Source organism: Stegostoma tigrinum, chromosome 6, assembly GCF_030684315.1.
Source record: "Stegostoma tigrinum isolate sSteTig4 chromosome 6, sSteTig4.hap1, whole genome shotgun sequence".
Taxonomy (NCBI): domain Eukaryota; kingdom Metazoa; phylum Chordata; class Chondrichthyes; order Orectolobiformes; family Stegostomatidae; genus Stegostoma; species Stegostoma tigrinum.
In genome coordinates this window covers 86,386,161-86,530,339 of record NC_081359.1, presented here as the reverse complement: position 1 = coordinate 86,530,339, position 144,179 = coordinate 86,386,161, and the positions used below count along the sequence as shown (strand labels likewise).

Here is a 144,179-nt window from a genome sequence, read left to right as displayed (position 1 = left end):
AATGAAAAGAGAGGAGGGAAAATAAAAGGAAAACAAGAAGATGAACACTGACACAGGAGCCGTACTCTGCCACGACCTTGGACCAGTCTTCCTGATCCTGTTTCACTCTCTCACCAATTCCTCATGACATTATGAGAGTAGGTGTGGCTTATTATAGTCAATTGCTTTAGGTCTTGACACTTTAAGACCCATATGCACGAGTGCTAGATGCCAGCTCAGCCCAAAGCTATGTTGTCTTGACATCAAGCTCAACTTCCTTCTCCACATCTGATCACTCATTATGAGTTAAGAGGTGTCCCACAGTTACATTAGCAACAATAATCTCCAGAGGATTCAAGTGTGGTTCTGTAGCCTGTTGCACGATCATTCAATGCTCCCCTGCTCATACAGTCTTCTGCAACCACTCAGCATCTGCTTCAGACAGCCCTCACCTCTCCTTTATGAGGTGTAGGTTGGCTTAACTGATACAGGAAATTTAAAATCATGGTCAGGCCCAAAATGCCGGGTACGCCTACAGAGACGAACTTACAGATAACATACAAACAGTCCAGAGCAGGAAGCTTGCATTGGAAGTAAGTCATGCAGGTTAAGAAATTGCGCTCGGTACATTTGTTTTCTGATCCTATTCAATTTTGCAGTTTTTAACTTTTGCCATGGCATCTTATTAAGCACTATTTGATCTAGTATACCGATTATGTCTTGATGAGGCTGATTTGCATTGTCTGTCTCATTATTGTAACGAGGTCAGCCAGATAGACCTCATAGAATCTGGGTTCCCTGATTGGAGCTTTTAACCTAGTTAAATCAAGGAGCCCTGGCTGACAGATATAAACAAGAGTGTCAGACATTCTGTTCACGCTGAGAGCTGGCTCTGTCGGAGCTGGATCAGTGTCAAGGACTCTCCATGCAATAAATAAAGGATGATGGGTGGCAGGATACTGGCCTCTGTGGAGTTATTTCATGCACAAACTGCCTTTGTTGATACGGAGATCAAGTGTATCCACATTCTTTCTCTACCTGCTAGGAATGTTGGCCAATTAAATCATTTTGAAATGTTCTAGTACTGTGATTGTTTTCCTTTAGCTCGAAGACAGCATTAATTGGCTGATACTTTAAAACTTGAGGTGGATATGTTGGAAGCACTCCAGGTGGGGTCTTGATGCAGATAGCAAGTTCCGGATGTGGAATGGAAACTCCATCCATGACATCTTTCCCTTACTCTGCCTCTGAATTAAAGAACCTGAGACGGCCTTTTTTTGGCCTGTTACTTTATTGATACTCTTTAGTCTTTTTGAGGAGCCATCTCTTGACACATCAACAGCCAGAATTCACAATCCTTTAAATACTGTCTGCCAGTCTTAATGCAATTAGACTCAAATTCGCTTTGTTTGTTGCTGCAGTAAGTTTATCACAATTCTGCTGAAAACCTGACAGCAAGACATTTGAGTGATGCCTGCATCACTTCAATCAGCTAATTGCCTATTACGGTCTCCATACTTGCAAACTGGCTCAACTGAACTTTTAGCCATTCAATTTTTTTTACAGCGGCTTCATTTCTTCCAAATTTTATACAATAATCTTCCAGAATACATTGAGCTAGATCCTGTCAAATTCTCCACTCTCACACCAACAGTTAACCAAACCCTTTTTCAATTGAGATGAAGGTGGGGGTGTAACTGCACTGTTTAATTTTAACTGAGGTACAGGATGTTCTAAATTTAGATCTTGATGAGATTTACAAGGAAAATTTGCACATAAATCACCTTCCTAGACTGCAGACTTCAATTGTGCATTTGTGCCCTAATTAAAACTGAAGCCGTAAACTGGAAACAGGAAATGCAACTTTGCCTTTCATTTACTGGGTTCAACATCCAGATAAAACATCAAACTTTCAACAGAATTTAAAAAAAATTAGATAATATTCTCTGATAACACCCCTGTGGGTACAGCCTTGCCTTCTTCAGTTTAATTTACATTTTCAGCAAATTGCAATTATAATAATATTAGCTATCACACAGAAATTTGTGAAACAGACAAAATATTCATCGCTTCTGTCTCAGCAAAGCTATACTTCATTTTCCTTATTTGTATTCAACACAACCATTCATCAGTCAGCGCTCAGAAACGCAGAAATTCAGCTGTGCAAACTTCTACCTCTTAACCTGGTTGATCATGAAGCTTGTAGGCTTCAATGGGAATGGCAATTGTAAAGCTGCTTTACAACAAGATGTAGAGCTGCACTTCCAAACTTAAAAGTTATTTCATATATAACTGAAAACATAAACATTTTACATGGAACTCCCTCAGCTGCTTCCATGTACAGCATTTAATATTCTTTAACATCTCTAAGCTGGCTGTTGGCATTCTTATTGAGTTTCATAATTGGGTTATAAGAGTAATAAAAATGTCTCAGTTATTTAATATTGTTGAACAGTGAAAATTGATTAATCTGTGTCCCATTTGCAGCATTGAAACAATCCTTTAAGCCCAATGCCCTGAAGTGTTTATATTTCACTGAACTTGCTCCCACGCCAATTAACTCATTCCACCTTCCTCCCATGTCTTCTCACTGTTTTCTCCCACATGCATACCTTTCACATCCCTTTATGTGCAAGAACATTGACTGTTTCATGTCAAGTCCATGTGACAGTGAGCTGCAAACTATCATCTTTGTACAAGCATTTTCCTGACTTCTTTATTGGATTTTAATAATTAGCTTATAATGAGTCCACATGTTCATTATAGCAGTTTCTTCCCATCTAACCCATCAAACATCTTTACAATTATAAAAATCTTCCACTATCTCTCCTCTTAACCTTTTCCAAATTTTCCCTGAGAAATGCATTGTCTAAATTGTGGTATCATAATTTCTTTTCTGATTTTTTCCAGCTTTTCAATATTCTTCCTTTGAAATGGCACTTGCTGGGTAACCTAGCAATACCTCTCTGGTTTTGTAGACTACACCGCTCTGAACATGAAGGAGTACTTTTCGTTTGCCTTGAAGACTGCCGCTCCAGCACACACAAGATGCTTGATAGTGGTCAAGACAAAACAGACCATTTGATCACCACCCCATACTCCATCTTACATGTACCATATACAAGATGCACTGCAGCGACTCGCCAAAGCTCCTTCAACATGATCTTCCAAATGTGTGACTTCCACTACCTGGAAGAACAAGAACAAGAGACACATGGGAAGAACAATAACTGCAAGTTCTTTCCAAGCCACTCATCATCCTGATATCAAAATAAACCACTTTTCCTTCATCGTCGCTGGGTCAAAACCCTGAATTCCTCCCTCCCTATGTGTGTACCTACAGCACAGAGACTGTAGCAGTTCAATAAATCAGACCAGACCTTTTTAAGCGTACTTAGAGATGGGCAGTCAGTGTTAGCATGACCAGTGATCTTCACAATTCATTTTACAAAGCGAACTCCTGGTGCTTTGCAAGTGTTTGTTGTATCCTTTATCAAGTGGTGTTCTAGGCAACTGTATCTTTGTATTCTGTTCTCTTCTATCATATTTAGGGAATCAAAGTGGTCTATATCAGAAACATGAAATGGACTTGTAATAAATTAGCATCCAGTTTCATTTTGCATTCACTTGGAAAATCTTGTCAAGGTTTTTAATTTCAAACTAAGTAAAAGAAACACCGTGACCAGGAATGAAGTTGCTAAAAATAGTTTCAGCAGTTGTTTTGTTTGTTTGCCATTGGCAAGAAGATTAGCCATGGTGAAAAAATGAATTGCTGGTTTGTACAAGCTTGTTGTCTCTGCTGGTGGTGACTAATTTTACTGCCTTAATTTCCTTAAGTATTAAAAAATAAATGGTCTTCTTTTACATCCTATCAACATCAACCACTTCACACCTTATCATATTATGCTTCATTTGCCATATGCACTTTATCTACAGGTTTGAAAATGCAAAGAAAACTGGCATGTAAATTTTTGTAAAATTGGCATAAGATGTATTAACACCAACCTGATCAATGAGCCGATTGTCTATTTAATGTAAAAGATTTATAGTGAGTTTCAAATGAGGAATAAGTATTTCTAATGAAAAGCAAGTCAAGACAAACATTAATTCAAAATAAGAAAGGAAGTTTCAGACGTGTTAGCCTGCCTGCCTACACCCAAGAATGTTTTAACTGTAACAAATTCAGCACCAGTTTGTTTTGAAAACCACATCTAACATACCCAAATGATTATCACTTAATAAGCCTTGGGTAACTGCTGATCAAGATGTAAAATTTTTAACACATAAGACACCAACACACATCAGAGTACAGAGATATATGACAAAGAGCCCAGTGTTTGTTATCATAATTATGAGAAAAGAAACTCATGTTTTATTAACAATACAAAACACAAGTTGTGTTTTGTTCTGGAATACCAAATGAAGTTGCAATAGGTTGTTGCCACTGACTGAGTCTTAATAGGTAGAGGTTCTCTGTTGAACAAATGTCTTTATTACCTGTTGACAATCAGGTACAAGTTATACTTCTAAGTTATACATTGCTCTTAAGATAATTGGGTGACTTTATGATACAAGTTTTCACTCTATAAGATTCAAAGATGTTCAGCTTTATCCCAACTCAAGCTGTAAGACTTCATCAGAATTGGTGGAACTTAATGCAGACTCCAACATTGACCTTTTCTGAACCATTGCCTTTTATATGTATGATAGCATCTCTTTCATAAGCATTGCCTTATACAGCATCTCCCCTCAAGCTTCTTCTTTCTCCCCTACTTAACATTTAGGCACTCATGTATGTAATGACACTTTTCACAGGCTGTTCATCGGATGCAGTCATCTAGGCTTGAAACATTAGCTTACACTTTCTCCAAGGATTTTGCCTAACCCACTTTGATTACTGCACTTTTTGTTTTTTTTGCACAGATTTCAGCATCTGCAGTAATATATTCTTATATTCTGCTACATCTTGTTCTTTCTGGAATTGTTTGCTCTCAGATTAACACAATCATCAAAAGTTTACAGAACTTCATTAACAGTGCCGGTGCCTTCAGTTGTGTTTTGTCAAGCCAGTATAAGCTGTAGGTCCTTTTGATGTCTTGTATTTACTTGTTCAACTAATGATTTTATATTTAGTCTGGAGGCATTTCTGTATGATTGCTTTTTTTCTCCAACATGTCTAATCCTATGTTCTATTTGGGCCATCTCTGAAGTTAAATCTGCTAAACAGAATTACTTCTGCCTAATGTGATTATTTATTCTTCTTACTTCCTTCTATCAATTGACATTCTCATTATTGTTAACTTATTTTATCCTGCTGCTAAGTTGGATTCCAATCTTCATCACTGATCACCATGCCGTATGGGATACTAACTATAGCCAGTATATAGGGTAATTTGCTGACAACAACTAAGTCTTAATGAAAAGAGGCTGTTATCTAAACCAAGAAGATCATGCTGTAGTTTATTTCCCCTAATAACAATCACGTATAAATGTAATAAAAGCCAGATCTCGGAGTGAACCCTAGCTTGACAAATCATGAGATTTATTTTTGCTATTTGTTTACAATGATGGTTGGTCACTGAATTATTTTACACTATAATGGAGCTAGTTGAAATGGTCTTGTACAGGTATCAAAAATAAAGATTTAATCCTTTATTCACAAAAAATTCTTTGAGGTTTAAACCTCAGTAAAGGGTAACTCTGTTTCCACTGTAAAGGTACTTGCTCTGTTGGAATAGTTTTGATTTGTTTCTGAGCTTTCTTCTTATTGTCTTCTAAGCATTTTCAGAGCAAACCTGGTGGGGTTTGTTTAGCTCCAGAAGTTTTCTGTTTCTGGATGTTTTTCTCTGAAGACACTTCGGGCATTTTTCTCCAGCTCTGATCTTCTGTAGGCTAATCCAAAGACAATTTTGATCTGATGAAACCTGCATATATACCTTGACCTTCTGGATGATTCTATCTTTTTGTCTCCCTCTGTAACATCCTGTTGGTAGGAAAAGCAGCTTTTTTTTAAATCACCTCTTTGACCCTTTTACCACCTGACGGATTACTGCCTATTTCCAACTGGCTGGTATTTCAGGGAGACACTATTTGCTTACCATTAATATGCTTTTTAAATAATAATACTCAGATATTGGTTCTAATTCTAGTTCAGAGTAGGTTGATACAGCTCTTGCAACTAGTGATCCATTTGTTTCATTTCTATTAAAGAAATGCGCAAAATATGTCATACTTATGTTCTCTCTCTTATTTATGATTTCAAAAATAATGTCACATGACTACATTTTAATGTTATCTTCATTTTACATAGTCTTTTCCTCTTTCTGTCCAATTCCCTGGTATTGAGATCTAGTCACAGCCCAGTTAAGAAACAATCATGCAACAAACATCCAGCATATTCCTCCTGCAGCATCATAATCTCTTCTTTCTCAGCTGGTTACTCCAACATGCCCAGTGAGACCATTATATTTAAATCAGTTAGATCATTCCTTCTATAGACATTTCTTATCCTAATCCAACTACAAATTTTCCACTTACCAAATCATTCTTCAATATAACTCTAATGGGGCAAGTTCACCAGCTCCATGTACAAATCCAATTAATTTTCTTTACCTTCTTCATTAGAAGAGCAAAGAAATATTTCTCCCTTTAAGTACAATATTCAGGACTTCCATTAGTCTGATATTGTTTCAGTCAGTCTGCAAATAATAAATTGGAGACAGCTACCTTTGAAGAATGTGAATGACCCACTTCCTGATCCATTCATTAAACATGCAGATTTGGAATGAGCTATTCACCTTTAATCAATGGAAGCTTGTCGAGAAGGGAACTGTTCCAGTCATGATCTAATCATTCATAACCCATGGAACTGGAATCAGCCCATGATGGAGTTAAAATTGTTTCAGAGATAGTAGGAACTGCAGATGGTGGGGAATCTGAGATAACAAGGTGTAGAGCTGGATGAATACAGCAGGTCAAGTAGCATCATGCTGCTTGGCCTGCTGTGTTCATCCAGCTCTACACCTTGTTATCTCAACCTGTGATGGTCAGTTTGTGAGGGGAGGTCATGTGATTAATTATAGAGCTTCCTTTTGTGTTTTAAGAAGAGAAACTGTGTTCCTGAGTGGGCTCATTCTGTTTGTACTACTATCCTGTAAGTTTGACTGTTGGTTCTTGGTTGATCATCCACAAAGACCTGGGCAAAGTTTTAAAAATAAACTCTGAAGCTGATGACTCCAGGAGGAAGATATAAATCAATGGATCAACATCTTAAAATTGTCTCAACACAGGACCCAGAAAGATCCTTAACTAAATCTATTCAAAGGATCAATCTATTGAACTCATATGGACTGTCTTTCTTGACATTTTAAAACAAATTAATCCATCCTTCCTCTTTTTGACTTTGTACACATGAGAATGGCTGCATGTAAGTGTGAACTCTTAAATACATTGTGTATGGGAGAGTCAGAAATTATGTTTTATTTAGATCGGGTGTTATGCACAATGAGTAGTACTCTAAGTTCTTTTTAAAATATATAAGAAAACTTGCATTGTGTAACTTTTGCAGTTGTAGCACCAAAACAGTTAAACACTTGCTGAATTAGTAAGTGCATTCCTGTAAAAAGAAAACTACTAAATTATTTAAGGAGGAGGGTAAGAAGGAGTCAGAAGTGGCCAGAATAAAAATGAGAGATTTTATAAATGTTGTGGCTAGGTTAATTTATTTGCGTTTAGCTTCCTCCTTGTAAAATATTGGGGTGTTTATCTTTGATAGGTAGAGTAAGTATTTGCCGAATATACAACCTTCACATTATCCTTCCAGTGAACTCATGGGGATGAAAACCAGACAATTTCTTTAACAGCTGAAGCTGCCTGTTGCTGAAGATTAAATCTGCCTCATCATGTCATTAGCTGTTCTTTGTCGATAATCTATTTAAATAGGTGACCAATTGATGAATAATTTGTACAAAAGAACTTTTTTAGTAAAAGCAGAGATCATTGATGCTAATATAGAAGATTCCTGTCCAGATTTCATTGTTAAATACTTAAACAGTTTTGCAAAATTGACTGTTTTGGATTTACTATTCAAGTTAGGATATTGCTGTTATTGCTAACCTACTTAAATCTCCTCTGCATCAGGAAAGGAAAAATGTCACATGTACACGCATATTGTTTTTGCACATCAGGGGCTAAAATATATACTCCAGGACAGGAGTGGCTTGAAATTAGACACTACCCTATTGATATAACTCCCATTATTCACGCCCACCCCAGCTGGGATTTCACACAGAGCTGGTGAGGTAATGGGTGATTTCAGAACCTACCAGACATTTGAGGCCTTTAAGTGACCCAGTAATGTCCTCTTCCAGCCCGCACCACACATTTTCCAGTGTGTCTGGTAGCCAGCACTGAAGAGGACGTCCAGCAGAATTCAATGGGACAGCTGGGGGGAATGAGGATTGCCTCACTTATAATGCTTTTAGGCCCATTACTGGGCCCTTCCACTCGGCCCTTCACCCTCCTTTCCCCTCCATTTCCCCGTATCTGCCTCAGCACCCCCTCCTGATGGGCCTGCCCAGCCCAGGAATAGCAACGCACTCCCAAACATTTAGTTTTGTGCCAAGTTCCATTAACCACCACTGCTGAGGGCTGTCTGCAGTCTTGGTGATGGGCATTGCTCCTGATGGTTGCTGCTTGAATGGATAGGACAGAGTCTTGCCTCAACTTAATAGCATGCTGACCAGTAAATGGGGAAAGGCTAAACTGCCAGAGAATAAGTGGCATCACCCTTTATAATTGTACAGCAATAGACAATAGACAATAGGTGCAGGAGCAGGCCATTCAGCCCTTCGAGCCAGCACCACCATTCATTATGATCATGGCTGATCATCCACAATCAGTAACCTGTTCCTGCCTTATCCCCATAACCCTTGATTCCACTATCTTTAAGAGCTCTATCCATGCATGGAGGAAACCCTAGACTTGTTTCAAATTTCACACCTCATGTCTGTTAATTATGAATTTTCAGTATACTGCAATGAACATTTAAAGCTTAATTGGCATTTCTTGTGCATAAATATCTTTAGTCTTTCCTTTACTGACTGAGAACTTGGCTACCATCAAACATATGGCAAAAAAACCTATAAACTCTGTGTTGTGGAAATGTTGACTCATTTTGCTTTAATCTAATTATGTAACTTAATTACACCGCTTCATTCTTTTGTATTCATTTATGCCAACTATTACCTTCCCTGTTTTGTCAGTTTTAGAGACCTAGGTGTTGTCCACATCCCATAAATCCGGAAGATTGGCATGAAAGAAGTTCATTCAGCAGTTAATTTAAAACAAATGATTTTTCTAAATATTATTTTCTCCCTTTACAATTGATAAATGACCTTTTGAAAATGAAGAGAGGTAATGCAAATGAACCTTTTTCTTCAGCAATATAAACCACAACTCAAGTATGGCATAAATTTGTTTAAAAAACCATGAAAATCCATGACCTTTTGATAAAGACATTCAACTGTCTGTCCTAAGCAGTATTCAGGGACAATGAGAGATTAATACTAACCATAGGTGCCTATGCTAGTCTTAGCATTGCTCAGGCACCTAGAAGGCTGGGGGAGGGGCGCGAGTAGTTAGTCATGTTTAACATCCGAATGACACCAGTTGCAACTGTATTTGGTAAAAGGCCCATTGAATGGCCAGTTGGCATGATCAGGCCAAAGAGGTTAGGTCAAAGATGTAGGCTACAAATCCAATGTTGGCCCACAGAAGCTGAGTCATGTGGTAAATTCATTTTTAATTCAGTTCACAGGTTGCCAGTTGGACATAAACCACATCGTATCGGTTGAGGAGATCGCTACTTGGTCCCTTCCAATCTTAAGGGTATAGATTTTCCGACTGTGATTCTTGAGGTTTCCATCACAATTTGGTCCTGCATTCCAGCTGTTAGTTGGCTAACACAAACATTCTTGAAATGCACTGCACCATTTAGAAAGCTAAAGACACGTTAGCCAATTGATTGTCAGCCAAATGGAATCACTTTCCTCAAGTGTTCAAAGAAAATGAGAAAAATATGTTTTAATATCTTGATGATTTTTCTCTGGAGTGCATGCAGCAATGCCCTGAATCTTTGTAATCTGGAGTCTCAAGGCTAATGTCTGACATAGACTGTGTTTAATGTTCCTAATTCCAGCAGTGTTCCTACTTTGATGTCACTATTTTTTAAGCACCAGATATCTCAGATGTCACAAGATTTCTATCTCCATTATTTATGGCAAGCACTTTCTCCCCATTCTGGAGAAACTTCTCCCTCACTTGAGGTTGCCCCTTTCAATTTGTGGCCTCTTCCTGTGCTCTCTCAGGGTTTCACAAGGAAGTGCAGACCCAACAGGTTCCAGACAATCTGTCAGCCTATTAGCAGCCCCCCAAACCCTCCCAAAAGAGAGGCCTTTGGGCTGCAATTGCCCTTAACACCGACTCAAACACTGCACAGCTTGCCCACAGGGGCAGGTCACCGTCACTGTCAGCACTTCCTAGTCCCACCCCCTTGAGGAACCAGCACGCTCCCTATTGGCTGGCTGCCATTCACTGCAGCAGGACAACTCAGAAGAGCAGCCAAACTGCATCAGGACCAGTGCCGCCATTGGCCCGGTCTGGACCAAGCCGAGCAGCTTCTCTGTGCTTGCCCACCTGCTTTGAACCATGCCCCAAAACTGGACACCTGTGTTGCTGGACAGCACCACAAAGAGAGAAGTAAGCCAGGAGTGATAGCCTCAGCAGGTAGCCTGGATCCCAGTGACCAAAGGTCTCATGCACCTGGCATACCCCGGGCAATGGTCTAACTAGCTGCAGTCTCAGAGCATCCGCTGCAGAATGGAATATTACATTTCTCTTTTATAGTTTACATTTATTTGTGTTAAACAGTTATTTCACCTACAAACATAGAACTTACATTCTAAAACCTAAATTTAATTTGAAGATATAATGTTTTAATATTTTTCAGCTGTGGAATGTCCTACTGTAATTAACATTGATTCTACTTAAATATTTTCACTGAAGTTTGCTATTTTCAGACTGCAACCTGAATGTTAATTGAGGAGCCCAATACATATTTATAGGAATGCACTAGATAGATCTGTTGGTACTTGGGGATAAAATACTGCTCTTGATGACAGTCGACAAGCCAAAACATCATGTGTTATAATTAATAGATGAAAAGCCATAAGCAGCAATAAATTACTCAATAATTTCTGGCTTATCTCTGATAATTCTAAAAAGAAATATCCAACATATAATGGACAGCAAATGAAACTGTGCCACAGGTTATTGCAGCATTCATACAACTAGTCATAGAACTATTAATATCAAAAAGATCTTCCCACTTGATGCACTCCAGTACATCAAGAAGTTTGCATTCGAGTTTCAAACAATGTTTATAGTATTCAGTTGTTTTAACATTGTGCAGTCTGCCAAATTTCTCATCTTGTTAATGTTTCCATCGACCAAAAATTCCATTTTACAGCAGAATGTAATTGTTAAAAAAAAATTAATTGAAGGTGAATTTGACATCTTTAATCATTTCAGCAGAAGAACATTGGACACACTGAGCTCACCAAAAGCAAATAAAAAAGAAATAAGGTGGTGTTTGAGTCTGCTGGGACTGAAAGCTGCCTTCTCTCACAGTGTTTCATGGCTTCATTAAAAATGCATTCAAGCAGCCATTGTTCTCAACTCATTTGTTTTTTTTCTGTAAAGGGTAATGAAGCTGTAGGTTTTCACAGTAAGTTTTACATCACAGATGTCCATTTGTCCACACATGCTAGCATTTGAGCTTGACTTAAGCTCCTGTCATATTTCCTTACCTAATGTCATCATTCATCAGTCTTTTCTCCTTCCTCCAGTAATTTAGACTCCCCTCCAATACATCCATAATACTTGCTTCAAACACTCCCTGAGATAGTGAGATTTAACCATTCTTTTCCCAAATAACAAGCTGCTGAGTCCAAATAACATTCCACTGTAACGTGGAAGTGAAAAGGGATTTCTAATTGATATGGTAAGTCAAAGAATTGGAAAATAAAAGAATGGGACTATTTTGACTTGGGTGATAGGCCACAACGGGTAATGCTGATTCACAGAGAAAGAGATTTCCCTCCGTCAGCATCGCCTCACACCATCACAAAACTATCTCAGTCCCCAGTTCAACTTCATTCTTCTCATCTGGTCATGTTTTTTCTGCCTTTGAAGAATGTTCTACGTCTCAGAATAGTTCAACAAATTACTGCTCAGCAAAGATGTTTGCACTTCCTACCTGAGTATAAATTGTGCTGGGGATGTTAGGCCCTTCTTTCTAATGTACTTGTTGTGCTTCATTGTAGGAAAGATGAGTGTGGGTTTCATCATCCTTGTGTTGCAATATAGCATAACTCTTAAAATTGCTGATCGTGTCAAATCCATCTGGGTACTTCTATTTAGTTTTCTATTTGGTTGTACCACAGTGAGGAGCTTGAATCTCAAGTGGTTGCTATGCTGAAATCTGTACACACAGGTTGTCCTTGCATATTGGCACCACAGTGTGATTAGGTCACTACATGGAACTGGTAATCCATTATATGCTTTGTAGAGCCTCATGTAGCCTGCATCATGGAGTATCACTTGTTCGTTTATGTGCGTCCTTGGATGCAAAGAGGTGAAATGCTGGCACTAGCTCCTCAATGGCGTTAGTGGGGGTCAATCTGCCTTTTTCAGACATATACTGTTAATGGCCATGAAAGATCATTGTCTTCTGTTAGCACGTATGTGAGAATGACAATATGAAAAACTTGGCTATTTCTGGAATCCAAGGTAGACAGACAGGAGGCTGGAAGAACACAGCGAGCCAGGCAGTATCTGGTGGAAAGGAGCAGTCAACTTTTCACATATTACCCTTCAGGAGTCCTGAAGGAGCTACTCCTTTTCTGAGGTTTTTTCAGAGCTGAAGCTGATTTCTTCAATTTCTTGGAACAGTAATTACCGTTTTTATAAGCTTTTGCTTAGTTTTTGGAACTTTTTAAAAAATGAATGAAAACAACGGTACTTTAAATGGGAGGAAAGAGAGACTGCAGGAGTTTCAGGAGAGACCACATGAGAGGTTGCAGAATTGCTCTAGTGTTCATTTGAAAAAACACAAGCTGTGAACTTTCACAGCTGACTGACTGTGAAAGTACAAGTTTCTCTAGAAATCAGAGTTCTGCACAAGAAAAACAAACAGTGAAAGTTCACAGCAGACTTTGGAGAGATCTCATTACCAGAGCTACTCGTATCTTGGAGTGCCAACATTTCAGAGCCTTACGAATCTTAATAAATCTTAATTTATATTTTGGAAATCTATAATAATGAGTAGGGTAAGAGATTTTAAAATGTTTTTGTCAGATTTATACCTTGATTAATCTTTTAAAAAAGTATAAAACATAAGAATTAGGTTATCATAGAACAGTATTTAGAGTAGTAAGGCTGTTATTTTCTGGGTCTGCAGATTACAGTGCAGAGATGGCCTTTTGTATGTGATATGTTCTTCCTGTTGGACATGGAAGTTAGGAAAAAATTCAATGTTCCTGGATATCACGTCTGCAGGAAATGTGTTTGATTGCGAATCCTATTCAGTTACATGGTTCAGTTGAAACAGCAGATAGAGGCAACAAGGAGTTTACAGGAGCTGGGGGTGTAATGGACGGCAATTATGGGAAGGTAGAAAAGCCACAGACAAAGTCAAGTAGGTGGGTGAATGACAGGAAAGATAGGAGAGGTAAGCAGGTAGCGCAATAGTCTCCTGTGGCTATCTCCATCTCAAACAAATGTGCTGTTTTGGAAAACATAGATGGTGATAGACTCGCAGGTGAATATAGGACTGGCAGCCTGGTTTTTGGGACCCTAACTGGCTCTGCTGTAATGATGGCTCCAATTGTGAAAGGAACTGTCTAGTCAGAAACAGACAGACATAAGGTCTTAGAGTCTCTTATGAATAGTTGTTGCTGATTATCACCATGCCACCATCATGATATGATATCTGAGAATCAAGGAGTCATCATCATTGGTGTTCCATCGCAGATGAGGATGACTCTCTTCCACCCTCAGGCTGAGACCATAGGAGGCTCTATAGATCAGTTGACTACTACCTGCTCTGTTACTCTTGGAGCAGGTGGTGTTTGGGGAAGGGGTGGGTGTGGTATTGCTGTGGCAACATGCTCCTTTTGCTGTTTACACCTGGTTTCCATTTTTTCCAAATGGCAAATCTCAAGGTGCTCAACACCTTCCCAGATGCTCCTCCTCCACTTTGGACGGTCTTGCACCAGTGATTCCCAGGTGTCTGTGGGAACGCTGCACTTTGCCAATGAGTCCTTGAGGGTATCACTGAAGTGCTTCCTCTGTGCACCTGTGACTCACCTGTTATTTCGAAGCTAGGAGTAGAGCACCTGCCCGGGGAGTCTCGTGTGGGTCATGGGGATGATGAGCCCTGCCCATTGCAGCCAATGAAGTGTGGTCAGTGCCTCAATGCTGGCGATGTTGGGGATGAATCAAGGAGTGGTTTCTTTACCAATGGCCAGTGCTGCTCTGCCCTACAATTTTGTGCAGGTGCAGTGATAGGCTTTTCTTTTTACTTTCTGCAGGGTATTTACCTGATGAAGCAGAGCTCAGATATGGTATGGACAGAAAGTGCTGGAGAAACTCAGCAAGTCTGGCAGCATCTATGCAGGGACTAACAGAGTTAATGCTTCAAGCCCAGTATGGGTCTTCTTCACAACTCAGATAATGTGAGAACTAGATGCAGGTCATGTAGCACTGAAACAGTCAATATATGTTTGTTACAATGCTTGTTATCAACGTGCCTATATGTACTAGAATCACAGGCACCCCTGTGACTGGGACATTTAGATGCAAACTATATCATACCTCACTCAGTGAGCCATGCTTGAAGTGGGCCCAGTAGAGCAGAAACTGAGATCTTTATTCCATAAGGCACATACCTCGATAGGCTGATATCAGAAGTGTGTCGTTGAAAAGTTTCTTGCATACCAGTTGTGAGACATAACACAATATTATTAATCAATTTAATGTATTAATTATCAGAATTAAGCTCCACCAATTTTCATGGTGGGTATCAAACCTGCAACCTGAATTACTCCCTCTGGATTATTAATGCAACAATATGGTGGCTCAGTGGTTGGTACTGCAGCCTCACAGCTCCAGGGACCCGGGTTCAATTCCAGCCTCAAGCGACTGCCTGTGTGGAGTTTGCACATCCTCCCTGTGTCTGCATGGGTTTCCTCCCACAGTTCAAAGATGTGCAGGCTAGGTGGATTGGCCATGGTGAATTGCTTAGAGTGTCTGGGGATGTGCCTATGTGGGATACTCTGAGGATTAGTGTGGGCTTGTTGGGCCAAAGGGCCTGTTTCCATACTGTAGGGATTCTATTAACATTTCCACTACATCACTGTTGCCGCACTCTTCAAAGCTCAGTGTCTGATGGTGTCATTCATATGTGAATCTAACCTAGCTTAACATAAGTGATGCACAGTGTCACTGTGTCTAGCAGAAGCTGGAACTAGGATCAGAGAAGATGCCAAAACTGGGGCATTTTATTTTTGATGATATCACCTCCAGCATTGAGAGGAAAGCTGTGAACCTCTCCTCCTCTGGGTTTCCACCCATTTCCTCCAACCAGGAATGCCAACCATAGGCCTCTCCCAAATATTTGCTATCTGTGGCCAAAATAATCCCTTATTGCATTGCTATGCTCACCAAAATCTCACTCCAACCTGTCAGGAATAAGGCTGGAGTTCCACTGTGGACTGGACAAGTGTCTTACTTAATAAATGGAAATGAACATGGAAACGATTATCTCTAACACCAATTTCTAACTGGCACAGCAACTCAAGATTGTTGCTTGGGCCTGTATCCCACCTAATTACACTCACTTCCACTGCTGTCACACACAAATAGTGAGGCTACAATTGCGGCTAAGGGACTTGGTATGCAAGGTGCAAATTGTGGGGAATAACAGTTTTGTAACTTTGAGTTCTGTGAGCATTTACCTAGTCTTTTACCAAATGGTCAAACAGCAGAGTTGCACGTCGGAGAGGGAAATAGCACAATTGGAGCCCACTTTCAACTATTTATCCAGATGACAAGGAGACTTACGATTTCTTCAGTTTAAAATTTCTAGCAAAATTGTGAAGGTGACGTGTTTCAGTTCACCCAGGAAATGTAAGTTGCTGCAGCAATATGCATTTTTATACATGTAAATGGGAGTCTGGAGCTAGGGGTTGTGATTGTGGGGGCTCTGACTTCTTTTCTAATCTCTGACTGATGAGGAGTCTCTCCCACTATTACTATGTGTGTGCTGGGAAGGATTTACTGAACAGTCATCTAGACTTGAAACAGCTCCTCACAGACCGTGTCAGCTCCTTGCAAACCACGTTAGGGAACTGGAGCTGGAGCTGAATGAACTCTGGATCATTCAGGAGGCTGAGCGGGGTGATAGAGAGGAGTTACACGGAGGTGGTCACACCCATGTTACAGGAAAAAAGTATCAGAGATAATGGGAACTGCAGATGCTGGAGATTCCAAGATAATAAAATGTGAGGCTGGATGAACACAGCAGGCCAAGCAGCATCTCAGGAGCACAAAAGCTGACGTTTCGGGCCTAGACCCTTCATCAGAGAGCTCTGATGAAGGGTCTAGGCCCGAAACGTCAGCTTTTGTGCTCCTGAGATGCTGCTTGGCCTGCTGTGTTCATCCAGCCTCACATTTTATTACACAGGAAAAAAGTAGCTGGCTGACTATCAGGAGGGGGAAAGGGAATAGGCAGACAGTACTGGGTCCCCTGTGACCATTCCCCTCAACAATAAGTATACTGCTTTGGATACTGTTGGGGAGGGCAACCTACCAGGGGAAAGCCATAGCAGCCAGGTCTCTGGCACTGAGCCTGGCTCTGTGGCTCTGAAGGGAAGGGGGGAGAGTAGGAGAGTAGTAGTGATAGGAGATTCACTGGTATGGGGAACATACGGAAGATTCTGTGGTACTGAGACAGACTATGTTGCCTCTCGGGTGCCAGGGTCACGGATGTCTCAGATTGAGTCTTCAGGGTTCTTAAGGGGGAGAGACAGCAGCCGGAAACTGTGGTACACATCGGTGCCAATGACATAGCTAGGGAGCGGGATGAAGGCCTGAAAAGTGATTGCAGGAAGTTAGAATGGAAGCTGAAAGCCAGGATGAGTAGAGTAGTAATCTCAGGATTACTACTGGTACCACGGGCTAGTGAGGCTAGAAACAGACAGAGAGAGTGCAGCTGAACAGATGGCTACAGACCTGATGTAGGAGGGAGGGCCTCAGGTTTGTGGGTCATTGGGATGCCTTCTGGGGAAGGTGGAACCTGTACAGGAAGGATGGGTTGCACCTGAACTGGAGGGGCATCAATATCCTGGGTGGGAGATTTGCTAGAGCTCTTTGGGAGGGTTTGAACTAGTTTGGCAGAGGGATGGGAGCCTAGCTACAGATCAGGGGATGGGGTAGCCAGTGTACAGACAGATAGAGCAAGTAGAGAGTCTATGAGGAAGGATAAGCAGTTAATAGGGCAAAGTGGCAATCAGTGCGATGGGTTGAAGTGTGTCTACTTCAATGGAAGAAGTGCCAGGAATAAGGGTGACGAACTTAGAGCATGGATCAGTACTTGGCACTATGATATTGTGGCCATTATGGAGACTTCACTAACAGAGGGGCAGGAATGGTTGTTGGATGTCACTGGGGTTAGATGTTTCAAAAGAAATAGGGAGGGAGGTAAAAGAGGTGGGGGAGTGGCATTGCTAATCAGGGATGATACCACTGCTGCAGAAAGGGAGGTCGTGGAAGAGGGTTTCTGCACTGAGTCAGTATGGGGTGGAAGTCAGTAACAGGAAAGGAGCAGTCACTTTATTGGGAGCTTTCTATAGACAACCTCCTAACAGCAACAGAGACACTGAGGAACAGATTGTGAGGCAGATTTTGGAAATGTGTAGAAGTAATAGGGTTGTTGTCATGGGCAACTTCAACTTCTCTAATGTAGACTGGAACCTCCTAAGTGCAAATAGTTTGGATGGAGCAGGTTTTGTCAGGTGTGGCCAGGAAGGATTTCTGAATCAATATGGAGATAGGCTGATGAGGGGGGGGCCATTTTGGATTTGGTGCTTGGCAACGAACCAGGTCAGGTGTCAGATCTCTCGGTGGGAGAACATTTCAGTGATAATGATCACTACTCCCTGACTTTCACTATAATCATGGAGAGGGATTGGAGCAGATGGTATGGGAAAGTATTTAATTATGGGAGGGGGAATTACAATGCTATTAGGCAAGAACTGTGGAGCATAAATTGGGATCAGATGTTCCCAGGGAAATGCACGATAGAAATGTGGAGGTTGTTTAGGGAGCAGTTGCTACAGGTACTGGGTAGGTTTGCCCCATTGAGGCAAGGAAAGGATGGTAAGGTGAAGGAACCTTGGATGACAAGACACGTGGAACACCTAGTCAAGAGGAAGAAGGAAGCTACTTTAGGTTGAGGAAGCAAGGATGGGACAGAGCTCTAGTGGTCTACAAGGTAGCCAGGAAGGAACTGAAGAATGGACTTAGGAGAGCTAGAAGGGGGTATGAGAAAACCTTGGTGGTAAGATCAAGGAAAACCCAAAGGCTTTCTTTACTTAAGTGAGGAACAAAGGGATGGCCAGAGTGAGGGTATCAGGGATAGTGGAGGGAACTTGTGTGTGGAGTCAGAGGACGTAGGGGATGTCCTTTACAAATACTTTGCTTCAGTATTCACTAGTGAGAGGAACCTTGACATTTGTGAGGACAGCATGAAACGGAAAGATATGCTAAAGCAGGTTGTTGTTAGGAAGGTGGATGTCTGAGAAATTTTGAAAAACATGAGACCAGATGGGATATACCCAAGGTTCTAATGAGAAGCGAGGGAAGAGATTGATGTCCCTTTGGTCTTTGTGTCCTCACCGTCCGCTGGAGTAGTGCCAGAAGATTGGAGGTTGGCAAATGTCATCCCCTTGTTCAATGAAGGGAATAAGGATAATCCTGGAAATTACAGACCGGTCAGTCGTACTTCTGTGGTGGGCAATTATTGGAGAGAATTCTGAGAGATAGTAGTTATGATGATTAGAAATAGTCAGCATGGCTTTGTGAGGGCATGTCATGCCTCACAAACCTAATTTAATTCTTTGGGGATGTGACAAAACACATCGATGAAGGTAGAGCAGTGGATGTGGTATATATTGAATTTTAGTAAGGCATTTGATAAGGTTCCACATGGTAGGCTCATTCAGAAAGTAAGGAGGCATAAAATTCAGGGAAATCTGGCTGTCTGGATACAAAACTGGCTGTCCAATAGAAGACAGATGGTAGCAGTGGATGGAAAATATTCAGCCTGGAACTTCGTGAACAGTGGAGTTCCGCAGGGACCTCTGCTCCTTGTGATCTTTATAAATGATTTGGATGAGGAAGTGGAAGGGTGGGTTAGCAAGTTTGCCAATGACACAAAGGTTGCTGGAGTTATGGACAGCATGGAGGGTGGTTGTAAGTGGCAACGGGATATTGACAGGATGCAGAGCTGGGCAAAGAAGGGGCAGATGAAATTCAACCCAGAAAAGTGTGAAGTGATTCATTTTGTAAGGTCGAATTTGAATGCAGAATACAGGATTAATGGCAGGATTCTCGGCAGTGTGAAGGAACAGAGGGATCATGGGGTCCACATCCTTATCCCTCAAAGTTGCTACCCAAGTTGACAGTTTTAAAGAAGGCGTATGGTGTCTTGGCTTTCATTGGCAGGGGAATTGAGTTTAAGAGCTGTGAGGTTATGCTGCAGCTCTATCAAACTCTGGTTAGACCACACTTGGAATATTGTGTTCAGTTCTGGTCACCTCATTACAGGACAAATGTGGAAGCTTCAGAGATGGTGCTCGGGAGATTTACCAAGAAGTTGCCTGGACTGGCGGGTACATCTTATGAGGAAAGATTGAGGGAGCTAGGGCTTTTCTCATTGGAGTGAAGAAGGATGCGAGGTGACTTGATAGAGGTATACAAGATGATGAGAGACATAGATAGAGTAGATGGCCAAACACTTTTTTCTTGGCTGGAAATGACTATTATGAGGGGACATAATTTTAAGGTGATTGGAGGAAGGATAGGGGAGATGTCAGAAGTATGTTCTTCACACAGAGAGTGGTGGGCAAGTGGAATGCACTGCTGGCAGTGGTAGTGGAGTCAGATACTTTAGAGACTTTTAAGCGACTCTTGGATAGGCACACGGAGGATAGTAAAATGTAGGATATGCAGGGTAGATTGATCTTAGTAGGATAATAGGTCGGCGCAACATCGTTGGCTGTGCGGTACTGTTCAATGCTCTGTGTTCTATGTTAGCATCTTTCTATCCATGGATACCGCCTGACCTGTTGTGATGTCCAGCATATTTTGTTTTCAGTTGGTATTCTAACTGTTTGGTTGTGTTGTGGCTGAGTAGAGTGAGAAACAACTTTTTCACACAGCAGGTAGTTAGGGTTTGGAATTCACTGTGTGGTGGAAGAAAATTCAATTGAGGCATTCAAGAGACTATTGGATGACTAATTGGATAGTAAATGTATGGGGATAAAGCAAAAGATTGGCACTAGATAATGATGCATGTTTGAAAAGTTGTGTAGGCATGATGGGCTGAATTGCCTCCTTCTTCACTGTAACAGTACACTATAACAAGCTGAACATTTCTGTTATGATAACAGAGAAATTTTTTAAGGGAGTAATACTGTCGGATTATGAAGGCACATTATTCAGTGTTTTATGTTGAATGTACACAGCATGTGGTTGTATAATGTGATCCACCAAGGGATTTCTCAAACTTCTGTGTAAAATCTCTGTTTACGCTACAGCTTTTAACTAATGTTTATAGTGCATTACAGAATAATGCAAACATTGATAAACAAACTCATATAAGATATAAAGATTTTTATTTAAAATACACCCACGTCCATAGCTCTCTCATAAAGATGAAAAATGGCAGTTTGAGGAATTGTTTTCCTTTGTGTTTTTTTCACTGCAAGTCTGATTCAATCTTTACCTGCCAGGGCAAATTCTCTTGAATTGTGGAGATCAAATCAAACATCCCCTCTAGCAGTAAAACACTGTCAAGCTCAAGGCATGCTGCCCAAGCCATACACATTAAGACAGTTTACTGAAATCAGCTGGGGTTTTGGATGTAATCTCACATTGTGTTTTAATAGATATTAGCGGCTATATAACTCAGAATAAAGCCATGAGGCTAGAAACTGGGGCAAGTAGCATTAATCATTTGGGCACTATGAAGGTGTTCTAAAGTGCATGTGATACATACACACACTTGTGGCATCAAGCTTGGCAGATGCCATTTTGACACAGCTGCTGATGCACAAGCAAAGAACATCTGTCAGAAATGTGCAGGGTAGAACGATCATTATGCCAATGAGTACGCCATGCTGATTTGATGCCAGAAATGCCATTTTGCAGCTCAACCAATGCCTTGGTTTAATCTTAATCAATATAACATGCATTAAGCATGTTATATTGATTCAGGAATTTGTCTGTTCTGCATCAGGATGATGCAGTGTCCAACTGTGCTCACTGTAGCTTATAACATCATCACTGCCCATTTTATTTACAACCTTAGGAAAAGTGGCAGTTATTGCTCAAAGGTATTGTCAGTTTGTTGTCAGCCTGAGTTTTTGCATGACTTCAGGGAGGTCCTTTGGCCTTTGTTGTTTTGCATTGCTGCTGCTAGTAATCATTTTTGCCACCCACCTCACAGAAAGTATGAAATGCTGGAAAGCTCTTGATTGTATGTAGAAGTCCACATTTTCCACATGTTTTTCCATGTTTTGCTATTCTGCTCACTATGTCAATGGAAGGGGCATCAAGTAAGATGTCTTATCTTTGTCAGACTGCAATATTCATCTCATAATTTTGTCTGTCTTGGATGCTGTAGTTTTTGGGTTTGTCCAGTGGATCCTTTTGCTTTTTGGACTTGTGGCCTGTGACCGGCAGTGTTCCATAAGTTTCAATTCTAGATCCTCTTTTGTTTGTCAATTAAATGAATGAATTGGATGAGAATAAAGAAGGCATTGTTAGTAAGTTTGTGGTTGACACCAAAATACATTGTAGACAGCGAAGAAGATTTTCTAAGATTACAAAGGTATCTTGATGAAATGGGTCAATAGGTGGAAAATGGCAGATGGATTTCAATCTGGATAAGTGTGAGGTATTGGATTTTGGTACAACAAATAAGGGTAGGGCTTATACAATTAATGGTAGTCTTGTTGAAAAGAGGAATCTGGGGTGTAGGTGCATAATTCTTTAGAATTTGAGTCACGTGTAGACAGGATGGTTAAAAAGGTGTTTTGCACACTTGCCTTCATTGCTCAGTCCTTTGTGTATAGGAGTTGAGAGGTCATGCTGAGGTTGTACAGGATATTAGTGAGGCCTCTTCTGGAATACTATGTCCAGTTCTGGTCACCCAATTTCAGAAAGGATATTTTCAAGCTGGGGACAGTTCAGAAGATATTTACCAGGATATTGCTGGGTGTGGAAGGTTTGAGTTATAAGGAAAGGCTGGATAGGCTGGGACTGTTTTCACTGGAGCATAGGAGACTGAGAGGTGACCTGATAGAAGTTCATAAAATAATGAGTGCTATAGATAGAGTTGATGGTAGTTGCCTTTTCCCTAAGATGGGCAATTTCAAGGTTCGGGGGTACATTTTTAAGGTGAGAAGAGAGAGATTTAAAAAAGACATAAGAGGAAAATCTTTTACACAGAGGGTGGTTTCCGTGTGGCATGAATGCCATGATGAAGTGCTGGATGCATTTACAAATACAATGTTTAAAAGAAATTTGGATTGATATTTGAATAGGAAAGGTTTGGAGGGTTATGGCCCAGGAGCAGGCAGGTGGACTAGTTTAGTTTGGGATTATGTTCACCATGGACTGATTGAACTGAAGGTCGGGTCGTAATGCATTACTTTATGATCTACGAAATACATCTACTGAAGTAGGTGCAATCAATATTTAGGCAATTCTATCAGCTTTACTTATGGAAAATTGCAATAGGCAGCATTTTCTCTACAATTATGAAACTATTGCTGTATTCCAGAGGCTATTAAAGCTGTATGACATAAACCGCAGACAATTGATACAGATATTCAAGTTGATTCTGAAGTAGTTTTTCAAAGTCATCTGCAGCTTCCTGGGAGACCGTTTGGCTTTTTCTTCCGTGAGCCTAGATACATCAAGCTCTACCCTTCATTTCTATTAGATACACAAATCTTTATATGGCTTCCTTATTTGAAACACACCCCTTCTAAGTCACCAAACCATAACGCTGAGTGTTGTTGCCAACTTCCAATTTAAGCTTTAGAATTTTGTAGATGTTTCTTCTTCCTTTTGTGTTTTAAATCAACAATCCTGCCATGTAACTGATCAGGATTTGATCAGTGACGACTGTAAAAGCCTATCCTCAGTGTAGCAGTTGCTTTGAGTTCCTGTACTCCCAATAGCAACTTCCAACAATGCAGCACATAGGATGAGTGGAGTTGTTGCTGTTTCTACCTTCAGAGTTGATTTGTGTCAGGGGTGCAACATATCCTCAGGATATATAATGATGCTGACAGCTTTGCCAACATTCCCAGTTCTCGATTTCAGCTGTCATTCACAGTGTCTGATTTCTGGAACGTTTCTCAATTCATTTTGCCCTGCGCTTAATCTGACTCATGTCCCAGCTATTCACCTTTTCTAACGGAAAGCTGCCCTGAGCTGACACTTTCAACATGCCTGTCACTACCAGTTACCCTCACTACCTGGGCTCTGAGAGCTCCAGGTGAAGGCCATATGTTTCACATTTACTGAGCACTTTGAAACTTTGGGTAATTTCCGGCTGACCAGCTTCTTAGCACTTGCACCATATTGTGCACGCAGCTCCTGAAAAGACAAATTCTGTACTGCTAGCATCTTACTGTGTTTGCCTTTCTCTTTGCATTTAATTAGCAGATAAACAACAAGAGATCAATCAGGTATAAAGGATCAGTCAACACAAAAATACAGAAGCCTGAGAATTTGGCGTCTATATAATCTCATTGACCTTACTGAAACAGAAGATTCTGAGGGAACTTTTCACAGTGGATGCTGAAAGGGTGCATCTCTGTGCGGGAGAGACCGGGGAATACTGTTTTAATAAAATCGATCTCCCATTGAAGACTGCGATGAGGAGGAAATTTTTCTCTCAGATGATCATCATTCTTCTTTGGAACTCTGTTGTAGAGAGTGATGAAGATACAATTATTAAGCCTTAAGGCAGAGGTCAATAGATTTTTGTGACTCTTGAAAGAATAGATGTTTATTGAAGGTGTGGGAATGTAGATTTGAGACTACAATCAGATAAGCCATGATCTCATTAAATGACAGAGCAGGCTGGCAGGGGTCTTGAATGACCTGCTGCTAATGTGCAAGTTTGTACTACACAGCTGGAGGATATGTACGCATGTTGGAGTTGGTACCTTCGTCAGAAAAAATTAAGTTTGATTCACATGATAGATTTCATCATGACATTAGTTGTGCTGAAAACAGCCCATGTGATGGCAGGGCTTGTGGTTTGAAAGTGTGGAAACAAAACAAAATATGGTGTTTAGGTTCTAAAATTATTGGGCTCGATACAGAGCTCAGGGTGCCAAAGTGGAAAATGGGATGCTGTTCTTCCAGCATGCATTGGGTATCAATGGAGAACTGTACCAAGCCTAAGACAGAGTTGTTGGCTAGGGAACTGGGCAGTGTGTTGAAGTTGCAGACAATTGGAAGGCCAGGGTAATTTTTCATTGACAGAATGTAGGTATTCTGCAAGACAGTCACCCAGACTGTATTCCATCTTCCCAAAGTACAGTAGGCAACATCGTGAGCAGTGAACACATAGACTAGATTGAGTGAAGTCAGGTAAATTGCTCCTTCACTTAGAAGGTGTGTTTGGAGCCTTGGATGGTGAGGAGGAGAGAGGAAAACTGGCAAATGTTGTACTCTCTGTGATAGCATAGAAAGATGCAGTGGGCGTGTAGGAAGGTGTTGGGAATGGAGTAGGAGTGGACCAGTGTGTCCCAAAGGGAATAGCCCCTGTGAAATGCTGAAAGGGGGAGGGGAAGGGAATATGTGTTTGCTCATGCCAACCACTGGAGGTGATGGAAATGGTGGCTTATGATCCTTTCTCACAATTTGTCTGGAGCACATCTGGGTGCGCCCTTTAGACACAGGGTGCCTCCCCATTACTACTTACTCCATAACACCTCCAGTAGCCTGGAGATCCATGCTGCCCCATGTTTAACCATTCGTCTGTCTTTTCCAGGAATGCCTCCACTTGCACAGTGCTCTGCAACTGTCATAACGCACCTCCTCCTTAAGAAATGCAGGCGAGCTTGAAATAGTATGAAGGAGAAGTGTTAGCATGGTTTGAAGTGAAACAGGAGCCTGTCAACGCTGTGTTTTGTTACCTACCTTATTTGATTTTCTCATGAACATGTCAGCGAGTTTGAACAATAGGCCACATGTCAGTGAAAGACAGTTGTTGCTATTCTAGTGACTAAGGAGCTGCACTGAAACAAGGGATGTGTCCAATATCAGCTTCTCGATGACTAATTGTGCTTCTTGTACAAAATACAGAGAATGAAGCAATAATGAAGAAAATGGATATTGAGGGTAAGGTTGGAAGCAGTGAGCAAATGTTTCAATGTACCTCACAGTCTTCATTCCTAACAAATGTGAAAGGTGGAAAGACAGGTAACTGTAGCAGCTAATGAATTTTTTGCACAAATTGTCTCAGTGAAGAGAACTTCAGATTCAGCAGCTGCTGTGCTTTTTGTGTGAGAAATCCAGGTGGTCCTTAAAGACACAGAGCTTCATGAAAAATAATGGCAGATTAAACATAGCGAGGGATTAAAGCCAGAAGTCTCAATATTGACTACATGAAGATACCAGAAACCTCTAATGTGACTGTGATTGTCAGGATGATAAAGATGGCCTTATTTATCTTACATTTTAGTCATCAATTATACGAGAACACATGAAATATAAGCAAATAGACCATTCAGCCCCTCAAGCCTGCTCCATCATTCAATATGAAAACTGTTGATCTTCTACATGAACTTTACTTTTCTGTCCACTTTCTACATCTTTTGATTCCCTGAAAGATCTGTCAATCACGACATGAAATATATTCAGTAATGGAGAATGTGCCTGGACTCCCAATCTAATTACAGCTTTTGGCAACCTTAGGCAAGAGAGTAAATTTCAGGGGTGAGGTGAGAGTGACTGCCCTTGATAGTGTATTTGACTGAATATGATATTGAGGAGCCCTATCAAACCTGAAGTCAAAAAGAATCGGGGTAAGTACCTCAGTGGCTGAAATAATCTAAAACAAAAGAACATGGTTTTAGTTGGTGGAGGACTATCATCTCAGCCTGCAGATATTTTGGCAAGAATTAGTCAGGATGGTAACTATGTCCAACATCTTTAGCAGCATCATTAATGATTTTCCTTCCATCATAATGTCAGATCTTCATGTTCACTGATGATTAGATAATGTTCAGCATCAGTTACAACTCCTTAGATACTGGACTATGCCTAAATGCTGCAAAGTCTAGTCAATATCCAGTCTTGGGCTGATAAATGGCAAGTAACATTCATACTATGCAAGTGCCAGGCAATGACCATTTTTAACAAAAAAGCTTGTAATCATTGTCCCTTGTTATTCGCTGAATTCTCCCTTATCAACATTCTGCATATTACCATTGACTAGAAACTGAGCTGGACTACTCATATAAATATTGCAATGACAAGAGCAGGTCAGAGGCTAGGAATTCTGTAGCGAGGAACTCATCTCCTGCCTCCCAAAAACTGTTCATCATCTACAAGGCATTAGTCAGGGGTGGAATATTCCCCACTTTTCTGGATAAGTGCAGCTCCAACAACTTTCAAATAGCTTGACACATCCCAAGTCAAAGCAGCCTGCTTGATTAACATCCTACACACCATTTTCAATGTCTATCCCCTTCACCACTGATGTACAATCACAGTTATGTGCACTATCTATAAGATGCAGTAGAGTTACTCACCAAGCCTCCTCTGACAGTACTCTTCTTTCAAGCACATGATATCTATTATCTTGAAGGACAAGGACAGAAGATGTATGGAAACCCCACTATCTGCAAGTTCCTTTTTTAGTCATAAAGCATCCTGACCTGAAAATGTATCCTTCACTGTCACTGGGCTATAATCTTGGAACACCCTCCCTAACAGCAGTGTTGGTGTCGCTTTATCCCAAGAACTGCAGTGGTTCAAGAGGACAGCTCACCAACACCTTCCCAATGGCAAATATGGATAGGTAATAAACGCTGGTCAACATTGCTGCCATTCTATGAAAAGTAAACTCGAAAAATTTTGAATCTTTTAAGTTTCTCTTATCTCAGTCTTAAATGATTAGATCCTGTGGATGTCCTATCTCAAAGATCTGCCACCCAATCTGATTGGGACTGCAAGCAGCTCCCAGATTTGAGGTCCTGGTGTCCTGGAGCTGGTAAGAGCAGGAGGTTGTACAGTGGGAAGGGGATCCTAAGATATTGGAGAGAAGGGCTGGAGATCTTTTAAGAGATGCCAGGGCAGAAGGAGCACTGTGGAATCAGATGGTGGGGGCAGGCAGTGCCTGATGTGTAATAGGGGACCTTGAGGAAATCACTGCTCATTTCCCACTCAAGACCTGAGCAATGTGACTTCTGCACTTTTCGCTACCCTACCACTCTCCCTCAAAATTGAACCTGGGTATGAAGCAAGTCCTTAAGAGGCTAATAATTGACTAAAGGCCTCAAATTGGGACAAGAACATTTCAACCTCTCTAGATCTTGCTTGTCCTACATAAAAGGAGAGGCTGCAGGTTCCAGGAAAACAGCAGAAGGGGATTTGGGGATTTTGACAGGTCCACTTCTCCTCAGGCCCCAGCAGGCACTGTAAGATTCTGCCTTAGGCGTGTGGGCAGCGGCCCTGAAATGATTAACTGATGTTGTAATGTAGCACTACCCATCAGGACATAATCCACCGTCTCTGTGAGGAACCAGCAGGTCTATCAGTTTTATCTCTACATGTCAACAGGTCAGGTTGGACTTGTTTCCATCAGAGTTTAGAAAAGTGATGGGTGACTTTATTGAATTGTATACAATATTAAATGTTCTTGTACGTGAGTCCAGAGCTAGAGGACACGGTTTGAAAATTTAGTGGAGTACAGAGATAACCGTTTGTTTCTCTGAGGATTGTGTAATTTTGGAGTGTCCTATCTCAGAAGGTGATGGAAGGAGGGCATTGGGGGTTTTCTTTATGGTGGTTGTGGACAAATTCTTCACCATGGATTAAGGGAAGGTAAACATAACGAGTTGGGGTTGTTCATGCACAATTCACAGTGATAATCAAATCCAAATTCGTGTGGTGGACAGAAAATGATTCTGGCAATGAATGCTTCTTTTTTTGGGATTTCCTTCGTGCTGGAGATCATTTCCTCACTTTCTTTAAATAGGTATTTGGATATAGAACTGGCTTGAAGGTAGAAGACAGAGGGTGGTAGTGGAGGGGTGCTCTTCAAGCTGGAGGCCCATGACCAGTGGTGTGCCACAAGGATTGGTGCTGGGTCCACTGCTTTTCATCATTTATATAAATGATTTGGATGTGAACATAGGATGAAATTGGAGGTGTAGGGGACAGCGAAGAAGGTTACAAAAATGGAAGTTACTGGTAAAGTTCCGCAGGTCTGGCAGCATCTGTGAAGAAAAAAAATACGAGTTAATGTTTCAGGGATGGTGCCCCTCCCTTTGAAGAAGCATCACCGAACTGGAAACATTTAGTCTAATATTTTTCTTCACAGATACTGCCGACCTGCTGAACTTTTCCAGCAACTTCTGTTTTTTCTCACTATTTACAGCATCTGCAGTTCTTTTGGTTTTTATTTAGCAAAGAAGGGTACCTCAGAGTACAACAGGACCTTGATCAGATGGGCCAATGGGCCGAGGAGTGTCAAATGGAGTTTAATTTCGATAAATCTGACATGCTGCATTTTGGAAAGGCAAATCAGGGAAGGAGTTAAACACCTAATAGTAAAGTCCTGGGGAATGTTATAAAATAAAGAGACCTTGGGGCACAGGTTCATAGCTGCTTGAAAGCGGAGTCACAGGTAGGTAGGATAGTGAAGAAGGCGTTTCGTATGCCTTCCTTCAAATGGTCAGTGCATTGAGTATAGGCTTTGGGGTGTCACCTTGCAGCTTTACAGGACATTGATTAGGCCGCTCTTGGAATACTGTGTGCAATTCCAGTCTCCCTGCTATAGGATGAATGTTGTGCAACTTGAAAGGGTTCTGAAAAGATTTATGAAGATGTTGCCAGGGCTGGAGAATTCGAGCTATCGGGAAAAGCTGAATAGGCTGGGGCTATTTTTCCTGGACCATTGGAGGCTGAGGTGTGATCTTATACATGTACGTAAAATCATGAGGAGCATGGATAGGATAAATAGACAAGGTCTTTCCCCCAGGATAGAGGAGTCCAAAACCAGAGGACATTGGTTTAAGGTTAGAGGGAAAAGATTTAAAAGGGACCTAAGTGGCAACTTTTTCATGTAGAGGATGGTGCATGTGTGGAGTGAGCTGCCAGAGGAAGTGGTGGAGGCTGGTACAATTACAACATTTAAATGGCATTGGATAGATATAAGAATAGGAAGAGTTTAGAGGGATAGGGGCCAAGGGGCGATATATGGGGCTGGATTTAAATATGTTATCTGGTTGGCATGGATGTGTTGGACTGAAAGGTCTGTTTCCATATTGTACATCTCTATGATTCTGTGACCCAAAGACAGTAATTATGATTTTTATAAGTTATGCATTGATTATGGAACTTAAACAAAAATCAAAAACAATGATGCTTTAAACTGGAAGAAAAGTGGGGGAGATGAAGTTTCAGGAGAGTGACCATGTGGAGAGTTTGGAGAACAGTTATAGAGATCAATAAGAATACAACAAAAGAATCAAGCAATAACGTTTCACAGCTGACTGACTGTGAAATTACAAACATTGCTGTAATTGGTCAAAGAAAAGCAAACAGTGCAGAGCAGTTTCACAGATGACCTTGGGAGATCCCATTATCAGAACTACAAAAAAGCAACTGGGAGTGATCAGTCATGATTTTAAAACCTGATCACTGAAGTGTTTGATTTTAAGACTGATAAAACTTATGAATCTTATTCTGTTTTTTTTTGTAAATCTATAATCGTTGAGTAGGGTGAGTTTTTTAAAATGTTTTATTAAGGCTTGTATCTTGATTAAATTTTTAATGTAAAAGAAATGTATGAAGTTATCCAAGAGCAGTGATTTTGAACAGTAAGACTGTGCTCAATGCTGAGTTTTTAAGAACGTGTGCTGCGATTGTTTTTGGTTATATTCTGGGTTTGCAGGTTGTTTAAGGTGCATGGATGGCTTTTAGTGCAGTAATGTGCCCTTCCTGTCACTTGCAGGAGATTAGGGAGAATTTCCATGCTCCTGGAGATTATGTCCGCAGGAAATGTGTTTGGATGAAAATCTTATCAGATTGCAGTATCGATTGGATCGGCAGCTGGACACAATAAGGAATTTGCAGGAGCAAGGGGGTGGGACCAAGATAATGGGAACTGCAGATGCTGGAGACAGATGACAGTTCCAAAAAGGTAGAAAAACTGCAGGTACAGTCAGGCAGATGGATTACCCCCAGGAAAGGTAGGAGAGGTAGGCAAGTCATGCAGGAGTCTCCTGTAGCTATCTCCATCTCAAACAAGTATGCTGTTTTGGATAAATGTCAGGTTGATGGCCACTCAGGGGAATATAGCACTGATAACCAGGTTTCTGGTCGCAAAACTGGCTCTGTTCAAATGAGAAATAGGTCAGGTTCCAGCGATCAGTTGTGCTAGGGGACACTGTGGTCAGGGGCACAGGCAGATGTTTTTGCAGCTGACAGTGAGGTATCAGAATGGTGTGTGGCCTCTCTGAAGCCAGGATCAAGGATGTCTTAGAGACAGCGCAGAATACTCTCAAAGGGGAGACAGGCCAGCAGGAGGCCACACGTTGGTACCAATGACATAGAAAGTGAACAGGACGAGGTTCTGCAGAGAACATAGGAAATTAGGCAGGTGCTTTAAAAGTCAGTCCTCAGAGATAGTAATCCATGTGTTAGTGACAGTAGAAATAGAAGGAGAAGGCAGATAAATATGTGACTGAGGAACTGATGCTGGGGGCAGGGATTCACATTTTTGGATCATTGGGGTCTCTTCTGGGGTAGAAATGACCTGCATCAGAAAGACAGGTTGCACCCTGAATTGGAAAGGAGCTGGTATTCTGGCAGGGAGACTTGCTAGTGGTGGCTAAGTTATGGGTAGGGATTCTGAGGAACAGGATTTACATGCATTTGGAAAGGCAAGGACTGATTAGGAATAGTCAACATGGCTTTGTGCATCGGAAGTCACATGACACTAACTTCATTGAGCTTTTTAAAGAAGTGACAAAGAAGATTTATGAAGACAGTGTGGTGGTCTTTGTTTATATAGACTTCAGTAAAGCATTCATCAAAGTTGCACATGATGGGCTAGCTGGTAAGGTTAGATAATATAGGATCCGGGGGACCTAGATAATTGGACACAAAATTGGCTTGAAGGTATGAGACAGAGGGTGGTGGTAGAGGGGTGTTTTTCAGACAGGAAGCCTGTGATAAGCAATGTCACACAAGGATTGGTGCTACGTCCACTGCTTTTTGTCATTGATATAAATTATTTGGTTGTGAATATAAGAGGTATGGTTAATAAGTTTGCAGATGACAATAACATTGATGATGTAGTGGACAGTGAAGAAGGTTATCTTAGCATACAATGGGACCTTGATCAGATGGGCCAATGAGCCGAGGAGTGGCAGATGGAGTTTAATTTAGATAAATGTGAGGTGCTGCATTTTGGAAAGGCAAATCAGGGCAGGGCATTTAATAAGTGGATCCCTGGTGAGTGTTACCAAACAAAGGGACACGGGGTGCAGGTGCATAGTTGCTTGAAAGTGGGGTCGCAGGTGGATAGGTTAGTGAAAAAAGTGCTTGTCTTCATTTGTCAGTGCATTGAGTATAGGAGTTAAAATGTCATGTTGCGACATCCAGGACATTGGTTGGACTACTTTCAGAATATTACGTCCAATTCTGGTCTCCCTGCCATAGGAAAGATGTTGTTAAACTTGAAAACATTCAGAAAATAATTATTAGTCTATTGCTGGGATTGGAGAATTTGAGCTACTGGGAGAGGCTGAATAGGCTGGGGCTATTTTTCCTGGAGCATTGGATGCTGAGGGGTAAACTTATTGAGGTTTAGAAAATTGCGAGGGGCATAGTTAGGGTGAATAGACAAGGTCTTTTTCCCAGGGTCCAAGTCTAGAGGGCTTGGGTTTAAGATGAGAGGGGAAAGATATAAAAGGTTAAAAAAGAAACAAAGTAACTGTGGATGCTGTAAATCAGAAGCATAAACAGAAATTGCTAGAAAAGTTCAGCAGGTCTGGCAGCATCTGTGGAGAGAAATCAGAGTTAACGCTTCAGGTCCAGTGACCTTTCCTCAGAAGATTTAAAAGGGACCTGAGGGACAACTTTTTCAGGCAGAGTGTTGTATGTGTATGGATGAGCTGCCAGAAGAAGTGGTGGAGCTAGGTACAATTACAACATTTAAAAGACACCTGGATGGGTACGTGAATAGGAACGGTTTAGAGGGAAATGAGCCCAATGCTGGCAAATGGGACTAGATCAGTTTAGGACATCTGGTCAGCGAGGACAAGTTGGACTAAAGGGTCAATTTCCATGCTGTGTAACTCTATGGCCCTATTTGCCTTCATGAACCAGGAATGTGCGAGTTGAAACTATTCCCCATCCTTCCCCATCCCCTGCAAACCCACATGCTCTACCCAAAATAAAACAATCCCTGCAACACCTGCAAAAATGGTAGGTGCAATGTTTGATGGCAGAATTTCTAATTTGACCCTCTGGAGCCATTTTTTGTTAATGATAGAGAAGGTCTTTGGAATTTTCTTGCGAAAATTAGGATAAAAATATCATTCTGCTGCAATGAATTTTTTTCTCATTCAAGTTGTTCAGTCTGCAGGTAATTCAGTTGAGGTTTGACTCCAGCTACTATTTTTTTTATCATTTCCCCATCAGACAATACTTACATTCACCTGTAGCTTGAAAGACAGTAAACTGAATAACCTATTTCTAACTAGCGTATTCTCCATAATCTAAGTACATCTATGCATCTGTTGGCCTTTAAATGAGTGAGATTCGTCTTATAATTTTGTTGTTTAACTGACAGAACATTAAATAACCATCCTATCAAAAAGATTAGTTTTTATTGTTGGAAGATGAGTGAACAATGATCATGGAGCATATTTTTTATGTTGAATTTCATTACCATTTTTTGAGCCACTGTTATTCTATCCAGCATTAATAAGCTTATGAAAGATAAATTTGCAAAATGTTGCACATGAATTAGACTACTTCTCTTTTCAACATTTTAATGTTTGAAAGCATTATTCAAATTTGATTTCTTAGTTTAGGTCATGACCCAGATGGTCAGTGGACTATTGAAGACCATTATTCAGTTCTTCCTTCACACTGTACCAAAGGAAGATGGAATTACTTTTTAAAAAGTCAAAAATTATATTCTTCAGAAATTACAAGCAGAAAAAGAATGACACTTATACATATTAATAGAGACTTAAGATTCATCCATATGTAATAAGGATGGCACAAGGAGCGAAATTGCATAGATAAAATGAATGGTTTAGCTTGTGCTTATTGCACACTTGCAATGAAGTCCAAGAACAATCTGATGCCTGCACGGCACTAAAGACCAATAGAAGACGCTTCTCCAACTTCCCTCTTCTGGTGCAGGAGCGCACCAAGCATTTTGCATTTATGATCAGCCACTATCAACTGGGTTGATTGATTTGTTCACAAAACTTAACATTAGTGGGACTGGTATAGAACAGAGTAGAAACAAGTGTAAAACATAAGACAGGCTGAATGCAGAGTAATATGGAAAATTCTCTGAGAACCTTTTCCGTTAGGTTATTCTTACAAAAAAGCTGCAATAGATTTTCTAAAGTAAATTGATAAGAATGTACATAGACTTCACTTTCACAAAATAAATACCCATTTTGAGAAATTACTGAAACATATATTGTTTGAAGGAGTTCTGCTACCTAGCTACATGGATTATGACATTTCGATGGAAGTAGGTATTCTACTGCAGTATGAAAAGCAATGAACAACTACAAATTGTATTTCAAAATTTCATCTATACAACGCTGTTGTTCTTTACTTTCCTGTCACTCCTCATGCTCCAGTCTTGTTCACATTGATTAATAATTTTGCAGACCCTCAATCCTTGGTTTTGACTGTATCCATTGATTTAATATAAAGTTCCTTTCAGGACTGCAAGAAGTTGGGTGGCACAGTGGCTCAGTAGTTAGCACTGCCACATGACAGCACGAGGGGCCTAGGTTCAATTCAGGTCTGAGATGACTATTGCGTGGCATTTGCACATTCTCCTTGTATCTGTGTGGGTTTTTGTGTGGTGCTCCGATTTCCTGCCGCAGTCCAAAGATAGGTAGATTAGTTGTGGTAAGTGTGGGGTTATGGGTATAGTGTTGTGGGGCCTCGGCCTAGTGCAGACTTAATGGGCCAAATGACCTCTTTCCACACTGTAGAGACTCTAAGTTCTTGGAAACAGTGAAATTAGTCACCATTATGAATGGTTGGAGCATCTTGCCTGTTTGGGAGTTGACTCATCAAAACTGATGTATCTAATGACATACTCAGATAACATCTAAGATCTAATGGAATACTACAGACCTGAAGCCTGTTTCTTTCCACAGATTGTGTTAGGCCTATTGGGTATTTTCTCTTTTTATTGCAGAACTCCTGTGTCTGCAATGTTTTAACTTTGCTGTTCTGAAGAAAGGGTACAGGATTTGAAACATTTACTCTGCTTCCTCTCCACAGATGCTGCCAGATCCGCTGAGTTTCTCCAGCAATTTCAGCTTCGGTTTACTTGAATCTTCTGTGTTATTGTTTTATTTATATTTAACATACTTTTCATTTGAGTACCTGAAAAAAAAGTGGTGAGATTAAACAAAGAAACAAAGAAGACTACAGCACAGGAATAGGCCCTTCGGCCCTCCAAGCCTGCGCCGATCAAGATCCTCTGTCTAACCTGTCATCTATTTTCTAACGGTATGTGTCCATTTGCTCCCTGCCCATCCATGTACCTGTCCAAATATATCTTAAAAGATGCTAACGTGTCAGCGTCTACCACGTCCGTGGCAATGGTGCCCACCACCCTCTGTGTAAAGAACTTTCCACGCATATCTCCCTTAAACATTCCTCCTCTCACTTTGAACTCATGACCCCTAGTAATTGAGTCCCCCACTCTGGGAAAAAGCTTTTTGCTATCCACCCTGTCTATACCCCTCATGATTTTGTAGACCTCAATCAGGTCCCCCCTCAATCTCCGTCTTTCTAATGAAAATAATCCTAATCTATTCAACCTCTCTTCATAGCTAGCACCCTCCATACCAGGCAACATCCTGGTGAGCCTCCTCTGCACCCTCTCCAAAGCATCCACATCCTTCTGGTACTGTGGCGACCAGAACTGCACACAGTACTCTAAATGTGGCCGAACCAAAGTCCTATACAACTGCAACATGACCTGCCAACTCTTGTACTCAATACCCCGCCCATTGAAGGAAAGCATGCCATATGCCTTCTTGACCACCCTATTGACCGGCGTTGTCACCTTCAGGGAACAATGCACCTGAACACCCAGATCTCTCTGTTCATCAATTTTCCCTGGGACTTTTCCATTTACTGTATAGTTTGCCCTTGAATTTGATCTTGCAAAATGCATCACCTCGCATTTGCCCGGATTGAACTCCATCTGCCATTTATCTGCCCAACTCTCCAGTCTATTTATATTCTGCTGTAATTTCTGATAGTCCCCTTCACTATCAGCTACTCCACCAATCTTAGTGTCTCAGCAAACCTGCTGATCAGACCACCTACACCTTCCTCCAGAACATTTACATATATCACAAACAACAGTGGTCCCAGCACAGATCCCTGTGGAACACCACTGGTTACAGGTCTCCAATTTGTGAAACTCCCTTCTACTACTACCCTCTGTCTCCTGTTGCCCAGCCAGTTTTTTATCCATCTAGCTAGCACACCCTGGACCCCATGTGACTTCACTTTCTCCATCAGCCTGCTATGGGGAACCTTATCAAATGCCTTACTGAAGTCCATGCATATGAAATCTACAGCCTTTCCCTCATCAATCAACTTTGTCACGTCTTCAAAGAATTCTATTATGTCGATAAGACATGACCTTCCCTGCACAAAACCATGCTGCCTATCACTGATAATCCCATTTTCTTCCGAATGGGAATTGATCCTATCCCTCAGTATCTTCTCCAGTAGCTTCCCTACCACTGACGTCAGGCTCACCGGTCGATAATTACCTGGATTATCCTTGCTGCCCTTTTTAAACAAGGGGACAACATTAGTAAGTCTCCAGTCCTCTGGGACCTCACCCGTGTCTAAGGACACTGCAAAGATATCTGTTAGGGCCCCGGCTATTTCCTCTCTCGCTTCCCTAAGTAACCTGGGATAGATCCCATCTGGACCTAGAGACTTGTCCACCTAATGTCTTTTAGGATACCTAACACTTCCTCCTTCCTTATGTCAACTTGACCTAAACTAAGCAAACATCTATCCCTAACCTCAACATCTGTCATGTCCCTCTCCTTGGTGAATGCCGATGCAAAGTACTTGTTAAGAATGTCACCCATTTTCTCTGACTCAGCGCATAACTTTCCTTCTTTGTCCTTAAGTGGGCCAATCCTTTCTCCAGTTACCCTCTTGCCCTTTATATATGAATAAAAGGCTTTAGGGTTTTCCTTAACCATGTTTGCTAGCAATATCTCATGTCGTCTCTTAGCCCTCTTAATCCTTTTTTTTTCAGATTCGCTCTACATTCCCGATATTCTTGCAAAGCTTCGTCTGTCTTCAGTCGCCTAGATCTCATGTATGCTTCCTTTTTTCTCTTGGCTAGTCTCACAATTTCACCTGTCATCCATGGCTCCCTAATCTTGCCTTTTCTATTCCTCATTTTCACAGGAACATGTCTCTCCTGCACACTAACCTCTCCTTAAAAGCCTCCCACATATCAAATGTGGATTTATCTTCAAACAGTTTCTCCCAATATACATTCCTCAGATCCTGCTGAATCTTGTTATAGTTGGCCTTCCCCCAGTTTAGTACTCTTCCTTTAGGACCACTCCTATCCTTGTCCATGAGTATTGTAAAACTTACAGAATTGTGGTCGCTATTTCCAAAGTAGTCCCCTACTGTAATGTCAACCACCTGGCTGGGTTCATTCCCCAGCACCAGGTCCAGTATGGCCCTTTCCCGAGTTGGACTACCTACATACTGCTCTAGAAAACACTCCTGGACACACCTTACAAATTCTGCTCCGTCTTGACCCCTAACACTGAGTGAATCCCAGTCAATGTCGGGAAAATTAAAATCTCCCATCACCACCACCCTGTTTCTCCTACACCTTTCCATTACACTGATGAAAAAAAGTTTTGTGTTGACTACTTGTCTAAAATCCTTTCTCCGGAAAGAAAAATGGCAGAAAATCATGACATGGATTAATGGCATTTTAGTAACATCTGAGAAAAAAGCCTGCCGTAGGTGACTTCTCACATTCTCTGATGATTGGGATTAGATCTTGGCTTGTTTTGTGTACAAATTTGTACAACATCCTGAAGCTACATAGCTTTGTTTCTTGTTGCTTTCCATCCTCTAGTCAAATTTAGATGGTGTGGTGGCAATGTCATTTTACTAATGATTCAGAGGCTCAGGTTGACACTGTGGGGTTATGGGTTAAAATCCCACAGCAGGAGTTTACAGCATTTAAACTCAATGGATAAATCTGGAATATAATGTTAGCCATTCTCAGCAATGGTTACCATAATACTCTCATTGTAATGGCCTTTTTGGTTCACTAATGACCTTTAGGAGAGGAAATCTGGCGTTCTTAGCTGTCTGGTCGACATGCGATTTTGAACTCACAGTGATGTAATTGACTCTGAAATGTTCTAGTAAGCCACCCAGCTCAAGAGGATTAAAATGGGCAGTGAATCTTGCCAACATTATTTACATCCCATGAAAGAATAAATAAAAGCAGGTAGCTATAATTGTATCACATATTCAATAACATAAACAAACCAAGTGAGATAATCTGGCCTGGAAAATTAATTTTTGTTTATAGCATAATTTGTCTTTTTTATTTAGTTTTATCTAATTCCAGGGCTGAGAAGCTGCTGTTGCTACAACTTTTATTGTGTTATAGTCAACTTTTATAAATGTGCTTGAAGAATGGAAATACTGACCCAAAGAGATTAGAACCAATGCCACTAAAGAATTAATGTACACTTTAAAGAATAACAGCCACTAAATACATTTCATCAATTATGATACATTTCATTTAGTTAACATCAAACTATCCAGCACAGAGAAACCATTTTAAACCTGTTCCATCGGTTAAGAATCAGGGAGCCTAATGGCCATGATTTGACCCTAATGTGTAAGCTGTTAAAAATACATTTCATAACTTGCTGGAGGATTTGTAGATCCAAGTAAAAGACCACTAGAAAGCTAGTAAGATGACGTCCCTGCAAGAACAGGGGTCACAGAACATAGAGTGAGAGATGTATAGCACGAAAACAGACACTTCGGTCCAACTCGTTCATGCCGACCAGATATCTTAGATAAATCTACTCCCATTTTCCAGTATTTTGCTTATATCCCTCTAAACCCTTCCTATTCATATACCCATCCAGATGTCTTTTAAATGTTGTAATTTTACCAGCCTCCACCACCTTCTCTGGCAGCTCATTCCATACATGCACCAACCTTTGCATGAAACAGTTGCCCCTTAGGTTTCTTTAAAACCTTTCCTCCCTCACTTTAAACCTATAACGTCAAGTTTTGTACTCTCCTATCCCAGAGAAAGGACCTTGTCTACTTACCCTATCAATGCCCCTCATGATTTTCTAAACTTCTATAAGTCTCCAAGCTCCAGAGGAAACAACCCCAGTCTATTCAGCCTCTCCCTACAGCTCAAACCCTCCAACGCTGGCAACATCCTCGTAAATCTTTTCTGAACCCTTTCAAGTTTCACAATATCCTTCCTGTAGAAGGGAGACCTGAACTGCTCGCAGTATTCCGATAGTGGCCTAACCAATGTCCTGTACAGCCACAAAATGACATCCCAACTCCTATACTCAATGCACCCTTCTCAATAAAATTGTCATTGTATGAATAATGAAAGAATTAATATTTAGAAAGGAAATAAGCTACTTTAAAGATTTAGATTTTGGAATCAAGACAATTTCTAAATTTGTGAATGACACCTAATTACAAGGTGTAGTCCATACTGAGGGTGAAGCACACGATGTGTGAAGTGAATGTATAATTAGCACCTGGATCTCAACACAGCTAAAGAACTGAAATGAGTTGCAAAGTGGTCTGGGGGTACAGGGCGTCCCCAATTTTCAAATGTCTGATTTACGAATGCTCGTACTCTGTATGGTATCTCATACAGGGGTGTCATTTCAAAGATCTGACATACGAACATTTCCTGTACTTTTGAATGGCTCCTTTTCATTGTTGCGGTTTACGTACAAATTGGCTTGTGAACAGACTCGAGAATGGATCATGTTTGCATCCCGGGGCTTGCCTGCACAAGGAGATAAAGCACAAAAAACTGAAACATGCATCATTACGGCCATGAGAAAGGCAAACCACAAAGGCGTAGTAGTAAAAGCATTGATTTGTAATGTCGAAGATATATGTGGAATATATGAACTTCTTTTAGACCAAATTTAGGACACTGAGTACAATTGTGGTCACCAGATGATGAAAAGGATTTCAAAGCTTTGGAAAGGACATTAAGAAGATTTATAATGATGATATCAGTCCTGTGAGGTTACATCTATCAGGAATGGATCAACAGGCTGGTCTTTTTTCTCTTGAAAAGAGAGGGTACAGGGATGACCTTTCGGAGGTATTTAAATTGTGAATTTGGTTTCACAGAACCATAGAGTACAAAAGAGATTCTTTAGCCCACTGCTTCTGTACCTTAAAAAATACATCACTATCTGCATTCGTCCCACTTTCCTGCACTCGGCCCATAGCCTTAAATGACACTTCAAGTGTTCATCCAAAAGCTCATTTAAAGTTGTGAGGTTACCTGCCTCAAGACCTTCCCAGACAGAGTGTTCCAGACTCCCACCATTCTCTGGATTAAAAAACATTTAATGGGTTTAATAGGATAGGCACAAAGAAAATGTTTCCATTTAGGTTGGGGGGAGGTACGGGAGGCTGCAGTGGGACCATCCAAGACTAGAGATCAAAATACAGAATAGTCACTATGAAATTCAAAAATTTCAGAAACTGATTGCATTACTTTTTTTTCATTAGATTCCCTACAGTGTGGAAACAGGCCCTTTGGCCCAAAAGTCCACACTGCCCCTTGGAAAACCCCACCCGGACCCATCCCCCTATAACCCACACAACCCTGAATACTATGGGCAATTTAGCATGGCCAATCCACCTAGCCTGCACATCTTTGGATTGTGGGAAGAAACCAGAGCACCCAGAGGAAACCCATGCAGACATGAGGAGAATGTGCAAACTCCGCACAGACAGTTACCCAAGGCTGGAATCGAACCTGGGTCCCTGGCTCTGTGAGGCTGCAGTGCTAACCACTGAGCCACCATGCCACCGTAATGTCTGTTTTCCACTTTTCTTGCATGCTCTCTTCCACCCACCCCACAACTTTGACTTGTTTCTGGATGAACACAGCAGGCCAAGCAGCATCTCAGGAGCACAAAAGCTGACATTTTGGGCCTACACCCTTCATCCCATTTTCTTTGACTTGTTTCTGTCTTGTTCATTTTGTTCTTAAGAGAGATGACTCATTCCCTCTCTTTCACATCTTTATTTATTTCCATTTTACATCTTTTCTCTTTTTCCATCATTAACAACACATTTGTTTTTGTATTGGGCTTTTGCCTCTGTCAAAAGTATAAATAAAAGATTTTGCAACACATTTCAGTTCTGAAGAAGAATGATATATCCACCTTGAAATATTAGCACTGTTTCTCTCTTCACAGATGCTGCTAGATCTGCTAGGTTTCTCCAGCATTCTCCGTGTTTATTTCAGATACCCAGCGTCCACAGTATTTTGCTTCTATTCAGTTATCAGAGCAGGTTTGACAGAACTCAGTTCTAGATCAGATCAAGGAGATAAAAGTTTACTCCTAGAAAGAGCTGGAAAAATCTCCTATGAAATTAGTTTGTGTTGCCTAAATCAGTATGGTACTTGTGAGTCCTTGTTCTTCCCGCGACACTAATGTTTACAGTACTTCAAAGCATTTGGAGTATTTTGGAAAATCCGAAGATGTTAAGTTCTCTCTTTGCTGAAAGACTTTTCTGAGTTGGAAATTAAGGCTTACTTTGCCTTTGGGGGGGAGGAGGAGGACTAAGGAAACACAGCCCTTGTGGAGACAAAGTCCCGCCTTCATATTGAGAATGCCCTCCATCGTGATGTGTGACACTATCATTGTGCTAAATGGGACAGGCTTTGAACAGATCTCGCGACTCAAGTCTGGGTATCCGTGAGGTGCTATGGGCTATCAATACAGCAGAATTATACTCCAGCACAACCTGTAACCTTATAGTTGGCACCTAGCCCACACCAACATTACCATCAAGCCAGGGGATCAACTCTGGTTCAATGGAGAGTGCAGGAGGGCACGCCATGAGCAGTGCCAGGCATACCTAAAACTGAGGTGAAGCTACCGAACAGGACCACTTGCATGCCAACAGCATGACCAGCATGTGATAGACAAAGCTAAATTACCCAAAAACCAACAGATCAGATCTAAATTCTGCTGTCCTGCCACATTCATTCAGGAATAAAGGTGGACAATTAAACAACTGACTAGAGAAGGAGGCTCCACAAATATCGCCATCCTCAATGACGGAAGAGCCCAGCACATCAGTGCAAAAGATAAAGCCGAAGCATTTGCTGCAATCTTCAGCCAGAAATTCCAAGTGGAAGATCCATCTTAACTTCATGGAGTTGTACAGTCATATAGCACGGAAACAGACCTTTCAATCCAACCAGTCCATGCCAAACATAATCCCAAACTAAATTAATCCCACCTGCCTGCCCCTGGCCCACATCCGTCCAAACCTTTCCCTGACATGTTCTTATCCAAGTGTCTTTTAAACATTGTGGCTGTACCTGCATCCACCACCTCCTCAGGAAGTTCATTCCACCTTCTGTATAAAAATATTGCCCCTCATGTCTTTTTTTAAGTGTCTCTTCTCACCTTAAAAAACATGCCCCATAGTCTTGGAATTCCCATCCTAGGGCAAGGGCACCTGCTACTAACCCTATCCATACACCTCATAATTTTGTAAACCCATATAATGTCGCCTCTCAACCTCCTATACTCCAGTGAAAAAAAGTCTCAGCCTATCTAGCCTTTCTTTATAACTCAAACTTTCCATGCCTGGTAAATCTCATCTGATTCCTCTCCAGCTTAATAAAATCCTTCCTGTAACAAAACAACCAGAGCTTGACACAGTACTCCAGAAGTAGCCTTACCAATGTTCTGTACAATCTATATATGACTTACCAACCACTAAAGTCAAAGAACTGATTAATGAAGGCAAGTGTTCTAAACACTCTTTCAACTGCCCTGTCTATATGTGGTGCAAACTTCAAAGAATGACGTACCTGAACCCCTAGGTCTTTCTGTTCTACAAGACTACCCAAGGCCCCACCATTAATTGTAACAGTCTTTCCCATGTTTGTTGTACCAAAATGCTATTCCTTGATTGAACCAGACTGAACTCCACCTGCCATTTTTCAGCCCATTGACCCATTTGACCAAGATCCCTTTGTAAATCTTGGAAAACCTCCTTCACTGTTTACTTGGCCACCAATTGTCCAGAGCATCATAAATGCCAGTCTTCAGACAATTCAATTCATTCCAAATCATATCAAGAAAAGGTTGGAGATGCTGGATACTGTAAAGTCAATGGCCCCTGGCAACATTCCCATAATAGTACTGAAAACTTATGCTCTAAAATTTGCCAGTCTCCTAGCCAATCTGTTTCAGTACAGTAACAACACTGGCATCTACCCAACAATATGAAAACTTGCCCAGTTATGTCAGTATACAAGAAGTAAGATAAATCCAAACCAGCCAGGCTACTCTCGATCATCAGTAAAGTGATGAAGTGTGTCATCAACAGTCCCATCAAGTAGCACTGGTTTAGCAATAACCTGCTCAGTGATTCTCAGTGTGGGTTCTACCAAGGCCACTCAGCTCCTGACCTCATTACAGCCTTGGTTCAAAATGGCAGAAGAGCTGAATTCCAGAAGTGATGTGAGAGTGACAGCCCCTTGATATCAGGGCCACATTTGACCGAGTGCAGCATCCAGGAAAACTGGAATCAATGGGTATCGGGGTAAACTGTCTGCTGGTAGGAGTCATAGCTGGCGCATAGGAAGATGGTTGTGGTTGGCCATCTGAGCTCAAGGACATCTCTGCAGGAGTTCTTCAGGGTACTGTCCCTGGCGCAACCATCTTCAGTTGCATCATCAATGACCTTCACTCCATCATGAGGTCAGAAGTGGGGATATTTACTGATGATTGCACAATGTTCAGCACCATTTGAGACTCTTCAGATACTGAAGCAGTCCGTGTTCAAATGCAACAAAATCTGGACAATATCCAGGCTTAGGCTAACAAGTGGTAGGTTATGCTCACACCACACAAATGCCAGGCAATGACCATCGGCAATAAGAGACAATCCAACCCCCATCCCTTGATATTCAATGGTGTTACCATCAATGAATTCCCCTTTATCACCATCCTGGGGATTACCATTGACCAGAAACTCAACTCGACTTGTTACATAAACACAGTGACTAAAAGAGCAGGTCAGAGGCTAAGAACACGGCAGCAAGTAACTCATCTCCTGACTGCCCAAAACCTGGCCACCATCTACAAAGCATAAGTCAGGAATGTGATGGAATACTCCCCACTTCCCTGGATGGGTGCAGCTTCACCAACACTCAAGATGCACCATCTAAGACAAATCAGTCACTTTTGGTTGACATGACATTCACAAGCGTCCACACCCTCCACCACCGACACTCAGCAGCAGTGTGTATTACCCACAAGATGCACTGCAGAAATTCACCAAAGATCCTCAGACAGAACCTTCCAAACCCACAACCACTTCCATCAAGAAGGACAAAGGCGGCAAATATGTGGGAACATCACCATCTGCAAGTTCCCCTCCAAGCCACTGGCCCTCCTGACCTGGAAACATATTGCTGTTCCTTCATTGTCACTGGGTCAAAGTCTCCCTAATGGCATTGTGGGTCCTACAGCATGTGAACTGCAACAGTTCAAGATGGAAGGTCAGTCATCACCTTTTCAAAGGCAACTAAGGATGGGCAATAAATATTGGCCAGCCAGCAGCACCAACATCCCTTGAAAAAGTCCAGTTAATCTGGTCTGTATGGTAGCTAACATAAGAACAGAAGTAGGACATTTAGCCCTTTGAGCCTGTTTTGCCAATCAATTAGATTTTGGTTGACCTGTGACCTAATGTGGAATGTTTAATAATATGAATAGTGTTTTGTTCAAGAAACATGATGCCAACCAAAGGCTGAACTGAAATGTGACTGACTTGCATTGAAAAAGTCAAAATATTCACACATACATGAAGAAATCAGGAACAGCAATAATTATTTAATGACAGAATTGGATGAACTAATTTAGCAGGTAATGAGGAAATCATGGATGGAAAATTTAAAGGAGTCGTATTGAATAAAACCTATCTTAAAACTACAAACCTACATTATGGATGTTAAACTACATTTACACACTCTGTTGAGGAGCTGAGCCACTTAAGTAGGGCTACATTGGTACTTTTTCATCCTGCATCCTATAAGGATGAGTATAGCTGAATCCCTGAATTGCCTTGACAGCTTTCACCATTGTGGTGGTGGTAATCAGTTCTGAAGTTGAGTAGATTGCATCAGGGATTTTTGAAAGTGCAAATATTACGTCTCTTGTTCATTGAGTTTCAAGATTTGTGATATGATGATGAAGATGGTATAGATATTGAATTTCAAGGGAATATGTCTTACACTTCTTAACGTGAGAGTGTCTTTCGTGGAGTTCCTGAAAAAGAAACAATTAATAGGAAAGAATTCAGGTTTCAACAATAACACCTTTTGGGTGTCCATGTGGAATTTAAAGCTAGATTAAACACACTGTGCCCTCAACACTACTGCATCAATCAAATTTATTTTCTATTTTTGAGTGGACACTATCTGCTCACAAATGGGTAGCTAGCAAATACAACAACATTGCTATCGCCTGTCATTATGAAACCCATAGTAACGTTGGTTTAAGAGACACCAGGGAATCCTTGTCATCAGCGTCATGTGGCATGTGAAGGCAGGTAACATATCAAGGTTGAGGATGTTCCTGTTCCAAATTTGTCTTTAAGATGAGATTGCTGATTAATCAATGGCATCACCAAAAGCCTCTGAATCATCAAGCCAAGACATTTCTTTAAGTATTATATTTCAAGCTTCAGGCAGGGGTCCTAATAATTCCTCTCCTAGCTAAACAACCTCCCACAGCTGTCAGTTTATTAGCAGGTTGTTTAGTGGTTAGTTTACAAAGGGCTGTTAGTTAGTGATATCACTTCCAGTTAGGATCCATGTCTGGGCGGTTTCTGTTAACAAGCAGTGAAGGTTATCTGTCTTCTGTTTAAATTGATGCTGGCCACTGAGTGTTAGGAAGTGAGTGGGAAGAAGTCAAGTTGGAAGCTTAGCATATTCATGCTTGATCCACACATTGTGAAGTGTGACCTGGATGACAGAAAACCTCACAATTCCACAAGATGGACATTTCATACGCAAGGGGTCTTAGTCATCTCCCTCTATTCATTGCAGTTCTGTGCATCAGTCATTTCTCCTTCCTTCCAGTCTTATGGATCAGGCCAGATCACCTCAAAATATTTTAAGAAGGTAGCCTAAACCCTAACTTTATCTTATTTTAAAGACAGATGTGAGTGGCTGTTCAGCTGTGATAAAACTGGTCGAACCACTTGGCTTTAAGCAAAACAAAATTTATTTAAACACTACAAATTAAACATGAACAAAACAAAGCAGAATTTATAGTGATTTGACTATTGGAAAAGTTAACTGATCCAATTCAGCGACTTAACTAATTAGTTGTTCCAATACAGCAACATCCCAAAAACACATTCCTTGGCAATAAGGGAAATTCAAACACAGATTCTGACAGGCAGGAGGAAACAACACCCAGAAAGCGATTTCAGACAAAGGCAGAGGAATTCATTGTTGGCGCTTACAACTCTTCTGGTACTCAAAACATTTTATGACTGCTAAAGCTTAAAAATAACTTTAAAAAATCCCTCAACTGGGAGAATTGGCCACTGCCCTTCTATTATTATACTGTTACTCACTAAACTGTTCAGCACCTCTGCCTTTACAACCTCTCTTCAAACAAAAACAAGGAAAAAATAACCTTTTTAAACTGCCAGAATTGTCATTCCAGTTTCTGATGATGTCCACTCTCCAGTCCTTCAACCAGGCCTGCACTTTCCTGCTGCTCCACCATTTATTATTCTCAAAGCCAGATCTTTAGCCTACCTCTTTCAGTGGTGGCACTTTCTCAATCTTTGTTTCTTTACTTCATTTAAAAAACTCATGCAGTGCCAGGATTTCCAAGTCACCTGTGGTCAAATTAATTGGTTTTCCCCAGATGATTCTCAGGATCCTTCAGTTTTCCAGGGGTCCAGGAAAATTATAAGGTTTTAGAGGCTTACCAGATATTATGAGCAAGTGGAAGGTCAGTTCTCGGGTGTAAACATTGTGAACACAGACTTGGACAGGGCAGGCACCGGTACAGACTGTGAGAAGAAAAGGAGAAGGTGTTAAGCTTCGTGTATAGGTGCAAGAAGTTGTGGAAGAAGGCCTTGAACATCAAGTAAATATGCAACTTATTCGCTCAAATTCTAGCTCCACAGGAGAGGATTAAGCAACAAAGAGCTTCCCTGCCACATTAGAAGGTTAATAGCATTGCATTCCTTTCTGGGATTTCTAGCATCCACAGGAACAAATGCGGAACCTCAGATATAGCAGTAGGCTCGACTTCAGTCTCTTTCATCTGCTCATACCTGAATCTTCCCCACATTTTCAGCTGGGGTGGAGGCAAACTGCAATGTCTGTTTCCCTTTGGCTTGGCAGGGCCTTGACTAAACAGGAATCCCTCTGTCATTGCAGCTGTCTATGTTGCGGGTGTCACTGATACAGAACACCATAGGAGCTGAGGAGCCTTTCAGTAGATGAGGGGCATTCTGAGAGGAGCATCAAAATGCTTTGGGCAGCTTTTCCCCCTGTCTTTCGATTCAGCTCCTGTGTGCATACATCTCACAGACATGAGAAAATATGGGGCCTTACCTCTCTGCAGTTGTTGTCCTTCTCGGACTTGTTCTCATCTGTAACAGCTCAAGAGAGTGCTTCAAGCCCTCTGAAGATGATGCCAACACTTCCAGTTATGAGGCCCTTACTCAACAAAGAATTAGCTGGCACCATAATGTTGAGCACCCCTGACCACTTTACATTCAAATTTCAATGTCACCCAGTTTCAGCCCAAGTGGATGAGTGGGAGGTGGGGTGGGGGGGGGGGGGGGGGTGTGGTGGTGATGGGAGCTAGGAAGAAGCAGGCCATTAACTCTTAATATCTTCCCAGAAGATGCAGGCTTGCCTCCAAGTGTTCTCAGCACTTTTTTAAAATCTCACTTTTTGCAAATAACACAATGTGGTTCCCAAACGCCAATGACCTCTGACAATTCTCTTCAAAGCCCTTGAATAACAACACAAGTCCTGCAACGATAAGTCCCTGTCCTACAGCACCCATGTGAGGTTCTTTTTTGTCTCACTCTTGAGAACACCCAGGTTCTATTCTTATGCTAAATAAAAAGCAAAAGAATCGCGGATGCTGCAAATCAGGAACGAAAGCAGAAGTTGCTGGAAAAACTCAGCAGGTTCAGCAGCAGACAGGATCAACGCGTAACTGATGTCCATTTCAAGCCCACCGACTCCCACAGCTACCTAGAATACACATCCTCCCACCCACCCTCCTGCAAAAATTCCATCCCCTATTCCCAATTCCTCCGCCTCCGCTGCATCTGCTCCCACGATGAGGCATTCCACTCCCGCACATCCCAGATGTCCAAGCTCTTCAAGGACCGCAACTTTCCCCCCACAGTGGTCAAGAACGCCCTTGAACGCGTCTCCCGCATTTCCCACAAGACATCCCTCACACCCCGCCCCTGCCACAACCACCCAAAGAGGATCCCCCTCATTCTCACACACCACCCCACCAACCTCCGGATACAACGCATCAACCTCCAACACTTCCGCCATCTACAATCTGACCCCACCACCCAAGACATTTTTCCATCCCCACCCTTGTCTGCTTTCCGGAGAGACCACTCTCTCCGTGACTCCCTTGTTCGCTCCACACTGCCCTCCAACCTCACCACACCCGGCACCTTCCCCGGCAACCGCAGGAAATGCTACACTTGCCCCCACACCTCCTCCCTCACCCCTATCCCACGCCCCAAAATGACTTTCCATATTAAGCAGAGGTTCACCTGCACATCTGCCAATGTGGTATACTGCATCCATTGTACCCGGTGTGGCTTCCTCTACATTGGGGAAACCAAGCGGAGGCTTGGGACCGCTTTGCAGAACACCTCCGCTTGGTTCGCAATAAGCAACTGCACCTCCCAGTCGCAAACCATTTCCACTCCCCCTCCCATTCTTTAGACGACATGTCCATCATGGGCCTCCTGCAGTACCACAATGATGCCACCCAAAGGTTGCAGGAACAGCAACTCATATTCTGCTTGGGAACCCTGCAGCCCAATGGCATCAATGTGGACTTCACCAGCTTCAAAATCTCCCCTTCCCCCACCGCATCCCAAAAGCAGCCCAGTTCGTCCCCTCCCCCCACTGCACCACACAACCAGCCCAGCTCTTCCCCTCCACCCACTGCATCCCAAAACCAGTCCAACCTGTCTCTGCCTCCCTAACCTGTTCTTCCTCTCACCCATCCCTTCCTCCCACCCCAAGCCACACCTCCATCTCCTACCTACTAACCTCATCCCACCTCCTTGACCTGTCCGTCTTCCCTGGACTGACCTATCCAACCACCTTCCCCCCCCCCCCACCTCTCCTCTCCACCTATCTTCTTTACTCTCCATCTTCGGTCCGCCTCCCCCTCTCTCCCTATTTATTCCAGAACCCTCACCCCATCCTCCTCTCTGATGAAGGGTCTAGGCCCGAAACGCCAGCTTTTGTGCTCCTGAGATGCTGCTGGTCCTGCTGTGTTCATCCAGCCTCACATTTTATTATCTTGGATCAACTCCACCCTTGGGCAACTGTGTGGAGTTGCATGTTCTCCCTGTGTCTGTGTGGGTTTCCTCCAGGTGCTGTGGTTTCCTCCCACAGTCCAAAGATGTGCAGGCTAGGTGATTGGCCATGCTAAATTGCCCATAGTGTTCAGAGGCATGTAGATTAGGTGGATGGGTCTGGGTGGCATGCTCTGAGGGTTGGTGTGGATTTGTTGAGCCAAAGGGTCTATGCCCGCACTTGTAGGAGTTCTATGATCATCTGTGAAGGAAAAAAATCAGAATTAATGTTTTGGGTCCGGTGACCCGTCCTCAGAACTTGAATCAGCGGACCCGAAACGTTAACTCTGATTTTTCCTTCACTGATGCTGCCAGACCTGCTGAGCTTTTCCAGCAACTTCTGTTCCTATTCTTATGCTGCCCCGGTCTGTGAATGATTCAGATGTAGCTTGTACATTTAACTGTGGTACACCTTATAACATTTTCACACATTGCCTTGGCACTACAAACTTTGTTTATAGTTTCATAAGTGCTTTAACCAAATATTTATCCCATTCCTTCGACCTGGTGTTTATAGAGAAAGACAAGATTAATTTCCCTTTCTCTCACTTTTCCTTCACCCCAAAAATACTAAAAAAAGTAGACTGACATTTTAAAACACAGTTAAAATAAAAAAAACATGGTGGCTGTTCAAACTTTCGATCCCTTTGACACAGAATGTGTACTAGGAGACTTTCCGAATTTACCTCGGATCAGCTTAAAGTTTACGGTTGACTAATACATTACACAACATGATACAGACAGTGGAAATGAAAATGTATCAGGCAGAAAGTTACCATATCACCAAGAAATTTAAAAGACATTCTCCCTCTCCCACTAACCAATCCATTTTGTGCTTAATTTGTGTTGTTATTTACTCCCAGTTCTCATTGTTTCAATCCAAATTCCATGTGCTTCAAGTTAGATTTCATTCCCTTTGACAAGTACAGTGTGTTTACCTATACCCTGATTCTTTCATTAATGAGATGGCTCCTCTGTGCAGGATGCATCTCTGAGAAAGCTCTCACTCTCCTAAATCACATTCTCTATTTTGTGTTGCACTGTTGCTAAGGAACAGAGAGAATCAAAGACCCATTCATCAGTGAGCACTTCTCAATTCTACTTGCCTCACATTTCGAACTGTACATGAGCATTCAAATACCATTCCTCATATGAAACAAACCACCATGTCAGGCAATCTTATCAACAGATTATGGGGAACAAGAACATGAGAAACAGGAGAAGGATTAGGCCATCTGACCCCTCGAGCCTGCTCCACCATTCTATAAGATCGTGGCTGATCTTTTTGTGGACTCAGCTCCACCTACCCAGCTGCTCACCATAACCTTTAATTCCTTTACTGTTCAAAAATCCATCTATCTTTGCCTTAAAATCATTCAATGAGGCAGCTGCAACTGTTTCACTAGACAGGGAATTCCACAGATTCACACCTCTTTGGGTGAAGAAGTTCCTCAACTCAGTTTAAAATCTCCTTCTCCTCATTTTGAGACCATGCTCCTTAGTTCTAGTTTCAACCACCAGTGGAAACAAATGCCCTGCTTCAATCCCATCTATTCCCTTTATAATTGTATATGTTTCTATAAGAGCCCCCCCAACTCATTCTTCTAAATTCCAGTGAGTACAGTCCCAGTCTACTCAATCCCTCCTCAAAAGCCAACCCTCTAGTGAATCTCCTCTGTACCCACTTCAGTGCCTGTATATCCTTTCTAAAGTACGGTTACCAAAACTATACACAGGTGTGGCCTCACTAGTGCCTACACAACTGCAGCATAACCTCCTAATTTTTAAACTCCGTCCATCTAGCAATGAAAGACAAATTTCCATTTGCCTTCTTAATTACCTGCTGTGCCTGCAAACCAACGTTTTGTGATTCACGCACAAGAACAGCCAAGTCCCTCCGCACAATAGCATGCTGCAATTTTTCATAATTTTGCTATTCACCTATCAGAATGGGATGGGAGTGTCTGGAAATCTTTACTCCTTTCCCCCTGCACAAAGCTAATGTCCAAACCTTAGAACAGTTCTAAGCAGGGTCACTGGAGTTGAAATATTGGCTCTGCTTTCTGTCCACAGATACAGCCAGACCTGTGCATTTCTTAAACTGTTTCAGATTTCCAGCATTCGCAGTTCTTGGTTTGGTTTAATGATTAATCAAGTCCGCTGTGCCCCTTAGAGGGCAGAATCCACATTGCAACTCTGAAAAGAACTCTTCAGTCATAGAAGTGAGAATTCTTGTGATAATAATCCTGGTGACTGATATCGGGGAAAATCCTGTCTTACCACAGTAGGACCTGACACCTTTCTTGAAGATGGTCATGGACTTTGAGATTCCCTAGCACGTTCTCTTCCTTCCAGATAAGGGAAATAAGATCATGTATTCATGTCAATGGTACTTCACCACATTTTAGTGCTTCAGGGAGGCTCCATGTGCTCCCGATTTCTGTTGTACTTTAGCTGTTGAATGGCCTTATTCTGAGATTGGCTTGTGCTGAGATAGAAGTTATTCATTAGCTTGATTGTGGCATCATTGGCTAGGCCAGCATTTATTACTCATCCCTAATTGCTCAGAGGCAGTTTAAGGATGAACCATATTGCTGTAGGTCTGGAATCACACATTGGTGAGACCAGGTAAGGATGGCAGTTTCTTTTTCTAAAGGACATTGGTGACCAGACGGGTTTTTCCTGGCACTCGACAATGGGTCATTAGACTCTTAATTCTGATTTTGATTGGATTCATAATCCAACATCTACTGTAGCTGGATTTGAGCCTGGGTCCCCAAAACATTATCTGGGGTTTCTGATTAACAGTCCAGCAGTAATATCACTAGACTGTTGCCTTTCCCCAAGAGTAGGCAGCATTCTGTGGACACTCACATTGATGATCTTCCAGGCAGTGACTGTCATTAAAGTGTTACTTCCTGTACTCACCACCTACTTCTCTGACCTTGATAAGCACTTCTTTGTTCTTGGCCATCAGTAGAGTGGAGCTTTGAGTGTATGAACTGTAGTTAGCCTTGACTATGTTAAAGAAACCATGCACATCGTGGTTGTCAGCTAACTGTTGGAACTCCTGTGCTTTCTCCACACACCATGAGTTCTCTCAAAATACAGAACGTGGAACATCAGGGCCTCATGGACAATGCCAACAGTGGCAGACCCCAGAATGGTGTACAGTTATCACTGCCTGAGAGATCAGAACATTGATATCATGATCTTAAGGGAGACCCGATCTGCAGGGGAAAGTCAGTTCAATGAACAAGGTGGCAAGTACTTTCTACTGGTATGGTACTTTAGAAGAATAGCACCACTTTCATGGTATCAGAGATAATGGGAACTGCAGATGCTGGAGAATTCCAAGATAATAAAATGTGAGGCTGGATGAACACAGCAGGCCAAGCAGCATCTCAGGAGCACAAAAGCTGACGTTTCGTGAAGGGTCTAGGCCCGAAACGTCAGCTTTTGTGCTCCTGAGATGCTGCTTGGCCTGCTGTGTTCATCCAGCCTCACATTTTATTACCACTTTCATGGTGTTGGCTTCACCACAAGCACAAGGCATTTCTGAAACTGCAAAGTAACTGGAGTACGGAAATCACCTCTACAGGTGTCTGAGACTGACATTCAGCCAAAGAAAAGGGACGTTTTGTAAAATGTGCTTTAATGCAGTGTCTGATTAGACCTTCCATTTCATTAAAACAAAGTCATGGTTCCTCGGATCCAACTATCTCTGAGAATATTCTCTAATGTCAGAGAACAAAAGACAGGGTTACCAACTGCCCCTCCAGAACCTCTGTGTGACTGCATTGTTCTTCACCCTCAAGAATGACCTGAAGTTAAAAAGGGCTTTGTTCTTACACTATTGTACAGTTTTGACCTATCCTTTTATAAAATGTATGCTAGGGGGTGGAGTGCTATACAGTGTTATGTTTAAATTAAGTGCACTTTAAAATCTTTTCGGTCATAACTTCTGCGCTACAAACTTTGTTGATAGTACAGTAAGTACTATGGCAAAATATTTATTCTGTTCCCTAGACCTGCTCTTCATCATAGCGACAAGATTACGTTCCTTTCCCCTATGTTTGTTTCAGACCTAACATTATAAAAAAAACTGCTGGAATATATTGTCTTTTGAAATCATACTAAAATATTCCAACACACCACTATTGCAGTATAAATTACCTAGGTGACCACCAATAAACAACGCTCCAGAATTTTGAAAGCAGTCAAGGACAGTTATGTAGATAGGCGTAGATAGTACCCAATTCCAGAATTGTCCCAAATTGTTTTTTGCTTTGAATTCAGCCCGTCTCTTTATTGTCAGCATCTTAAGTGTCCATTATAAGATATATTGAGGAGACATTTAAATTCATTGAAACTAACCTGCATAATTTGATTATCCTTTTTATATTTAGTTTCTTTATTTATTAAAGAAAACTGACATTGCATTGAGTATTTAAGCATCACTTAAGAAAGCAAAGAAAAGAGTGGCATCATTTTACTTTTACCCAAACTGAATATCAAGCGAAGAGCTATTCCTGATATCCTACACTCTGACTGTGATTAAGGAGCCCTTTTACCACAGGAGTTAAATAATAACTCCTTGGTGGATCAAAGAGTCATCAAAATAGCTAAGTCTGTGTAATAGGGATCAATATTTTTTCCTTTGTTTCCGACTGCACTGGGCTGATTACTTGCGCATTTCAAATTTGTTTTTTTTCTCTCACCTAGTCCAAGCTCTCCCCACTAACATCCATGCCTTTTCCAAAGGCCTCCATCACTTTACTCACAAGCATCTTGACACTTTCATCACCCATCAGATGGTCCATGAGATTTTCACTTCAGAGTCAATCTTTATTCAGCCCGCTTCAGCTCTGTAGAAGTCGTATTGAATTTAAATGTTAAATTTGGTTTCTCTTTCCACAGGTGCTGATAGACCTGCTGAGTTTCTCCTGCACTTTTGTTACTACAAATTCCAGCATTCGGAGTATTTTGATTTAATCCAATATCTATTTCTCAAATTCTGTCACATGCATTAAGATGATGCAACCTTCCAATCTAGAAATTCCAATCTGTCATCTATTTTCTTCAACCAAGCACCATCGCCACTCCCTCCCTGTGGTGAACAGGACCTTCCACATTGTCTAATCTACCTCACGCACTCCATCCCAGAAACACAATGGGGTTCTCCTTGTTCTCACCTTCCAACCATCTAACCTCAATGCTTGCGGATTACTCTCGGCCTTTTCCACCACCAAATTATCTTCCCTCTCCAACCTTTCAGCATTCTGAAGAGATCATTCCTTCCACAATACTATGGTCTGCCCCTTAATCACACCCAACACTCTCTCTTCTTTTCCAAATATGCCTTTCCAGATGCAGGAAGCAAACCATTTGTCTTTATACCACTTTTCTTCTCATGGACAGAAGATCCAAACACTTTCTCGCCAAGACAGCAGCTTAATTGTTCTTCTTTCGGTCTGGTGTAACGCATTCACTGTTCACTATGTGAACTTCTCCACACTGGGAGACTAGAGCAGTTGAGATAACTACATTGTGGAATATCTCTGCTATATCTGTGGGACTGTCACCAACTATAAATGTGCTGGTACCTCTTGATAGCTGACACAATACTACCCCAAAAATATTTAGCAAATCACATTGCAAGCTTGAGCTAAATTCTGCAAATTTTTAACAATATCATGTCTAATTAAGTATTTTGACCCACTGTAGTCATCTAGAAGAGTCATCATCTAGTAAAAACACATTGATCTAATGATAAAAGTTACTATTTCCATATTTAATAGCCATCTTGCATGAAATTTGGGAAGCAATGAATTCATTGTATCACCTACTCTGTAGATCCTCAACACTCAGCCTCTAATTGTATTTAGAACTGAAGCACTCTGTAATTAGAACTAATGCATACTTCAGAATGATCATTCTTTTAGAAATATTGAGATAAGGGAAATCACCTTTAATTAAACACATTCAAGCATCATAAGCACACACCACAGAGCAAAGTAGCCTTCTGATTAGAAGAAATAGACAGAAAACATATAAAAGACAATTTTAGAATGTTTATTTCTAATGGGCGGAAGTGAAGAGTAATTCTAGAGGAAAGCCAATGGATCAATACATTTATCCATTCGATGAAAGTGCATGGTCATTAACAGTTTATGAAGATGGCTTGGAAAAGTAACAGGATCTAAGAATACAGGAAAATGTTCAAAGCTGTCATTAGCCTGATGAGTACTGGAAACTGAGTGGGCAAATAATTCTTGATGTTATCTACCATTTCTCTTCTTAATCATTTGCCCTTCATATTTTGTTGCACTGTCACCCTGCAGCAAAATCTTTTGTTTGACTGATAAAGTCAGTTCTGAAGCAAAGACACATCCAACTTGAAACATCAGCTTGGTTTCTCTCTCCATTGATGATGCTGCAGCTGCTGAGTTTCTCCATCAATTTATTTTTATTTCAGATTATCAGCATCTATAGTATTTGACTTCCAATCTATATGATGCAGTTTTGAACTGCCTAATAGTAACAAAAAGTACCAGAAGAATACCATAGTTTTCTTATTGACCAACACCCAGGCCATTTGGCCAGAACTACAGAAAACATATCAAACATTTTTAGTCGTGTATTACCCAAAAGGGACAGTCTTTTCTGGGCATTGTCATTTTAAATATGCAGAGATTTAAGATATCAGATATCATTTGTGTCCCAGCAATAGAAGACATTTCTAATCTCTAACATTGGAACTGAAAATATTGTGGAAGTAGACTCGATGGGGGTTTTAAAAAGGCAGTTTGATCTAATTGGATATTCACTGTCAAAGGGGGAATTTGGATTAATCTTAATTGATTGTTTCATGCTGAAAGGGGCAAAACAATGACCTGTTGGTTAATCTACTCCTTTTTTAATTTCCCTCCCTTACAGAGGGGTCTGAAGCATGTTCCCCAAACTATGGTTTTTGGGTTCCAGTCTTTGAAATAAACCTCACAGTGAAAGCCTTTATACTAAAACTTAGAGTTTATTAACAACACATTCAGGGAAATAATGTGCATATGTAATAGGGAAGCAAATATTCAGGAAAAGAAGGAAGAGATGGCAGGGGCAGAAAGGGTATAAATTACAAGTTTCAGTAAATCACAAGGTGTTAAAAATTAGTTTACATGAGTTACAACTTCCAAGACATCACTGTGCAATAGCAGTTTCCTTGTTGAGCTGCACCCAGCAGTTTTCCTTCTTGCAGGTTTTGAGTATACTTCTCTCCACTGAGCATCTTGAAGACAGAGATGGAGGGTCCAAAGCAGGCTGTCTTGAGTCCTACTTTCCCTTTGGAGGGGTCAAGCAGCAACTGACTGAGACTCCCACAACACTAGATTCAAGTAATTCATCAAACTCAGATTTCAATCATTCAAGAAAGACAGACATTTCCACTGTTGAAGGCCTGTCTTGATAGACTCAGAAGGCTGTTAAGCTAACTTCCTTCGAGTTTCCATTGTGAGATAACTATAAAAGCATTAGCATGCACTTCAGCAAAATTGGTCTTGGTATTTTCCCTTGCTCAGACCTAGCTTAAGGCGGTTAGTTCATCTCCAGCCCTATTGTGTCAACTTTAGAATGGAATGCCTCTCCAAGCAAGTGATCAGAAGCTTCTTGAATATGATCAGGCAATCTGCCTCAGCAATTTTGAGGACAGCAAGATCATCCATTTTTGAAAGAAACAGAATTAGAACATAAAATAAAGAGGATGCTACTTCTATTTTCCCTTCAGGATTTCTCTTCCTATCTTCCGAGTACTACACTTTATTTAAAGTCCAATGCATTAATTAACCTTATTAATTATCTTTCTGAACTGTATTTAACAGAGATGCCGTGCCTACTTGTGATATTTAGGAGATATTTGTCGAAGCCTGATACAAAGAAACAACAATGAAACTTACCCAGGCAATATCTGTCATGCACAATTAGTATACATCAGCAACAATGAATATTAAAAAGAAATTGGGCTGGTAAGTGCAGAAATCATGAACAGAACAAATAAAAATTGTGGGGAGTTATTTTTAAGTAGCTTCTGCTGAGTAAACTAAACTCACAATCAATCATTCCATGGAGACTGTTTTACCAGATTCCTTCAAAACACAGCCGCTGTGAAATGAAGCAATTTTCAATAATACTCATTTCCAGGCTTAATGCAACTATACATGTATATATTATATGCCTCATTGGCACAAGCTACACGAATCAAGTAATGACCATTCAATAAAAAGGCAGGCTACTCATCAGTGGCATTTATGGTAATGAGCCAAGGGGAATGCCTACTTAAAAAGAGAATGCATACTTCATGTTGTTGCAGTTCCTGTGGTGCACACTTGGTAAATACTGTCTCCATACAAAATACAAATACTTTTGATTCCTGTGTTTCCATTGTTAATATATTACTAATTCTATCTTCAAATTTAGGATCAAGAGTGGGCCACTTAACTCATCGAGCAAATTGTCATTCTGAGTGATCATTCATTTGCTTTGTCTCAGAATTTTGCTGACCAAAAGGTATCACAGACTGTCAATATTTGTTTTGAACATTAATTGACATTTGTAGAAATTAGTTTCAACTTCTACTCCCCTTTGCCTGATCGAGTGTTTCCTAATTTCACTTCTGAAAGGACTGACTCAAATTTTCATATCATGTAGACTCAGACCCCTCAACTAGAGAAAATTGCTTCTCCCAATGTACCTTATCAAGTGCCCTCAATATCTTAGTAGCAGTGCCATTACACATAATCTCATAATCCAGATGCTTTGTTAAGAGACATTTGCCTAAAGAGTTGTTTTATTCTCCATGCTCTTACACTACAAGTCACTAAAAAACAGAACTTGCCCACTCTTCCCTTCTTCACACAACTATCACAGCTTGGTATTGGATGTCATATCGCAGGCTGATCTATTGACGTGCATTCCCCAAACTTGAGTTACTCTGGAATGAATCATCTGGTCTGAGTGAAAGGTATCAAATCTGATCAGCAGCTTACCTCAAACTGGAAAGAAACAACATTTACTGGGGGGAAAAACTGTAGCTCACGGATGTAAAGACCAAGTAATACTTATATAATTCAGACAAATAAAGCAACTGAAATGCTATGAAAATGAAAGGATGTCATAATAATAAATTGATTATTCTATCATCTGGTTCAAAGCATTCTGTCCAAAGGAGACACTGACCAAAATGACTGATTTACCAAATACACTTACATAATGTGCAATAATAATTATTACATTTGAAAACAGGCCGAGTACACAGGTCCTAAAATGCACTGCTTGGGGGGATTCAACTGATGCATACAAAGGGAGTTTGAGTGTTACTTGAAAAGCAAGTGTCCAGGGTTACACAGGCAATGTGAGAAAATGGCAATAAATGAAGTGCCCATTCAAAGAACCAATACAGACATATTGGGCCAAAAGCATTAATTAAAAACCAACATATCTTTTGTATTTTTCAGCATCGTCCTAAAAGGCTGCATTCAGGGTGAAGTTAGCAATCCTTTCTGCTGTTTCCAGAGCTGACGTAACGATGCAAAACTGCTCTCTAGTTCTCAATACCTGAACATACGCCTATATTACTGCACACAGTAACTCAATTAAATTTTTTTTACTACTAATAATTTTGGGATGAAGATCAAGAGTTCATTAATGAAAACTCCACGAGTGTGGGCTGGAATGAGTAGCTTGTCAAATTTTTCCTTTCTGTAGTCACAGCCATCCACAATAACATTCTCAATCAGGAATATACAATTGAAGCTTGGGTCCACTAGGTTTTCAGACCAGCCAAAAATCTACATTGTGCTCAATGCATTAATTTATCAAGCCAAATGAATTCATGAAAATTAACACAGTAGCCTCTTTGATTAACAATGATTGTATACAATTTGTATTAAATGTAATAATAGAACAAAGAATGCTGTATTATTCTTTTCTCAATCATTGTGATCTCCATTAGCCTTTCAGCTTTCAAATAACAGACCAAAGATCAATGTTAAAAATATAAAAGATGAAATTACAACTGGAGGAACTGGAATGTGTATCAGAGTAGCAATGCAGGTTAGATCCAACTTCACCTGAAGGAGGCTTGGGACCTACCTCCTCAACCCTCCCCCAAAAGGGGAAGGCAATGACAAACTGACACTTTTATCAGTGTCAAGAACACTGCTTGAGATGAAGCATCTGCAGATAATGTGCTATACAACCTGCTCAAGGATGAGAACACAAGAATAAGTGAATTGGTAAATTTGTGGGGCTCTTTTCTGTCAAAAACTGAAAAGACAGATAATCAGGCTTATTGACTCTTCTCATCAAAGCTAAACCAATGGAAAAGCATTACTTGCTGGAGGTCAAGATTACACATTATGCCAAATACATGCCATTTTGATGAAGGATGCCACCTGAAATAGTACATTGTCCTTCTCTATTAGTTACTGACTACATTTCCTGTATATTAAGATTTGTCTTTCAGATTTATTATATTCTTTACTCTTTGCTTTAGTGCAGCGTTGGTGGTCTCCAACTCATTCACATTCAGGCAGTAAACAAATAGATACATCACTCTTGAAATTTGTGAATGAAGAAATAATCTCATAGTAATTTATCATATGGTGGAACGCAAAGTTAAAAAAAAACTTGATGAATTCAGGCTTTAGTTCGTTTAACTGAACACAAGTTGACAGCATCATTCATAAATTCGGATTAATATCAGTCTTATTACTCGAATGCAGGGTTGTATCAAGACTTCCCTAACTCATGTATGCCTGTCATTCTCCAAGTCACAGCTGATATTCTTTTCTGATCTTGTAATTTCCAAATAAAAATGTGCATCTTGAGGCAGGCTGATCTATTCACATGCATTCCTCAAATTTGAGTTGCTCTGGTGAAATGAGTCATCTGGTGTGAGTGAAAGGCATCAAGTCTGATCAGCAGCTCACCTCAAGCTGGAGAAAAACATTTAACTGGTGAGAAAAGCTGAAGCGCATGGATGTAAGAATTCAGACAATTAATGTGACTGAAATGCAATGAAAATGAAAGGATGTCACAAGTAATAAATTGATTAATATCTGGTTTAGAACATTCTATCCTAAGGAGATAACTGACTTAAATGAAAGATCGATCAAATACACTCTTACATAATGCTCAACAGTAAATATTACATATTTGAAAACATAGTTGAGTGCAGGCTGGGTACTCAGGTTCTAAAAGGCACTGCTTGGGGAGTTCAACTGATGTATTCAAAAGGAGTTTGAGTGTTATTTGGAAAGCAAGTGTCCAGGGTTACACAGAAATGGTGGGAAAATGGCATTAAATGAAGTGTCCATTCAAAGATCCAATACAGATGTGATAGGCCAAATGGCCTTTTGCTGTGCGATAATCATTTGGTGATTCTGAGGATGTAATTTCGAAGATAAAATATCTTCTGCAGTTCACTTTTATTTTAATGAATTTCAGAATTCATATCTTTTCAATACAGAAAATTAACTGATACAAGGTTAAAATGTACTGATATCTTGCAATCGAGTACTTAACACCGAGTATTTTACAAAAGCTTTGTATAACACTTTGCAATTTTCTTGTATAAATTTTACTCAACAAGCCTACATTCTTATGTTAATAGCAGCCCCTGCTTAAGGGTTACATTTCTTTTCAGCTCGATTCTTTACTAAATTACATCACAACACGTTTTAGGCAGCACTTTTACAAGACTTCACAACATGCACTTTTAGACTTTTTGCTGCTTAAAGAGCTACCACTTAAAGGGCGTCCTACCGGAGATTCTCTTAAACGAATGCATACTGAATGTGGCAAGACCTAGGGGGTTGAAAATAATTGCGAAAATAAATATTGTTTTCTTCTGCAGGTAAAAGTTCTCTGGGTGACAAATGGTTAATGACTTCCAACTCGGTCCCTGGGAATAAGTCGCAATTCTGAACCATGCTTTAGGAAAATATTTCCTGTAATAGAAGAGCCATAATAAGAAAACTGGTTAGTAAAAGCATACAGAGTGTTCTTAAAAGTATTCATCTACCATGGTTACTTAAATTGTTTATGCTTCCGACATTTATGGAATATTGTGTGCATCCTAAAAGTCACAGTGTAAACAGAAGAGCTAAATATTTCACAGACCTTCTTATTTTCCTATTCTAATTGTATTAACTGACTTGAACTTACTATGGTTTTGAAAAGATATTGTAACACAAACATCAAACCTTACAAGCAAAAGGTAATTTTTTTTTACACGAGTTCAAAGGAGCTATTAACCTATTCATTTATTACTATTCTATAAATTTGAAGACCCATGTAATTATTTTCCATTACGAAATTTGGAGAAAATATGCCATTAGACATAGGCCAGCAGAAGTTGTCCATTTAGTTCATTAAGTCTGCTTCATTATTCAATGAGATCATGACTGATCTGATAATCCGAAAATCTACTTGCCTGCCTTTATCCCATATCCCTCGATTCCCTTACAGATTAAAATATGTCTATCTCAGCTTTGAATATACTTAACGACCCAGCCTGAAATATCTTCTATGGCAAAGAATTCCACAGAGTCACTCTGCTCAGAAGAATTTCCTCATCTTGGTCTTAAATGGGTGACACCTTACTCTGAGATTATGCCCTCTCATTCCAGCTCTTCCATAAGGGTGAACAACCTCTCCGCATCTACCTTGTAAAGTTCCTGAGGAATGTTCTATGTTTCCATAGATTGCTGCTTGTTCTTCTAAACTCCCAATGAGTACAAGATCACCCTCACCTTATAAGGAATGCCCTCCATATTCGGAATCAACACACTGAACCTTCTCTGGTCTGCCTCCAATGCCAGTATATTTTTCTCTAGATAGGGGACCCAAACCATTCATGAAGTTCTAAGTGCCATTCACTCGTGCCTTGTAATGATATAGCAAAACTTTATTTTTATAGTCCATTCCCTTTGAGATAAAGGCCAACATTTCACTTCACTTCCACATTACCTTCTGAACTTGTAAGCTGGCTTTTTCTCATGTAGCCATTTTATAGAACAAATAAAGGGATCCCCACATTTGAGACAGGAAAGTCCATTCAGGGCTCCGTCAGAAATGCAGGGCTGCATTTTTATTTGGACAGTCATGTGGAAGTGGGCGGGGGAGGGGTGCAGTGGAGACAGGTTGCCGGGAAGCATGAGATGTTGTATTATGATTCTCACTACTAGCTCACTCACAAGCACTGTTTACTATGCTGCGTTTCCATTCACTCATTCATAACACCACGTTTTTGTAGTACATTTCACTCTGACAAGATAAACTGACTTAAACATACTTTCCAAACCATTTCTTTACACCTTTCATTCTTATTGACCTCATGCTGCAAGCATTTAAACCTGTTTCTGTATCAAAGGCAACCCTGAACAAGTGTTAACACCATAACCTACTCAGAACAATGCTGTCCTTGCTATCATGTCTCCATAACTTACTCAAAACTATGGTAAGGTTATAACAGTAAATTGCCCATAGTAACTATCTCTCAGGACCTGAATAATCTGCAGGATATTAAGCAGTTTCCTCCACTAGCATGTCCCTACAGTCTGCTGCTCTTTATGTCTTTGAAATTTCCTTATACACTACTATTTCTATAACACCGTACTACCTATTTCTAACTTTTATTTAGGGCTACCATTTTGCACGAATGCACGGATTTAAACTTTTTAAATATACATTAAATACGGCTGCTATACCCCCTTTAAGTAATATACTACCAAAACAGCGCTTTTGTGAAACCGCCATGAATGAATGCGTAAGAACTGTCAAAACCGGCAATAGTAGATGAAATCTCATGACCCAGTTGCGGGAGATCAGTTTAGTATCCTCTGTACTTTTATATAGTACATGCATAATTTCTCACTTACTTAGATCTTTTTAGATAGTACTTTTTACTAACTTTAAAGACAAAAGGATTAACCCCTCTTAATTATGCAAGCCCTGACTAGACAGATATTTGATTCCCATCAACAGTAACAGCCAGCATTTAACAAATGCTTAAACTAACTCCTTCATCCCTAGAACTGATATCATGCAAACTTGTGTACAATAGATACAACTATGTGACACCGTAGTGCTAAAATTTTAATGTATGTAAAAACTGCATATAATGGAGGCAACTGTAAAACTGTACTTTGGATTCCACTGCTGCTTTGAACTATGCAGGTGTTCAATAAAGAGGCTATTTTCACCACACACTGATCTCAGTCATTATTGAGCGTGATCCCACAGAAGCAAGGCAGCATGTGGCAAGGCAGCTGGATAAGTCATGTGGTCAGGGCTGAGTTGGTTGGATGGGTAGGAGAGATCAAGTGCAGCCTGGACAGGTTACTTACTGCATTATTCCTAGTCACTGACCTATTTTTGCAGCCACTGAGTTTACATGACAAATGGCAGGGCTTTGGCAGGATGAAAGGAATACAAGTTGCTGTGGCAGAGTAAAACTAACCTTTGTCTACAATTAGGGGTGCTGCTGCTGAACACAGAGCTCACACTTAATATTTGAAGATTTAAATATTATATGCCTTTCTGTTGAATGTTTTGACGTCAATTGTGACCAGAAAAGAATAGGAGCACACTAGTGAGCTCTTGTGCCTGAATCACAAATGAGATTGTGTGCACATGTACATCATTGTATACATGTGCATTTGTCCATGTTTGAAACAAGGATATAATGAGGACAGAAGCTGAGAGGCCCTGGCTGAACCCAAATGGGGTATCACTGAGCAATTCTGGTTTTTCTGCATTGTAAGCAAAGGTGACGTGCCCTTTAAGACCCCTTTATCTAATAAAACAGTGTCTTGAAAATGTCAAATGACCCACCACTCAACGTTTTAGGAAGCAACTTTCAGATTTGCACACTGAGAAGGAAAAAAATGCTTCCTGATTTTGCTCTTGAATGGCCTAATTCCTGCTATCTGCCATTCTGCATTCCTCAGCTAAACTTTGATCATGCTGCTTTCTTTGTATTAATGTATCAAATTATTTCAGCATTTTCAGCATCTTGATTATAGAATACCCTTAACTTGAGTGACTAAGCCAACTTGTTCTTGTAAATTACACTTTAACGCCTGATAATTATTTTTCTATTCATTCATGGAGCAATGATATCACTGGCGGGCCAGTATTTATTGCCTGTCCCTGGTTGCCCTTGAGAAGGTGGTGGTGAGCTGCCTTCTTGAACTGCAAGCTGTATGCTGTAGGTTGATCCGCAATGCCCTTACGGGCAGAATTCCAGGATTTGGACTTAGTAATAAGTGAAGGAACGGCAATATATTTCCATGTCAGGATGGTGAGTTACTTGGAGGGGACCTTGCAGGTGATGGCATTCCCACATATTTGCTGCCTTTATTCTTCTAGATGGAAGTAATCATGAATTTTGCAAGGTACTGTCTCAGTAATATTGGCAAATTTCTGCATTGCATCTTGCATATAGCGCACACTGCTGCTGCTGAGAGCATCGGTGGTGAGAGGAGTGGATATGATATGGCATAGTGGCTCAGTGGTTAGCACTGCTGCCTCACAGTACCAGGAGCCTAGGTTCGATTTCCCCCTTGTGCAACTGTCTGTGTGGAGCTTGCACATCCTCCTACTGTCTTGAGGGTTTCCTTTGGGTGCTCCAGTTTCCTCCCACAGTCCAAAGATATGCAGGTTAGCTGTGGGAAATGCAGGGTTACAGGGATAGGGATCGGTTTGGCTGGGATCCGCTTCAGAGGGTTGGTGGAGACTTGAAAGGCTGAACAGCTTGCTTCCACACTGTATGGATTCCATGAATTAGAAGACAATCAAATGGGCTGATTTGACCTGGAAGTTTCTTGATCATTGTTGGGGCTGCAACCATCCAGGCAAGTGGGGAGTATTCCATCACGCTCTTGCCTTGTGCCTTGGAGATGGTGGACTGGCTTAGCAGTATCAGAAGAGTTACTTACTGCAATATGCCGAACCACTGACCTGTTCTTGCAGCCACTGAGTTTACATGGTGAGTTGAGTTTCTGGTCAGTGGTATTCCTATGGATGTTACAGAGGAGAATTCAGTGATGTTAATACTGTTGAATGTCAAAGTGCTGTGGTTAGATTGTCTTTTATCGCAGATGGTGATTGCCTGTCATTTGTGTGGCATGAGTATTACTTGCCACTTGGCAGCCCAAGCCTGGATATTGTCCAGGCTTTACTGCTTTTTAACATGGATGGACTAAATTATTTGAGGAGAAATTAAATGGTGCTGAACATTGTTCAATCATTGGCAAGCATCCCCACTTCTGACCTTATGATGGAGGGAAAGCCCTTGATGAAGTAATTGAAGATGGTTGGGCCGAGGACACTACCCTGAGGAACTTCTGCAGTGATGTCCCGGAGCTGAGGTGACTGACCTCCAACAACCAAAACCATCTTGCATTGTGCCAGTTATGGCACCAACCAGCAGAGTTTGCCCCCGATACACACCAGTTTTGCTAGGGCTTCTTGATGCCACACTTGGTCAAATGCAGCAGTGATGTCAAGGACTACCACTCTCACCTGACTTCTGGAATTCAGCCCTTTGTCCATGTTTGAAACAAGGATATGATGAGGTCAGAAGCTGAGAGGCCCTGGCAGAACCCAAATGGGGTGTCACTGAGCAATTTCTGCATTGTACGCGAAGAGAGTGACATGCCCTTCTTGAGGTGCAGTGCCCAAAACGGAATTCTGTACTGTATTCCAGACAGGAGATGACTGTCATTTGATTTGATTTGATTTGATTTGATTTACTGTTGTCACAGTGAAAAGTTTTATTTTGCAAGCAGTACAGTCAGATCACAGCAAACAAGGACATACAGATCATAGGATGCGTAGACAGAGTGAGGCATACAAGGTTACAACTGCACAGGGAGTGCACAAAAGCAAGGTCAACATTAAACTTGAAATTAAAAGAGGTCTATATTCAGCAGTCTTAAAACAGCAGGGAAGCTGTTTCTGAATCTGTTGGTGCGTGTGTTCAAGCTTCTGCGTCTTCTGCCTGATGGAAGAGGTTGAAAGAGAGTATTCCTGGAGTGGAAGGAGGCTTTGATGATGTTGACAGACTTTCCGTGGCACCAGAAAGCACAAGTGGAGTCCATGGATGTGAGGTTGGATTCTGTGATAGTCTGGACTGTGCACACAACTTTCTGTAGTTTCTTACAGTCCTGGGTACAGCAGTTTCTGCATCAAGCTGTTACGTACCCAGATAGAATGTTGTCTAGGGTACATCTGTAAAAGTTAGTGAGGGTCCTTATGGACATTGCAAATTTCCTAAGCCTCCCGAGGGAGAAGAAGCATTCAACTCCTTTTTTTGTCCTCAGATCCACTTTAAAATAAAGGCTTAGGCTCAACTAGCATTGGTGAATACTATTTGCACCTTTTTGCAAGAAACATCTGTTCCAGTGGTGTTCCTTTCACCACTGATGCAGTGGTAGCAGTGTGTATCATCTGCAAGATACAATGCAATAAGTCACCAAGGCTCCTTCAAGAGCGCCTTCCAAGTCTTTGATCTCCACCAACTAGAAGGATGAGAGCAGCAGATGAATGGGAGTTCCACCACCTCTAAAGCTCCCCTCCAAATTGCACACTATTGTGACTTGAAACTATATCACCGCTCCTTCACTTAGCTGGGTCAAAATCCTGGAACATCTGTCCTTATAGCATTGTAGGTTTGCCTACACCTCAAGCCCTGCAGCAGTTTAAGAAGGTAGCTGATCCACCACCTTTAAGGGCCACTAATGATGACAGATAAATGTTGCACTAACCAGTGAAGCCAACATTTCCTTCAGCAAATGTACAAAAAAAGCCATGCGCATGGAAACCTGATAAGTACCCAAGTCCAAATGAGGTATATCAAATGCAGATCTTGATCAGATGAGCCAATCAGCTGAGGAATGGCAATTGGAGTTTAATTTAGGTAAATGCGAGGTGGTGCATTTTGGAAGGGCAAATACACTTAATGGTAAAGTCCTGGGGAGTGGTGCTGAACAAAGAGACCTCAGTGCGCAGATTCGTAATTCCTTGAAGGTGGGGTCCCAGGTAAACAGGATAGCAAAGGCGGCAATTGGTATGCTTGCCTTTATTGGAATACTGCATGCAATTCTGGTCTCTCTCCTATAGAAAGGATGTTGTGAATCCTGAAAGGGTTCAGGAAATATTTATAAGTATGTTGCCATGGTTGGGGGGTTGGAGCTAGAGGGAGAGATTGAATAGGCTGGGGCTATTTTCCCTGGAGTGTCAGAGGCTCAGGGGTGATCTTTTAGACGTTTAGAAAATCATGAGGGGCATGGATAGGGTGAATAGACAAGGTCTTTTTTCCAGGGTGGAGAAGTCCAAAACTAGAGGGCACAGGTTTAAGGTGACAGGGGTAAGACCCTAAAGAGATGCAAAGGGCAACACGTTCATGCAGAGAGTACTGTGTGTATGGAATAAGCTGCCGGAGAAAGTGGTGGAAGCTGGTACAATTACAACATTTGAAAAACGGTCTCTGGATGGTTACATGAATGGGAGGAGTTCGGAGGGTCATGGGCCAAATGGGACTAGATTTATTTAGGAAATCTGGTCTGACTGAAGGGTCTGTTTCCATGTTCTATGACGGTGCAAAGAGAAGTGAAAATGGGAATCCTCCAGTATTTTGCAAATACTACAGCCTTATACAATTACCTGGTTTTTAGAAGATCTTTTCATCATTTTAAAAGATAAATTCAACAAATACAGGTCTGTCAGTTCAGCCTCCAGTGCGTGAAACTTTTCCAAAATGATAATTTGGGAAAACAAAATTAGTTGGCCAACTTCAGATTAATTTAGAACACCAGAATGGACTGTTAAAGGGGAATTTTAACTAAGTTGATTGAGTTTTTGGGTGAGACAGAACTGAAAGAGTAATGCAGTTGACGAGCATGAACTTCTAAAAGGCATTTAATAAAACGCCGTGTTTCAGACTTGTCAACAAAGCTCAATACACACTGACGAAGGGTCACCGGACCTGAAGCGTTAACGCTATTTTCTCCTCCACAGGTGCTGCCAGACCTGCTGAGCTTTTCCAGCAACTTTGTTTTTGTTCCTGAGTTACAGCATCCGCAGTTCTTTTGGTTTTTATTTTGTCAACAAAGCTGTTGTCCTCAGAATAAAACAAGGATGGTTACATTATGATGAGTTGCCCAGTGACAGGAAACAAGAATATCAAGTTAAATGGCTGTTTAGCAGACTGGTGAAAGATATAGTGAGAGTCACCAGGCATTGGCACCAGGGCTAGAGATAATGGGAACTGCAGATGCTGGAGAATTCCAAGATAATAAAATGTGAGGCTGGATGAACACAGCAGGCCAAGCAGCATCTCAGGAGCACAAAAGCTGACGTTTCGGGCCTAGACCCTTCATCAGAGAGGCCTCTCTGATGAAGGGTCTAGGCCCGAAACGTCAGCTTTTGTGCTCCTGAGATGCTGCTTGGCCTGCTGTGTTCATCCAGCCTCACATTTTATTATATTGGCACCAGGGCTACTGCTTTCTTGGATGCAAATTAATCACAGTAACAAAGGAGCAGAATTAGACCATTCCAATCATGGCTGATATGTTTCTCATTCCCATCTCCTGCATTCTCCCCATAACCGTTGATTCCCTTACTAATCAAGAACCATCTATCTCTGTCTTAAATACACCCATTGATTGGCCTCCACAGCGTTCTGCGGAAATTAGTTCCACAGATTCACCACTGTCTGGATGAACTAATTCCTCCTCATCTCTGTTCTAAAGGGTTATCCCTTCACTCTGACGCTGTGTCCTCAGCTCTTAGTCTCTTCTACTAATGGAAGTATCTTCTGCATATCCACTCTATCCAGGCCTCTCAGTATTCTGTAAGTTTCAATCAGATCCCTCCTTCCCATCTAAATTTTATTGAGTACAATGGAGTACTCAACTTCATAGAGTCCTCAACTGCTTCTCATACGACAATCCCTTCAGCCCTGGTATCATTCTTGTGAACCTCCTGTGGAGCCCCTCTAAAGCCAGCACATCCTTCGTCAGTTAGGGGCCCAAGAATGCTCAGAACAGTCCAAATGCTATCTGACCGGATCCTTATACAACCTCAGATGCACAACACAGTATCCCTATTGTGCACAAGGTGGACATTTGGCCCTCCAAGTCTGCACAGACTCTCCAAACAGCATCTTGCCCAGGCCCAACATCCACTTCCATCTGTAACCCCACATCAGGTTTTTACCATGGCTAACCGATCTAACTTACATATGCTGGGCCAGTATGGGGCAATTTTATTTATGGGCCAATGCACCTGATGTGCACAGCTTTGGACTGTTGGAGGAAACACACAGTAATGGAGAGAACTTGCAAACTCCATGCAGACAGTTGCCCAAGGTTGGAATCAAACTTGAGTTGATCATGCTATGAGGCAGCAGTGCTAACCATTCCATCCTTGTTCTTGTGCTCTAGTCCTCTCAAAATGAATGCTAGCATTACCTTTGCCTACCCAAATGAACCTTCATGTTAACTCTAAGAGAATCCTGAGCTAGGGCTCCTAAGTCCCTTTGTGCTTTGGATTTCTGAAACATTTCACATTTAGAATACAGTCCACACCATTCTTCTTACGAAAGTGCATAACCTCACACTTTCCCACATTGTATTTCACCTGCCACTTCTATGCTGACTCTTCTACCTGTCCAAGTCCTTTTGTAGCCTCCCCACCTCCTCCAATCTGGGCTTTGATCCAATAGCCTTGTGCTTATACAGGCACAACTCCAAAATACACATGAGACAGAAAGATTGGAGGCACATTGAAGATATTGATAAACTTCAAGAGGGCACAGACAGAACGCTGGAATAGATGAGTATGCGCAAATGAAATTCAATACTGAGAAATTTGAAGTGATACTTGTTCATAGGAAAGCAGAGGAGAGGCAAAACAAAATATATAGTTTTAAATGGATTGCAAAAGCAGACACCAAAGGACGTGTGTGCACAAAGTGCTGAACATGACTGAAAGTGATTAAAAAGACAGGATTGCGGCTTCACCTTTAGACTATTGAAAACTACGTTAACCTTTTGACTTCCAATTACTCCTTCTTGGAACATTCCAAAGATTCATAATGGAGTCCAAATGTTAGCTTTGTTTCTCTCTCCAGAGATAACGTGACCCCTGTTGAATTTCACCATTACTTCCTGCTCTTATTTCAGAGAAGCTGGGGTTGTTTTCCCTAAGGACAATCAAGTTCAGAGGAAACTTGATAGAGGTTAAGAATCATGAGGTCCCTGATCAGCATAAAAAGTATAGTCCATCATGGAAATGGCCCAGAACCAGACAGCTCACATTTAAGATGGCAAAATCATCTGGTGACAGACAAAATGGCAACATGAGAATAAGTGTTTTTACAACAGCAAATGGTTAGGTTTTCAAATGTACTGCCTAGGTGTGTGATGGATGAAGACTGAATTGTAGCTTTATTAATTGGATTTGCATAAGCACCTGGAAAGAAATAATTTGCAGAGATTTGGACAAAGGATGGGGAATGGCATTCTCCTGGCTGCTCTTGGAGAGGGCTGGCATGGACATGATGGATGAAATAGCCTCCTTTGCTGCATAAACATGTGCAAAAAATGTTTACTATTTTTCCCGGTAGCATATTTTTGAAAAAAATTACATTGCAGGCTAATTTGTTTGCCCTTGCATTCAAATAATGATAGAACAATTGCTAACTATATGGATCATAATCGATATACTAAATATTTTGAACATGCGTATTTTTCACATAACATTGTGATATTTCATGCTTTTATCATGGAAATCAATGTCCACAGGTCACATTAAGCCTCCATCAATATCCACTGTCAATGTGTTTGGTGCTCACAGTGCTCTTTCAAGGAACAATGCATTATTTTCTCAGTAACAAATGTATAATTCATGGATTAAGAGTGAAATTTAACATACAGAGGAGTTATTTTACTCTAATATGATGGTACTGATATACTGTCATTTTTAAATTTCTGTTGTTAAATCCTACAAAAATTATTCATTGCATCTAAATCCTAACAATCCCACCAAGTAATTATAACTATAAGACACCTGACTCTAAATGGACTTGTTTACAATGCGTGGATCAGTAAAGAATAAAACTGAAACATTTAGTAAGTGAACAGATCACACAAACAGAATGCCATTACAATGTTAACAAAGCACTGGACAGTACAGTACTGTTGATTCCAATCACTGAAGTATTAATAACATTCCCAGAATAGAATTAAGTAAAAACAGAATCCGATTCATTCGGGAACCGTGCAGTAGTCCTAATGCTATCCTGTTAATGACATAAATATTACTGTTATTGTAAAATATTCTCTGACTCACTACAAACATTTAACCGTGTCAACATAAGGAATAAATAATGTATTTATATTTTGAAACTGATACAGAAAGCACAAGAGAAAAATAATTGGAATTAGTAAATTGAAGAATTAGAACATGCTACTGCAGTACTTCAGTATTAACCTGGAGTTTAAAAAAAACTTTTAGTTAAGCATCCTCTGGAGCGAGAATGTTTATCACTCCAGAGGAGACAATGATTTACTGCTTTTGCTTTGCTGCAAATCATGAAACACTTTAATCTTTAGCTACAACCAAAGTGTTTAATATTTATTATGCAAAGGTAATTTTAGCTGCCGAATTGAATTTGGGCAATATTCTGATTTGTTCTGCATTGCGAATTTCAATAACCTACAGGTAAAAACTGCAAAGATACATCTTGGATAACACAGCAGGCCAAGCAGCATCTTAGGAGCACAAAAGCTGACGTTTCGGGCCTAGAACCTTCATCAGGAGCTTGATTGAGATTTCAAGGCCAAACCATTACAGAGAAGTATGTAATTTTGAGATATAAATTTTTTTACTTAAACATAAACCAAGAGATTATAAATTGTATAAAATGAAAGAAAATTTAAGAGAATACAACAATACCATATATCTAAAATAACTAACACCAGGGCAGGGGTGAAACTACGATAAAACATAGTAGGAATGTGCAGAGCATCTAAAAACTATAAATACAAAGTGCAAAACCATGCATCCCAAATTCATTGCTAGCTTTTCAAGTATTATGGTACAATTTTTAATTGGATTCTCAATTGTCTGGTTTGGTTGTTCACAAACCATCAAATTAGTACATACCTAGAATTATTGTTATATATCTATAACCTCTGGGAAATCCACAAGTTAATTGTTTATTTAAATCATGTGTTGCTTTATTTGACATTTCTACAGACATTTCAAAAATGCATTATGAGATATGGGCTCTCAACTACTTTCCAAACCAGAAGTTGGATAGTTATGCTCATCACTGAATGCAGTAAATTGTGGAAATTTGAATCAATTTGACATTTATTCCCATTTGCTCATCCAGCACCTACACTGTCACCTACCTAAATGACACTAATGCAAAATCAAAGCAAGGTTAAAATTTTATGAAAAAAGGATTACACTTATGGAATTTTAGTCTTCATTTATTGACCAGCTGGGCTTTTATCTGTGTCTCAATTGCTACATGACCCATTTTCTTGTCCAAAACATTGAGCCTGCACATTTATTTTGCTTTACAGCTAACCTACATATTCAATTCAGATCTCTTGTGCATGCAACTACCAGGTAAACCTATCTCCCACACACTGAATACATACCCATAATAAATGCAGAAGAATGTGTGCCCATTAAACAAAACAGACCTTGCCAAAATGCAAATGCTTCAACTTCTAGTTTTACAGGGCAAACTAAAACAAATACCAAATCCAAGCATAGTAAATGGGAGTTCTAGATTAAATTACTTCAGATTATTTGCAGCTACAATTTGTATTTCTACCCTGTCAACTCAAAACAGCATGAATATATTTGAATTCTGCAAGTAGGAGGTGGCAGAACAGGCAACTATACGCTGGCTATCCTGACATAATTACCAAAGAAAATTATAGAATCTGTCATTTGGAAATTGTACCAGAGCATTAGCAATATTAGGTAGTGTTACAGATTAATGATAGAGAAAGCATGTTTGGCAATAAATCAAGAGTTTTCAATAATGTACCAATTTATGAATAAGAAGGGTAAATAGAGGGGAAAACTAGTATATACAGTGTGTGTAAATTTTCAAAAAAATTCAATAAGGTACTACATAAGAGATTAATACACAAAATTAGTGTTCACTGGCATAGGGGTAATACGAACTGCAGATGGTAAATGAAAAGCAGGAATCAAAGCTCATTTCTGGGATGCAGTTTATAACTGATGTGCTACTGCATGGATCACAGCCTAGACGTCAGCTATTGACAATCTGCATCCATAACTTAGGTAAGGGGATTAAGCATCAAGTATTCAAATCTTTTAATGGTACAAAGTTACGTAATGGTAAACTGTGAAGAGGAAGCAAAGAGGCTACGGGGGTGTAGAAGTTAATGGTAATTGTCTTTTCCCTAGGATGGGGAATTTCAAGACCAGGGGCCACATTTTTAAGGGAAGAGAGATTTAAAAAAGACGTGGGGCAATTTTTTTTAAAAAAGAGATTCGTTTGTGAGAGGAATAAACTTCTTAGGAAAGTGATGGATGTGGGTACAATTACAATGTTTAAAAGACGTTTGGATAGGTATATGAAAATGAAAGGTTTGTAGGGGTATGAGCCAAGAGCAGGGAGGTAAGACTAGTTTACTTTTACTTTGGGATTATGTTTGGCACGGACTGATTGGACTGAAGGGTCTATTTCCATGCTGTATGACTTTAATGACTCCAAGAATAACTGAGTAAAAACATGGCAGTTGGAATGTAATATGGAGAGATGTGAAGTCATCCACATTGTCACAGAATTGGAGAAGCAAAAAGTTTATTAAATGGTGAGAGAATGGGAATAGTATTCAGATAAATCTAGGTCACAATGTATACATTCAGACAAGTTATCATGCAGATACAATGAGCAATTAGGAAATTAAATAGAGTGCTAGCTTTTTAAGAAAAGGAACCAGAATACAAGATTAAAATAATCTTACAATTGCACAGAACCTTGGTGATATCACTCCTGAAGTACTGTTTACAGTTTGATGGGCCTACCCAAGAAAGGGTAATTTGCTCATCCTAGAAAGCCTATGAGGAGAGATCATGTCAGCTATGTCAATGATCGGCAGAATTTAAAAGAATGAGTAGTGGTCTTATTAAATGTTATACGATGTTTAAGGGTGAGGGATATTTCCTTCGACTAGGGAGTTTAGAGCGAAGGGTCCCAATCTCAGATTAAGGGGTTAGAACCTGGCACAGCAACAGGAGGAGGGGCAGACAATGCCTTTAGAGTGGGGGTCCGGGTTCATCAGCAAGTAGCCTGTCAATCTGGGTGCCCAACACTGCCAATCTGGCATGTAGACCATCCCGATTTATAGGGACCTCAATTATATGTATTGCTCTGAACAACAGGCAATCGTTGGCCAAGCAGTAGGAAAGGGCAAATTCCCCCTCCTTTCTTGCCTATCTTTTGGACTTCTGTTTGGGTCTTGTCCTCGCTGGGTGCTGCTGCGTTAATCTGCACCTTTTTATTCCCCCTTCAGCTTGTGTGCAAGGTTAAGGTTAGTGGCAGTTTCTTTCAAAGCAAGTTCCACATACCCCCCAATGTGGGCATGCAGATTCCTCCTCAGACCCATTTTCTCACTTGTAGGCACTCAATTTACCGGAACTAACTCCTGAGTTGTTGTGATTTAGACCTGACTCCCTCTATCCACTTCCAAATCTGTGCATCTGATCAGTTTTGTCCATTTTGGGATAAACAGTGGTGATGAAGTTAGGCAGTTGGCCCTGGCAGCTAGAGACTGCAGTTTTGATCATAATTTGGATTAGAACATGCCTACATAGTTCCTCCAGTTACAGCAAAAACGAAACAAACTGAGATCTGGATGCCTGAGCACCATTACAAACTTAGAGTGGAAAATTCTACTGCAAGATCTTTTCCGAGATGCATCATCCCTATAAGCAGGCTCAGCAATTCCTTCTAATAAATATCTAAGGACAAATTAATTTGACACAGAATATACTGTAGGTACAGATGAAGATTTTACAGTAGGGCCGAGTAAATTCTTCCACCTCCATAACATCCTCCAGCATTACTTCCTGAACCAGTGCCTCTAGTCATGACTGAATTCTAAGGGTTCAATGTTCCCTCCTGACCTCAGTTCTCCCTGGATGGTCAGTGGCAGTCCAGAGACTTAGTGTGACCACCAACATATGAGCTGGTGTGGAGGACACAAGTGCACTTCCCCAAAACTCTGTCCATACTTTAAATGGCAAAGAGGAGGGAAAGTTGGCTGAAAGCCAACCAGCTTCAATCCCTCAAATAAACGCAAAATACTACAAATGCTGGATTTTGGAAAGATATAGGTTTTTCCAGCAGAATCTGCAGTTATTTCTAATTATGATCACAATTTACGTATGAATTACTTTGAGGTCAGCATAGAGTCAATGCCACCAGAGGTAAACACAAAGGTTAGTGCTAGTAACATGCAAATCCTTGGCTCAACCCATTCCCATTTTTCTGGTGACCAAGCTTTGGCATCTAATCTATCCCTCTCTCGCTCTGCTTCTTAAGAGAAAAGGCAAAGAAAATGTTGCTTTATAGTTAATGATGTTTTGCAAATTTAATTTTCATTCTCCATGTCTGCATGGATTTTCTCCAGGTGCTCAGGCTTCAATCCGCACTCCAAAGATGGAGGGTGGATGAGAACTCAATGGACTGAATGGCTGCTTCCATACTGTAGCAATTTTACATTTGGTAGCATTTGTAAATAGGGGCATACAGTACAATCAAGAGGTTTTATTAAATCCATATAATGCATTTCAACCAATTGTGACTATGGTTCGCTTGGGAGGTACCTATCTCAGATCTGTGGGTGCTCAGTTGTGCATTTTCGAGACTGTATCCAGAACTTCATGGATCTCCATATAAATTTAGGTTAGAAGGCTGCTAAAGAAAGGCACAGTTTCGGTGAAAAAGAGCTTCCAATGATTGCACTGCATAGCAGGCTTTAAGGAGTAAATGGTCACCCTGCTACTTCTTGTACTTTTTACTTTGTTCTTAAATGATTACAAACATATATTTAAACTAACAATGATATCAAAGATATAACTGGCTACTGCCTAAGTCCAACCAAATAAAAACCTATTGGTAAGATTCTTTTTCCTCCTTTTTATATTACTGGAGATTAAATGTTCCTTTTTAATAAAATGCTCTCAGAATTTCAAATGCTTCAGAACACAAAATGTAAAATCTCTCATTTGCTTCATCTGACTGAAGCCATTTGGTGACCTGAAAGCACACAGGGAACATGATTGCCTTGGGGAAATTTTTCATGCTCAACACCGTTGTGCTAAATGTTGACAGGGGAATCTTTAAAAAATTATATAAAAGCTGGAAAAGAATAGCAAAACTACCACGCAGCTCTCTTTAAAGCCATTTCCACATAGCGCATTGTTGTTTACAATTCAGATTTTCATATTTAATCTAGCAGACCATTTTATTTGGAGTGGATTCATAAATGTGCTATAGTTGCATAAACTCTAGAAAGGTCAGGGCAAATCCAAATTATATAATCTGGAATTCATTTAAATAGTCCAAGGGGAAAGAACAGACCAGCAGTAGACGACAATATCAATTTAGAAACTTCAGCTGGCAAAATGCTGCATTGCCAAAATGGCATGAGAAATTTCTTCCTATATTTCCAATGAGATACAGACACTTATCAATTGGAGAAGTGTTCCTTATTAGACAATTGTTACATAGTAAGTGGTTATTCGGCCTATCATGCCTGCTCTTCTCATTATCAAGTGACAATCTCCTGCTTTCTCCCTTACTCTTGCACACAATTTCAACCCAAATAATCATTCCGTTCCCTTTCTGAATGCCTCAATTGAATCTACCTCCACCACAGTTCCAGGCAGGGCATTCCATCACTTTACTCACGGAATGAAAAGGTTTTTCCGAACATCATCTTTGCTTCTTTTGACCTCACCTTAGTTCTATGCCCTCTCATTCTTGTTTCTTTAGCAACAGGGAACAACCTTCCCTCATCTACTCTTTCTAGACCGCTCATGATTTTGAAAACTTCTCTCATTCTCATTACTGGAATCATTCTTGTACGTTGTGTTTTTCCTATAATCTGACACTCAACTGAACACAATATTGCAGCTGAGATCTAAAAGGTGCCTAAAACAAGTTTAGCATAAGAATATTAAGAAATAGGAGCAGAAGTAGACAATTTAGCCAGGAGCCTGTTCCACAATTTGATACAATCATGGCTGATCTCATTATGTCCTCCCCTTTCCTAGGCACTCTCCACAACTCCTCAATCTATAACTAATTAAAAATCTGTCAATCTCCTCAAATTTATTCAACATCCAGCTTCCACCACACTCTGGGTTAGTGAATTCCACAGAAACATAACCCTTTGAAACAAGTAATTTCTCTGCATCTGTTTTAAATCTGCGACTCCTTATTCTAAAACTGTGATGCTGAGTTTCAGATTGCTCCATGAGGAAACAAACTTTATATGCCCACTGTCAATCATCTTTAGCATCTCACATACCTCAGCTAGATCTCCACTCATTCTCCTAAACTCCAAATAGCATGGGCCTAACCTGCTTATTTTTTCTTCAGAAGACAAAGCCCTCATCTCTGGAATAAATCTTGTGAACCTTCTGTGAACTGCCTCTATTGCAACTACATCCCCCGCTCAAGCAAAGGAGCCTTCTATGGTCTTCTACTCTATGCCCCTAGTAATGAAGCTGAGGGCTTTGTATGCTTTATAAATAAAGCACCTTTCTTGGCACCTTCAATGAAAAGACCATAAAATATAGGAACAGGAGTAGGCCGATCAGCCTCTCGAGCCTGCGCCACTATTGAATAGGATCATGGCTGATCTGACATGACTCGCGTCCATTTTCCTGCCTTTTCCCAATAACTCTCGATCCCAGACTGATCAAGAATGCATTTATCCCAGCTTTAAATGTACATGAAGTCTCAGCCAAACAGCCCTGTGGCAAGTTCCAAAGACTTCTCAGCCATCTGAAAAAAATTCCTGCTCTTCTCAGTCTTCAACTTGCACCCCTTTATTCTGAAATTATGCCCTCAACTTTTAGACTCTATCGTGAAAGGAAATACTGTCTCAGCATTTACCCCTGTCAAGCTCATTAAGAATCCTATAAATGTTTCATTTAGATCATCTTTCATTCTTTTAAATACTCTTGAGTGGAGACCTAAAATGTTTAGTCTTTGCTCATAAGGTAATTCCTCCCTACCAGGATAATCCGAGAAAACTCTGAACTGCCTTTAATAAACATAGAACATTACAGCACAGTACAGGCCCTTCGGCCCTCAATGTTGTGCCGACCTGTCATACCAATCTGAAGCCCATCTAACCTACACTATTCCATGTACATCCATATGCTTGTCCAATGATGGCTTAAATGTACTTAAAGTTGGCGAATCTACGACCGTTGCAGGCAAAGCGTTCCATTCCTTCACTACTCTGAGTAAAGAAACTACCTCGGACATCTGTCCTATATCTTTCACCCCTCAATTTAAAGCTATGCCCCCTCGTGCTCGCTGTCACCATCCTAGGAAAAAGGCTCTCCCTATCCACCCTATCTAACCCTCTGATTATCTTATATGCCTCAATTAAGTCACCTCTCAACATTCTCCTCTCCAACGAAAACAGCCTCAAGTCCCTCAGCCTTTCCTCGTAAGACTTTCCCTCCATACCAGGCAACATCCTAGTAAATCTCCTCTGCACCCTTTCCAAAGCTTCCACATCCTTCTTATAATGCGGTGACCAGAACTGTACGCAATACTCCAAGTGCGGCCGCACCAGAGGTTTTGTACAGCTGCAGCATAACCTCTTGGTTCCGGAATTCGATCCCTCTATTAATAAAAGCTAAAACACTGTATGCCGTCTTAACAGCCCTGTCAACCTGGGTGGCAACTTTCAAGGATCCGTGTACATGGACACCGAGATCTCTCTGCTCATCTACACTGCCAAGAATCTTACCATTAGCCCAGTACTTTGACTTCTGGTTACTCCTACCAATGTGCATCACCTCACACTTGTCTGCATTAAGCTCCATTTGCCACCTCTCAGCCCAGCTCTGCAGCTTATCTATGTCTCTCTGTAACCTACAGCATCCTTCGTCACTATACACATCTCCACCGACCTTAGTGCCGTCTGCAAATTTACTAACCCATCCTTCTACGCCCTCATCCAGGTCATTTATAAAAATGACAAACAGCTGTGGACCCAACACCGACCCTTGCGGTACACCACTAGTAACTGGTCTCCAGGATGAACAATTCCCATCAACTACCACCCTCTGTCTTCTTTCAGCAAGCCAATTTCCGATCCAAACTGCTATATCTCCCACAATCCCATTCCTCCACATTTTGTACAATAGCTTACTGTGGGAAACCTTATCGAAAGCCTTGCTGAAATCCATATACACCACATCAACTGGTTAACTCTCATCTACCTGTTTGGTCACCTTCTCAAAGAGCTCAATAAAGTTTGTGAGGCACGACCTTCCCTTCACAAAACCGTGCTGACTATCCCTAATCAGTTTATTCTTTTCTAGATGATTATAAATCCTATCCATTATTACCTTTTCCAACGCTTTACCAACAAATGAGGTAAGGCTCACTGGTCTATAATTACCAGGGTTGTCTCCACTCCCCTTCTTGAACAGGGGAACCACATTTGCTATCCTCCAGTCATCTGGCACTATTCCTGTAGACAATGACGAGTTAAAGATCAATGCCAAAGGCTCGACAATCTCCTCCCTGGCTTCCCAGAGGATCCGAGGATAAATCCCATCCGGCCCAGGGCACTTATCTATCTTCACCCTCTGTAGGATTTCTAATACCTCTTCCTTGTGAACCTCAATCCCACCTAGTCTAGTAGCCTGTATCTCAGTATTCTCCTCGACAACATTGTCGTTTTCTAGAGTGAATACTGTCGAAAAAATATTCATTTAGTGCTTCCCCTATCTCCTCTGACTCCACACACAACTTCCCACCACTACCCTTGATTGGCCCTAATCTTACTTTCATCATTCTTTCATTCCTTAAATACCTAAAGGCGGCCTTAGGGTTTACCCTGATCCTATACGCCAACAACTTCTCATGTCTCCTCCTAGCTCTTCTGAGCTCTCTCTTTCGGTCGTTCCTGGCTACCTCGTAGCCCTCAAGCACCCTAATTGAGCCTTCACATCTCATCCTAACATAAGCCTTCTTCTTCCTCTTGACCAGAGATTTCACTTCCTTCGTAAACCCCAGCTCCCGCGTTCGACAGCTTCCTCCCTGCCTGATAGGTACACACTTATCTAGGACACACAAGAGCTTTTCCTTGAATAGGCACCACATTTCTAATGTGCCCATCCCCTGCAGTTTCCTTCCCCATCCTCTGGTCCCTAAATCTTGCCTAATCTCATCGTAATTGCCTTCACCCCCCAGCTATAACTCTTGCCCAGTGGTATACACCTATCCCTTTCCATCACAAAGTAAACATAACAGAATTGTGATCGCTATCACCAAAGTGCTCACCTACTTCCAAATCTAACACTATGAAGTCCCCGACGACAACTACCCTGTCTCTCTCACTCTTATCGAGAATCATCTTATCTGGAGCTATTCGGAGGCCAAGAGAAAACTCCAAACAGGGTGACCTCTCCTTTCCTGTTTCTAACCTCAGCCCATACTACCTCAGTTGATGAATCCCCAAACATCCTTTCTGCAACTGTAATACTGTCCTTGACCAACAATGCCACACACACCACCACCACCACCCCCCCCCCCCCCCCCCCCCCTTTATCATCTTCTCTGTTCTTACTGAAACATCTAAATCCCGGAACCTGCAACAACCATTCCTGTCCCTGCTCTACCCATGTCTCCGAAATGGCCACAACATCGAAGTCCCATATCTTCCCTCAAACAAGGGGACCAAAACTGCTCACAGTACTTCAGATGTGGTCCCACCTGAACCTTAAACTGTTGCAGGAAGACACTCCTACTTTTTACTCCAATCCCCTTGAAATAAAAGGCAGCATTTCATTAGTCTTCCTGTTTATCTATTGCACCTGTGTGCGAGCTTTTTGTGTTGTGCACATAAATAATCTCATCTCCCTTTGTGTTCCAGCATTCTGTGGTTTTTCCTCCATTTAATAATATTCTATTCTTTTGTTGTGCCTTCCAAACTCCTCCCTTCACATTTTCCCCACATTATACATGGCAATATACTACTTTCATCACCATAGACTTTTATCTTGAGATCTAACTTTTGAGAGATTCCTTGTCAAACACTAAGTCCAAATACAACACATCTACTGGTTCCCCATAATCTCTGGCTTCAGCTTCCTCAAAAAGCTCTAATAAATTTGTCAGACATGAATTCCCCTTCATGAAGCCATTCTGACTCTGCTTGATTAGATTATTATTTTATCAATGTGCCACTATTGCTTCCTTAATGTCTGCTGTGCATGTATAAACCTCGGTCCATCTGCTCGTATACTCCCTTTAGAATTGTACCCAATATTTTATATTGTCGTTCAACGTTCTTCTTACCATCACTTCAAACTTCCCATCACTGAACCTCCCTACCAGCTAACCATCCACTTCACAAGCTTGCCAATGTTCTTTAAGTTTCACACTGTCCTCTTCAGAGTTTACAATTCTACCAAGTTTTGGGTCATCTACAAACTTAAAACTTGTCTGCTGCACACCAACATCCAAATGATTAATATATATCAGAAAAGCAAGGGTTCCAATTCTGATGCCCTGGAGAACTCCATTATAACCCATCCTCCAGGCTGAAGATTATACTTTGACCATTAATCTGTCTGCCATCATTGTACCCATGTTGCTACTGCCACTTTTAGATCATGACCTATAAAACTTTCCTCAAGTCTGTTGTGGCACTCCATCAAATATCTTCTGAAAAATCCATATATACCATACCAATAGCCTCATCAAGCCCGTTACCTTTTCAAAATACTCCAGCAAGTTAGTTAATTTCCCTTTTAGATGCTGACTGTCCCCAAGTAACACACTTTTTCCCCCGTGTGACTACTTATTCTATCCCAAATAATTGCTTCTAGACATTTGACCACCATTGAAGTTAAACTGACTGATCTCTAATCAATGTAATTATCCTCACAAACATTCTCAAACAATGCCATAATGTTTGCAATCCTCCTGCCTTTTGTCAATTCCCCCTAGTCTACAGAAGACTGAAAGAATATGGCCAGTGCCCTACAACTTCTACCCTTACTTTCTTCAGAATTCTTGGATCTATCCATCCTGATGTCTTATCAACTTTACGTATGAACACTATACTACGGATAACTTCTTTGTTAATTTGATCATTTCTAACGACAGATTCCTCTTCTGTCACCACAGTCCAGACAGCATCCTCCTCTTTTATAAAGACTGAAAAGTGGTATTCATTTAACATCTCTGCCATGCCCCTGCATCCATGCGCATATCCTCCTTTTGGTCTTCAAATCAGCCCTACCCCTCCTTTAACTACTCCTTTGCCATTTAGATGCCAACAGAAGATTTCAAGTAATTACTCTTTGCTTCTGATAATTGATTTCTCACCTCCTGAATGTGTCTTCACTTCAACTTTCCCAATATCTATTTGTATAGATCTAACAAAACATATTAAATAGAACACAAACAAAGTATTAAACAGCAATGAGGGACTGTATTGCACAGTGTTAACTTCGTTGCTTCCCAATGACGAGGTGTCCTGTTTCAGAGTAGTCAGCCAATGGGAAGGCGGGAGCACTCCAGTATGAGAGAACAGAGGTATGTGCTCTTGGATCAGGATATGGCTGAACATTTGGGAGTCTCACTGGGTGTCAAGCTGGCAGGTCTGGTAGGAATATGTGTCGAGACTTTTTTGAGTGAAGGGGTGGAATTTGCAATATTCGGCAGTCACCTAAGCAGCTATCAGTACTTTGAAGAGTGTAAGACACACACTTCATGGCACAAGCGGCACTTTTTCTAACACTTCTTTCAATATTTCTAAAACAAAATGTAACAGGTCAATCAACAAAGACTTCATTATCCCAATTGTTGTTAAGTCAACTAATTAATTTAACATGTTTTTATCTCTTCAGAGTCTCAGACATATTAGAGAGAAGAAAAAGATCAGCCAAGAGGTGATAGGGAAATCAACTGCTGTGGTCTGTGAGGGAGCTGCTGACATAGGTGAAGAAAGGGTTAATAACTGGCAAAATTAGTTTGAGAGATGACAGAGAAGAAGGTTAGGATGTTATCGCTGTCTCAGAACATGCACTGGTCATATTTTAAGCAACTTCTTTTAATTCAAAGTACATTGGAGCAGTGGAAGGGAACACGTAATCTTATACATAGTCTATCCAGAGTCAAGACCAATGTGAGCGTACATAAACTGAAACAGCCTACAACTGGGGCACAGGTAAAAACTCGTAAGTAAACGACAAGCTTAAACATCAGAACAAAAAAGGAGAAAGCAACTGCACTTGCTTCTTGTGAACAGAGACCGTGGTTAGAGACGCTTCTATCCAAAGCATACGACCTGTGTTTTTTGCATCGGGAGGTATGGTGAGAGGTATTAAAGACTAGAGAATCACTCAAGGACGTTAGAACAAGAAGTTCATTTGATTCTGTTGGAAGAGTTGGCTGAAGAGGGATTTGTTTAATATGATAAAAGACTCACCCTGATGATGTATGGAGTGATTTTGCTGGAGCCAGAAAGAGCTTTGGGTTTGAATCCTAAGGCAACAGTTCTGCAGAAGGTAAGGTATAATGTGGTGTGGGGTTTTCAGTTGTGTTAATAAGTTACTGGGAAATACCCTTTTTACAGCTTAGCATATTAGCTGCCCACTTAGTAATGTTTAGTTGATGTTGACTTTAGTGTGTTTACTATACCAGATATCCTAAAACATGAAATCTTGTTGTGGAATCTTCTGAGTTGGTTGCTGGAAAATTGATGTCTCTTGTTAAATAATATAGGGTCTCCAATGTAACATAGCCAATTAGAAACCACTGTCAGTAATCTCAGGATTACGTCCTCACCTAAGTGAAGGAAGACCAGAAAGATTATGGAAATTAATGCACAGTTAAAGACATGGCATTGGATAAACAATAACTTTTTCCAAGCCACCTGTATCAGTATTGGGTTTACCTGGAAGGAGAAACAGGACTGAAGAACAGTGGGACATTTTGTTTTAAGAGTTGCAAAGGTACTGAATGGTAATATTTCAAAGACAAGAAGCTACTATTAGTTTTAGAATATCATGAAAAATTAAGGAATTGGAACTGAAGTACAGAGATTAAGAAGACTATCATAATAATAGCAAAATCACGAAATATGAGACAATCAGGTAACAAGCAGATTTTGACTTCGGTTGAAAATTGGTAGGAAGGTAGGAGAAGGAACAGAGATAAAGGGTACATACTCAAGATTGAAAAGATGTGGTCAGTAGTGATCCCAAGGGATGTGTTCTGGGCCTTCAACTTTTCATCATGATTATGAATGACTTGGAAGAAATAGAAGATGCACATTGAAATTTGCAGCTTGGACTAAGTTTAGACAGACAGTAATTAGTGCAGACAGAAAGAGGGAGCTCCGTAGAAACAGACATTCAGTAGACAAGACTGTGCCAGATCAACCTCAATCTGGTGAAGTACATGGTGGATCCAAGACAGACAATTTCTTTTCTCCCGGAGCCTAGGGACAGGAGTGGATTATAAAGCTCAAGGCCTTTCTCTTTTATAATGACTCCTAATGTGCATCCTAACTACTCATCTACCATAGCTCAAGATCCCTTAATACCCTTCGTTGTAAAATCTATTCATCTCCTGTGAAATTAACTGAGGTAGTATCACTGATGTATTGTGGGAGAGAGTCTGAAGTTTTATCTTTCATGGTACAAATAATGTTTCCTACCTTCTCTGCTAAATAACCCGATTCTGATTTTCAATGTATCATGTCTGTACCATTTACTTTAAAAGCTACCTGGCTACCCCCGTTCTCCAGCATCATCTCGACCATCTTCCAAATGAAATCACTTTCAAACATATATCCAGCTGTTTTTGAAACCTCTTATGGAATCACCTTCATTACTGAGGCAGCACATTCTAAATTCTAATAACACTGAGTAAAAAAGTTGCTCCTCATCTCACTCCTAGCTCTCTTACTGAATTTCAAAATTGTAACCCTTAGTTACTGAAATACCAAATGGAATGTCCTTCCTGACCCTGTCAAAACACCTCAATAAAGGTCACCTCTTCAATCTTCTCTGCTTCAAGGAGAATAAGCCTAATATCTGTAAACTTTCCTTGCATCTAAAATCCCTCAATCCTTATTTCATTGCAATAAATCTCCTTTGCACTCTCTCCAGGGCTTTAACATCCTTTCTTAAATAATGTGTCCAGAACACAATACTGTAAATGTGATCTGACCAATGATTTGTTGAGGTGTAGCATCACTTCCTTTTTTACAAATACTCTGTTTATAAACCCAAGGATCCTGAAAGCCTTTTTAGCATAAAGTTCAAAAGCTTCATTGGAAGACATAGAACAGTACATTTTGATTTCTTTCCCACAGATTAAAAAGTCCTTTGAGCAGCTCAGTTAAATTAACAATGCTTCAGTGTCCTACAATACCCGACGACTGCACTCTCTTGTGCTGAAACAAGTCCAGCCCATTTTACACTTTAGATCTGTTGAGATGATTTGAAAGTTCTGGAGAAAGTGTGGCATTAATTTAGATGCAACTGGTACACAAAATGTAGTTTATACATTAAATTTATTTTGAATTTTAAGAGGCACGTTTCACATGTTAAACCCTTCTCGATATACAACCTCATGATTGCATTCTTATTAAATATTCCATTTTTGGAATTATTGCCACAAAGACTTACTTACAAATGTAACAATTGGAAACTCTCAAAAATCATAGAATTCAATATATTATAAAACTAACAAGATTAGTTACAATAGCCCCCAAAAAATGTCAATTTAAATAATTTTACTTACCTGCAGTTTGTGCAGGGTTGATGCCAATTCCATCTGCAATGAAACACATTCATCTTAAACAATCACAATTCCAGGAGGAAGACAACCAGTCTTCTGATAGAACAATTGCTTAACAATTAATGTAGCTACAGTTTGCTGCATACATATTGAAAAGTTAGACCATTCACAAAATTAGCATTCCTTTCTTTGATATCACATCTATGGCTGACAGGCATATTGGACTCAAGATGTTTATAATTTGCTTTTTTGCAAACCTCTATCTATTCTTGTTATATGGCAAATACTGAAGCAAACAAGATGACAATTTTGAGCAATAACAGAAGGTTAAGCATACTAGTTATATTTTTCATTTCAGATTATCCAGCAATTCAGGCATATTTTATGTAATCACAACATTTTAAAAAAAAATTGCATTAAAGTCTATTTCAACATATTTCCATTTGGTGCTTTTTTGAAGGAATGTCACATTGTGTCAATTTTCTAAAATTGTGCCTCTTCAAAAGCATCAAAACCATTTTCCTTAATGCGCCCACACTACTGTAATATATACAGTACCTAATAAAATACTAGAGTAATAGAAGTATTGACAATGTTAAACTTGCAATCTGAATTTTCAAATCCTGCACATATTTCAGCTGTCAAACATTTATTGTATTATAATTACTCTGGATTTAGAATTTGTCAATGTCTGCCAATAAAACACTGATCCAAACAGCAACAAAACACTCAATGTTGATGGTTTGCAATAAAATACTTCATATTTCCTTACCATTTGTTATGATAGCACTGCTTGCTGCAGGTACTTTAAACTGAAAACAAAGGAAGATATTGAGAATAAAGTTAAATAGTCAAGACTGAATTTTTTTGAAAAAAGCAACAGATCCTTCTAAAGCAATTTTTGGAGATTATGCAAAATTGCGTTTGACTAAGGTGTTACCATCAGAATAGTTTTTGGATCTTGGCTAGCACGGGAGCCAAAGAACTTCATCAATATCACTGTCATTAACACTAATGGTCTTTTGTATTATAAGCAGCTTTACGTTATTCTCACCAATTTAACAAATTCACTTTAAAATGCTTAAATGAAAGCTCACTCCTTTTCCTGAGAGAATGCAATCAACTGAGTCAGTAAATGGATGGTTGGGCATTCCACTGAAACTCAGGCTGCAAGACTAGTGCCTGTAGTATTCAAAGTGTTCAGTGTTTGCTCTGGTATCTCTGCTGACCTGAGCAGCTGTCAGGAGTTTATGTCAAAAAGGAGCAATGACACTGCTCTAAACTGCCAATGATGCAAATTATCATTTTAGGTCACTAGGTGCTCATAAACCTTAAGAGTGTTGGAAAATTAAAGATTTCCCACTGGCAAGCAAGTACCAGTTTGCTGACAAAGTGGCTTATGGAGAAGAGCATAGCAATGCTACTGGTTAAAGATTACTGACAGCGAATGTGTTATGAGCCTAGTAACTCTGGGTGGGGCCACAACCTTGCCAATCCCAGGAATGAATATTTTATTGAGCAACATTCTCAACAGTCGCAAAACATAACCCTGAAAATGAACTTTCAGCCCCTCTGGGCTGATGTTAAGGTCTTAAAATATAGATGTCGGTCATTCGGCCCATCAAATCTGCTCTGCCTTTCAATGAGATCAGAGTCGATTTGGCAATCCTCAACTCCACTCACCTGCCTTTTCCCAACATTTGATTCCCTTACTGATTAAATATCTTACTATCTCGGCCTTGAATATACTTAACAATCCAACTTCAACAGCTCTCTGCAGTAAAGAATTTGACAGATTCATTACCCTCAGGAGCAGAAATTCCTTCTCATCGATGTTTTAAATCACAAACCCCTATTCTGAGACTATGCTCACTGGTCCTGTATTCTCCCACATGGGGAAAGAGCCTTCCTGCATTGACCCTGTTAAGTCTTCGGAGAACCTTGTACATTTCAACAAAGCCACCTCTCATTCTTCTACATTTCAAATGAGTACAGATCCAATCTATTCAATCTCACTGGTAAGACAGTCCCTCCATGCCTGGTATCGATCTAGTGAGCCTTCTGTGGACTGCTTCCATATCCAGTATATCTTTCCTTCGATAGGAGTGCTAAACTGTTCACTGTATTCCAGCTGTTATCCAGCCATTGCATTGTCAAGTTCTACCAAAACTTCTTTGCTTTTAAACTCTATTCCCTTTGAAAAAAAAAGACCACATTCCATTTGCCTTCCTTAGTACCTGCTGAACATGTATGATAGCTTTCAGAGATTCACGAAGAATTCCTAAATCCTCTGTTCCACAACTTTCTACAGTCTAAAACCATAAGACCATAAAAAAGGGAACAGCAGTTTTCAACCCCTCAAGCCTATGCCACCATTTAACAGCATTGTGGTGAACCAACGTTCCTTATGTCCACTATCCTTCCCTATTCTTCTACTGATCAAGAATCTTCCTCAGACTTAAATATACACAAGGACTCTGACCCAAGGAATTCCAAAGACATTCAACCCTTTGAGAGAAGAAACTCTCCCCCACTGCAGTCTTAAATTGCTGCCACTTTATTCTGAGACCATGCCCTCTGGTTCCAGACTCTTCCATGAGAGAAAACATCCTTTCAGTATCTACCCTATCAAGTCTCTTGAGAATTACATACGTTTCAAAGAGATCACCTCTCATTCTTCTAAACTCTAGTCAGGACTGTCCCAACTTGTACAATCTTCAGTAACATATCTTCCATACTAGGAATCATCCCCATGAACCTACTGTGAAATGCCTCCAATGAAATTACATCTTTCCTTATATAAGGCGGCCAAAACTGCACTCAATACTCCATATGTGGTCACAACAGCACCTGGTCCATAAGAGTTTCCTACTCTTATATTATCCCATTGAAATAAGGCCCAACATTCCATTAGCTTTCTTGATTATCCTGCTGTAATCGTGTGCTAACTTCCTGTGTTTTGTGCACAAGTCCCTTTATGGTACAGCTTTGTGCAGTTTCTCTCCTCTTAAATATTCTGTTCTTCCTTCCAAAAACAAACAACTCTGCATTTTCCACTATGTTAACTTTTTGCCCACTTACTGAACTTACCAATATTTCTCTATGAACTGTCAGTGTCCCTCTCGCAGCCTGCCTTTCCATCTATTTTTATGTCATCTTCAAATTTAGCTACGCTACATTCACTTCCTTCCTCCAATGCTCTTTTGAGGGTTCATGTGAACTCGACAGGCCTGCTTTCACACTGCAGGGATTCTATGATTCAAATGTACAACTTTCAATACTGTGGGGTCTTACCTTATGACTTATTCTTCTGTGAGGTATGCTATTGACTTAAATAATATTCAGCTCCTTCATATTTCCTATGAAAAAGTGTCTGACTTCATATTTCACCACATTATATTCCATCTGTCAAGATTTTATCACTTGCTTAATCTGTCTGCATCCGTCTGATAAGTAAACTTGCTCTGTTGTAGGAAACTGCTTCTGGCAGAGCTGTCGAAACTCTCAATTTCATGCCTTCATTACTTCTAAGCACAATCACTCCAAACACTCCTGGATAGTCGTCTACACTCCACCAATGGAAGGGTATACAAATTTTCGTTGTACGTCACTAAATTTCTAGCAACTTTTATTTTACTACCCCTGTTTTTCGTACGTAAGTTGGCTTCCGCACAAGCAATATTTGAATATTACTATTCTCCTCTTTGATTTCAAATTCCTCCTCTGGGTCTGTAATCTCCATCAGCCTTATTACTTCTTAAATTATCACTGAACCTCACATTCTGGCTCTTGTGCACCCCCAATTTCTCTTGCTTCACCACGGATGGCCATGCATTCACCTGCTTTGGCCCCAAGGTCTGGATTACCCTCACAAGCAACACAAGTAGGTGCAGCCAAGTGGTCCATTTCACTGCCATCTATTGTATTAAACCCCTCCAGCTCGTGGTCCTGCTTTAAAATACTTCTTAAACCCTACCTTTTGCCTAAGCCTTAGATCATTTGACCCAATATTACATTATGTGGCCCAATGTCATATTTTGCTTTATAATGCTGTTGAGAAGGGTTTTGGGATGTTTCGTTATATTTAAAGCATATAAATTATTGGCGATGCTGCTGTCTCAGCTGGATAACCATCAAATCTGCTTCATGTACCAGGATACATTAGGATTGATTCCCTGAAGTAGGCTTTTGTTATGCGCAGAAAGCCTGCGCAATGAAGCCTGTGCTAGAATCCATGCTTTCCCCAATGAGTCCGCATGCTTGGTTGACTGCTGTTGTCAGTGTCAGCAATCACTGCTTAGAATAGAAGCAGATCTCTACAGCATTCACAACCACCAGAGGAATGAAGCACATGTAGGAATGGAGGAGGTATGCAAATAAAGACCTGCAATTTGTGATCACCAACTACAATAAAAAAAAATTCATTGTTAACTTTGTGAATGCTTTTCCTAAAACCTGGACACCAAGTTCATGATGGGCCAAGAGTGGAGCTTGCAGGAGAAGGAAAGAAATGAAATAAATGTCATCTCCATCACTATGGTCAGCTGTATTCACCCCATAGCATTGTCTATTTTCAATCCCACCTCTGCCTATCAGCTACTCAAACTTCCAACAAATATTTCCGAGTTGTCCTGGCTGGTCTCCCAGCCTTCAAAAAAAAAGTTTGCGCTACACAGAAAACCTGCAATGCCAGAGGGAGTTGAATGCTTCAGCTCAATGCAAGTGACAAGAGTCCATAAGTTTCTCATTCAACTTAGGCATGCAAAGTACAAAAATCAATAGAAAGTTTGGGCTCTGCATTGAAGTGGGAGCATCTCCTGTTAAACACTCATGATTCATGGCACAAGCTGTGAACTTTCAAAAGATAAAAAGACGTACAAACAGTATGCTAGAATCAGTTTTTTTTAAAAAAAGTGGTCAGCAGTTATGACAGTCCCTGCTAATGCTGCTGAGGATCACGGATAATGAACAGAATCAAAATGTTCTCACTGTGTGAAGCCTCCTCCACATTTTACGGTACTAAGTGGAGGAATGTTCACAGTAAGGTTTTTTTGGGGAGCCACTGCAAGAAGTAAAAAGAAAAATACACTGCAAAATAATATTAGTAATAATAATCAGAGTACAAAGAAAGATCTGCCTTCAATTTTTTTTCTGGTAAGTGAAAGGGCATTAATCAATAGCTCCAAAACATTGACTTTCTGTAAATGAGAAGCTCAGCTCAGTAACAAATAAGATGCCGCAATGTTGCCTGCAAGGATTCCATTCCATTCTCCCAGTTCCTCCATCTCTGTTGCATCTGCTCAGACGATGCCTACCTTCACTGGGCAGCCTTCAATATGACTTCCATTTTCCTCAAACAAGTGTTTCCCCTTCTATTGTGATTGCAGGGCCTTCAGCCATATGCAACTCACCTTTTGCACTTCTGCCCACAGCACATCCCCTCCTGCTGAGAATGATAGTTTCCCCATGCTTTTACTTTCCACCCCAGTAGTTTCCACACTGAAAGGATCATCCTCTGCCCTTTCTGCCACCACCAAACACATCTTCTCTTCCCCTCCCTTTCGCTATCAGTGACCACTCCTTCCACTGCAGTCTGGTCTACTCCCCCATCACTTTGAATGCTTTCTCACTCCTCATGGCACGTTCCTTACAATCACAGAAGGAATAACAATTACCTATTCATCACCTCCTCACTCTCAAAGGCCCCAAACACATCTACCAGGTGATGCAAAACTTCACTTGCACTGCTTTCAATCTAGACGGCTGTATTCACTGCTTACACTGCAGTCTTCCTTTACAATGGGGAGGTTAAATGTTGGCTGGGTAACTTATTTTGCAACATTGCAACATGTAGCCAGGCAAGAAGCATCCAAGACTTTTCCCTCAAACAGGCAGTTCAGTGTCATCACATCAAAAAGCCACCTAAGGTCTACTTTATGTTCCATTTATACATGGGCTGCTGTTAGCCACAGGTTGCTGTAATTGCTGATCACTGCTTTCTCCTGATCCCTTGTCACTGAACAATGCCAGTCTCGTCAGCCAACATCCACCCAAAAGAAATTGTGGGCTGAAACTGAAACCTAGCACAAAGGAAGTTTCTTGTAGTTGTTGGAGGTCCACAGAGGCATGGTCACAGGATAAATGACAGGTCATTTTGCAATAAGAGGACAACAAATTTCTTCAGAGAAGAGTGAACCTGTGCAATTCACTGCCACAGAAGGCTATGGAGGTCAAGTCACTAAATATATTCAGAAAAGAAACAGATACCTTTCTCAGGGCTGAAGTTGTGAAAGCACACGGGTAGACTCCAACAGCATGATGCTGAGATAAAGGTTCAGCCATGATTAAGTTGAGCAGCGGAGCAGATGGGTCAAATGGTCTGATTCTGCTCCTAATTCCTATGTTTTTGCATTATACAGTTGTGCCATTCTTGGGGTGAAAAAGTTTCTTTTGCATTCCCAACGGCTTTCTTGGTAGCAATTTGATGATGGCCTCTAATTCTATTCTTCCCCACAACATTCTTTTCAAATCCACACCATCAAAACAAGGCATTATTTTAAAAGCCTCTTACTAGATCACTCCTCAGTATGTTTTTCCCCAAGGTTTTAAGAAAAGGTCTCTCACTGGTAGTGGTATAACCGGAGTCACCATGCCTCGGGTGAGGGTAGATGTTGAAAAGGACAGTCATTCAAGGTAACCTCAGCCATGTGAGAATTCAACCCATACTGTTGGTACTGGTCTGCATCACAAACTAGCTGTCCAGCCAACTGAGCTAACTGATCCCTCTTCTCTTCTAAGAAACTGAGTCTGTCTGTTCTTATCTGTGAAAACTGATCATTATTCAAAGATCAAGTTGAATGGGAAGGACTCCTGGTTTCTTTTCTCTGTGCAAGTCTTCTTGAACTTCTCTCCTGTAACTCCACCAACTTCACCTTTAAAAAGGAATTAATTACATCTTTGTCACCACAGAAAACATCATCTGATCATATGCATTTGCCACTTGCCTTCCATCACTTTGCACTTCTGTTGAACTTTCCCCAAGGTTCCTATCTATGCTAACTTTGAACTTGTACCTTTCTCTTGGTATCTTCTCTCTTGCTCTCTCGGAGCTCGTTACATCCAAAAGAAACAAACCAAACTAATATTCAAACTCTAATCAATGAGAAACGTGGAAGAGGATTTTTGAGCACGACCTCTGAGTAAAATCTCTGTCTCAACTGCAGGAAATACCTTAAGGATTTAATTCCTCAATTTATATTCTTGATTGACTGTGCTGGACACCCCTCAATTTATTTATATATTTATCGTGGTACTTGGATTTGTGGAGATTCTACTGAATTAATTGCTGTTAAATTTTCTGAAAAAGCAATTTAAACACATTTGCAAAGAAAATCTTATATTCAGTTGTGACATTGCTCTAAGTGCTACACTTTTTAATAAGCTTACTCACTAGATCGGATTGCAAGAAATGAAGTTACTTGAGCCAATTTCAGGTCTTCTGGAATCTATCCTTTATTCAACAGGAGTATTAAAATGTCAAATTATTAGCACTGTGCCATGTTAATCAATCATAGCTGGAGCATCAACATGGGTAATAAAACTGATCATGGTATCTAATTGCAGTGGCTACAGTTCCAAAGCACTTTGCTGGCTGTAAAATGTTCTTGCACTGCCTGAAAAATCACTATAAAAATGCAAATTTGGTGAGAAGGGAAGAGGGTGGTGCAGTAAAGCTTTACAGAATTTAGGTATCACCTTCTTTAAATAATGTAATTAGTTATTTGGCGAACTAAAATTGTGCATCATTGTAAAGTTAGTGTATTTAATATTTTGATGAGAATAATAAATCAACTGTGTGTACACCTATCTATTTGTACGTACCATTTACAGGTCAGGGTGACAATGCTGTTCTCATACAACTTAAAACTATTCGAGCAGCCGGTAATAAAGTGCCAATCGGTCCATTCTGTTTGCAGATTTACATTTTAGACTAAGTACAAAAAGGTTTGTGTCACCAAAATTTTAATCCTTACCTTTCAAACACTGCATCTAAGAATCTAGCTACAGATTTAAATACCAAAATATGGTTTTACATTTGGTTGTGCTGCTACCTAGAGACAAGGGATAATGTAGGCTTTTTTAATATACTTATAAGGAGTCTTTCAGTTATGCAGTTTGGGATTAACTGCTCTCCCACTAGAACTAGAGACACTGTTTATTTCTGTTTCTTTCCTCCATACTGACAGAATGTCATTCTGGAATGACAGAAAAATACTACATGCTGAAATTCTTGAATAAAACCAGAAATTGCTGGAAATTGTTAGCAGCTCATGCAATATAATTGAGAGAAAGTGTTAATCTGCAGGTCAATGATGCTTCATCAGTAATTTTCAAAGTGGCATTTGAGATCACAGAGGGTCACGGAGCACGGAAACAGCTCTCCAGCTCGCCCATGCTGACCAGTGTAACCCATATCCCTCCAAAGCCTTCCTATTCATATACCCATCCTGATGCCTTTTAAAAACTGTAATTGTACCTGCCTCCATCTTCCTCTAGCAGCTTGTTCCATACACGCACCACCCTCTGCACGAAGAAGTTGCCCTTCTGATCTTCTTAAAAATTTTTCTCCGCTCACCTCAAACCTAAGCACTCTGGATTTGGACTCCCCCAATCCTGGTACAAAGACCTCTGCTATTCACTCTATCCATGCTCATGATTTTACAAACCTTGGTACATTCAGGATTTTGCAGAAACAGGAGTTTGGGGCTTTAAAAATACAAACCAGAATTTATCGCTGGCTGTAAATTTGAATTCAAACGGATGTATAGTGAATAGACCTTATGCCATGCAGGTTCTACCAATGTGAGCCAGCCGGACTGGTTGTGACTGGCAGGAGATTCAGTAACAATATTGAAAAGCTTCCTTACGAAAAGAGTCACTGGTTAATGGATACAGATTCAGCAGGTAGCTGGGATCTGGATCACAGAGTTATATGGGAAGAGCTGGGGAGTTGGACTAACTGGTTTGCATCTCAAAAAGGACAGGCTTGATGAGCCAAGTGACAACGTTGTCAGCTATACTATTCTACGATTAAGTGATGGCAGGGCTGGTTCAAAAACCTGCTCCTTACAGTGCAAAACTTTACCCTGGTTAAAGAATTATTTTAGTCACCAAGCTATTAGCTCTGCAAACATACGCCAGTGGCACAAATCCAGAGTGCCAAAGTTAGGAGGGTTATCTCATAGACTAGTCAAGCAACAGCCCGTCAATCATACTCATGGAACTGTACCTTATAGACAATGTCCCGCCACCACCATCATCATCATCCCTGGATACACCTTCCATGGCCGACAGGTTAGACCCAGCAAAGGTGATAGCATGGTAGTATACAGCCAGGAGGGAGTTGCCCTTTATTCAACATTGACTCTGGACTCCATGAAATCTCATGGCTTCAGGATAAACATGGGTAAGGACACCTTCTGACTACCACATTCTGTCCTTCCTCCACTGACAAATTGGTACTCCTCCATGTCAAACAACATTTGAAGGAAGCACAGAGGGTGGCAAGAGTACAAACTATGCTCTGGGTGGGGAATTTCAAGATTCCACCATCAAGAGTGGCTCAACAACAGTACTACCGAGCAGGTTGGTTGGGCCTCTAAAGGACATAGCTGCTAGACTGATTCTGCAGCAGGTGGTGTGGGAACCAACAAAAAGGAAAAACATTTTGATCTCATCCTCACTGATTTGCCTTCTGCAAGTTTATCGGTCCATGGCAGTATCATTAGGAATGACCACCACACAGTCCTTGAGGAGACCAAGTCTCACCTTCACATTGATAATGTCCTCCAAAATGTGAGACACTATCACTGAGCTAAACTGGATAGAATTCAAACAGATCTAGCAATTCAAGACTGGGCCATGAGATACCATGGGCCACCAACATGAGCAGAAACAGACTCATAGCACAATCTAAAACCTCACGGCTTGGCCTATCCCCCATTCAAACATTACCAACAAGCCAGGGAATCAACCCTGATTCAATGGACAGTGCACATGGGCATGTCAGTAACAGCATCAGGCATTCTCAAAAATGAGATGTCAACCTGGTGAAGCTAGCAAACAGGACTATTTGCATGCTAAACTGCATTAAGGAGCAAGCAATAGATAGACCTAAATAATCTCACAACCAATGGACCATAGGTAAGCTCGGCAGTCCTGCCATATCCATTTGTGAATGGTAGTGGACAACTCACTGGATGAGGAGGGACCACAAATAGCCCAATTAGCAATGATGGCAGAGCCCAACACATTAGTGCAAAGATAAAGCTGAAACATTTGCAAGTGTCGAATGGGTGATCCATTTCAGCCTTTTCCAGTGGTCCACAGCATAATGTCAATCTTCAGCCAATTTGATTCACTCTGCGTGAAATCAAGAAACAGTTAGAGGCACTGGATGCTACAGAGGTTACGGGCCCTGACAACATTCTGGCAATAACACAGAAGACTTATGCTCCAGCACAGCAACAACACTGGCATCAAACCAGCAATGTAGAAATACCGAGGTATGTCCTGTACACCAAAAGCAGGGCAAAGCTAACCCTGCCAATTACTGCTTCAGCAGTCTACTCTCAATTGTCAGTATGATTGAAGGTTTCATCATCAGTACTATCAAGCAACACTAGCTCAGCAATAACCTGCTTAAAGATGCCCAGTTTGAGTTCGTTCAGGTCCACTCGGCCTCTGATTTCATTACGGCCTTGTTTTAAAAATGGACAAAAGAGCTGAATTCCAGAAGGTGTGGAGAGAGTGACACTCTGCTGCATTCAGCCAAGAGTAGCATGAAGAAGCCCTCAATAAACTGAAATCAACGGGAATGTGGATGAACATGCTCTGCTGGTTGGAGTCATTACAGTGTGGAGCTGGAGGAACACAGCAGATCAGGCAGCAGAGGAGCAGGAGAGTTGGCATTTTAGCCTAGGTCCTTCATCAGGATGGAAGTTTGAGGTGAAAAGTGACATTTACACCAGTTAAATGCCAGACTTTTACCAGCTCTTGGCATTCAATGGCATTACTGTCACTGAATCCCCATGACGAACGTCTGGTGGGGTTACCATTGACCAAAAACTGAACTGGACTTGCCATACAAGAGCAGGTCAAAGGCTACCAATACCACAGCAACTAACTAATGTCCTGACTCCCAAAAGCCTAGCCACCATCTACAAGACACAACTCAGTATGCGATTATCTGATTGACTGCAACTCCAATGACACTCAAGAAACTTACTACTGTCCAGGACAAAGCAGCCCACGTGGTTCGCACCACATCTACAAACGTCCACTCCCTCCGCCATTGATGATCAGCAGCAGCAGTGTGTACTAGCACTTAGATGCACTGCAGAAATTCAAAGATCCTTAGATAGCATCTTCTGAACCCATGGCCATTTCAATCCAGAAGCACAAGAACAGCAAATACACAGGAACATCACCACTTGCAAATTTCCCCACAAGTCACTCACCACCCCGATTCAGAAATATATCACTGTTTCTTTACGATCACTGGATCAACATCCTGGAATGCCTTCCTAACAGTATTGTGGGTTTAACTACAGTACACATACTGCAGCAATTGAAGAAGGCAGCTCATCTCCACCTTCTCACAGGCAACCGGGGGGTCAGGCAATAATGTTGGCCCACTAGTGATGCCAATGTCCCACGAACGAATTTAAAAAAGTGAGGTTGTAATACAAATCCATTTTTTTTTGAAATGAAGAGTTTTGCTGTCAGAGAACTTTATGTGCCTCTATGCAAATATAATACTCTAGCTTCAAAAACAGAATTTAATCCAAGTCTCACCACATTTTTTGATAAGGTCACTGCTGTCATCTTGAAACAAGCCTGCACTATCACAGATAAGTAAGAACTCAAATTAGCCAGAATCAGACAGAGGCTGGCAAAATATTCTACCTTTTCTTCAAGATCATTCAATCCGGTAATGCACACTTGGGGTAAAATAATTCCAAGGAACAATACCAAGACATTTAATAAATGAACCCCACATTGATCTGTTTCTGAAATACCCAAGTTCTTTGAACACAAATGCAGTATCTTCTGAAATTAGGTTATGCCAATTAATAATTCTGAGAGCACATTGAGAATGTACCCATTGCTTCCTCGTATAATTGATGCTCTTGTTGATCATTATATTGTGTACATTCTACTTGACGTACATATTTTGAAAGAAGAAACACACTGCTCATTCTGACAGGAATTTAAACAAGATCTCAACTGCAGTATATCACAGTAACTAGGTAAATAGCAATATGCAATCCAAGTGGGAAGGACTTAGATTATAACATGAGGCTATTAATTGCATGTCTTGAACAGACAGTCATAAATCCAAATAACCTACACATTCATCATTTACAAATTAATTTTTTGTTCCAATCCTTCCAGATCAAGATTTTTTTTCTAACTACCCATATAATTCAGGCTAAATCCACATCAATAATTTCAATTTAAAATAAATGATAAAATTGAAAAGAAGACTATGTATTCACAAATGATCCAACTCTTTGAAATCTCGAAGGGCTATTCAGTTACTCATGAATCCCTTCTGTATTTCAATACAGATATCGAATGATTGTATTAGGAGTGGTGACTTAGTTAGTCCTCCCTGTCGTGAAAACTGTGCAGTTCTGGGAGTGACTTTTTTTGGAATGGAAGACTTAAATTATTAGTCATAATGGCATTTACTTTTGCACTTACTTATGCAGAATTCGACTCAGTGTATTTAAAATTGATTTGATTTTTTAAAAAAATACAAGTCTTTCCATATAAAATATGAATTTTGAAATCAAATGACTAATAGAGATGAACTGACATCACAATTTCATACCTTAAAGTTAACCAAGTCTGCAAAAGTCTTTGCCACAGAGTAAACAGTTGCCTTCTTGCATAATCTAAGTAATATTGTTCTGACAAGTCACGAAATGAGACAAGATAATCTAAAGTAATAACTGTAGCAGATCTGGAAAATTTCTTCCAAGGATATGAATGCTCCTTGCAATTTATTTTTTTTCTTTCCATGGCACTTCATGAAGCCAAACATGGTAATAGCTGTGATAAACCAGAAAGCCAAAAACAAAGAAAAACAGAAATTGCTGGATGCTCAGGTCTGGCAGTATATGTGTAGGAAAAACTGTCACCATTTCAAGTTCAGGTTTTGAGAAAGCCAGTGCCTAATTGAAAGTCATCAAGATTCCAAACTTCTGCTGCCTCCCTCTCTTCCCCCCCACCCCCCTCACTTTTGCTGTCCCCTGCATGCCCTATTCATGCTGTTCTCTTGCTATCGGGAAGAAATCAGTGCTTCTATTTGCTGTTCAAAGTCTTACCTTATCTTGCTTAACCTTAAAATTCTGCTGAGATTAATTTCAATAATGGTTGGAATTACACAAAATACACAGCTAATTTGGAAGTTATCTTCACTGGTGATTCTTTGAACACTTCAATGTCACTAATCATGTCAGAAAGCAATATTTAATTATTACCTTACAATGAAACTATAATACTAGTCAAGGATTTTGGATTTAAACTGGTTGCATTTAAAATTTATTGAGTTTCATTAATAAAGATCTTGTATTGTATTTGGAGTCTTGCCAGGCAATTAAAATTTCAGTGGGAGAAACATTTTGGGAACAGTGATAGAATTCTGGTAGCTTTAAAATAGTTATCAATAAAGATAAGACTGGTCTCTTGGGTGGATGGGCTAAACTGGAGACAGCTAATTGCAACACCATTAGGTAGGAACTGGAGAAATTAGACTGGGGATGGCTGTTTGGATTTACAACATGTGGGAGTCTTTTAAAGGCCAGTTGATCCCAGCTCAGGACCAGCATGTCACTGTGAGGATGAAAGAATGGCAAGATTCAGGAACTTTGGAGGACAAGAGATATTGAAAGTTTAAACAAAAAGTGAAAGGTTTCATATGTAAGGTTTAAGAAAATGAAATCAGTCAAGGCCTTTGAGGAATTTAAAGGAAGCAGGAAAGAAACAAGGAATTAGGAGGGCTAAAAAAGAGACTGTGAAAGATCCTTGGCAAATAGATTAAGAAGAATCCCAAGGCATTTTATCGTATTAGGAGCAGAAGGATAGCAAGAAAAGGGTGGGTCCACTGAGGAAATTTATGCACGGAGCCAGAGGAAGCAAGCGAGGCTGTTAACTTCACATCAATATTCATCAAGGACGAGGGCACAGATACGTTAAGATTAGGGAAGGGTATGTTGATATTCTTGAGCATGTCGATATTAAGGAGGCGGCGATGTTGGGTGTCTGTTTTAAGATAGATATGCCCTCAGTACCTAATAGCATCTATCCCAGGATATGAGGAGTTAAGGGAGGAGATTGGTGAGGTCCTGGAAAATGGCAGAATAGACAGTGTTGTTCTTTTGTGTAAGAAGGACAATAGGAATAATCCAGGAAATTTTAGGATGGTGAGCCTAACATCAATGGTAGGGAAACTATTGGAGAAGATTCTTTTAGGGCCAGGACTTACTTGCATTTGGAGAAGAATGCTCTCATTAGAGATAGTCAGCATGGCTTTACTCAGGGACGATCTCGTCTCACACATTTTATTGAGTTTTTTGAGGAAGTGACAAAAGCGATTGATGATGATAGGACAGTGGATACGGTCTACTCGGGCTTTACTGAAACATTTCACAAGGTCCCTCATAGTAGGCCGGTGCAGAAGATTAAGTCATGTGGGATCCATAGTGGTTTGGTAAGTTGGATATAAAAAGGACAGGGGATAATTGTCGAGGTCTCTTACCAGCGATGTTCCTCAAGGATCAGTACTAGGACCTCTCTTATTTGCACCTTATATAAATGATTGGGATGAAACTGTAGGTGGGCTGATCCGTAACTTTAAGACAACATGACAATTGGTGAAAATGTAAGGACTGAGCAAGGTTGTCAAAGGATACAGCAGGATACCGATCAGTTGCAAAATCGGGTAGAGAAATGGCAGACAGAGCTTAATCTTGACAAGTGCAAGGTGATGCATTTTGGGAGATAAAATGCAAGAGTTACAGTTAATGGCAGGACCCTTAGGAGCATTGATAAATAGAGAGATCTTGATGTGCAAGTACATATTCCCTGAAAGAGACCACACAAGTCAATAAGGCAATAAAGGAGACATTTGGCATGCTTGCTATAATCAGTCAGGGCATTCAGTATAAAAGTTGGCAAGTCATGCTGCAACTGTATAAAACTTACATTCGGCCATATCTGGAGTATTGTGTGTGTTTCTGTTTGACACACTATAAGAAGAACGTGGACGCTTTGGAAAGGATATTAAAGAGGATGGTGCCTGGGTTGGCGTCTAGTAGCAATAAGAGGAGGTTGGACAAACTTGGCATTGTTTTCACTACAGCATCGGAGATTGAGGGGCGACCTGGTAGAAATATATCAAATTATGAGACACCGGGATAGGGTGGATAGTCAGAGTATTTTTCCCGGGATGGAAATGTCAAATACAAGCTGGGCATAGATTTAATGTGTGAGGAGCAAGTTTAAAGGAGATGTGCCAGACAAGTTTTTTTTTAAATCAAAGCATGGGGCATGCAGCCAGGGGACGTGGCAGAAGCAGATACAATAGCAATGTTTAATAAGTATTTAGAAAGGCACATGAACAGGCAGGGAAGAGGGCAGATGGGAACATGGGCAGCACAGACATGGTGGGCCAAAGGACCTGTCCTGTGTTGTATTGTTTTATAGAACATAGAACATAGAACAGTACAGCACAGAACAGGCCCTTCAGCCCACAACGTTGTGCCGACCATTGATCCTCATGTAGGCACCCTCAAATTTCTGTGACCATATGCATGTCCAGCAGTCTCTTAAATGACGCCGATGACCTTGCTTCCACTGCTGCTGCAACGCATTCCATGCTCTCACAACTCTCTGTGTAAAGAACCCGCCTCTGACATCCCCTCTATTCTTTCCTCCACCCAGCTTAAAACTATGACCCCTCGTGTTAGCCATTTCTGCCCTGGGAAATAGTCTCTGGCTATCAACTCTATCTATGCCTCTCATTATCTTGTATACCTCAAGTAGGTCCCCTCTCCTCTTCCTTTTCTCCAATGAAAAACGTCCGAGCTCAGTCAACCTCTCTTCATAAGATAAGCCCTCCAGTCCAGGCAGCATCCTGGTAAACCTCCTCTGAACCCTCTCCAAAGCATCCACATCTTTCCTATAATAGGGCGACCAGAACTGGACGCAGTATTCCAAGTGCGGCCTAACCAAAGTTTTATAGAGTTGCAACAAGATCTCACAACTCAAACTCAATCCCCCTGTTAATGAAAACCAAAACACCATATGTTCTAATACACCTTAAATTCAGTTTCAATCTGATTTTAAACTCTGCATATACACTTTTTGAAGTAAGTGTTACTTTTGTGACAAAGTTCTATACATATTCTATGTTAAAATTTCAAAGAATCTTCAAAAGCATTCTTTGATAAACTGGAAATTTGTAATAATATACATCATTCTACTCGATTGAATTTTCCTTTCAATCTTATTTTCCACATTGTCAAATACTTACATTTTAATTTTCTTTTAAGTTAATAACCATTCTATTCTTTTACCTGTGAAATGTTCACTGGTCCAGAGGTGTCTCAGCAGTTTGATTTATTTAAAGGGATCTTTTTAATCCAAAATATCTCTGCTTAAAAAGAGAATCTTAATGCCTTTTTCAACTTCTAATGAAGCATATGCTTTTTAATTTCCAAATTGTCAGTGCTCTGTTTAAACTGACCTATGATAATTTGTTCCACTTTAAAAGTCAGTTGAGAAGGCCTATATTCACATTTTTAATTAAAATAAAACATCAGGTCTCAGGTGGGATCACATCACTCAGCTGACACATTTTAGAGCAGCATCTCTGACTCCAGCCTCCTGCTCACCCCCATCTCTCCAATTTGTGGTTCGTGTCTGCAACCTACAACTTGAAGCTGGTCTTCTTACTCTCTCCACTCATCTCACATGCCCTCAGTCACAGGCTCAGGAGCAAGAATCAGCAATGGGGAAGGTCAGCACGTTGGAGAGTCAGCGAGCCAGAGATTCAGCATGCTGGATAGGCAACAATTCAAAGTAAGTCACTTCAATGCATTTTAATTACGATTATTAGATTAACTTAATTTGAAAGTAATTTCACTTCCGAACATACAGATTTAGCAATGTAAAGTATTTCTAATTACTTGTATAATGTTTTAATGATTTTATGATGAGAAAACGCCTACAGAACCTAAGAGGAGCTTTTACATTGGATTTTCCTATTAGAACCAATTAGTGTAGTGATCTTTCATTTGAAGTTGTAGTTTTCAGAAATACTACTACAGCTTTAAACAAGAAATGACTATATATGCAAAAGGGACAATACGACTGGGGTGGCTTGTAGCATTTTCCTAATCGTTTCATTTGCATTGACACCACAACCTTCTCCAGAGCAATAAATGGTGGCTGAGACAGTGACAACCAAGTCACATGAACAAACATATAACAAAAAAAAATCAAAGCCCAGAATTTATATCGATCCCTAAATGCCATCAAGCAGGTGATGTTGCGTCACCTTCTTGACAAACGAATGACCTTTCAGAGGGCAATTAAGAGTCTGGACTCACATCTGAGCAGAACCTGCATGCTTACTTACAGTGGCTGGTGTACGTGGACACCTCCAGGTCTCATCACACATTCACCTATTTCAGTGCCCTGTTTTAACAGCTCTGACTGGAAAGCAGCAGCAGATTACACTGAACTTAATACACAACTTCAATATTTGATATTGTTGACGGTCCAAGAAAACAACTGCAGTCTCAGGGTAAAACCTTATGTCTCAAAGACACCCAAAGATCTTTAAACCATTTAATTTTTTTTCCTCCTCTATACTGGAAGCAATTCCCTCTCAATTTTGCACACGTATGTGTAAGGACAAGAGTATTAGATCGACTACATGAAGGGAAGACACTGGATCAAACCACAATGCCATGAGAAATAGGAACAGGAGCAGGTTGTACAGCCACTCAAGCGTGTTCAACTATTCAACAGGATCATGGCTCAGCCGAAATTCCTCATGTCTACTTTCCTGCCTTTTCTCAGCAATTCATAATTCCCCAACAATCAACAATCTATTTCAGCCTTAAAAATATACAAGGCCCCCACAAATCTTCATGGTGAGGAATCCCAAAAACCCTCAATCCTCTAAGAAATTCCTCCTTCACTCTTAAATTGATGTCCTTTTACTCTGAGACGGTGTCTTTTGGTTCAAAGCTCTTCTGTATTGGGAAATATCTTTCAGTGTTTACCCTGGCAAGCCTCTTGAGAATCCGACATGCTTCAACGAGATCACCACTCATCCTGCTAAACTGCAGTACCGTCCCAACCTGTTTAGCCTAAGAAATACTTCCATACCAAGGATCATTCGAGAGTACCTTTGTTGTACTGCCTCCAAAAATAAATTACAATAAAAAAAGGGGACAAAAACTGCTCACAATAGCCCAGACATAGTCTCTCCAGCACCTTGTGCAGTTGCTGGAAGACTTCCCTACTCTCATACTAGAAACTGTTGAAATGAGGACCAACATTCCATTAGCCATCCTGATTACCCACTGCACCGGTGTACTAGCTTTCTATGTTTCAAGTCCTTTTGTGTTTCAGCTTTCTTCAACATTTCTCAATTTAAGCAATACAGTTCTTTTCTTCTCCCTTCCAAAATGAATACCTTCACATTTTCCCACATTACACTTTTTATTAAAACCAACTTTTGCCAACTTACTTGACCTATCAATTTCTCACTGAAAGCTGTTTAAACCCCTATCGCAACATGGCTTTCCATCTATTTCTGTGTTGTCTGCAAATCTGGCTAGAGTACATTCACTTCTGTATTCCATGTCATTTACATATATTGTAAACACTTGTCCCAGGACTGATTCCTGTGGAACACCATTGGTTACAGGGTGCCAAAAAGAAGCCCTTACTTTCAAAATAAATCAATTTTATAAACATAACTGAAATATGTTGAAGTGACATACTTCCAATTTGCGGCCTGTCCAGCATGCCGAATCTCTAGCTTGCCAATTTTGCAGTGCGTTGATGCTCCAACCCACTGTTTCCTGCCTATTAGCCAATTCTCTATGTCAGTATTCTCCAACACCGTGAAGGTCTTAACGATCTAACTTTTCATAAGATACCTTGTCAAACATCTTCTGAAAGTCCAAATGCAGTGTCTCTACTTGTTCGTCTCTATCCACCTTAGTTGGTACTTCTTCAGAAAGCTCTAAGACATTAGTGAGACATGATTGCCTTTCATGAAGCCATGCTGAATCTGCTTGATTAGATTGATCTTACAAATGTCCTGCTTTTACTCCCTTCATAATTGATTCCAACATTTTTCCAACAAATTAATGTCATGGACTGACTTTTCTCAAAATTAGCCAGTAACAAAATCACACAGATTTTTGAGGTGGAAATTAGAGTGTGGGAAATTGTGACCATAGTCAGGGCGAGTGCCACGTCTGTGGGGTAGACAGAGGAGTTTGGTCAGTTATACACACTTCACGGTCTCTTCATTCTACAGGAAGCCAGGAGTTCCAGGAGGTTTGAATTACATTGATATGTTATGCTGCCTGTTCTAGCAGAATTAAGTTCTGGCTAAGAGGATTCCAGGTATCAGGTTTCAACATCATGGAAGGTTCCTGCAAAGTCATTTGCATCGGGGCAACCACATTGCTTCGAGGAGTGACTGCCTTTTAAGCAGCTGAATGGGATTAATTAATTGACTGGGTTGATATAATGGGGAAACAGATGCGACTGGTGCAGAAAGAGCTACTTGGCTCAACTTTCAGAGTCATTGCTCTGTCTCTATCAGGGCTTGCAAAAAAACAAATCTATTCAGAAACGTGGATGATTTAATGGTGTTTCTGGGCAACTGTCATTTGAAAAATCTTTTCCTGGGCTTTTGGTTGCACTTCAGCCCAACGCTCCTCATTTTTGAGCAAACAGTACGGAGGGGTACAAGCAAGTCAGAAGACCGACCGACAGACTACGGGTCTGTCCTGGGCCCGGCCAAACAGCTCTAAGCAGAGGGCCAAGGACAGGATCATAGTTTCCGATGGCATTCCATGGCTAAGTATGTGCCCGGGCAGTTTTGGAAAGGAAGCATGCAGTATCCACCAAAACTCTTCAAGCCCTTGACAGAGATGGCCACTGCAGGGGACAGAATGCCTTATCTCCCCCTTCAAGTCTATTTTGATTTAATCCCTTCCCTCCCTCCCTTTTGCATCACTGCACTGCTCTGAATGGGCCCTGCATACAAACTGGTTATTAATTGGAAGCACGGTGGTTTAGCGATGGTTGGTAGCAGATGAAAATTTACAGGGCGACTTAGTGTTGGGAAGAAAGTGGTTAAATTATATGTGGAAGCACCTCTGGATATAAAAAGGAAAAAAAATAGAATTTTTACTTATGACAAGTTGCATATAAATTAGTAATCTATTCAAAACTATGGGAGATTTATTGGTAGAAGATAAAGAAGAAATAAAAGTAACATTGTTGATTTTGTGATGGGACTATTCTTGACACTTAAGTTGTTGCACAGACCATCTTCCTATCAGAAGATCAAGGACAGCATATCCTCATGTGGTCCAGTGATGCTACAATGAAATACTTTGGAAATGCTTTGAAATATTGGTCAAAACGTTGAGTATAGGAATTGAGATACTATGTCACAGCTGTAGAGGACATTATTGAGGCCACTTTTAGAATACTACGTACAAATCTGGTCGCCCTTCTATAGGTAGGATGTTGTTAAACCTGAGAGGGTGCAGTAAAGATTTACTTGTCGGGCCTGGAAGGTTTCAGTTATAGGGAAAGGCTAAATAGACTGGGGCTTTTCTCCATGAAGTGTTGGAGGCTGAGAGGTGACCTTAGAGGTTTATAAAATCACGAGCAACATAGATACGGTGAATAGCCTAAGTCTTTTTCTCAGGGTGGGGGGATCCAAAACTAGACGACCTAAGTTTAAAGTGGGGGGAGCAGAATTTAAAAAGTGTCCAAGGGTTAATTTTTCCACACAGAGGGTGCTGCATTTATGGAATGAGCTGCCAAAGAAGTGATGCAGGCTGGTACAATTACCGCATTTTAAAAGACATCTGAATGAGTATATGAATAGAATGTGTTTAGAGGGATACGAACCAAATGCTGGCAAATGGGACTAGGTGAAATTGGGGTGTCTGGTCTGCATGGATGAAAGGGGCTGTTTCTATGCTGCATGACTTACAGACAGTATTTCTAGGGTTTCATTTTGAAATCGGGTCAAAAAGTAGTTTCATTTTTCACTTTAGCTATTTCCAAACAGTATGAAATACAATTCAAAAATCTCAAATCCTATAAGTCAGTGTTATGTAAATTACTTTGGAACACATGACTATAAATCCCAGCACAAAAACAAAGTTGCTGGAAAAGCTCAGCAGGTCTGGCAGCATTTGTGGAGGAGAAAAAAAGAAAGAGTTAACGTTTCAGGTCCAGTGACCCTTCCTCAGTCACCAGGCCCAAAATGTTAACTCTGTTTTCTTCTCCACAGATGTTGCCAGACCTGCTGAGCTTTTCCAGCAACTTTGTTTTTGTTCCTGATTTACAGCATCCGCAGTTCTTTTGGGTTTTATAAACACCTGCACACTGCATTTGAACATTTAAATAAGGCTGCCAAGCTCTTGTTATATTTTAGAACTGACGATTATCTACTGTATTGCAAAAGGGATGTTTCAAGACTTTAACAAAATAATCCATATAATGTATAATTGATAACCTTCTAATCTCATTAGATAAAATATCACTAAATGCAGATCTTGAATGTACAACTGCTTAGCTATTGAGGATCCCTTTAGTTTTCATTCGTACGCCCATAATTGGTACTATCAGATCAAGTCTCAACACTTGTGTAACTGGTTCAGTAATAGACATCTCCTTCTACAAATGACTATCTAGTTGAAAATTCCATAACGGAACAAACATATAAAACAAAAACAAAATATTCTCACACTTGTCGGGGAATGTACAGAACACCAGAGATGTCATTTGCAAAAAGTAGCATTTTATTCTTTGAAAATTAAACCTTTACTCTTTAACTTGCTTTGGAGTCACCTCTACGACTTACTTGTCCTAGCATTAATCAGATTTGATAATCGAGTCAAGCAGAATGTTTGTGCCGACTTTGTGATACCTCACAGATGACAGCACAGTGAGGAACATTAAAATACAACCTCTTACTGTTGCAACGTACTTAAACAACTACCTAAAGAAATAAAATGTCTTTTCAAGGCATGCACAATTGTTATGCAAGTAAATACCAGGTAACATTCTACTTTCTTCAACCAATGCAACAACAGGTCTGCCTTAAAAGCAATATTTTAAAAATTGCTGGATAACAAAAGTGTGTAGCTGGATGAACACAGCAGGCCAAGCAGCATCTCAGGAGAACAAAAGCTGACGTTTTGGGCCTAGATCCTTCTGTCATACCACAGTTAGTCCAAACTGCACGAACACCAAGGCTGTACATTCTCAGTTTCTTTATAACAAAGTAAGGTTTAGACTGAAAAATTATTTTGCATAAAACAACGTGATCGTGGATGCCAGTGCTAGAGATTTGGAATTACACAATTCTCATGAAGAGCTTGAACAGGTACAATGGTTTTCTCCCGTGCTACGCAATTTAATGACTCTATTACACATTCTAATATACTTACTTCTTCTGCTGCAAACTTCAAAACAGCTGTGAAAGGTGTGGCTTCAGGTACACTCAATCTGAAACATAATGGTGTATATAGTCTTACCACCATAATGTGATGACATTTCAAGTGTTTACTCAAGAACCTGAACTAGGACACTTAGATGAAAATTGAAAAGAAGGGAAACATTTGTAAGAACAGACCAATGACAATCTTTATCCATTAGTTTAAAACAGACTAAACATGAGCTAAAAGTAAATAGTGGAAAGCTGTGGGAACCAGCAGTTCAAAGACAGGTGCTTCAACCCAGCAGGCCACATTTGTCATATACTATGAACTAAATTGCTCACATCAATACCATCTGCAATCACACCATTGGTTGCTACATCACTGACAATGTTGAAAATGGAGGGGCTAAAACTAAAGCGAGTTGAGTTGTGGTTTGTGGAAGGAGATGTAAGAACGCTTTTGACAATGCATGTGTGTATTAAATTTAAAACTGGTCTTTATTAATTTTTTTTATCGGAAGCAAGTAATTACACATCTTGTTGGTAGATGTAAAGTTATAATGTACTTCAAATTATAATTATTTACCCTTGTCAAGTACATTATAATTGTAATATGATAATTACCTATTGCCTGAGCCCTCAAATGCAATATATGCACTGCATTAATACACAAAAATGCACCTGATACTGTGAATCGATTCTAGTCATCTTACAGAAATAGTAATGTTTTTATTAAACTTGCCCTTCAAATTAAACAAAAGCATAATAAATGTGTTGAAAATAACTCAATGTATGTAAATATTTAAAACACAGAAATCATTTCCATAGCACAATTAGGTAGACACAAATTAGAAACATGAATAGGCCACTCAGCCCCTTGAATTTGCTCCATCATTCAATAAGATCATGATTGTTCTGATTATTCTGCATGATTACCTATCTCTGATTACCTTTTAGTCTTAACAACCTTTCCTTCTCTTGCTTATCAAAGATTTCGGAACCTACTCAGTCAACTTTCAAGTATCAATAAAGTCACGGAAGATGTCATCAGCAGCACAATCAAGCAGCACTTGCTCGGCACTTTAAAACACCACCCTATTGCCTGGCCAACATCTCTGTCTCTGGCTTCCCACAGTCTTCCAGCCAAGCTTGATGCAAACTGGAAGAACAACTCCTCATTTTCTGCTTGGGGACCCTGCAGCCCTCCAGAGTCAATATCAAGTTCAATAATTTCAGGGCCAAAACTCTCCCATGTCCTAACCCTCTACCCTACAAGCCAGACCACGTTATCACATAGCGGCTAACAACAGATGGTGCGTGATGGTAGGCTAACAATCCCCATTAACATTTGCCATCATTAAATGCATCAAACTAGAAAAGATCCACCATTCCATCAACAACGTATTCACCAAGATTAAATGCATGAAAGAAGAAGAAAACAACAACACAATCTTCCTCCATTTCTGGATGTCAGAGTTGAACATATGACCAACAGCGAGTTCTAAATCTAGGCATACAGGAAAGCAACCCGCACTGAGCAAATCGTCAACTTCCACAGCAACAAGTCCAACCACCCACAAACAAAGCTGTGTTAGGACACTACTTAAATGGGCCGTCACTCACTGTAACGCTCCAGAACTACACAGGAAGGAGGAAGATCACCTACACAAAATCTTCGCCACGAACGGATATCCCTGCAACTTCATCCCCAGGTGCCAGCTAAACTGACGAGAGGACACAGTATGCCCTAACACACTGACCACACTGCCTTACATCAAGAATATATCAGAACTGACAAGACTCCTAAGACCACTAGGAATCACAGTAGCACACAAGCCCATAGCCACTCCATGACAAACATTCAAGGAGTAAAGACACTATTCCCACAAAAATGCAGAACCAACGTAATCTACAAAATATCTTGCAATGACTGCCACAAGCATTATATTGGCCAGACAGGAAGGAAACTAGCCATCAGAAAACACAAACATCAACTAGTAGCAAAATAACACGACAAACTTTCCTTAACGTCAGTACACTCGGACAATGAAGACCATCAGTTTAACTGAAACAATGTAACCAAAGTAGCCCAAACCAAATATAGGTATGCACAGGAATTCCTAGAGGAATGGTTCTCAATCCATAATGCAACTAACAAACAGACAGAATTGGGCCCCATACACAAACCCATACTGAACAAAACCAGAAATGACACTACTCACTGTAACAGGCCAGACAGTATAAATTCCAAGTGGAGTAAAACAATAATGCTTCATTGAAGGCCTCACTGATGATGACTTAGCACGGTGATGAAATGTCTGAACAAAAACAAGCCAGCTCAGTGAGCAAGTCAACTGACTATTCACAATTTTGATGGTCTATTTTTTTTCAGATCTATCAACTTAAAGATTTCTCTTTCAAACTCTCCTGGCTTGAAAGCTTTCCAGACTAGCAATCACTTCTGCAAAAGATACTGGTTCCCTGAACTGAAAACTCAAGCTAAAAGAACGTATTTTCCTTTTGAACTAAATTCTTGTTTCAAAATGAAGTCAAAACAAAACCCAATAGTTTTGCTGTTAACTTTCCCTGTAAACTCTACAGTATAAACATCTTCTCTATTAACAGTACAGAAGTTTCTCCCAGGCAGTTAAGAACACTCATATGTTTTCTTGAAACTATGCGCCAAATCCCATTTTATGGTATATTGTGCTATCATTACTGGCAAGTGGCCTGTACACAACTCTCAAGTGACTTCTTATCTAATGGTTCTCATCTCTACTAAAACTGCTTTTACATTTTGGTTTCCTGAACTTAGATCTTCTATCTCATGTGCTAAAAACACCTTTTACAGTCACCTCTCCACCTCCACCAAGTTTGTTTCCTAAATGTCAAATGCCTTTACAAATTCAGGTGTCAACCTATGCTATTCGGCAACCGTGTCTCTGTAGTGACTTGTCAGATCATATTGATTTCTATTGGCACTTCGAGTTTGTCTGTTTTGTTGCAGCTGACGCATGCATTCAAATACTGAGATGAATATCGCAAATAATGTTACATTTCATAACAGCAGTAACTAAAATAACAAATCTTTCTCCCCTATCAATGGAAACTATTTTTTAAAAAACCTCAAATGATGATACAGAATAATGAAGCAGATTCAATGGGCTGAATGACTCACTTCTCAACTCCTAACATATATGATCATTTGGTAAAATGAAGAACACGTGTTGCAGGCCATGAAGCATCAGGTCTCAGACACAATTTTCATACTCACTTACACTTTGTAGGGTAACTTTGGATCCGAGGTCAATGTGATTTTAAATGTGACCTTTGACCTGAAAAGAAGCACAGATTATTGAACTTCCACTAGCTGCTCTGTATTAATTATTAATACAAATAATTGCCTAAACAAGGTTGTTGTGAATTTAAAATGAGTTACTTTTGTAAAGGAGCCAGCATCAGTGCTTGAATGTGATTATGAACTGTTTTAAGCACGTTCCCTTTTTTCCAAACTTGGAATAGGAGGCAGGTGAAAGGAGAAGGGGGCAGGTGAAAGGGGAAGGGGGCATCAACAGGCAACGTTAACACCAAGATGAGTAAACAGATGTTAATACCCTGCAAATCCCTGATATTGCACCAAGTGGCACAGTACAGGCTTATTCTTTAAATATTAAAGACTGAGTGACACCCAGGGAGTCGAAGCCCTCCAATTATCTCCTCCCTCACTCCTCAAACTGACATTGGTCTCTCTCTCTCACCCACCTCACTACCCCCTCCCGGCGCCCTCTTTCTCTCACTCTGTCTATTCAGATCGTTTCTTTACATCCCCCTCCCACAGCCACCGCCCCCATTGCGATTGCCGCCGCCTCCCGATTTCCCCTCGTCTCCCTCCCACTGCCCGTACCCAACTCCAACTCACATTGTTCTCCTCCTCGGTCGTTCCCGGGCGCCCTCTGACCCGGAAGTGGCTGCGCTAATCCACATCACCTCATCAAGTAAGGACCCGGCAATTGTGGCTGTCTACACCGCTGCCCAACGGAAACCGTGCGTTTTCGGGGAATTGAGTGAGAATCAAAATCCCCCGTTTGACTGTCTCTATTTTTGTATCGTTATTAATATTCGATTCATTTCGCGGTGCTGTCGTACTCTCCCATCTACCTCCATATTCAGCAGGCGCCTGTTTGACATCTAGCGCAAGTGAATATGTCAAGTGGAACTTGTCATCATGTTGAGTGCTCATGCTGCAGGGTTTAGTTCACTTTAAATCATCTGTTTGAAGGTTTATTTGTAAAAATCAAGGCCATTCCTATTCTTTGTTCAAAAGCCCCAGTTCTCCTCACTCCCCATTGCTCTTTTGTGTCATATTTTTCTGACCCAGATCTCAGTTGTCACAGCCTATCGGTAAAGTCAATAATCCGCTTGTTGATCTTCTCATATTTCCGACTCCTGACTATCAAACTTCTTCATCTGAAGAAAACTCTCACACAGGCTGATGCGATATTGTGCAAATGAGGGCAACTTATAGCCGGAGTCCATACGGAAGAGGCAGTTGAAGGGAAATGTGATAATATCTCCAAGAATATGTTCAGCCAGAGTTGGCAAAACTGTTCTGTGGACTATTTAAGACTAGACTTTGACTGTCAGTTTCAGAAAGGAGGCATCAAAGGGGGTGGGATAGAGCAATGTGGCATATGTTTACAGGGAGACAAAATTTCAAACTTTTTTTCCACTTAGACCCAGTTTAGAGCTGACAAAGAAGGGAAAAGATGAAAAATAAGACATTTGAATTATCTTCAGGGAATTTTCAGGATATTTGATGAGAACCAAGGTCAGCTTGCATTGTTTGTAAGTTTTCAAAAATCATTGGATCCAGAGAAATGGAAAACTGCTCATGTGACACTCCAATTAAAAAGGAATGGAAAAAGCGGGTAACTGTTGGCCAATTAGCTCAACATCTATTGTTGGAATTGGTTATTAAGGTAGAACCTTTGGAAAATAATATTCTAATCAAGCAGTGTCGACATGACTAAATAAAAGGAAAATTGTATCAGTGATAACGGGAACTGCAGATGCTGGAGAATCCAAGATAACAAAGTCTGGAGCTGGATGAACACAGCAGGCCAAGCAGCAACTTAGAAGCACAAAAGCGGACGTTTCGGGCCTAGACCCTTCATCAGAAAAGGGTCCTCTCTGATGAAGGGTCTAGGCCCGAAACGTCAGCTTTTGTGCTCCTGAGATGCTGCTTGGCCTGCTGTATTCATCCAGCTCCACACTTTGTTATCTTAAAAGGAAAATTGTGTCTGTTTCCACACTGTAGGGAATCTAATATATTAGAGTATTTTGAGGAAGTCTCAACCAGTGTGAATAGAGGGGAACCATATGCATGTTGTATTTGAACTTCCAGAAGGTGTTCAACAAGGTATCTCACAAAATATTAAGTCATAAGAGTCAACACCAGTGGTGTTGGAGGTAATATTTTGGAATGGATAAAGAATTTGTGTGAAATAGCAAGTGGGGCTAAAGGATTCTTTTTCAGGTTGGCAAACCATAACCAGTGGGGTTCCACAGAGATCAGTGCTGGTACTATAACTGTTTATAATATTTATGAATGACTTGTAAGAGAGAAGCAAATGTACTATAGCCTCATTTGCTGACAACGCTAAAACAAGTGGAAAGGTTAGTTGCAAGAAGGATTCAAATCATTTTCAAAGAGATATTGTTAGGTTAAGTAATTGGGCAAAATGTTACCAAATGGAGTATAATGTGGGAAGTTGTTAATTTTAGAAGGGAGAACAAAAAACAGCTTATTACTAAATGGAGAAAAACTGCAGAAAGCTGCAACACAAAGGGATATGGCGGTACTTGTGTATGAAACACAAAACTAGCACACAGGTGCAGTCAATAATCAAGAAGGCTGATGGAATGTTGGCTATTAATAGGAAAGAATACGGAAGTCTCGCTGCATCTGTACAAGGTGTTGGTGAGGCCACTTCTGGAATACTCTGAGCAGTTTTGATCTCCATATTTACGGAAAGGTATCATTTCATGGGAAACAGTTCAGAGGGGTTTCACTAAGATGATCTCTGGTATGGTGGAATCGTCTTGTAAGCAAAGACTAAACAGGTTAGGACTCTACTCATTGGAGTTTGGAAGAATCAGAGATGATCTCCATAAGTCATTGGAGCAGAAATTAGGCCAATCAGCCCATCATGTCTGCTCCACCATTCAATCATAGCTGATAATTTTCTCAACCCCATTCTCCCACTTTCTCTCCATAACCCTTGATCCCCTTGACAACCAAGAACCTATCTATCTCAGTCTTAAATATACTCAATAACCTGGCTTCCTCAGTCTTCTGTGGTAGTGAATTCCATAGATTCACCACTCTCCGGCTGAAGATGTTTCTCTTTATCTCCAATCTAAAAGGTCTTCCCTTTACTGTAAGGCTGTTCCCTTGAGTCTGAATCTGTACTCCCAAAGGCAACACCTTCCCAACATCCTCTCTGTCCAGGATATTCAGTATTCTCTAAATTTCAATTAGACCCCCCCTCATCCTCCTAAACTCCATTGAGTATAGACCCAGAGTTCTCAAACGTTCTCATTGAAATGTTATAGGATTCTAGGAGTCTAGAAACAACCTGTATCTAGACTTCCTACAGTGTGGAAGCAGGCTGTTCAGCCCACAAGTCCATACCCACTCTTTGAAGTGCTTACCATCCAGAATCACCTCTGTCAACCTGTCCCTATAACCCTGCATTTCCGTGGCCTATCCGCCAAACCCGCACATCTTTGGACTATGGGAGGAAACCAGAGCACCCAGAGAAAACCCATGCAGACTTAGCGAGAATGTATAAACTCCATGCAGACAGTCACCTGAGGCTGGAATTGAACCCAAGTCCCTGGCACTGTGGGGCAGCAGTGCTAACCAATGAGCCACGTGCTGCCCCAAATTCTCAATGTGTATTACATGGTAAATGCCGAGAGAATGCTTCCCCTCATGGGAGAGTCTAGATTCAGAGGGATAGTCTCAGAATAAAGGAGCAGCAATTTAAGAGTGAGATGAAGAGGAATTTCTTATTGCAGAGGGTTGTGAGTCTTTGGAACTTCTCTCTGCAGAGATCTACGGTGGCAGGGTGGTTGTGTATATTTAAGGTTGAGCTGAATCGACTCTTGATTAGTAGAGGAATTAAGGGTTATGCAGTTAAAGGAGCAAAGTGGATTTGAGGGATGTCGGATTAGCAATGATCCTGTTGAAAGGTTCAGTATGCTCAAGGGGCCATATGTCCTACTCCTGTTCCTATTTCTTTTGCTCTAATGCAGTTCATTTCCATCGGATTTGACAAGAAACTACCATATCACTGCGTCATTTTCTGCTGTTTATTTTCTACAGTCCAGCCCCATTGTTCCTTTATTTTGCAAACTCCTTTATTGCTTACCTGATAGGAAATACACTAGCTACAATTGCAAGCAAAAGTATCACCCTCCTAGATATTAGAAAGCAAATTATAGAAGGAAATCATTCAGCACATTATATTTGCATTGGCTCTTTATAGACTTATCCAATCTATCTTAAATCCTGTTCTTCCTCTTTCGCTCTGTAAACATTCCGTCTTTGCTGCTCAGTTTTGGAAGTTGCTACTGAATGTGCATCCTCTATTCTTTAAATAGTACTTTTGATTTTATGACATCTCAATTCTTTTTCCTTTCTGTTCATTATGATGTCTTTCAGAATTCCAGGCCGTTAGCTACTACATGAATGTCAAAATTGTACAGTTCTGTTCCTTCACCTCCTCCAATGATCCCGAGACCAATACGACATTGGTCATGGTGTAAAGTCCTGAATGAATCTAATTAAAAAAACAGGAAGGCAGATTATTATCTGAATGATAATAGATTGGGAAAAGGGCGGTGCAACAAGACCTGGGTGTCCTTATACGCCAGTAACTGAGAGTAAGCATTCAGATGCAGCAGATGGTGAAGAAGGAAAATGGTAAGTTGACCTTAATAGCAAGAGGATTTGAGTACAGGTACAGTATCAGGCTTCTAGGAATTTCTGTGCTTGTCGTTGCTTCATTTCTCCCAGGATCCTCGTGTTGTCCCAGTTGAATTGGTGGTTTTCCTTATCCATGTGGATGGAGATGAATGAGTGTTGATCGTGTCATTTTGTAGCCAATTGATGTTTATGTACTCTTGTTCTTAATTTCCTTGCTATTTGTCCAATGAAGTGTTTGTTACAGTCTCTGCAGGGAATCTTGTATATGACGTTGGTCCTGTCCATAGTGGGTAGTGGGTCTTCGGTCCAGGTGAGCAGTTGGCGTAGGGTTGATGTGGATTTGTGTCATACTCTGTTGCCCAATGGTCGTAGGAGCCTTGTGGTCAGTTCAGATGTGTTCCTGTTGTAAGGTAGCGAGATGAGTATGTCAGGGCGTGTAGTATCTTCCTGGTGTTGCTCGTGTAATAACCACAACCCGAGCTATAAATCTACTGTAAAAATCTTTGTATATGTAACATTGAGTCTCAATGATGCAGAAGGTAATGACAATGACTTGAAAAGAGGTGAATGGTAGCCAAAAGCAAAATATGATTTGGTGACTTCTATAAGAGGTGAGATGATCATTTTGTCATCTGCCATGTAAGTGTTACAATAGATTCTACTGTATGGAATGATATACTGCATGGTTGAAAGAAAATAAAGAACTGCAGATGCTGAAGATTCAAAACAAAAACAGGAATTACTGGAGCAACTCAGCAGGACTGGCAGCATCTGTGGAGAGAAAGCAGAGTTAATATTTCAAGTCCAGTGACCTTTCTTCAGAACTGATATTAGCTAGGAGAAATTGGTATATGTGCTGAAGATGGAGTGGGGGTGTTGGAGGAGAAGGAGTAAGTAGATGGTGGAGACAAAGCCCAAATAGAAAGTGGAAGTAACTTAGGCAGAAAAGGGGGTGGGTGGTAGTAAGCCAAGGAAGGAGAAAAGCTGATAATACGGAACATAATTAGGTGAAAATGGGTTGACTGTGCTGAAAGCAGCCCATATCATGACAGGGTCTGGGGTTGGGTAAAGGACATGGACAAGGTGTTTACGTTATAAAATTATTGAGCTCAATTTTAAGCTAATCTTTGGAATTGTCTGATTGTTTGCCTGGATGTTATATTCTCCTATTGAAAAATGGCAATACGGGTCTATAATGGGCTTCAAGGGTAGAGGAAAAGTGACTCACAGAGGGTTGTTAAGGTGATTTCAGCTAAGGACAGGAACACTGTGTGGGTTGGTCATTAAACAGTAACTTGAGGTGACAGAATGGGGTTGAGGGAGTGTCAGCCATGTGACCATTTAAAGATGGCAGATGCCAGTCTTTCCGCAGAGCCAGAAGTCACATAACAACAGGTTATAGTCCAATAAGTTTTTTTTTGAAATCACAATTCTGAAAGCTTGTGATTTTAAATAAACTTATTGGACTATAACACGGTGTCATATGACTTCTGATTTTGTCCACTGCAATCCAATACCGGCGAATCCACATCATGGTCTTTCAGCAGACATTTGCTGAGTGGCAAGTTCATCCCAGAATGGTGGATAGTAGAATGGGGCTAAAATTGGATAGAAGAGGTGGGGTAACAGCTAATGAGGTAAATTTGGTAGGATGCAACAAGTGTCCTGACCAGGCCACATGACAAGAACTCTCCATAAAACTGGACGAAATTGGCTGGCACTTAGCCAAAAACCTGTAAGGTTGAACCAACTACTCAGTTTCTACTCAGTTGGATGTGTATCAGTGCAGAGTAAGGATGATTAGTTTGTAGACATTTTAATTAATAACAATAAAATGAACTTTAACTTCAACATCAATGTACAAATCAGTATCATAACTCGGGACACAATGCAGCAAAATGCAGCTCAAGTACAAAGTCATTAGGTTTGCAATGTACTAAAATAATGTAATTCATCAAATCCATCCGAAACAGTCAAACAAAGACAGTAAGGCATTGTTTTTGAATTTACAGAAATACGCAACTTGCTATTTGATGGCACAAATAGAAATAAATGAATATGATTTGATACTGTGACAAAGGCATGGTTGCTGGGTGATCATGACTGTGAACTCATTTTTTAAGAGTATTCAACATTCTGGAAGAATAAGCAAAAAGGAAAAAGTGGTGGGAAATGTTACAAATAAACGAAGGAATCAAAGATGTTGTAAAGATGAGTAATGATATAGATGCAATCAATGGCAACGTGGAGTCAGTTTGGAAGTTAGTGAAGAATTGCAAGGTAAAGAGGGTGGAAGTCATCAGTAGGACCCCAAAGATTTGCCTCACTGTGGGGCAAAGTATAAATCAGGAAATAATGGAGGCACATACAAAGGACACTACAATTGCCATGTGCAGTTTTAATATGCATGCTGACAGGTCAAAACAGATGGATAAGGATAATATGGATGAAAAAGCTGTAGAGTACATCTGCACGGCAGAAATTCAACACAGTTCCTTCGATAACACCTTCCAAACCCTTGACCACTTCAATCTTAAGGACAAGGGCAGCAGACACATGAGATCACTATTATTTGCAAGTTTCCATCCAAGCCACTCACTGACTTGGAAATATATCGCTGTTCTTTCACTTTCACTGGGTCGAAGTCCTGGAATTCCCTCTGTAATGGCATTGTGGATCTACCTACCGCACGTGGACTGCAGCAGTTCAAGACGGCAGCTAATGTTCACCTTCTCAAGGGGAACAAAGGAGAGGCAATAAATGTTGGTCAGTTAGTGACGACGCATGTTCCATGAATGAGTACAAAATGCAGGACATTGAGGAAAATGTAATGCAATCAAACAAGGTTAACATGATTTTGAAAAATTTACTGGAATTCCTTGGGGTTATTATAAACAAAGTTGTAAAAGGGAATCTGTTGGATGTAATGTATTCAGATTTCCAGGAGGCATTCCATAAGGTGCCACATAAAAGCATACTGCACAAGGCAGAAGCTCAGTATTTTGGATAATATATTTGTGTAGATTGAGGATTGGTTAACACACAGAAGCCAGAGAGTCAGTACTCGTGGGTCGTTTTCAAGTTGGTTATAAATAACAAGTAGAATGCTGTAAGGATCAGTCCTGGGGCCTCACTTATTTACGATATGTTGACCAGACCAGACCCCCTTCAAGGTATATTAAAAAGATAGCCTAGGCCATAAATCTTTCTTATTTTAAAGGGAAGTGTCAAGTGTTACGCCTGGCTGCAATTTGACGAGTCAAACTACCAGATTTGGGGCAACACACACTTTATTCATACATCATAGTTAAAATACAACAAAAGAAAGAAGAAATGGGAATAATAACTATGAGAAAACTTAAAAGAATAATAAATTTATTTAACTACTAAACATTACCTGATCCAATAGACACAGCCTTGGCAAAAGGTAAATTCGGTAAAACAGCACATCTCACGTACAATTCTAGCAGCAGAAAGAGAACCCCCAGGTTTTAGCTCTAACTGAGGGAGGAAACTAAATTCTACATCCCGCTTCAACCTGAAAAATTAAAACTAAAAATCCGAGTTCATTGGGAGCTTGCCCCACCCATTCAGGCTGTTCCTATTGTTCCTAGTTTTTTTTTAAAAAAAGGCCTCACATGCTGTTTATTTTATGCGATTTCAATATACAGCACAGTATCCCTGTCTTACAACCTCTCTTCAGAGAAAACCAGGACAAAATACACCTCTTAAAGCCCATAATATTGTAATACATGCATATTAATGATTTGCAGAGGGGTAAAATGAATAAAAAGAGGGCTAAATGAATATTTTTCAACAGTATTCACTGGAGAAAATGACAATGTTGTCGAGGAGAATACGGAGATACAGGCTACTAGATTAGGTGGGATTGAGGTTCACAAGGAAGAGGTATTAGAAATCCTACAGAGGGTGAAGATAGATAAGTGCCCTGGGTCGGATGGGATTTATCCTAGGATCCTCTGGGAAGCCAGGGAGGAGATTGCCGAGCCTTTGGCATTGATCTTTAACTCATCATTGTCTACAGGAATAGTGCCAGATGACTGGAGGATAGCAAATGTGGTTCCCTGTTCAAGAAGGGGAGTAGAGACAACCCTGGTAATTATAGACCAGTGAGCCTTACCTCAGTTGTTGGTAAAGTGTTAGAAAAGGTTATAAGGGATAGGATTTATAGTCATCGAGAAAAGAATAAATTGATTAGGGATAGTCAGCACGGTTTTGTGAAGGGAAGGTCGTGCCTCACAAACCTTATTGAGTTCTTTGAGAAGGTGACGAAACAAGTAGATGAGAGTAAACTGGTTGATGTGGTGTGTATGGATTTCAGCAAGGCGTTCGATAAGGTTCCCCACAGTAGGCTATTGTACAAAATGCGGAGGAATGGAATTGTGGGAGATATAGCAGTTTGGATCAGAAATTGGCTTGCTGAAAGAAGACAGAGGGTGGTAGTTGATGGGAAATGTTCATCCTGGAGACCAGTTACTAGTGGTGTACCGCAAGGGTCGGTGTTGGGTCCACTGCTGTTTGTCATTTTTATAAATGACATGGACGAGGGCATAGAAGGATGGGTTAGTAAATTTGCAGACGACACTAACGTCGGTGGAGTTGTGGTTAGTGACGAAGGATGCTGTAGGTTACAGAGAGACATAGATAAGCTGCAGAGCTGGGCTGAGAGGTGGCAAATGGAGCTTAATGCAGACAAGTGTGAGGTGATGCACTTTGGAAGGAGTAACCAGAAGGCAAAGTACAGGGTTAATGGTAAGATTCTTGGTAGTGTAGATGAGCAGAGAGATCTCGGTGTCCATGTACACAGATCCTTGAAAGTTGCCACCCAGGTTGACAGGGCTGTTAAGAAGGCGTACAGTGTTTTAGCTTTTATTAATAGAGGGATCGAGTTCCGGAACCAAGCGGTTATGGTGAAGCTGTACAAAACTCTGGTGCAGCCGCACTTGGAGTATTGTGTCCAGTTCTGGTCACCGCATTATAAGAAGGAGGTGGAAGCTTTGGAAAGGGTGCAGAGGAGATTTACTAGGATGTTGCCTGGTATGGAGGGAAGGTCTTACGAGGAAAGGCTGAGGGACTTGTTTTCATTAGAGAGAAGGAGGTTGAGAGGTGACTTAATTGAAACATATAAAATAATCAGAGGGTTAGATAGGGTGGATAGGGAGAGCCTTTTTCCTAGGATGGTCATTGGGAGCACGAGGGGGCATAGCTTTTAATTGAGCGGTGAAAGATATAGGACAGATGTCAGAGGTAGTTTCTTTACTCAGAGAGTAGTAAGGGAATGGAACGCTTTGCCTGCAACGGTAGTAGATTCGCCAACTTTAGATACATTTAAGTTGTCTTTGGATAAGCATAGGGACATACATGGAATAGTGTAGGTTAGATGGACTTGAGATCAGTGTGACAGGTCGGCACAACATCGAGGGCTGAAGGGCCTGTACTGTGCTGTTATGTCCTATGTTCTAAAATATAAGATATTCAAAATTGCTGATGTTACAAAAATAAGTAGCAGTGCATGTTGTGATAATGATATAAGGAATCTTAAAGTGGTCACAAATAAGTTGAGTGAGCGGGCCAAAACTTGGCAGACAGAGTTTAATCGTCCAGTTGAAACTGTGCGGTCATGCACTTTGGTAGGAAGTATCAAAAAGCAGACTTTTACTTTATGAAGAGCTGAAAAAGTGCAACACAAAGCGATCTAGTTGTTCTTGTCCATGAAACACACAACGTGCAGTGAGTAATCAAGAAGACACATTAAATATTTGACCTTTATTGCTAGGGAGTTGGAATTTAAATAGGAAAGCCTTGTTACAAGATACAGGGTGTTGGCAAGGCTGCACCTAGTGTACTGTATGCAGTTTTGGTCCCATATTTAAGCAAGGATGTACTGACATTAGAAGCAGTATAAAAGTGATTCACTGAGCTAATTCTTGGGTTGAAGGGGGTTCACTTATCAAGAAGGACTAAACAGATTATGCCTGTATTCATTATGTGGGGGGGCTGGTGTTGGACTAGGTTGGGCAAAGACAGAAGTCACATGACACTGGTTTACAGTCCAATAGGTTTATTTGAAATCACAAGCTTTTGAAGTGCTGCCCCTTCATCAGACTTTAGAAGAATCAATGGTAATCTTTTTGAAACACACAAGATTCTGAAGAGACGTGACAAGATAGGTATTGAAAGATATTACTACCAATGGGAGAATCTCAAACTAGTGACCATAGTTACAGAATAACGAGACATTCATTTAAAACTGGATGTGAAGGAATTTCTTTTCTGAGAAGGTTCTGTACCTCAGGGGATGGTTAGGCTAGATTACTGAAAGTATTTTGAGTGTAACAAAGATTTTTAGAATATGGGGAACTTAAGGGCTATGGAGAGCCGGCATTGAAAAGGAATTGAGGCTTTGGGCAGATCATACAGAATGGCAGGGCAGGCTTGAGGGGAAGAATGTCTTACTGCTGCTCCAATTTCTTACATTCTCTGTCCCACTTAGTCCTGAAAGGAAATTCAATAACTGCTCTTTAAAAGTGCCTAAATGTTACATAATGTATGGAAGCATTTCATTTAAAATATATTCTATGCCAGATTATTAATTCTATTGCAAAAGAGAGCTAACTAATGAAAATGATGTAGCTTTTAAACTGAGTTATTCACAGAACGATTCCATGTTAATGACCCATGAAGATCCGACCAGCAAATACTTTTTATGATTCGCAACATAGAAAGGGAGAGAAGGGTTTAGTCCTTTTCATTAAATTTAATGACCAGATTTTTGAAAAGACTGCAGATTGACACTACAGATCTTTATGGTTCAAATATCTGATTTGTCTTTGTATTGAGCTAAATTTTTTGCCAGTAATGTTAACTTGTGAAGAAATTCTTCAACAACATATATTACACCTGGTTATATTGCAAATTTAAAAAAATACATTGCTAGGAAAATGGTTCAGGACATTCCTGTGCTGCTGCTTTTACACCAGGAGAATAGGATTACTGGAATTGTTTTAAGTTTTATTAATTGTCTGTTGAAAGTCAATGAACCCTAACAGTATGAATAACTAATATTCCTTGCTCTAATTACTTTTAATAAGTAATAGTAAACTCTGCAGAGCAATGTCAGTATATTGAGGAAATATTTATTTAGTTATCAATAATTACTGTTTTAATTGTCGAAAACTGCCAAGTACTTAATTGCATTATTTTCTAATAATTATAATTCCAAGTTCCATGTAATTGTGTTTTTTCCTGTTTATTGTTACTAGTGGATCCCCATGTCATTGATTGCAGCTAGTTGGATGAATTGGTATTTTATGCTTCACAATGCCATTGTATAATCAAGGGTATTAGCTAATGGAAATTGAATATGGAATATTGCACTTTATTATGGGCTATTTGTAAATGTTGCTTTCTATTTCAAATTCTACGATTAAGTGCACATTTTAATGGAATAGCTCACAATAATGGTAAAATGTGGAATATCAACTTTTAGCTTCCATCATTTGATTTACATACCTGATCCTTTCACAGACTAAAATGGTTTTTAAGAAGGAAGAAACATGGACCAAATGTGCTACAACAATCACATGACCACAGATTGAGGTAAATTCAGCGAACAATGCAAAATAGATAAAATCGTCTGAACTGAAATTAATGTTTTATCTAAAGATATGGGAACTGAGTCAAGTGTCAAGAAACTCTCATCCCCTGTTTTTATTTGTATTTACGTGTGTAGTTATACATATTGGGCATAAAAGAATTGCCTGTAACTATCAAGTTTGGAAAGATATGAAAGCCAAATTCAGGAATATGTAAGTAAACACATTACATCAGCTGATTGGCGGTGTTGTAGACACAGTAAGTAAAAATGAGTTGGTAATAGCAAGGACTGGAAGCCCTTCCCCTTCCATGTTTGCTTCTCTTCATCTCGAAAGCCTGAACCAGTGATAAGGCAAATGGGAGAACCATCCATATACTGAGAACTCAATGATCCTACAAATGCTGCTCTTGAAGATACATCAATTATTATCGCATAGTCTGCGATTACCGACCACCCACTGTTAGCCCCTAACAGTCCCCATTAAAGCTATTCACCCTGCTAACTAGATTGTTATCCACTCCTTTGTCTGTCTAACTGCTCTTCTCTCACTTTGGACTGTCTCCCCACTTATCAGTTTCTCCTCACCCTCACCCCCAGCCCTATCTTTTGCATATGAGCTGACATTTTCCTAACTACCATCAGCTCTGAAAAAGTGCCATTCGACCCAAAATGTTAACTCTGCTTTTTCTCCACTGATGCTGTCAGACCTGCTGAGTTTTTCCAACAATTTCTGTTCTTGTTTCTGATTTACAGCATCTGTGGATCTTTTGGTTTTCTGTAGGAATAAAGGTGGTCAGTGACTGCTCAGCCATGACTTTTGATCAGGTTAGTGATTAAAAGTTTGGTGTGAGAAGGAACAGAGACCAACTGACTGATTTTAACTGCCAGAGAGAGTGACATCAGCATTCTTTTAGACACTGGGTGGGGAAAATAACAGATTTTGCACCTAGCACTCAGTAAACTTCCAGTGTGCTGGTAAAAGGGCAGATGGCAAGGTGGAGTATGAATGAGTTCTTTGTTAAAGCTTACTTAGAGTGTGAACTTGTCTAAAGCTGGAGTATTGTGTGTAGTTGTGGAATACTTAAAATGAAGAGTCAATCTGGTGAAACTACCAAACATGTTAAACAGCATATGATCAAAACAGCTAAGTGATTCATTTTATTATACTGGAGAGTGATTCAGAAGAAGGTTCACTGCGTTTGAAATGTTAACTTGGTTTTCTCCCCACAGGTGCTGCCAGACCTGCTGAGTTTCTCTAGCACTTTCTGTGCTTATTTCTAGTCTCCAGCTTTTACGGTTTTTTTGTTTTATTTTGAAAGCAATGTAACGCTGTGTTTGGGTCGTTACTAAATAATTGGGGTTTACCAACAGCAGTAGAAATGTTCCTGCCTCTAGCCTAAACTAGTAAGTTTCCAATAAATCTCTGCAAACATTGAATTCATTATTTCACAATTTGTTTCTGAGAAAAAAAAATGGCTTCCTTAGTTAAGTGACTATTACAGCAGCACAAATAAATATTCAAATTCCACTTTCTGTGCCGATGCCCTGTGGAAATGTTGATGTGAACATGACTGGTTCAATAACGTGTATATTTACTTTGAAAGTAGCTGAATTCAATTTACAGTCATTCCATCTTTTGGAATGTTGGTAGAAGTTTCAAGAAACGTCCATTGTGAATGGCCAGTTTTTTCTGTCAAACAGAACCACTGCCATAAATTACCTTAAATAACATTGGTTTCTAGACTGAACAGGCCCAAAATACTTTTTTTAAAATTCTGAATGCAAAAAAAGTTTCATGAGAAATGATTTTTATTTTATCAATTTAATGTGCACACCAGAAAAACAAATTGCTCCAATGCTGAGATTTTCCATTCACTAGGGAATAATTAGCTTTTCACCCATGCAAGACAGAAAATAAACACAATTTAAATTGGGAGGTCATGTGGCAGCAGTATAGGACATTGGTTAGACTGCTATTGGAATACTGCATGCAATTCTGGTCTCCTTCCTATAGGAAGGATGCTGTGAAACTTGAAAGTGTTCAGAAAAGTTTACAAAGATTTTGCCAGGATTGGAGGGTTTGAGCTGGCAGGAGAGGCTGATTAGGCTGGGGCTATTTTCCCTGGAGCTTCGGAGGCTGAGGGGTCACTTTATAAAGGTTTATAAAATCATGAGGGCCATGGATAGGGTAAAAAGGCAAGATCTTTTCCCCAGGGTTGGGGATTCCAAAACTAGAGGGCGTGGATTTAAGATCAGTGGGGCAAGATTTAAAAGTGACCTAAGGGGTAGCTTTTTCATGCTGAGGGTGGTACATGTATGGAAGGAGCTGCCACAGGAAGTGGTGGTGGCTGGTACAATTACAGCATTTAAAAGGCATCTTGATGAGTACATGAATATGAAGTGTTTAGAGAGGTATGAGCCAAATGCTGGAAAATGGGACTAGATTTATTTAGGATATTTGGTTGGCATGCTGTACAAGACTCTATCACTATGACAAGCTAACTTTGGAACATGGGTTTGAAATGAACTGGGAAATTCATTGCAATATTAAAATGATGTCTGTGCTCATTTCAGGAAGTCACCAGGACTATCTGAAAAAGTCATCTGATAAATTTAGTATAGGCTAAACAACTGTGTTAATCAAAAAGGGGCTCTTAGACTTAATTTTGCATCTATCTCAGCTGCATCAAATGGGGTAAAATAACATTAAATTTAGAGCCCATTAACTTTTTATTCACCTTTTCCCATATTGTTATCTAGGACCCCAAACATATGTGAGATGCCCCTGCCAGTTAAGTATATTCCATCCTGTCTTCACAATGTTGTCGTTTCTGACTGAAGACAGCAAATGCAGATAGTTCTGCTGAACATCCCACATCCAACTACAAGTTGATTATCTGTGGCTCAGCAATTTAATTATTCCCTTAATTCAGTTGACATCCGGCTTTTCCCTCCTTGTCTGACCTTGATCCAACTAAGTGCTATGAGAGGTATGATTCAAAAATGAATTTATAATAATTTTGACTAGAACAGTATACACATATATTTGAAACGTTTAAAAAGGGACATTTTTCAAAGTAGAAAGCAGTTGGAACCACATGGCTTGAAGCCACATTTGATTCCGGGTTCAAGTCAGTCTGGTCGAGTAGAATGCAAAGTCAAAAACTTCCTTCAGGCTTAGACTTCAATGCAACACTATCTATTATATATTAATACTAAATATTGCTGTACATGGTAAACATTGATATATCAGAATTTGACCTATAGTTACAATAAATAAAGACTAATTTTCGTGTGTTCATATTCAAATGCTCTTTAGCCTCTTTGAACTTCTAGTCCAGTGTAGTAGTTGATCAAGGTTTATTTGTAATAAACTAGTTACTCTTTGTTGACTAAGGAAACCGGCTTGACTTGTTTCTAAAATTGATCCTCATCTAGCATGAGATCTATATAATTGTCCATATCACCATGCTGATTAAATGAATACTTTGCAATTATCCGAAAGGAGTCAGTGCACCCTTCTAACCTCGGTTGTAATACAGGAGTAAGAAACCATTATTTCTAGGCCCTGTGTTCCTTCTGCCTTAATATTGTCCATTTTCTTGAGTAAGAATGATACAGTATAGAAGAAGTTTTTTAGTCTATCAAGTCTACACCAACAAAGAATTGTCTAAATCGACATTAACCTTATTTTCCAGCACTTGGCCTATAGCTTTGAATGTTATGATATTTCAAGTGATCATCTAAATACTTTTTTAAAGATTATGAAGTTTCCTGCCTCACCTACCCCCTCAGTCAATGCATTCCAGATTTGCCCTCCCTCTGGGTAAAAAAAAGTCCTCAGATTCCCTCTAAACCTCCTGTCTTTCAACTTAAAATTTTACCCACTTGTTACTTTTCAACTAAAGGAAAATCTACTTAATATCTACCCCATCCACGCCGCTCACGAGCCTATATACCTCCATCAGGTCCTCTCTCAGCCATCTCTGCTATTAAGAAAACTAGCCTTGCTTATCCAGCCACACATCACAGCTAAACTGCTCCGTTCCAGGGAGCAACCTGGTGAATCTACTTTGCATCAGCTGCAGTGCAATCACCTCCTTCCTAAAGAGCAGTAACCAGAATTGCACACAGTATTCCAACTGTGGCCTCATCAAAGTCCTGTACGGCTTCAAGATAACCTCACTGCTCACATAATCTATGCCATGACTGCCACAGGTGTCCTGTATGCTTTGTTAACCACCCCATTAACCTGTTTTGTTACCTTCAGGGATCTGTGGAAAAGTGTCCCAAGATCCTTTTGGCCATCCGAGCATCCTACTGTTCTGCCACTCAGGGAGTACTCCCTTGTCTTGTTACATCTTCCAAAGTGCATCACCTCACACTTATCAGATTAAATTCCACCTGCCAATGTTCTATCATCTGTGTACGTCTTCCTGTAACCAGAGACATTCTTCCTCACTGTCAACCCAACAGCTAATGCGTTGTCCCCAAACATACTTCTTGCTCTTTGAGCATCAAGCGGCACACGTTTTCTTCTATGTCATTTATATATACCACAAACAATAAGGGAAACATGACTGTTGCCTTTGGTACGTCAGTGGACACTAAGCTCCAGTCACACAGACAACCTTCTATCACCTGTCTCCTATCACTAAGTCAAATTTGGATCCAACTTGCCATGTTATGACAGAAACCATATTCTGTTATCTTTATGTGGGATCTAGTCAAAGGCTTTGCTGAAATCCACATAAAAGACACTTACACACTTGGTCACCCATTCCAAAACGTCAACCAAGTTTGTTAGGCAAAACTTCCATATGACAAAGCCATGTTGACTATTCCTGATCAAACCTTGCCTTTCTTAGTGGATATTAATTCTTTCCTTCAGAACTTTTTCCAAGAGTTTCCCTACACTGATGTGGGACCCACTGATTTGTAATTCCCTTTGTTTATCTCTATCACCTCTCTTGAAAAGTGGATCCACACTAGCTCTCCATCAATCCTATAGCAGCTCTCCTATGGCCAGAGAGGAATTAAAATTTGGGTCAAAACCCCTGTAATTTCCTCCTTCATCCCCCATAGCAGCCTGTGATACAACTCATCGAAGTCTGAAGATTTGTCCACTTTTAAGCTCAGCGAAACCTCCAATACATCATTACATCCGATGTCAATTTGCTCAAGAACCTCCTAGTTCCTCTTCTCAAATTTTGTACCTACATCATCCTTCTCCAATTTGAAGACAGATGTGAAGTACTCATGTAACCCTCTACCAATATCCTCCAACTGCATGCACAGATTGCCTACTTGGTCCAGAAGGGCCCTACTCCTTCCTTGGTTAGTTTCTTTCCCTTGATATACTTACAGGATATCTTGGAGTTCTCCCTAATCTTACCCACCAGTGTTTTATCATGACTCTTCTTTGATCTCCTAATTCCCCTTAACTCTGTATATTGCATGAAGGCCTCCATTGATTTGTTCCCTTTGTGACTGTTAAAAGTCTCTCTTTTCCGTCTTATCCAGTCCTGAATATTCTGAGACATCCAGGAGTCTTTGGGCTTGTTGCTCCTATATTTCATTCTAAAGAGAACATGATGGGCCTGGACTCTCACCAATTCCATTTTGAACACCCTCCACTATTCTGCTGTATATTTCCCTAGATGTAGCTGCTCCCAGTCTACTTTGGCCAGATCCTGCATTATTTTAATAAAATCTGCATAGCTCCACACTTGGAGTGCAGGAGAATAAATATTTAATTGGAGAGGTAGCTGGCATCAATAGTCTGTAAAGTTACAGGAACTAATTTACTAGAAATCAAATGTTATATGCAAGTGATGAGGAGGTAACTGTCCTAGGAGTACTGGACAGTAATATGATCTATAAATGGACACCAGTCTAAAGCAATCTTTTTAGCAGGGAGCATATAAACTGCATTAAACTCAAAGAGTCCTAACCTTTCCAAGTCTAAAATATAATTGCTTCTAAGACATATTAATCAGAAGACATAATGTTGGGGCTGAATCTTCATAAAAAAACATTCATCTTATATTTTCTCTTTTTACATGTAGGGAAGACAGCTCTGTGTTTTGAGAACCTTCTGTAATTAATTTATGTCTCTGTAATTAATTTATGTCTTTCCATATGCCATTCATTAACCTCATGCCTTCTGTCCTAATGGTAGCAACCGGAACAGGCTTATGCAATGTCAGGATACCACATTTGGTCAATGCATGACTTCATTATTCATTCTTGAAAGAAGTGTTGTGAGCAAGATGCGTCCTATTCTGAGGCAATTTATTGGGTTATTCATGCGGTTGAAGCTGTTCTTGATTTACATTTGCTGCAGCCATTTCGGAGAGTTTGACAGGAAAAGCCTATAAATTCTGCAGCTGTCAGGCAGTATTTGGCAAAGTCATGGAAAAATATGGACAGTTTGCTCATGAAAATGTGGGGAAACTTTATTTTGTGTGTAGAACGTAAAAAACCTCCATCTTGACCACAAAAAAAGAGAAAATTGCCCAATTAGCAGTAGAGAGGTGCTGCATTGATATATTACAGAATTTAAAAGATTTTATGACAAAAAACAGCGGGGAGTCCTGAAGTAAGCAGGCAGTTCATTTCTGTGAATAAGCTTTATTGTATTAGGTCACTGAGGAATGATGATAGTGAGAGAGAAAGTAAGGTGGAACCTAGTGAATAGGAGGGGACTGGACACTTTGAAAGTGGAGCTGTCACAGCTCATGATAACTGGCCCCTACATCAAGTAAGTGTAGGACTAACAAGAGTATGTGAATTTCCAAAATCATAGATTCTGGGAGGAAAGCTAGGGCCATTACTAGTTAAATAAAAGGCTCAAGAAAACAGGGGAAGGCTGACACGCCATATAAGCTAGAGTGACAACAACACAAAATAGAACATGAATAATTGGAGGGAAATTTATTCATCACAGGTGAAAGTACCAGATAACTGGAGGCTGCATTATCAAACCAGTCAGGAAGGAGGAGACTAGATATTGTCACTACAGTGGAGGAAATGATGGTGAGTGGGTCACCGTGGATTGCTACGGTCATCGCTAAGGATGTCGCTAACACAAGGGCTGAAACATTTGAAAGTGACAATATCATTCTTCTCACATTCCACTTCTCCCTAATCACATATTTAATGAACAGATAATCTGTCTCACATTCTTCATCCATTTCGTATTCACTGTCTATGACCTGCTGTTGATCTGCTCTGCCTACATATGTCGCTGAGCCACATAGATTGTGCCTCACATGCCCCCAGACGTATCACAATGTCATTAATATCACAAAGCTCAAAATCATAAAATCAAGGAGAGTTAATATCTGCAGCTAGTTTATAAAATGTATTTTGCAATCAATTGAATTTCATAACTGTTTATACCAAAGCTATCAAGGCAACGGTGATTAAAATCAACCCTTTAAACTGCAGAACGAAAATGTTCAATTTCTTTGCCCTATTCCTTATCTGGTATGGTTTTCAATGAAGCGCTGGCATGCTAAAATTTATGTGTATTTTAAGTACCCCTGCAATATAGGAATGCAGAGTTGTTTACAAATTTTATTATAATTGTAATTCAACATAACTGGCTTTCTAATAATCCATCCACTACTTCCTCCTGCTGAATTTATTGGTCTATTTTTGTTACCACATATTTGCGTATTTTCAACCTGAGTACTTAACCTATCTAGGAATACTTCAATGTGAGTTATGCTTGAATTAGACTTTGGGCTGCAAACTTGTTTCTTGAATAGAGTACTATTATGATAATTTCTTTTCATGTAAATGATGCATATTGTGTAAACATGCCTGCCTTGCTTTCCCTGTCCCCCTGACCACAATCCTACCCTTGGGCCTTCCTACTTTCAAATACATAAGAAATGCAATCCAGTGAAGACTGAAGAAGCAGGAAGGCAGTGATGGAGAAAAGTTAGAATAACTCAGTCTCATTTTCGGAGTAATCAGCTCAGATACTAACACTGCGCAAACTTTAAAGAATTGCTCAGAGGAGGGATCTGCATGGAGCAAGATATCAGAACTGAGCGGCCTGGCTTAATGTCATGCATATATTTTTAAATAAAATTGTTTAAAACAACATTGAGGTCAAGCCTCAGTTTATCTGAAGAGCAGATGAAACCCTGTGAAAACACAATAATCCGGGAGTGGGGTGGTGGCACTGATGGGGTGCGCCAATCTTGAACCTGTGGAATTCTCTACTGCACAAGGCTGTGGAGACCAAGCCACTGAATATATTTAGGTTAGTGATGGATTCTAACATAGAGAGGGTGGAGGTATGGTGTTGCGAGTATCATCTATGAAAATATTAAATTGTGGAGCAGGTTTGATGGGCTGAACCACCTGCTCCTGCTCCTATTTTCCATGTTTCTTGGGATACTGGCAGAGACAGCAGTGTTCAGCTTATTTCTTTATCATCATTTCATTCAGAATGATTCACAGCTACGATAAATGTCTTACCAACAGTCCTGACAGCAAATTTCAGTCCAAGGGACAGTGCCTGCAACGATGTTCATCAAAAACCTATTGCAGTTTTATGAGTCTTTTTAAAAAGTGAATCAATGCTCTGCAGTCATACCAATAATTTACTCATCTCTTCATCCTAAACTAAAGAATATGTGCAAGAAACTTAAAAGTATCAGCTCACGAAAAGAATCGTGATACTCATCAGCACTTACACAAACAAATATATGAGGAAGGGCCAAGAGTTTGGCTTCTCAGCCCCTTTAAACCTGCTCCACTATTCAATAAGATTGTGGTTGAATCTAATTTTATTCAACAATGGAACTTTACCTTTTAGCTGTATTTGATCATCAAATAACCTTTTCATAGAGTGAGACAAGTAGTAAATTAGAGGCAGTGTTACCCTGCCAATGAGCATCCTGTGGTCTTTCTACTGATGCTGCCCAGAGGCAACATTAAATTGCCACTTCAATGCGATCAGGTTTGGGATGCTGCCAGTCATCTTATTCTTCTTAATTTAGCTAACAAAGGCATTGTTGAAGGTCAATCTAAAGCTATCATCGTCCTACACTGCAAGGAGATCAGGGAGAACTGTGAGATCCCAGATCCTGGCAATGAATTGACAGACCTCCAATGATGACAACCATCTTCATTTGTAACAGGTATGACACCAACATGAACATTCAGTTCAACAGGAATTACTTGTGATAAATGTTTTCAGTCAATGTTGAGAAAATATTTTCAGCTAATAATGTTGGAAACTGTGCATGTTTGGAATTTGAGGAGGCCTGTAGAAAGCCTGTAGCCAATATCAGGGAGCAAGGAGCAGCTCATCATGATTGGATTTAACAAGGAGTTAGGGGCCTATCTACTCCAGCTTGAAAATGGTAACCTGCTGCTTTAGTCCATTGTGGAACCAGTCATGCTGCAGTTGATGCCTCAGATTCCATTGTAGAACGTGTAGAGGCCATCCAAAATCTGGTTTCTTACATTGAAATCATGCAAAGTCAACTGCTGGCCTGCAATCCATGCATGTCATGCAAATTCTGACTATTGGCACTTATGGTCGCGCATAGCGGCATCCAAAGGAATTTATAGGCTGTCATAGCAGTCGAGCAATTGAACTCCAACGGATTCCTAGAATTGATTAATTATTGGCCAGGAAATATATCAATGGTACCATGGAGCACAAAACTGTTGCCCTCTCTTATTCTCAAAATGGACTTTTGGCCTCAATTGCTAGGGGGCTGGAGTTTAAAAATAGTGAAGTCTTATTACAACTGTAACAGTGAAGTGAGTGAGGTGTTGGTGAGGCTGCACCTGAAATATTTTGTACAGTTTAGGTCCCCATATTTAGGAAAGGATTACTGGCATTGGAAGTAGTTTGAAAGAGATGCACTAGGTTGATTCCTGGAATGAAGATTTTGAATTATTATTAGATTACTCATAGAAGTTAAAAGAATGAGAGATGATCTCACCAAAACATACAAGATTCTGAGGGGGCTTGCTAAGGTAGATGATAAGAAAATGTTTCCACTAATGGAGGTGGTGGGGATAGAATCTTGAACTAGGGAACATAGCTACAGAATAAGATGACCTTGTCAAATACAGGAGCTAAAACTGTACACTATTGTTTCCCCTTATGAGAGGGCTTAATCTCACAATTAGAGGTTGCACAAATAAGGCAGAAATGAGGAAGAATTTCATCTCTGAGGGTGGTGAATCTGGAATTCTAAATCACAGAGAGCAGTTGATGCTGGGTTTCACCAGCTACAATACTTGTGTTAGCCCTTTTGAAGAAGTCAGCCAATATTCTGCAGTCTTCCCAATAATTCATTCATCTCTTTATCCTAAGATCAAGAAAATTTGTAAGGAGATGGGTTGAGCCTGAGCAATATTAAGTCTATTCAAGGCTGAGATAGACTGATTTTTAATCAGTATCAGAATCAAAGATTTCAAGAAAAGGCAGGAAAGTAGAGTTGAGGATTATCTGATCAGGCATGATCACATTGAATGGCAGAGCAAACTTGATGTGCTGAATGACCTATATCTGCTCTTATGATCTTAGAGGTCCCTCTGTACTGCACTTTCATAGAGTCTCTCTTCATTTAAATGTTTCATTTTTGATTCTTCCTATCAAAGGTGTGACCTCATACTTTCCCCAATTGATTTTTGTCTGCAAAATCTTTGTCCATTCGTTCAATATATTCCTTTATCCCTCATGATGAGACAATTACTACAGTTTTCATTCCATTAAGACCTTGTCATTTGATATTTTTGGGATGGTTTTTGGTGTTCTCCACTGTGAAAATGTTAATTTACATTATATGCTATTTCCCTGTCCCCCATTTTTCATTGACAATAGGGAATTTTTAGTTCCAAAGTCAGATTCTCCAAGGATCCCATGCTCGAGTTACTCTCCTTTTTATATACTTGTAGAGTAAAACTGTTTGTTTTTATATTTTTTGCCAATTTACGTCTTTAATCAATTTTCTCACTTATTATTAGTTTTTTTTAGTCATCCATTGCTAGTTTCCTATTAAAATTCTCAATATTCTGGCATATTATATTATTATATAGACATTGTATGCCTTAGTGTTTGATTGGCTATGCTCCTTAACAACTTTGTTAGCCATAGGTTGTTTAAATTTCTGACCAAGTCCTTTTTTGATCCGATTAACTTTTTTGCCAAACATAAAGAAATCTCTGCTTCAATGTCATTGCTCATCTAATGAACATCCCCTTAGTCTACTTTTCAGGCCCATTTTGGACAACACTTTATTCATAGCTTTACAGTTGCCCTGACGTAAATGGAAGACAGTGGTTTGAGGCTCAAGTTAGTCACTTTGAAACTGTATTTAAAATCTCCCACGTTGTTATCGCTATCCCATAGAGGATCCTAAATTATGAGATCTCTGATTAATTTTATCTCATTAGATATTGTTTGATCTAAAATAGCCTGTTCCTGGGTAGGCTGTGCAATGTACTAGACTGCCAAACAATACCTGATATACTCTGCAAATTTGTCTTCAGGTTAGCCCTGCCTATCTGATTTTTCCAATTAATATGAAGATTAAAATCACTCATGACAATTGTCATGCCCTTCATACACACCTCCATTATTTCCTGATTTATCCTTTATCCTCCAGTGAGACAACTCTTTGGCAGTCTATGGATGACTTCCCGCTATGACTTCACTCCTTTCCAATTCCTTATTTCCCTGCAAACTGATTCCACATTGAGATATATTGCACTAATATCACTACGCACCACTGCACTGGTACTGTCATTTATTAACATTTATTATTCTCCACCACCTTTCTCCTTTCTGCTTTTTCGTCCAGAATATTGAATATCCTTGAACATTGATTTCACAATCACGGGCACTCTGCAGTCACATCTCCTGCCCCTTCCTGTTATATTTCTATTATCATTCACCTCTTCATTAGCCTGCAGCTCGTCTCTCTTGTTTCTTTTGATTTTTTTTTAACCTTACCTTCATTTGGACTCTCCCACCATCCCACCGTTCAGTTTAAAGTCTACAAGCATCGTTATCTGATTCACCAGGAACCTGGTCCCATCATCGTTCAAATAAAGTCGAGCCCTTTGGAACAGTTCTCTGTTTCCCCAGTACTGCTGCCAGCAGCCCTGAAGCAGGAACCATGTCTCCCTCTTCAATCTTTGAGCCAAGCATTTATCTCTTTAATGCTATTTATTCTAAGTCAAATTTGCACATGGCTCAGGTAGTGAAACTGACATTATTACCTTTGGGGTGCACTTGCAATACTGAAAAATGATCGCTACAGTGTCAAAGCTTACTAACTCTATCTCATGTATGCATTGATTAAGAAAACAAAACTAATCATCCTTGTTGAAACAAGTTTGCTGGAATTTTCGTTGGGTTGTGTTGCCTATTAATCACCGCCACCATTTTTTGACGATAACACATCTTTTGAATACCAAATATTCTATTCTAAAGACCCTTCTTGCGGTATAATAAAGTCTAAATGAGTATTTTTAATCTTTCTGTTGATAATAATTGTGAATGGAATTGAAAATAACATAAAGCCCATAATATACTCAAGACCTTTATTTGATTAAAATCAAGTACACAATCTCATTAAACCACTGCAATAACAGATTTCTCATGGATTATATAGTTTATTCTTCATTCATAATTAATAGGGAAAGCTTGTAAACAACAATCTACAATTTTCAAATCGGTTTCTCTCTGTATTGCTGTTGGATGCTTTTAGGGAAAAAGATGTAGTCCCTCAGATGCAGGACAAATTGTTGCTTGAACTTACTTGTATCTTTGTCTGCAAGAACTTTTAACAGGATTTTGCTGAATGGTTGAGGTCATGATGGGACTCGCTGAGTCATTATTTTAATGTATGGGAACAGTTTTTAATATATAATAATCAAAGTTAGATTCTCAATAGAGGCCAAGTTTCTTAATTTTTTTTGTTTTATTATCCATTTGTATGTAACTTTTTAATAAAGAAGTAATATACCTGAAATGAATTTCTATATGAAAAATGAAATGATATCGAATTGAATGAATGCAATTTTTTTATTATTCCTCATATTATGACTTTAGGTGTCTAATGATAGAATTTTGTACCATGTATTCTACTGTACACAGGTATGATTAGAGAAACATTTGGAGGGAGGGGAGCACTGACTGGACCTGTTAGAGAACAGTTAATAACTAACTTGAAAAATCAGAGATGTTAGGGGTCAGCAAAATCAAAACTGAAAAAACCTCCCTCAGCAATCAACAAACGTTGCTACAAGAAGTGGTACAGAGTCAGAAATTTTAGAATCTATGTGGGTAGAGTTGACGGACTACAGAGGCACAAAGACCCTAATTTGAGTTACGTATAGGCCTCCCATAGGTACTTTACATCAGTTTTCACCGTGGAAGACACCAGCAACATAGCAGAACTTCAAGAGTCGGGGGCAGAGGTGACTGTCGTGTCCATCACGAAACTGCAGGTGCTGGGGAAGTGAAAAGTCTGAAGGCAGATAAATCAACCAGACCAGATAGAACATGCCCCAGAGTTCTGAAGAAAATAGCTGAGAAGATTTGGAGGCATTGGTAGTGATCCCTCCGGAAACACTGGAATCAGGGAGGATACCAGAGGACTGGAAATTGACAAATGTAACACCTCTGTTTAAGAGGGGACCGAGGCAGAAGATGGGAAACTATAGGCTGGCTAGCCTGACCTCAGTTGTTGGTAAGATTTTAGAGTGCCTTATGAAGGATTAGATTATGGAGTACTTGGAAGTCCATGATAAACTATGGCTGGGTCAACATGGCTTCAACAAGGGAAGGTCATGCCTACCAAATCTGCGACTCTTTACCTCCTCAAAGAATTGTAAGTTAGGCAGAGAAGAACTAGCCGATGTGATCTATTTGGATTTCAAGAAGACCTTTGACAAGGTTCTGCACAGGAGGCTGCTAAATGAGGTAAGTGTATTAGGGGCAAGGTACTGGCATGGATAGAGAATTAGCTGACTGGCAGAAGGCAGAGAGTGAGAGCAAAAAGACAGGATAGCAGCTGAGAACCAGTGGAGTTCTGCAAGGGTTTGTGCTGGGACCACAACTATTCATGTTATACATTAACATTCTAGATGAAGGAACTAAGAACATTGTTGTTAAGTTTGCAGATGACATAAAGACAGGTGGAGGGACAGGTGGTGGTGAGGAATTGGGAAGGCTACAGAAAGACTTGGACATTCTATGGAAATAGCAGATGGAATAAAACATAGGAAAGTGTGAGGTAATACATATTGGTCAAAAGAGTAAAGGTTGAGGCTATTTTTGAAATGGGGAGAGGCTTTGGAAATCTGAAGCACGAACAGACTTGGGAAACCTAGTTCAGGATTCCTTTACGGTTAACATGCAGGTTCACTTGGCAGTTAGGAAAGCAAATACAATGTTGATATTCATTTTGAGAGGGCTGGAATACGAGAGCAGAGATGTACTACTGAGGCTGTATAAGGGTCCGGTCAGAGTGCATTTGGAATATTGTGAGCAGTTTTGGGCCCTGTAACAGAGGAAAGATGTATTGGCATTAAAGGAGGTTCAGAGGAGATTTATACGAATGATCCCGGAGATTTAGGCCTTGTCATTTGAAGAGCGTTTGAGGACTCTGGGTTTGTACTCTGTGGAATTTAGAAGGATGAGTAGGGATCTGATCGAATCTTACAGAATACTGAGAGGCCTGGACAGAATGGATGTGGAGAAGATGTTTCCACTAGTAGGAACAACTAGGACCGAGGGCACAGCCTCAGAGTGAAGTGATGACTCTTTAGAACTGAGATGAGGAGGAATTTCTTTGGCCAGAGGGTGGTGTGACTGTGTGGAATCTTTGCCACAGTATGCTGTGAAATCTTAGTCATTGAGTGTATTTAAGACAGCGATAGTTTCTTGACTGGTAAGGGTTCTGGTAGGGGGTGGGGATGCAGGAGAATGGCATTGAGAACCATATTAGTCAGAATGGATGGTGGAGCAGACTCAATGGTCTGAATGGCTTAATTCTGCTCCTACATTTTATGGTCCTTTAGTGTTACCCTTAATCACATACTTCATTATTTCTGAAAGAACAGTGACGCCCTTCTGTCAACCTTTACGTCACTGAGATCCTGACAATTCAGGCTAACTAGCTGTAAACACCCAAATGTGAAAATAGCTTAAGTCTTCATGCATGCCTCTCCCTGAGGAATAGTGGCAAAGTGGGCAATAATGGGTAAGTGTCAGAAGAAACCTAATTATTTATCTTTTAAACCACAAAATGGATGTGCCTTCCATAACAACATATCCTGGACTGGGCTTTTGAATTCAGAGACAAGGATACATGGGACAGTCCCTCTTCCGCACCTACACAGGCCCCAAACCCTACCTCTTCCTCCGTTACATCGATGACAATATCGGCGCTGCCTCTTGCTCCCCAGAGGAGCTCGAACAGTTCATGCACTTCACCAACACCTTCCACCGCAACCTCAAGTTCACCTGGGCCATCTCCAACACATCCCTCACCTTCCTGAACCTCTCAGTCTCCATCTCAGGTAACCAGCTAGGAACTGATGTCCATTTCAAACCCACTGACTCCCATAACTACCTAGAATACACCTCCTCCCACCCACCCTCCTGCAAAAATTCCATCCCCTATTCCCAATTCCTCCGCCTCCTCCGCATCTGCTCCCAGGATGAGGCATTCCACTCCCGCACATCCCAGATGTCCACGTTCTTCAAGGACCGCAACTTTCCCCCACAGTGGTCGAAAACGCCCTTGACCGTGTCTTCCGCATTTCCCGCAACACATCCCTCACACCCCATACCCACCACAACCGCCCCCAGACGATCCCCCTCATTCTCATTTACCACCCCACCAACCTCCAGATACAATGCATCATCCTCCGACACTTCCGCCATCTACAATCCGACCCCACCACCCAAGCTATTTTTCCATCCACACCCTTGTCTGCCTTCCGGAGAGACCACTCTTTCCATGACTCCCTTGTCCGGTCCACACTCCCCTCCAACCCCACCACACCCGCACCTTCCCCTGCAACCGCAGGAAGTGCTACACCTGCCCCCACACCTCCTCCCTCACCCCTATCCCAGGCCCCAAGATGACCTTCCATATCAAGCAGATGTTCACCTGCACATCTGCCAATGTGGTATATCATATCCATTGTACTCGGTGTGGCTACCTCTACATTGGGGAAACCAAGCGGAGGCTTGGGGACCACTTTGCAGAACACCTCCGCTCCGTTCACAACAAACAACTGCACCTCCCAGTCGCGAACCGTTTTAACTCCCCCTCCCATTCCTTAGACGACATGTCCATCATGGGCCGCCTGCAGTGCCATAATGATGCCACCCGAAGGTTGCAAGAACAGCAACTCATATTCCGCTTGGGAACCCTGCAGCCCAATGGTATCAATGTGGACTTCACAAGCTTCAAAATCTCCCCTTCCGCCACTGCATCCCAAAACCAGCCCAGTTCTTCCCCTCCCCCCACTGCATCACAAACCAGCCCAGTTCGTCCCCTCCCCCCACTGCATCCCAAAACCAGCCCAGCCTGTCTCTGCCTCCCTAACCTGTTCTTCCTCTCAGCCATCCCTTCCTCCCACCTCAAGCCGCACCTCCATTTCCCACCTACCACCTCATCTCGCCTCCTTGATCTGTCCATCTCCCCTGGACTGACCTATCCCCTCCCTACCTCCTCACCTATACTCTCCTCTCTACCTATCTTCTTTTCTCTCCATCTTCGGTCCGCCTCCCTCTCTCTCCCTATTTATTCCAGTTCCCTCTCTCCATCCCTCTCTCTGATGAAGGGTCTAGGCCCGAAACGTCAGCTTTTGTGCTCCTGAGATGCTGCTTGGCCTGCTGTGTTCATCCAGCTCCACACTTTGTTATCTTGGATTCTCCAGCATCTGCAGTTCCCATTATCACAAGGATAAGACCTGCTGAGTCACAAAACCTGCCCATGAAAATAATGATGAATGTATTTTCAAATAAAAGCTGTATGTTCCTTGTCAAGGAACGATGCAGTGTCAGATCTGGATGAAAAAATCAGGAAATGTCTATAATTAACTGAAATAAATCCGTTGAATCATAAAGAAATTGCAGAATCCCTTCAGTGTGGAAGCGGACCATTCAGCCCATCAAGCCTCTGAAGGGCATCTGACCGAGATCCATCCCCCTATCCTTTCAGCCTGCATTTCTCAGTTATTTCACCTAGCCTACACCCATCTCTGGACACTATGGGTAATTTAGCATGGCCAATCCAACTAACCTGCACATCTTTGGACTGTGGACTTTGGGAAGGCAATGGTCCAGTATTATTGCTGGACTGTTAATCCAGAGACTCAGATAATGTTCTGGAAACCTGGGTTTGAATCTAGCCATAGCACATTTGAATTCAATAAGAAAAATCTAGAATTGGGATTCTAGTAATGACCATGGATCCATTGTCGATTGTCGGAAAAACCTATCTGGTTCACTAATGTCATTTAGGGAAGGAAACTGCCATCCTTACCTGGTCTGGCCTACATTTGACTCCAGAACAACAGCAGGGTGTTTGACTCTTAACTGCCCTCTGGGTAATTAGGGATGGGCAATAAATGCTGGCCTGGCCAGCGATGCCCTCATCCCATGAATGAAAATAAACAAAATAATCTACTGCGGATGCATGCTGGAAATCATTAGAAGGACCCAAAATATTAACTCTGCTATGTCTCCACAGATGCTGCTAGGCCTGCTGAGCTTTTCCAGCAATTTCTGCTTTTTTTCCAGCTTTTATAAATGTTATATTTCATGGAGGACTTTAGCTTGAAAAACATTCCTGAAAATACATATGTAACATGGAGACATATTGCTTTTTATGCATGCATTAAATAAAGCCTTCACCTTATCTCACACAATTAATCACAAGCTATTAGCGCATATAAAATCCTGTTCAGATTTAAACATCTTTTCTTGGATATTCATACTTCACCTCTCTTTGGCCAGATACTGCACAATAATGTCTTTATGATAACAAATCACAATATTTAAGAGCATAAAAACTCGTTGAAATCTATAAGGATACAAACCCTGGCTTCAAAATTAATTGTGCAGCTACAACCTTAGCGATCTTATTATCAATGAATGTTCTTGCAGACATCCCAAGCTTCAACTAAAGTAATTGCAGCCGACAGTTTGACATGCCCCTAGCATTCACAATTATTTATACGCTCCATTTGATGCCGCAGTCAACAGTTCTTTCAATTGCAACAAAGGAAAAGTGCAACCAAAAATCAATTGATCAAAATAGAGGAGCTTAGCATCTAGGCCCGAAACGTCAGCTTTAGTGCTCCTAAGATGCTGCTTGGCCTGCTGTGTTCATCCAGCTCCACACTTTGCTATATCAGAGGAGCTTACGTTCAGTGATAAATTACAAATTTGCAGTTATTTTGTTCATTCCTTCCTTGCTTTCCAGAATCAATAAGCATTTCACTGGATTTGCTTTGTCCGCCTCAGAGTAACATTAGAAGGCATTAAGGGAAAAGGCCATTATAAAAGAATCTGCATTGCAGCTCAGTTACAGATTGGAACCATGTATACTTTTCTGGCAAACCACATGATCAGTTTTTCTTCCTTACAATTGGTGGGTGCAGTGACCTAAAATATCACCTCTTCTTTACACTGATAAAACCTTTAGTTCTCTCAAGACAGTGACTTCAAGGGAGTTTGGGGATTTACGTATATATGTTAATCAATTAAAACATTCTAACTGATGATTTAACAGAATTTTAGGTTGGTTTAGTACATCCACAT

The 144,179-nt window shown here is 40.5% G+C and overlaps 1 protein-coding gene and 1 long non-coding RNA gene across 5 annotated transcripts; both read right to left on the bottom strand.

Annotated features, from left to right (window-relative positions):
- Positions 1 to 21,020: 21,020 nt before the first annotated feature.
- On the bottom strand, positions 21,021 to 47,215 carry LOC125453656 (uncharacterized). Its single transcript, XR_007247807.2, has 3 exons — positions 47,155 to 47,215; positions 25,331 to 25,468; positions 21,021 to 22,093 (listed from the first exon to the last, which is right to left on the bottom strand). It is a non-coding gene; the product is annotated as an uncharacterized LOC125453656 (long non-coding RNA).
- A 14,033-nt stretch (positions 47,216 to 61,248) lies between these two features.
- On the bottom strand, positions 61,249 to 113,766 carry ufm1 (ubiquitin-fold modifier 1). Of its 4 annotated transcripts, none has more exons than XM_059646732.1 (7): positions 113,656 to 113,762; positions 113,015 to 113,071; positions 109,747 to 109,804; positions 87,720 to 87,759; positions 86,951 to 86,983; positions 85,369 to 85,449; positions 61,249 to 61,808 (listed from the first exon to the last, which is right to left on the bottom strand). In XM_059646732.1, exons 1-7 carry the CDS (start codon positions 113,718 to 113,720, stop codon positions 61,741 to 61,743), a joined length of 402 nt encoding a protein of 133 aa, XP_059502715.1. In that variant the 5' UTR covers positions 113,721 to 113,762; the 3' UTR covers positions 61,249 to 61,740. The 4 variants fall into 4 exon arrangements, with proteins under 4 accessions (XP_059502715.1, XP_059502716.1, XP_048388680.2 ...); XM_048532723.2 differs by lacking the exons at positions 61,249 to 61,808; positions 113,656 to 113,762 and adding exons at positions 84,412 to 84,985; positions 113,176 to 113,522; XM_048532724.2 differs by lacking the exon at positions 61,249 to 61,808 and adding an exon at positions 84,780 to 84,985 and having other exon boundaries at positions 113,656 to 113,766.
- Between the last annotated feature and the right edge of the window lie 30,413 nt (positions 113,767 to 144,179).

Bases quoted from the DNA above. Each gene is read 5' to 3' on its own strand.
- ufm1 (XM_048532724.2), bottom strand. From the start codon at position 113,720: ATGTGGATTAGCGCAGCCACTTCCGGGTCAGAGGGCGCCCGGGAACGA. The intron at 109,805-113,014 runs GTAAGTGAGTAT...ATTATGTTTCAG, and splicing joins CCAAAGTTACCCTACAAAGT to ATTGAGTGTACCTGAAGCCA. The intron at 86,984-87,719 runs GTAAGGAAATAT...GTTTCATTGCAG, and splicing joins CAGTGCTATCATAACAAATG to ATGGAATTGGCATCAACCCT.